General features: G+C 48.8%; 3 protein-coding genes across 6 annotated transcripts in view; 2 read left to right on the forward strand and 1 right to left on the reverse strand.

Annotated features, from left to right (window-relative positions):
• The first annotated feature begins 13,399 nt into the window (after window positions 1-13,399).
• Window positions 13,400-56,062, forward strand: LOC137421323 (uncharacterized). The gene is made up of 2 exons (XM_068107246.2): window positions 13,400-13,513; window positions 54,415-56,062. Exon 2 carries the CDS (start codon window positions 54,419-54,421, stop codon window positions 55,928-55,930), a length of 1,512 nt encoding a protein of 503 aa, XP_067963347.2. The 5' UTR covers window positions 13,400-13,513; window positions 54,415-54,418; the 3' UTR covers window positions 55,931-56,062.
• Window positions 21,215-80,562, reverse strand: LOC137421324 (polycomb protein SCMH1). Of its 3 annotated transcripts, none has more exons than XM_068107251.2 (15): window positions 80,510-80,562; window positions 78,416-78,437; window positions 78,081-78,143; window positions 70,637-70,704; window positions 70,307-70,541; window positions 63,237-63,325; window positions 62,998-63,099; window positions 62,560-62,701; window positions 49,132-49,367; window positions 48,932-48,977; window positions 48,744-48,833; window positions 47,758-47,841; window positions 47,101-47,247; window positions 23,238-23,386; window positions 21,215-21,532 (listed from the first exon to the last, which is right to left on the reverse strand). In XM_068107251.2, the coding sequence occupies exons 2-15, from the start codon at window positions 78,426-78,428 to the stop codon at window positions 21,392-21,394; spliced, it is 1,605 nt and encodes a 534-aa protein (XP_067963352.1). In that variant the 5' UTR covers window positions 78,429-78,437; window positions 80,510-80,562; the 3' UTR covers window positions 21,215-21,391. The 3 variants fall into 3 exon arrangements, with proteins under 3 accessions (XP_067963352.1, XP_067963350.1, XP_067963351.1); XM_068107249.2 differs by lacking the exon at window positions 78,416-78,437 and adding an exon at window positions 78,282-78,358 and having other exon boundaries at window positions 80,510-80,541; XM_068107250.2 differs by lacking the exons at window positions 78,416-78,437; window positions 80,510-80,562 and adding an exon at window positions 78,282-78,392.
• Window positions 80,563-106,320: 25,758 nt separating this feature from the next.
• LOC137421317 (transportin-1) overlaps window positions 106,321-144,179 on the forward strand; it is an 89,870-nt gene continuing 52,011 nt past the window's right edge. Inside the window, exons 1-15 of one of the 2 annotated variants that reach the window (XM_068107239.2) lie at window positions 106,321-106,518; window positions 106,600-107,599; window positions 117,242-117,317; window positions 118,028-118,177; window positions 118,268-118,374; window positions 118,537-118,670; window positions 123,971-124,052; window positions 124,376-124,498; window positions 128,878-128,996; window positions 129,141-129,201; window positions 129,358-129,520; window positions 134,205-134,357; window positions 134,538-134,763; window positions 134,879-135,050; window positions 141,772-141,858. In XM_068107239.2, the coding sequence (XP_067963340.1) occupies window positions 107,495-107,599; window positions 117,242-117,317; window positions 118,028-118,177; window positions 118,268-118,374; window positions 118,537-118,670; window positions 123,971-124,052; window positions 124,376-124,498; window positions 128,878-128,996; window positions 129,141-129,201; window positions 129,358-129,520; window positions 134,205-134,357; window positions 134,538-134,763; window positions 134,879-135,050; window positions 141,772-141,858 (1,758 nt within the window). In that variant the 5' untranslated portion in view covers window positions 106,321-106,518; window positions 106,600-107,494. Of the gene's footprint in view, window positions 107,600-117,241; window positions 117,318-118,027; window positions 118,178-118,267; window positions 118,375-118,536; window positions 118,671-123,970; window positions 124,053-124,375; window positions 124,499-128,877; window positions 128,997-129,140; window positions 129,202-129,357; window positions 129,521-134,204; window positions 134,358-134,537; window positions 134,764-134,878; window positions 135,051-141,771; window positions 141,859-144,179 lie in introns of both variants that reach the window. The other variant, XM_068107238.2, reaches the window with a different exon arrangement.

Here is a 144,179-nt window from a genome sequence, read left to right on the forward strand (position 1 = left end):
ATATCTGACATATTTCTCAATCTTGTCTGGTCTTTATATCACAAATTCAAGTTTAGCAACCACTGAAGGCAACCCAACCCTCCATTTGTGAAATAGTCAGCCAAGATCAATCAAACAGGTATGAGACAGGTCACTGAGAAAATGTCCCAATTTAAATGGTACCAAAACTTCCTGACAATTAAAATTTCATAAAACTCCTGAAGTGTTCTACCAATAAATGACAATTAATTCACACTATTTGCCAATTGTAATCCGATCTTGTTTGTAATCCGTTTGTTTCCGTTTTTCGTTTTGTCATCCGTTTTTCGTTTTTTTTCGTTTCTCCGTTTTTTTGTTTCCTAGACAAGTGGCAGAATATCTGGTACCAGGCCTAGAAGTTCGCGACACTGCGCGAGAATCCATTTAGATTCTCGTGGAAGAATTTTGCGACTCTTCTAATTTGCATATGACCCTTCTAGCTGTAGTTTTGATTTTGTGTATTTGCAGGTCCTAATCCATCATGAGTGAGGTACGTGAGCTTGGTCAACACGTGTGTGAGGAATCCATGAACTGGGAGCTATGCTTGCTGTGCCAGTCTGGTGATACTGGGAAAGGAGCCTTGGTGTTACACCCCAGAATAGACTCCTACAATCGTCTCTTGGGGGTGATAAGAGAGAGAGCCAGCTTGAAAGATGGCAACTTTGTTCAAGTGCAAATACGACTGAAAGACAGCACAAAAGAAACACTGTGCCAAGAGAAGGCTGTTTGGCACCGCACTTGCTACGCCAGTGCAACAAACACAGAACTGATACAACGTGCAAGGGACCGCAGAGATCATGAACTGTCTACTGGGTCATATATTCTAAAGAAACGTGGACAAAAGAGAGGAAGCACAGAGATGGATGAGTCAGGTTCAGCAACTTCTGGTTCTTCATTATGTTCATTGCACTCTCTTCTGTCCACGTTTCTTTGGAATATATGACCCAGTAGACAGTTGTGTTCTGTCTGTGTGTGTGTGTGTCCCAGACAGATTGCATTATGTTCAAACTGCACTCTCTTCCTCGTAGACCTTCTTGGCTTTGAGTGCCATGGACAGTGACTTTTTTGACTTTGCTGCAAATGTGGCAAGTTTTATTGGGGCTATTTTCTCATTGTCTGTTTTTCTTGCTGCAGCCAGTGCCTCCAGTCCTTTTTCACAGGCGCTCATCAAGTCTGCAGATGCAGCTTTGTGGCCTGTTGAGAGGTTCATCAGCTCCTGTTCTTCACATGTGAATGGATTTATCATCTGGTTGTTGATGACATCTGTTATTTTCCTCACACTTTCAGCCTCCATTGTGCATTGGCTGTTGGAGTCCTCATAGTGTTTGGTGTCATCCATATCCAGGTGTGCCATAGCCTTTGTCTGCTCTGACACTGCTGTCAGAACTGGAAGTGCTCGCAAGTATTTCTCCATGGCTGCTGGCTGCTGACTGATGCCAGTGAAGAGTTTTGTCTTGGTATCACGGTTGCAGGTTTTCTCGAGTGCCATGTCTGTCCAGACACCATTGAAACGACCTTCTGTTTGACGTACATTGAACTCCCCATCCTTGAATTCCCAATGGATGTTCGGAGCCAGTGTAGGTAGGCTTCTCATTGCTTCTAGGCAGTGGGGCAGGCAGGATACATACTTGTAGTGGCTAGCACCTACAAGGTATGGTAACATCTTTTCTACTTCAGCCAGGTGTTCCTCCCACAGGCCTGCACGCTCAGCGTGGATGAACCATTTCAGAATCATCACCATGTCCATGTACATTAGCCATAGCTTTGTGGTAGGTGACGTACATACCTCATCAAACATGACAGCTTTTTCAGTTGATCGGTTGCATCAGCACATGTAGAAGATGCCTTCTCTACATCCTTTTCTGACAGGGCATCTAGGAGTAGCTGGACATTGATGGCAAGCACAGACATGCACTCCAGGTCCTTCTCTTCAATGATCAACCATCTGGCAAATGCTTCCCAGTGTAGGGCGAACATGGCTGCATGCACCATAGTGTGGGCACGCAGCATTGCGTAGTAGTCTTTCCCACTGATGATCTTGTTTGCTGTTCCACGGAGACAGACATCAGCTTCTACCATGATGTCTTCGATTCCAGTGGCCTGCATCAAATGCCCAATTGCTCCCAGAAAATTTTGAGCAAAATGGAAGCCACCCATGCACAAGACAAGTTTGGCATACTTCTGGGGGTTCTTCTTTTGCAGACCCAGAACCACTTCATACATTGCTTGGTCGCATGTGATGATGGTGAACTCTTGGCCCTGTTTTCTTGACACATCCCTGCAGTCCTGAACTGACTGTTCAACCACATCTGGGTCCGTTGGCCACAATTTTTTTTAGCAAGATGAAAATGATGAAAAAATGCAAAAAAATCGGGGGCGCTTTTGCATAAAAATGATTCTAAATCATTTGGAAAGGTTTTGTAAGTGTATTTCTCAACTTGATGTTGTCAACACATGTGTTCTGTGTATCCAGGATGCATTTATTGACAGCCTACACAACCCACTGAGGATTTTAAGAAAAAAGTCATTTTTTGGTCAAAAAATAAAGGCTGCATATACAAAAATGGCCACAAATTTTTTTCGCAAGGTTTCTGGCAGGGCAGACCTCATTCAGCGGACCTTAATGTCCAAATTAATAGAAAAAACACAAACAAAAAGTATAGCATGCCATGTCAGGTTCTCTCAAATTTTGGTGACTGGATCCCTGACTACAAGCCAGCTTCTCCCTTCACTGGGGACGGGTACTTGGCTAGCCAGCTTCTCCGTGCACTTGGCTAGCTAGCTTCTCCCTTCACTGGGGAACGTGTACTTGGCGAGCCAGCTTCTCCCTTCACTGGGGACGGGTACTTGGCTTGCTAGCTTCTCCCTTCACTGGGGGACGGGTACTTGTCTAGCCAGTCCCTCCCTTCACTGGGGACGGGTACTTGTTGAGCCAGTTCATCCCTTCACTGGGGATGGGTACTTGTCTAGCCAGTTCCTCCCTTCACTGGGGATGGGTACTTGTCGAGCCAGTTCCTCCCTTCACTGGGGACGGGTACTTGGCTAGCTCGTTCCTTCCTTCACTGGGGACGGGTACTTGGCTTGCTAGCTTCTCCCTTCACAGGGGGACGGGTACTTGTCTAGCCAGTCCCTCCCTTCACTGGGGACGGGTACTTGTTGAGCCAGTTCATCCCTTCACTGGGGACGGGTACTTGGCTAGGTAGCTTCTCCCTTCACTGGGGACGGGTACTTGGCTAGCTGGCTTCTCCCTTCACTGGGGACGTGTACTTGTCTGGGTAGTTTCTCCCTTCACTGGGGACGTGTACTTGTCTGGCTAGCGTCTCCCTTCACTGGGGACGTGTACTTGTCTGGCTAGTTCTCCCTTCACTGGGGACGTGTACTTGTCTGGCTAGTTTCTCCCTTCACTGGGGACGTGTACTTGTCTGGCGAGCTTCTCCCTTCACTGGGTGACGTGTACTTGTCTGGCTCGCTTCTCCCTTCAGTGGGGACGGGTACTTTTGATGGTGCACAATAAATTAAGGAAATCAAGTGCAGCATTCAACTATTTATTGCAACGTCAGAAATCCATAAAATGAGAAACTACAGCAGATGACTTGATCCGAAATAAAATGGAACAGAGAATGTTGTTTTATTTTGGCCAGAATCACGAATAACCACATGGTCGGGTATTGGTCACGAATACTGGTCGGGTCCTGGTCCACATGGTCACGAATAATGGGTACATGTTTCTCCCTTCACTGGGGGACGTGTACTTGGCAAGCCAGCTTCTCCCTTCACTGGGGACGGGTACTTGGCTAGCTAGCTTCTCCCTTCACTGAGGATGGGTACTTGTCTAGCCAGCTTCTCCCTTCACTGGGGACGGGTACTTGTCTGGCAAGCTTCTCCCTTCACTGGGGACGGGTATTTGTCTCGCCAGTTTCTCCCTTCACTGGGGACGGGTACTTGTCTGGCTAGCTTCTCCCTTCACTGGGGACGGGTACTTGTCCATCCAGTTCCTGCCTTCACTGGGGACGGGTACTTGCCTAGCCAGTTCCTCCCTTCACTGGGGACGGGTACTTGTCTGGCTCGCTTCTCCCTTCACTGGGGACGGGTACTTGTCTAGCCAGTTCCTCCCTTCACTGGGGACGAGTACTTGTCTGGCCAGCTTCTCCCTTCACTGGGGACGGGTACTTGTCTCGCCAGTTTCTCCCTTCACTGGGGACGGGTACTTGTCTGGCTAGCTTCTCCCTTCAATGGGGACGGGTACTTGTCTAGCCAGTTTCTCCCTTCACTGGGGACGTGTACTTGTCTGGCTAGCTTCTCCCTTCACTGGGGACGGGTACTTGTCTAGCCAGTTCCTCCCTTCACTGGGGACGGGTACTTGTCTGGTTAGCTTCTCCCTTCACTGGGGACGGGTACTTGTCTGGCTAGCTTCTCCCTTCACTGGGGACGGGTACTTACCTGGCTAGCTTCTCCCTTCACTGGGGACGGGCACTTGTCTGGCTAGCTTCTCCCTTCACTGGGGACGTGTACTTGTCCAGCCAGTTTCTCCCTTCACTGGGGACGGGTACTTGTCTGGCGAGCTTCTCCCTTCACTGGGGACATGTACTTGTCTGGCTGGCTTCTCCGTTCACTGGGGGACATGTACTTGGCTAGCTCGCTTCTCCTGTCAATGGGGACGGATACTTGGCTGGCCAGCTTCTTCGTTCACTGGGGACGAGTACTTGTCCAGCCAGTTTCTCCCTTCACTGGGGACGGGTACTTGTCTGGCTAGCTTCTCCCTTCACTGGGGATGTGTTCTTGTCTGGCTGGCTTCTCCATTCACTGGGGGACATGTACTTGGCTAGCTAGCTTCTCCCTTCACTGGGGACGTGTACTTGGCTTGCTCGTTTCTCCCTTCACTGGGGGGCGTGTACTTGGCTTGCTAGTTTCTCCCTTCACTGGGGACGTGTACTTGGCTGGGTAGCTTCTCCTGTCAATTGGGACGGGTACTTTTGATGGTGCACAATAAATTAAGGAAATCAAGTGCAGCATTCAACTATTTATTGCAACGTCAGAAATCCATAAAATGAGAAACTACAGCAGATGACTTGATCCGAAATAAAATGGAACAGAGAATGTTGTTTTATTTTGGCCAGAATCACGAATAACCACATGGTCGGGTATTGGTCACGAATACTGGTCGGGTCCTGGTCCACATGGTCACGAATAATGGGTACATGTTTCTCCCTTCACTGGGGGACGTGTACTTGGCAAGCCAGCTTCTCCCTTCACTGGGGACGGGTACTTGGCTAGCTAGCTTCTCCCTTCACTGAGGATGGGTACTTGTCTAGCCAGCTTCTCCCTTCACTGGGGACGGGTACTTGTCTGGCAAGCTTCTCCCTTCACTGGGGACGGGTATTTGTCTCGCCAGTTTCTCCCTTCACTGGGGACGGGTACTTGTCTGGCTAGCTTCTCCCTTCACTGGGGACGGGTACTTGTCCATCCAGTTCCTGCCTTCACTGGGGACGGGTACTTGCCTAGCCAGTTCCTCCCTTCACTGGGGACGGGTACTTGTCTGGCTCGCTTCTCCCTTCACTGGGGACGGGTACTTGTCTAGCCAGTTCCTCCCTTCACTGGGGACGAGTACTTGTCTGGCCAGCTTCTCCCTTCACTGGGGACGGGTACTTGTCTCGCCAGTTTCTCCCTTCACTGGGGACGGGTACTTGTCTGGCTAGCTTCTCCCTTCAATGGGGACGGGTACTTGTCTAGCCAGTTTCTCCCTTCACTGGGGACGTGTACTTGTCTGGCTAGCTTCTCCCTTCACTGGGGACGGGTACTTGTCTAGCCAGTTCCTCCCTTCACTGGGGACGGGTACTTGTCTGGTTAGCTTCTCCCTTCACTGGGGACGGGTACTTGTCTGGCTAGCTTCTCCCTTCACTGGGGACGGGTACTTACCTGGCTAGCTTCTCCCTTCACTGGGGACGGGCACTTGTCTGGCTAGCTTCTCCCTTCACTGGGGACGTGTACTTGTCCAGCCAGTTTCTCCCTTCACTGGGGACGGGTACTTGTCTGGCGAGCTTCTCCCTTCACTGGGGACATGTACTTGTCTGGCTGGCTTCTCCGTTCACTGGGGGACATGTACTTGGCTAGCTCGCTTCTCCTGTCAATGGGGACGGATACTTGGCTGGCCAGCTTCTTCGTTCACTGGGGACGAGTACTTGTCCAGCCAGTTTCTCCCTTCACTGGGGACGGGTACTTGTCTGGCTAGCTTCTCCCTTCACTGGGGATGTGTTCTTGTCTGGCTGGCTTCTCCATTCACTGGGGGACATGTACTTGGCTAGCTAGCTTCTCCCTTCACTGGGGACGTGTACTTGGCTTGCTCGTTTCTCCCTTCACTGGGGGGCGTGTACTTGGCTTGCTAGTTTCTCCCTTCACTGGGGACGTGTACTTGGCTGGGTAGCTTCTCCTGTCAATTGGGACGGGTACTTTTGATTGTGCACAATAAATTAAGGAAATCAAGTAGCATTCAACTATTTATTGCAACGTTAGAAATCGATAAAATGAGAAACTACAACAGATGACTTGATCTGAAATAAAATGGAACAGAGAATGTTGTTTTATTTTGGCCAGAATCACGAATAACCACATGGTCGGGTACTGGTCGGGTCCTGGTCCACATGGTCACGAATAACGGGTACATGTTTCTCACTTCACTGGGGGACGTGTACTTGTCTGGCTAGCTTCTCCCTTCAGTGGGGGACGTGTACTTGTCTGGCTAGCTTCTCCCTTCACTGGGGGATGTGTACTTGTCTGGCTCGCTTCTCCCTTCAGTGGGGACGGGTACTTTTGATAGTGCACAATAAATTAAGGAAATCAAGTGCAGCATTCAACTATTTATTGCAACGTCAGAAATCCATAAAATGTGAAACTACAGCAGATGACTTGATCCGAAATAAAATGGAACAGAGAATGTTGTTTTATTTTGGCCAGAATCACGAATAACCACATGGTCGGGTATTGGTCACGAATACTGGTCGGGTCCTGGTCCACATGGTCACGAATAACGGGTACATGTTGCTCCCTGCACTGGGGGACGTGTACTTGTCTGGCTAGCTTCTCCCTTCAGTGGGGGACGTGTACTTGTCTGGCAAGCTTCTCCCTTCAGTGGGGGACGTGTACTTGGCAAGCCAGCTTCTCCCTTCACTGGGGGACGGGTACTTGGCTAGCTAGCTTCTCCCTTCACTGGGGGACGTGTACTTGGCAAGCCAGCTTCTCCCTTCACTGGGGACGGGTACTTGGCTAGCTAGCTTCTCCCTTCACTGGGGGACGGGTACTTGGCTAGCTAGTTCCTCCCTTCACTGAGGATGGGTACTTGTCTAGCCAGCTTCTCCCTTCACTGGGGACGGGTACTTGTCTGGCAAGCTTCTCCCTTCACTGGGGACGGGTATTTGTCTCGCCAGTTTCTCCCTTCACTGGGGACGGGTACTTGTCTGGCTAGCTTCTCCCTTCACTGGGGACGGGTACTTGTCCATCCAGTTCCTGCCTTCACTGGGGACGGGTACTTGCCTAGCCAGTTCCTCCCTTCACTGGGGACGGGTACTTGTCTGGCTCGCTTCTCCCTTCACTGGGGACGGGTACTTGTCTAGCCAGTTCCTCCCTTCACTGGGGACGAGTACTTGTCTGGCCAGCTTCTCCCTTCACTGGGGACGGGTACTTGTCTCGCCAGTTTCTCCCTTCACTGGGGACGGGTACTTGTCTGGCTAGTTTCTCCCTTCAATGGGGACGGGTACTTGTCTAGCCAGTTTCTCCCTTCACTGGGGACGTGTACTTGGCTGGCTAGCTTCTCCCTTCACTGGGGATGGGTACTTGTCTAGCCAGTTCCTCCCTTCACTGGGGACGGGTACTTGTCTGGCTAGCTTCTCCCTTCACTGGGGACGGGTACTTGTCTGGCTAGCTTCTCCCTTCACTGGGGACGGGTACTTGTCTGGCTAGCTTCTCCCTTCACTGGGGATGTGTACTTGTCTGGCTAGCTTCTCCCTTCACTGGGGACGTGTACTTGTCTGGCTGGCTTCTCCGTTCACTGGGGGACGTGTACTTGCCGAGCTCGCTTCTCCTGTCAATGGGGACGGGTACTTGTCCATCCAGTTCCTGCCTTCACTGGGGACGGGTACTTGCCTAGCCAGTTCCTCCCTTCACTGGGGACGGGTACTTGTCTGGCTCGCTTCTCCCTTCACTGGGGACGGGTACTTGTCTAGCCAGTTCCTCCCTTCACTGGGGACGAGTACTTGTCTGGCCACCTTCTCCCTTCACTGGGGACGGGTACTTGTCTCGCCAGTTTCTCCCTTCACTGGGGGCGGGTACTTGTCTGGCTAGCTTCTCCCTTCACTGGGGACGGGTACTTGTCTAGCCAGTTCCTCCCTTCACTGGGGACGGGTACTTGTCTGGCTAGTTTCTCCCTTCACTGGGGACGGGTACTTGTCTGGCTAGCTTCTCCCTTCACTGGGGACGGGTACTTACCTGGCTGGCTAGCTTCTCCCTTCACTGAGGACGGGTACTTGTCTGGCTGGCTTCTCCGTTCACTGGGGGACGTGTACTTGGCTAGCTCGCTTCTCCTGTCAATGGGGATGGGTACTTGGCTAGCCAGCTTCTTCGTTCACTGGGGGACGTGTACTTGGCTAGCTAGCTTCTCCCTTCACTGGGCACGTGTACTTGGCGTGCTAGTTTCTCCCTTCACTGGGGACGTGAACTTGGCTGGGTAGCTTCTCCTGTCAATTGGGACGGGTACTTTTGATTGTGCACAATAAATTAAGGAAATCAAGTAGCATTCAACTATTTATTGCAACGTTAGAAATCGATAAAATGAGAAACTACAACAGATGACTTGATCTGAAATAAAATGGAACAGAGAATGTTGTTTTATTTTGGCCAGAATCACGAATAACCACATGGTCGGGTACTGGTCGGGTCCTGGTCCACATGGTCACGAATAACGGGTACATGTTGCTCCCTTCACTGGGGGACGTGTACTTGTCTGGCTAGCTTCTCCCTTCAGTGGGGGACGTGTACTTGTCTGGCTAGCTTCTCCCTTCAGTGGGGGACGTGTACTTGGCAAGCCAGCTTCTCCCTTCACTGGGGGATGGGTACTTGGCTAGCTAGCTTCTCCCTTCACTGGGGACGGGTATTTGTCTCGCCAGTTTCTCCCTTCACTGGGGACGGGTACTTACCTGGCTAGCTTCTCCCTTCACTGGGGACGGGTACTTGTCTGGCTAGCTTCTCCCTTCACTGGGGATGTGTACTTGTCTGGCTAGCTTCTCCCTTCACTGGGGACGTGTACTTGTCTGGCTGGCTTCTCCGTTCACTGGGGGACGTGTACTTGGCTAGCTCGCTTCTCCTGTCAATGGGGACGGGTACTTGTCCATCCAGTTCCTGCCTTCACTAGGGACGGGTACTTGCCTAGCCAGTTCCTCCCTTCACTGGGGATGGGTACTTGTCTGGCTCGCTTCTCCCTTCACTGGGGACGGGTACTTGTCTAGCCAGTTCCTCCCTTCACTGGGGACGAGTACTTGTCTGGCCAGCTTCTCCCTTCACTGGGGACGGGTACTTGTCTAGCCAGTTTCTCCCTTCACTGGGGACGTGTACTTGTCTGGCTAGCTTCTCCCTTCACTGGGGACGGGTACTTGTCTAGCCAGTTCCTCCCTTCACTGGGGACGGGTACTTGTCTGGCTAGCTTCTCCCTTCACTGGGGATGTGTACTTGTCTGGCTAGCTTCTCCCTTCACTGGGGACATGTACTTGTCTGGCTGGCTTCTCCGTTCACTGGGGGACGTGTACTTGGCTAGCTCGCTTCTCCTGTCAATGGGGATGGGTACTTGGCTAGCCAGCTTCTTCGTTCACTGGGGGACGTGTACTTGGCTAGCTAGCTTCTCCCTTCACTGGGGACGTGTACTTGGCGTGCTCGTTTCTCCCTTCACTGGGGGGCGTGTACTTGGCTTGCTAGTTTCTCCCTTCACTGGGGACGTGTACTTGGCTGGGTAGCTTCTCCTGTCAATTGGGACGGGTACTTTTGATAGTGCACAATAAATTAAGGAAATCAAGTAGCATTCAACTATTTATTGCAACGTTAGAAATCGATAAAATGAGAAACTACAACAGATGACTTGATCTGAAATAAAATGGAACAGAGAATGTTTTATTTTGGCCAGAATCACGAATAACCACATGGTCGGGTACTGGTCCACATGGTCACGAATAACGGGTACATGTTTCTCACGTCACTGGGGGACGTGTACTTGGCTAGCTAGCTTCTCCCTTCACTGGGGAACATGTACTTGGCTAGCTGGTTCCTTCCTTCACTGGGGACGGGTACTTGGCTAGCCAGCTTCTCCCTTCACTGGGGACGTGTACTTGGCTAGCTAGCTTCTCCTGGCACTGGGGACGGGTACTTTTAATAGTGCACAATAAATGAAGGAAATCAAGTGCAGCATTCAACTATTTATTGCAACGTTAGAAGTCGATAAAATGAGAAACTACAACAGATGACTTGATCTCAAATAAAATGGGACAGAGAATGTTTTCTTTTGGCCAGAATCACGAATAACCTTCCATGATATCATAAAAAGGGAGAAAGATGTTTGGATATAACGATGTAGACACTTATTTGTCATTAACCAGAAAGATTTTCGGGGGTGGGGGAGGGGGCGGAGGAGGGGCGTTGCAAAAGGTTGGGATTGTTCACACCAAAATGATGCGAATATCACAAAATGGCAAAAACCACGGGTACAACCAACAACAACAATGTGTGCACAGAATGGCTTCACTCCCAACATCAATCGTTTTACTCGGGATAGGATAGGTAGGATACTTGGAGCGTGAACATATGATCTGCAAGGGTGGCAGAGGAGGTAAACAAGGGCATGAAAGGGGGGCGTGAACAAGATGGGAAAGGGGGTGGGGTGAACAAAGGTGGGGGTTGGGTGGGATCAAAGGTGTGGAGTGTCTCCTGATGCAAGCAAGCCGCATCACTACCATGTGCACAAGCATTGGGTGTATGAAAGGGGTACAAGGATGAACCAGGGTGGGAGATGAAGTCCCACATATCCTGTGAATAAAAGTCATCCGTCGAACAGAAATCAATCACAGATCATGTGGTCACCTACAGGAGAGATACTCTTATTGGAGTGCAAGCCTTTTAGTGTCGGTGGACCAGATGAAGAGGATTGGATGGGACATCCAGTCCTGTTCATCTGGTCCACTAAAGGGGAGAGAGCAGAAAAGGTGTGGGTACAAGGGGGTGGGAACACAGGTGGGGATTACAGCTGAAGAGACATGAGGCCGGAACATGCTTGGAGGAAAGGTAGACAAGTGTGTTTGTGCTCATTACAAGGCAGTTTGCCCTTTAAATACCAATAATGGTGACAAAATGGGTGAAGAGCTGCGTTACCGAATGCTTAGACAGACTGCACTTTTTACCTGTGTGGTGGATTTTTATGAATGGGTTTTGTACTGTTCAGAAGGGAAGAGAAACAGAGTGAGCTTCCTCAGAGAATCTGAAACGGTCAGAGAGAGAAACAGGAAGATGAGGTGTTGACAATGAAGGATTTACCATGGCTTACATGGCCAGTCACATGGGGAGGTAACAGGATCACGGTTTGTATATATAGTGAAGGCTCATGGAAGAGCTAGAATTCATACACTGAACAGATCAAGACAGAGTAGGACAAAAAGAACAATATTGAGAGAAGGTGCGGCGGGGGGGGGGGGGTTTACACCAACAACAGAGTTGGACAAGATAGAGGCAGTCTTGGAAAAACAATGGGCGTGTGTACGGATGTGGTGCAGGAGAGGATGCATGGGGTGAACAAGATGGATACAGAAGGAAACTCAGGAGGGAAAAATTGGAAATTTACATAGAGTATGGGTGGGTGGAGAGGTGGGGAGGAGGGGGGGGGGGGGGAGTTAACAGGGGTAGAAAAGATCATGATCCTGGATTGGGGACGATCTGAGATGGTGGTGAACAGTTCTTTTAAAGACTGAGAGGTAAGAATGAGATTGATGAGAATGTGGAAGTTGGTTCCACAGGTGGGGGAAAAAAGAGGAACATATGAGTGGAGGTGAGCAGTGATCCTGGATTTAATAATAATTTTTTATTATTATTATTAAATTATTATGAATATTATATTATTATTAATATTATTAATTTTATTAATATTAATATATTAATAGGTTAAATTAATTATATTAAATATATTCATATATTTATTGTTAATTATTATTAATATATTATTATTAATATAATATTATTATTATTATTATAAAATAATAATAAATTTAATAATAATTAATCATTTATTATTATTATCCTGGATTTAGGTGGGATGAGAAGGAGAACTCCTTCAACAGCCACAACAAAGAAGGCCATGGTCTCTCTCGGACTCGAGGGCTTGGGTCCCCAAAGTTCTGCAAGCCATGAACTGCCAGACATCGGTCGCAATTCTGGTGTTCATGCTGAATGCTTATTGCTTAATATAATCAACAGCAACAGGAGGAACAGTAAATGAGAACAAAGGACAAAGGTTGTTAAGTTGTCCATGAAAATGTGATAAATGAAATTTAAATATTTTTTTTTGCAATAGTTTTGGATGAGTGGGAGGGTATGAAGGATGGGTGGAAGGGTACGAAGGACGAGTGGGAGGGTACGAAGGACGAGTGGGAGGGTACGAAGGACGAGTGGGAGGGTACGAAGGACGAGTGGGAGGGTACGAAGGACGAGTGGGAGGGTACGAAGGACGAGTGGGAGGGTACGAAGGACGAGTGGGAGGGTACGAAGGACGAGTGGGAGGGTACGAAGGACGAGTGGGAGGGTACGAAGGACGAGTGGGAGGGTACGAAGGACGAGTGGGAGGGTACGAAGGACGGGTGGAAGGGTACGAAGGACGAGTGGGAGGGTACGAAGGACGAGTGGGAGGGTACGAAGGACGAGTGGGAGGGTACGAAGGACGAGTGGGAGGGTACGAAGGACGAGTGGGAGGGTACGAAGGACGAGTGGGAGGGTACGAAGGACGAGTGGGAGGGTACGAAGGACGAGTGGGAGGGTACGAAGGACGAGTGGGAGGGTACGAAGGACGAGTGGGAGGGTACGAAGGACGAGTGGGAGGGTACGAAGGACGAGTGGGAGGGTACGAAGGACGAGTGGGAGGGTACGAAGGACGAGTGGGAGGGCACGAAGGACGAGTGGGAGGGCACGAAGGACGAGTGGGAGGGTACGAAGGACGAGTGGGAGGGTACGAAGGACGAGTGGGAGGGTACGAAGGACGAGTGGGAGGGTACGAAGGATGAGTGGGAGGGTATGAAGTGAGAAGGAAATCCTGAAGAAATGGGAAGACAGGAAGTTGCACTAAGAGAAGGTTGTGGGGTCAGGAGGTCGGAGCGAAAGTGGCAGAGCACAACAAGGAGGCCATTTGAAGACCTGAGTGGAAGGAGTTAAGTCACATTCTTGGGCAAAGAAAGTTAGAACCAGGAAGTCAATCTACAGTATGGTAAGAATCTATGTCTGTAATAATTTTGCAAACAGTTATTTTGTGACGAAAGTACTTCTTCCACTCGGGTCTTCATTTGTACCACCCAAACAAATAACAGTGAAGATATGAACTAGTACATGATTTACAGGTGTAGTAATGGCCATGCTGCGGTTTAAAATGTTTTCAACCAACACAAACATCACCTGGAAACCATTCGATCGACAAGTTGGCTTATGGAGGTGCAACATGATCCACTCACTTCAAACTGGAACCAGAAACAACATCTTTACCATTCAATGTGGTTTTCACCATTTTGCATTCTTTGCATCATTGTATCCCGACACCGTGACCGCATTGTATCCCTACGCCCCAGCTCGGATGACGCTGCAGTTAATCGGGCCTGTATCGGCAGAGTCAATAAACGTGTGCTGCAATCAATCGTAGTTTGTCGAGATACCTTTCAGTTTCTCCCTTCACTGGGGACGTGTACTTGGCTAGCCAGTTTCTCCCTTCACTGGGGACAGGTACTTGGCTAGCCAGTTTCTCCCTTCACTGGAGACAGGTACTTGGCTAGCCAGTTTCTCCCTTCACTGGGGACAGGTACTTGGCTAGCCAGTTTCTCCCTTTACTGGGGACCGGTACTTGGATAGCCAGTTTCTCCCTTCACTGGAGACAGGTACTTGGCAAGCCAGTTTCTCCCTTCACTGGGGACAGGTAATTGGCTGGCCAGTTTCTCCCGTCACTGGGGACGTGTACTTGGCTCGCTCGCTTCTCCCTTCACTGGGGACGGATAATTGGCGAGGCAGTTTCTCCCTTCACTGGGGACGTGTACTTGGCTAGCCAGCTTCTCCCTTCACTGGGGACATGTACTTGGCTAGCCAGTTTCTCCGTTCACTGGGGGACGTGTACTTGGCTAGCTAGTTCCTCCCTTCACTGGGGACGTGTACTTGGCTAGCTAGTTCCTCCCTTCACTGGGGATGGGTACTTGGCTGGCTAGTTCCTCCCTTCACTGGGGACGAGTACTTGGCCAGCCAGCTTCTCCCTTCACTGGGGACGGGTACTTGCCGAGCTCGCTTCTCCATTCACTGGGGACATGAACTTGGCTAGCTAGCTTCTCCCTTCACTGGGGACGGGTAATTGGCTGGCCAGTTTCTCCCTTCACTGGGGACGTGTACTTGGCTCGCTCACTTCTCCCTTCACTGGGGACGGATAATTGGCTAGCCAGTTTCTCCCTTCACTGGGGACATGTACTTGGCTAGCCAGTTTCTCTGTTCACTGGGGGACGTGTACTTGGCTCGCCAGCTTCTCCCTTCACTGGAGGACGTGTACTTGGCTAGCCGGCTTCTCCCTTCACTGGGGACGGGTACTTGGCTAGCTAGTTCCTCCCTTCACTGGGGACGGGTACTTGGCTAGCTAGTTCTTCCCTTCACTGGGGACGGGTACTTGGCTAGCTAGTTCCTCCCTACACTGGGGACGGGTACTTGGCTAGCTAGCTTCTCCCTTCACTGGGGACGGGTACTTGGCTAGCTAGTTCCTCCCTACACTGGGGACGAGTACTTGGCTAGCTAGTTCCTCCCTTCACTGGGGACGGGTACTTGGCTAGCTAGTTCCTCCCTTCACTGGGGACGGGTACTTGGCTAGCTAGCTTCTCCCTTCACTGGGGACGGGTACTTGGCTAGCTAGTTCCTCCCTACACTGGGGACGGGTACTTGGCTAGCTAGTTCCTCCCTACACTGGGGACGGGTAATTGGCTAGCCGGCTTCTCCCTTCACTGGGGACGGGTACTTGGCTAGCTAGTTCCTCCCTTCACTGGGGACGGGTACTTGGCTAGCTAGCTTCTCCCTTCACTGGGGACGGGTACTTGGCTAGCTAGTTCCTCCCTACACTGGGGACGGGTACTTGGCTAGCTAGTTCCTCCCTTCACTGGGGACGGGTACTTTTAATAGTGCACAATAAATGAAGGAAATCAAGTGAAGCATTCAACTATTTATTGCAACGTTTGAAGTCGATAAGATGAGAAACTACAACAGATGACTTGATCTGAAATAAAATGGGACAGAGAATGTTTTCTTTTGGCCAGAATCACAAATAACCTTCCATGATATCATAAAAAAGGAGAAAGATGTTTGGATATAACGATGTAGACATTAATTTGTCATTAACCAGAAAGATTTTCAGGGGTGGAGGAGGGGGGTTGCAAAAGGTTGGATTGTTCACACCAAAATGATGCGAATATCACAAAATGGCAAAAACCACAGGGGTACAACCAATTGGAGATTCCATTTATGATAGGCCCAAGGGTACAACAATGTGTGCACAGAATGGCTTCACTCCCAACATCAATCGTTTTACTCGGGATAAGATAGGTAGGATACTTGGAGCGTGAACATATGATCTGCAAGGGTGGCAGAGGAGGTAAACAAGGGCAAGAAAGGGCGGCGTGAACAAGATGGGAAAGGGGGTGGGGTGAACAAAGGTGGGGGTTGGGTGGGATCAAAGGTGTGGAGTGTCTCCTGATGCAAGCAAGCCGCATCACTACCATGTGCACAAGCATTGGGTGTATGAAAGGGGTACAAGGATGAACCAGGGTGGGAGATGAAGTCCCACATAATCCTGTGAATAAAAGTCATCCGTCGAGCAGAAATCAATCACAGATCATGTGGTCACCTACAGGAGAGATACTCATATTGGAGTGCAAGCCTTTTAGTGTCGGTGGACCAGATGAAGAGGATTGGATGTGACATCCAATCCTGTTCATCTGGTCCACTAAAGGAAAGAGAGCAGAAAGGGTGTGGGTACAAGGGGGTGGGAACACAGGTGGGGATTACAGCTGAAGAGACATGAGGCCGGAACATGCTTGGAGGAAAGGTAGACAAGTGTGTTTGTGCTCATTACAAGGCAGTTTGCCCTTTAAATACCAATAATGGTGACAAAATGGGTGAAGAGCTGCGTTACCGAATGCTTAGACAGACTGCACTTTTTACCTGTGTGGTGGATTTTTATGAATGGGTATTGTACTGTTCAGAAGGGAAGAGACACAGAGTGAGCTTCCTCAGAGAATCTGAAACGGTCAGAGAGAGAAACAGGAAGATGAGGTGTTGACCATGAAGGATTTACCATGGCTGACATGGCCAGTCACATGGGGAGGTAACAGGATCACGGTTTGTATACATACTCACTGTCTGCCATGATCTTTCCTGGGAAAACCACATTTCCAAGCTGGCCTCCAAAGCCAGTCGCCGACTGGGTATCCTCCGTCGTGCGAAATCCTTCCTTGGCACACCTGAGCTCCTCACCACGTACAAGGCTTTCATCCGCAGCTCAATGGAGTACTGCTCTCCCCTCTGGGCCGGTGCTCCTGCTTCACACCTAGCTCGTCTTCACGCTGTTGAACCCAAAGCGTTCAGAATCATTGGAATCTCCCGCGATGACGCTAACTCCGAGGGCCTTTCACTTACTCACCGCAGGCAGGTTGGTGGTCTTTCCGTCTTCTATCGACTCCTCTCCGGCCTTGCTTCCCCAGGTCTCTGTGCTCTGTCCCCCAAATATTCCTTAAGGTCACACAAGATCTGCCTGCAACCCTCTTATGGTTGAACTGCCAAAATCAAGACTCTCTGCTCACCTTCACTCCTTCATTCCTCTTTTCTCCCGCCTCTGGAACAAACTCCCTCACTCTCTTCAATCCCACTCCTCCCTCCAGGTCTTTAAAACAGCTGTTCACCACCATCTCTTATCTTCCCCAATCCAAAACCTTGATCTTTTCTACCCCCGCTAATTTCACCCCAAATCCACTTTTTTGAAATACCAACTTCTTTCCTGGAAGTCCTTGGTGTCCTTGTGTTTTATGCCTATCCTGCCTCCCCCCAGGCCCTCTTCCTCCCACACATCTCCCGATGTCCCTGCTCTCAAATGTTGTGTTTGTGTTCTTCCTCCCCTTCTCTCCCCATCTTGTCGACCGCTCCCCTTTTTATATACTTTCTTTGCTTGTTTGTTTGATAAATTTTAGCTCTTTCACGAGCCTCGACTCTGTATACAAAAAAAATTAAAAAATAGTGAAGGCTCATGGAAGAGTTAGAATTCATACACTGAACAGATCAAGACAGAGTAGGACAAAAAGAACAATTGAGAGAAGGCGCGGGGGGGGGGGGGGGGGGGGGACACCAACAACAGAGTTGGACAAGATCGAGGCAGTGTTGGAAAAACAATGGGCATGTGTACGGATGTGGCGCAGGAGAGGATGCATGGGGTGGAAAAGATGGATACAGAAGGAAACTCAGGAGGGAAAAATTGGAAATTTAGATAGAATATGGGTGGGTGGAGAAGCGGGGAGGGGGACGGGGAGGGGTTAACGGGGGTAGAAAAGATCATGATCCTGGATTGGGGACGATGTGAGATGGTGGAGAAGCGGGGAGGGGGGGGGGCTTAACGGGGGTAGAAAAGATCATGATCCTGGATTGGGGACGATCTGAGATGGTGGAGAAGCGGGGAGGGGGGGGGGGGGGGTTAACGGGGGTAGAAAAGATCATGATCCTGGATTGGGGACGATGTGAGACGGTGGGGGAGGGGGGGGGGGGGAGTTAACGGGGGTAGAAAAGATCATGATCCTGGATTGGGGACGATGTGAGATGGTGGAGAAGCGGGGAGGGGGGGGGGGGTTAACGGGGGTAGAAAAGATCATGATCCTGGATTCGGGACGATCTGAGATGGTGGTGAACAGTTATCTTAAAGACCGAGAGGTAAAAATGAGATTGATGAGAATGTTTAAGTTGGTTCCACAGGTGGGGAAAAAAAGAGGAACATATGAGTGGAGGTGAGCAGTGATCCTGGATTTAGGTGGGATGAGAAGGAGAACTCCTTCAACAGCCACAACAAAGAAGGCCATGGTCTCTCTCGGACTAGAGGGCTTGGGTCCCCAAAGTTCTACAAGCCATGAACTGCCAGGCATCGGTAGCACTTCTGGTGTTCATGCTGAATGCTTATTGCTTAATATAATCAACAGCAACAGGAGGAACAGTAAATCAGAACAAAGGACAAAGGTTGTTAAGTTGTCTATGAAAATGTGATAAATGAAATTTAAATTATTATTTTTTCAATAGTTTTGGTTGAGTGTGAGGGTATAAAGGATGAGTGGGAGGGTACGAAGGATGAGTGGGAGGATACGAAGGATGAGTGTGAGGGTATAAAGGATGAGTGGGAGGGTACGAAGGATGAGTGGGAGGATACGAAGGATGAGTGGGAGGGTAGGAAGGATGAGTGGGAGGGCACGAAGGATGAGTGCGAGGGCACGAAGGATGAGTGCGAGGGCACGAAGGATGAGTGCGAGGGTACGAAGGATGAGTGCGAGGGTACGAAGGATGAGTGCGAGGGTACGAAGGATGAGTGGGACGGTACGAAGGATGAGTGGGACGGTACGAAGGATGAGTGCGAGGGTACGAAGGATGAGTGCGAGGGTACGAAGGATGAGTGCGAGGGTACGAAGGATGAGTGCGAGGGTACGAAGGATGAGTGGGACGGTACGAAGGATGAGTGGGACGGTACGAAGGATGAGTGGGACGGTACGAAGGATGAGTGGGACGGTACGAAGGATGAGTGGGACGGTACGAAGGATGAGTGGGACGGTACGAAGGATGGGTTGGACGGTACGAAGGATGGGTTGGACGGTACGAAGGATGGGTTGGACGGTACGAAGGATGGGTTGGACGGTACGAAGGATGGGTTGGACGGTACGAAGGATGGGTTGGACGGTACGAAGGATGGGTGGGACGGTACGAAGGATGAGTGGGACGGTACGAAGGATGAGTGGGACGGTACGAAGGATGAGTGGGAGGGTACGAAGGATGAGTGGGAGGGTACGAAGGATGAGTGGGAGGGTACGAAGGATGAGTGGGAGGGTACGAAGGATGAGTGGGAGGGTACGAAGGATGAGTGGGAGGGTACGAAGGATGAGTGTGAGGGGACGAAGGATGAGTGTGAGGGTACGAAGGATGAGTGGGACGGTACGAAGGATGAGTGTGAGGGTACGAAGGATGAGTGGGACGGTACGAAGGATGGGTTGGACGGTACGAAGGATGGGTGGGACGGTACGAAGGATGGGTGGGACGGTACGAAGGATGGGTGGGACGGTACGAAGGATGAGTGGGACGGTACGAAGGATGAGTGGGAGGGTACGAAGGATGAGTGGGAGGGTACGAAGGATGAGTGGGAGGGTACGAAGGATGAGTGGGAGGGTACGAAGGATGAGTGGGAGGGGACGAAGGATGAGTGTGAGGGTACGAAGGATGAGTGGGACGGTACGAAGGATGAGTGTGAGGGTACGAAGGATGAGTGGGACGGTACGAAGGATGAGTGGGAGGGTACGAAGGATGAGTGGGAGGGGACGAAGGATGAGTGGGAGGGTTCGAAGGATGAGTGGGACGGTACGAAGGATGAGTGTGAGGGTACGAAGGATGAGTGTGAGGGTACGAAGGATGAGTGGGAGGGTACGAAGGATGAGTGGGAGGGTACGAAGGATGAGTGGGAGGGTACGAAGGATGAGTGGGACGGTACGAAGGATGGGTTGGACGGTACGAAGGATGGGTTGGACGGTACGAAGGATGGGTTGGACGGTACGAAGGATGGGTTGGACGGTACGAAGGATGGGTTGGACGGTACGAAGGATGGGTTGGACGGTACGAAGGATGGGTGGGACGGTACGAAGGATGGGTGGGACGGTACGAAGGATGAGTGGGACGGTACGAAGGATGAGTGGGACGGTACGAAGGATGAGTGGGAGGGTACGAAGGATGAGTGGGAGGGTACGAAGGATGAGTGGGAGGGTACGAAGGATGAGTGGGAGGGGACGAAGGATGAGTGTGAGGGTACGAAGGATGAGTGGGACGGTACGAAGGATGAGTGTGAGGGTACGAAGGATGAGTGGGACGGTACGAAGGATGAGTGGGAGGGTACGAAGGATGAGTGGGAGGGGACGAAGGATGAGTGGGAGGGTTCGAAGGATGAGTGGGAGGGTTCGAAGGATGAGTGGGACGGTACGAAGGATGAGTGTGAGGGTACGAAGGATGAGTGGGAGGGTACGAAGGATGAGTGGGAGGGTACGAAGGATGAGTGGGAGGGTACGAAGGATGAGTGGGAGGGTACGAAGGATGAGTGGGAGGGTACGAAGGATGAGTGGGAGGGTACGAAGGATGAGTGGGAGGGTACGAAGGATGAGTGGGAGAGTACGAAGGATGAGTGGGAGGGTACGAAGGATGAGTGGGAGGGTACGAAGGATGAGTGGGAGGGTATGAAGTGAGAGGAAATCCTGAAGAAATGGGAAGACAGGAAGTTGCAATACGAGAAGGTTGTGGGGTCAGGAGGTCGGAGCGAAAGTGGAAGAGCACAACAAGGAGGCCATTTGAAGACCTGAGTGGAAGGAGTTAAGTCACATTCTTGGGCAAAGAAAGTTAGAACCAGGAAGCCAATCTACAGTATGGTAAGAATCTACGTCTGTAATAATTTTGCAAACAGTTATTTTGTGACGAAAGTACTTCTTCCACTCGGGTCTTCATTTGTACCACCCAAACAAATAACAGTGAAGATATGAACTAGTACATGATTTACAGGTGTAGTAATGGCCATGCTGCGGTTTAAAATGTTTTCAACCAACACAAACATCACCTGGAAACCATTCCATCGACAATTTGGCTTATGGAGGTGCAACATGATCCACTCACTTCAAACTGGAACCAGAAACAACATCTTTACCATTCAATGTGGTTTTCACCATTTTACATTCTTTGCATCATTTTAAAGAGAAAGGAAAAAAGCAAAGAGATAGGGAGAGAAAGACACTCGGACAGAGTGAAGACAATACTGACAGGTCGTGGTAGAGAGGAAATAATGGACATGAACATCGTCTATCTAAAGTCGCTGGCTGTGTGTTGTTGTTTCTCGAAGACGTCCGATGTGGTGGGAGAGCTTGAGTGCTGGACCCAACTTCAACCCCATGTAGCGCATCATGGCATCTGCTCTGAGCAGCAGCAACGCGCGGCCATCGATTTCCTGATGGGAGGAGGAAGAAGAGCAACGGAGGGAAGGAGGAGAAGAGCAACAGAGGAGGGAAGGAGGAAGAAGAGCAACAGGGGAGGGAAGGAGGAAGAAGAGCAACAGAGGAGGGGAGGAGGAAGAAGAGCAACAGATGAGGGAAGGAGGAGAAGAGCAACGGAGAATCAGGAGGAGGATTATACAAAGCAGGTGAACAACCTCGTTAATTTGAGAAATTATTAACAAGACTCGAATTAAAGTGTCTACTTTTAGGGATGGAGACGAATGATAAATCCCATGAGTCGCCAGTATGACGTCTACAAATGAGAGACAGGTTCAGGCCGCTGAGCACAGAACCTGGAGGGCAGAAGGTTTAGGGGGAGTTGTACGTATAAATCATCGGCGGGGAAAACTTTAAAATGTTCCTTTTGAGTATTGTGTCGTTTAATCGCCTCAATGATGCTCTTCACTCAAGGGAAAACCATCCGTGCCGCCGTTCTTCCAACCGCTCGGGTAAAACGGCCAGTGCATCGACATTGGGTTTTTGTTACGCTCCTTACTGTGTACCTTGTAACGAGCTGTGCCAAATATTTAGGGATGTCTACTTAGCCAATAGAGAAAGCGATATGAGAGTCTAGCTGTGGGAGTTTATTCCGCATGATTGATTAAAGGTGGGCGCGATTCGGAAAATTTTAAGTCCGCTTACCGCTTATCCGCTCCGCCAGCCCGTGTAGTCCGATTCGCTTATCCGCTTCAGCGGCCGAAAATCTTAGTCCGCTTACCGCTTATCCGCTTCGATTCGATTTTTTTAAAGCGCTTCGACGTTTTTAAAGCGATTTTTGACGTTTCTAAAGGGAATTTAATGCTTTTTAAGCCTAAATAGCCATTTCTAACGACTACAAAGACAAACAAAGCTTTTAAGATCAAAAATATACATTTTTATTTAAATAAAATTTATTCAAAATTTATTGAAATAAAGTTTTCCACTCGACTCTACTCTACTCTACAGTTAATTTAAATATAATTTTAATATATGCAAGTTACATTAAAGAAAAATCAATTTGCCCGTCCTTTCTTTGACAAGAGAGTCTACTAGTCAACAGACTAGCAGTCTGTTGACTAGTCCTCGTCTTCCTCCTCCACCTCGTGGGCCTTCTTGAGGATTTGGAGGTTGCCCTTCATGAAGACGAGGGCCTCGAAGTTCGGTGCAGCCAGGGCCGACCTCTTAGGCCTGAGGATGTCCGACCCGTAGCTGAACACGCGCTCGACCGAGGCAGAGCTCGGGAGCTGCGTGTTATGCCTGAGAAACAGAGTTACCCAAGCATCACGGAACTCGAGCGGGAAGAGATTGGGCGAGAGCCGAGTTGTTAGGGTTTCACTTATTATTCACTTAAATAAATATTCACAATTCTAGAGTAACGGCTCAGGCTAACAGCTGATTTGGCGAATCGCGATGCGCTTTAATTTTTCGGTAGTCCGCTTACGCTTATCCGCTTCGGTTTCCGGGGGTTGTTCCGATTCGCTTATCCGCTTCGAAAACGTTAGTCCGCTGCAGCGGATAAGCGGATAAGCGGACTTTCGAAGCGGACCGCCCACCTTTGTGATTGATTATGCTGGTAGACCGTGAGCAATTTGATGAAGAGCACAGCTCGGTACGATTCCTCGTACTCGCGTCTTGCTTTCCGAGCGTCAGGTCGGCAGAACAAGTGGCCGAGTAACTTACGTGCCGCCTAAAAGCTTCGGCCTGGGCGCCACCCCCACCAGGATCGGCCGACTTCACAAAGTTGATGACATCATCAACCGACCAATCATCTGGGTGGCCCCGTGGAGGTGAAGGGCTCATGGCCGTCTCGGGTCCTGTAGTGGAACTCACTGTGGAAACGGGTACAAACGACAGGAACAACATCACTTTTTCTTTTTTTTGTATACTGAATCGAGGCTCGTGAAAGAGCTAACATTTATTTCACAAACAAATCAACCAGCCAAACAAGATATATAAAAAGAGGGAGCGGAAGACAAGATGGGGAGAGAAGGGGAAGCACACAAACATAACATCTGAGAGCAGGGAGATGTGTGGGAGGGAGAGGGCTTGGGGGGAGGAGGCGTGGGAAGGGGGAGGGGGGGGGGTGGGAGAAGTATAAAACACAAGGACACCAAGGACTTCCAGGACAGAAGTTGGTATTTCAAAAAAGTGGATTTGGGGTGAAATAAGCGGGAGTAGAAAAGATCAAGGTTTTGGGTGGTGGAAGATAAGAGATGGTGGTGAACAGCTGTTTTAAAGACCTGGAGGGTGGAGTGGGATTGAAGAGAGTGAGGGAGTTTGTTCCAGAGGTGGGAGAAAAGAGGAATGAAGGAGTGAAGGTGAGCAGAGAGTCTTGATTTTGGCAGTTTAACCATAAGAGGGTTGCAGGCAGATCTTGTGTGACCTGTCGGAATATTTGGGGGACAGCCCAGAGAGAGCTGGGGGGACAAGGCCAGAGAGGAGTCGGTAGAAGACGGAAAGACCACCAACCTGCCTGCGGTGAGTGAGTGAAAGGCCCTTGGAGTTAGCTTCATCGCGGGAGATTCCAATGATTCTGAACGCTTTGGTTTCAACAGCGTGAAGACGAGCTAGGTGTGAGGCAGGAGCACCAGCCCAGAGGGGAGAGCAGTATTCCATTGAGCTGCGGATGAAAGCCTTGTATGTGGTGAGGAGCTCAGGCGTGCCAAGGAAGGACTTCGCACGACGGAGGATGCCCAGTCGGCGACTGGCTTTGGAGGCCAGATTTGAAATGTGGTTGTCCCAGGAAAGATCATGGCAGATAGTGAGACCCAAAAGCTTGAGTGACAGAACTTCTTGGAGAGGATTATTCAGAAAGTAGATGGGAGGGTTGTCCAGTCGGTCTTTTCGGAGAAACATCGTAAGAGTGTGAGATTTGTCAGGATTGAAAGACATGTTCCACTTGTTTGCCCAGTCTGTGATTTTGTCCAGGTCTGCAGAGAGGCTGCAGACTGCCGATCTGAGGAATGAGGAATGGAGCGACAGAGAGTAGAGTCATCAGCAAAGAGATAGAGAGGATTTTCAAGAGGGTCAGAGAGATCATTGATGAAGACCAGAAAAAGCACAGGGCCCAGAACACTGCCTTGGGGAACTCCAGCCTTAACAGGAAGAGGAGATGAGAGAAACCCATTCAGGGCCACACGTTGACTTCGACTACAGAGGAAGTCAGCCAGCCATGCGTGGAGATTTCCATGGATACCAAAGGAGGAGAGTTTGGTGAGCAGAGCGGGGTGCCAGACCGTATCGAAGGCACGTGATATGTCAAGGGAGACAGCTCTGATTTCCTGTTTGGCATTGAGGACCTCCATTCATTGTTGAGAAAAGCAGAAGCAGCATGTCCAGAGTGGAGTGACCTGGTCTGAAGCCAAATTGATGATCAGAGATCAAGCCATTGGAGAAGAGGAAAGATTTAATATCTGAAGCAATGATGGATTCCATGACTTTGCTGATAATTGGGAGAAGGCTGATTGGTCTGTAGTTGCTAGGATCTGTTTTTGCACCTTTTTTGTGCAAAGCGGTGATGTTGGCTGATTTCCAAGCAGATGGAAAATGACCTTGAGCAAAAGAGAGGGTGAAGAGAACAGAGTGAGTGAAAGAGCGGAAGAACAGGATTTTAGGACCCGTGGGCTGATGCCGTCAGGTCCAGTTGCAGAATTAGAGTCGAGGGTTGACAGAAACTTTTCCACCTTGTCAGGAGGAAAGGACACAGAGTCCAGGAGCAGCTGGGTACGACTGGGTACGGTGGGTACAGAGAGGGATGGGTTTGGGACACAAGATTTAGAGGCAAACACAGAGTTGAGGCATTCAGCTTTTTCATGTGCGGAGTCAGCCGTGTAGCCGTTTGAGGTGAGGGAGGGGATGGAGGGGAAACAAACACCAGAAACAGATTTGACCAGATGCCACCAGGATTTGGAAGAGGGAGACAGATAAGAGAGTTCGGTCTTGAGAACGGAGAGATATTGTTGCGCAATTTGGATGCGCAAATTGTTGCGCAAATTTGACACATCATTGGATGTGTTCAGGATAACACGTTGCGCAAATCAATTGCATCGACACAAAGCTATGGCTAAATGATATAATACCAAAAGCGTGGAGAACAAAAACCATTTACAAGAAGAAACGAGATATGCGAAGACGTGTGATTTTATATAAAACATGGAAAAGTAAATCGTACCTTCTGGATTGACCTGTGGTGTTCCCATCTGAGAATATAGTTCATCATGCTCGGATCATAAAACATGATCATAATCATATCATATGATCATGTATATATGATCTATATATATATATATATATATATATTGCGACGGTTTTGAGATTTGTACATATGACATCATTAAAGGCTAAAGGTTTGCCCCCCCCCCCCCCCCCCCATAGTTAGTCCACAAGCAACACGTAGGCCCACTTAGAGTATTAGTTATGTCATAGTATGTGTGAGTATAGGCCATTTCCCTCGTAATATCTGCGTTGTGTAAAGCCATGAGTTTAGGTCCTTTCATTTTTGCGCCACCCTCCAAATCCATCGATGGGCATAATCGATCCCGCGCCCCAATTGGCTGATGCCTCATTTTGTTACACTTTGGCTGCCAGCAGCATTCGCTGCCCTTTGTTTGCTCGCTGGGCCTGAGAAGAGGGAGGAGCGCGGGGTCGGGTTGGGGCGGTGCAAGTCAGCACGTCAGAGGTGATGACGGTAAGGGCTACCAGCCAACCAGGGCTCTCAGGGCATGGCGTGATCGTGTGTGGTAAGGGGCGTCTGGCAAGTGCTAGAAGGTTCGCGGGGCGTACCTATAAAAGCCAGTGCACAAAGCCCTTAAAAAGGACTGAAGCCAAGCACTTGTATCGAAAGGACTTGAAGGAATCGCGCTTTGGCAAGGACCTTTACGGCGAGTGCATTGAGAGCCCTTGATTGTATTGGCGTTTCGAGGCTTGGAACGGTATTCGTTTATTACATACGCGGCTACAGCCAAGCCAGCCGATAGCGAATATTCCAGCCACGTGGATAAAATGCGGTAATAGCCTGCGAGTGATTAACCACCAGAGCCCTCCCCTACCGTTCGCCCCGCAAGTAGCCCAGTGCGTCCCAACGGCACCATACAAACTCCTCCCTGCTATTGCAATCCATCTTCGCGGTACGAGCTGGGGACCGGGGAGAGAGAGTTGCACGGAGGCCATCCCTGGACGTGCTGGTGACCATCAACCTGTTCATCTGCAATCCCCGTGTGAGTGTCTGTGTGTGAGACAGGCCCGTTTGTCTGGGGAGTAAGTTAAGACTGTTATTAAGGCTGCACTGTGTCTTCTTCTTCTCCTCATTATTGTACATCGTGTGAATAAATCTCATTATTCCTTTTCTTCTGAATTCGACCGCTTTCGCGTTTTCCATCATTGGGTAAGTTTTGCATGAATAAGAACCGCTTGGATCGGGGTCTAGTAATTAATAACGGCACGGATTGTGTGTTCGCTACCGCTCGGCGTATCCACCAACACACGTGATTCGTGCAAGGCTTATCTCCTCATTTCAGGGCAGCGCTAGTCCTTAGGTAATAGTGAATCTGGTCCTACAACCCTATTTAGCGCTGTCCGGAAAGGACGTCATAGGCCTTGGGTCGCGCCTGGTCAGTCAAAGACAAGGGGACTAATCCCCCCTTGGTAAGGGGAGAAGGCCGGCATCGAGATCCGCAACAATTGTTGTCGGGGAGTGGGATTGGACCCGAAGTGCGCTTAACGCACTCAAAATTACGAGCGGCCGAAATTTAATTATTAAAATCCAAATTTAATTCGTGCCATGGATAGCGAAGACGGTAGAATGCCGGTGGGGGTAGAAGATGAGGTGTTAGAATCGATGACCCAGGACCCCCGGGAAGAATGGGGAGAAATAGAGGAGGACAGTGACGAGGGGCCGGCAGCGGGGAAAGAAAATGGCGGCGCCTCACACGTGGCCGCGGCAGCCGAACCCGCTGTGCGACCCGGGTGCAACATTGAATTGTACCTAATTCAACTCATGGCAAAAATAGACACCCAAAGTGACAAATCCACCCGGGAAATAAAAGGGTTGGAAAACAAAATGGGGGGCCAATTGAAGGAAATGGGGGACAAATCCGCCCGGGAAATAAAACAGATGGGGATCAATTGGAAAAGGTAAAAAAACGGGCTGGAAAGCAAAATGGACGCCCAAAAGAACGAATTGGAACAAATGAGGGTGGCGCCGAAAAAGGAAATAAAAGAGACAGGGAAGGACATAAGATGCAAGTTGAGCGAGGAAGTCGCATTGGTACGCGACGGGGTAACGCGATGTGAGAAACGCGTGGAGAGCGGGGTAGAGCCGAGCACAGTTAAGTTGACCAGGGTAGAAATCGCGACACGGGGTATGGAAAAGCTGACGGCCGCCAAATTAGAAGAGAAAATTTTAAGCGCGCCGGCGGTCGTTGGGCTAGAAAAAGAAAAAGAAATTATAGTGGAAATTGGGGACGAAGAGACGGCAGAAGCAGAAATTATATCGGAGATGGAAATGGAATATGTGCAAAGTCCGTGTTCGCATCGTGATGCCATGCTGCCTAACCCAAATGAAAGTTTCCAGGTGCGGTTGGCGGAGAAGAGAATCCCGAAGGTGAGTAGGAGCGTGTATGGCACGAAAGTGTTTGGCACGAAAATATTTTTCGCGCGCTTGGGATCGCGGCGTCACCCGGGCGCTCGTGGAAGGTCCGTGGTGCGCTGTGTGAAGGTGAATGGCGTGCGTGTGTGAACGGCACCGAAGCGCGAGTGTGTTACCGAGAGTGAGAGCGAATGCACAACAGAGTGTATGTGGGAAGAGTGTGACAGAGTGTGCAATGACCGAAGAGAGTGTGCGGGAGTGCACACCAGAGCGCGTGATTGGGTGTGCAGCAGGAGATTGCACACCCGTGGGTAAGTGTGCGCTGATTGGGTGTGTGCAGGAGTGCACACCCGTGGTTGTTACGGAGTACGTAATGGGGAGAGTACGCGAGGGTGTGTGATGGCCGAGTGTGTAACGGAGTGTGTGAGTGGTATGAGTGCACCAGGGTGTGCGTGAGGATGTGTAATAAGGGAGTGTGCGAACGGCATGAGTGCGCCTGAGTGGTGTGCACCTAAGTGTGCAAGAGAAGAGAATGTATGGAGAGAAAGTGCAATAACGGAATGCATGGGGTGTATGAGAGGCGCTGGAGCGCCGCGTTGTGTGAGTGAGAAACGGGTCGCGTGTGATGAGAATGCGACTCAAGCATCGACACAGACCGGGGGAGTGTTTCGGCCGACGTATAGCCGACGTGAGCCCTCGGTGCACGGGGTGCTTTGTGTGCTGCGGGGATCGTTGCCGCGGCGGCATGCACAATTCGTGCCGGACCCCGCCCTGTATGGTCGGTGCCGCGCCTTGGCGAAAGAGGCAAACGCACGGTTCGAGGGGAGGAAGGAGAGGTCGGACCTTCGCCCCCTGCCAGGTGCAGTGCTCCGACCGGGGGAGGCTGGGCCATCGTGCCGGGGACCGAAAGGCTCCGCGCCGAGATGGCGCCTGGAGCCTTGGTCCAAGCATGCCTCCTCCCCTGGATCGAAAATGCCGGATGGACCCAACCTACAGGAGACCAACCACCCGTATGCATTGCTCGACTTTTCGAAGCCGAGCTGTGATGGAAATGTATTGCCGCACGGAGAGGCTCAAGTATGGTGGACAAATAGCAGTAGTATTGGGGAATGGTACCCGGTGTGGAGGGATGGTCATTTTACCATCCCTCAAAATTTGGGGCACATGAGCTCTAGATTATGGGGTGGCAGTGTGAACTAGCCGAGGGCGGGCTAGGATATTGTTAGGGATTTAGAAATGACAATGGGAGACTGAGATTTAAGTCGTGACATTTGTACAGGTAGAGGGGACGTAGAGAGATTAGAAGGATGATAATGACGAGGGAGTGCTTAGTGTAAGGGAAGACGAGAAAGCACGAGTTTTAGAGCGCAGTAGTTAGTTAGATGATGCTGTGTGTGTGTAAAAGTGTATAAGTGGTGTATTGAGGACAAGTGTCATTGTGTTGAGTGAATGGACTTGCATGGTGTGCAAGTGGGGAATATTTGGTGTGGAATGCTTGGTGGGAGTAAATGGTGTGGAATGAGTGGTGTGGAGTGTATGGTGCGAAGGAGTGGATGGGGGAAGATGGACCCCTTCATGAATACCCGGGGAGGGTAGTTTAAAGTAAGGTAGAGGGTTTAGGTAAATTGTTGGATATTGACACCTGTGGTGCAGGTAGTGGCAAGGTATTGCTTGGATGGGTGCATGAGTCTGTGGAAATGGCTGGGCGTGTGGGCTTTGTTGGTGCGTATGGTTATTCGGGCACTCCGCTACTGGTAGTTCGTCAGCCAGGTGAGGCCGCAGGTAGGCTCTGGGAGCCAGTTAGAGTTCAGAGTAGTGTTCAGTGGGGCCCGAGGATCCTAGGAGAGGACCCGGGTAGCCCAATGCCAGAGAGGGCATCAGAGGGGTGAGAGAGCCAGGAGGGGCCTTCCCCGATTTAGGGTAGTCGCAAGGAGCATGGTAAGCTCGGGTGGCGACTTCAGTGGCGGAGGTGCGCAGGTAGTTGGACCTGCTAGTGGAGCCACACGACCCAGCCCCGAAATTGTGCGAAGGCACAGTATTGAAAAATTGGGGAGTGAGACCCAAATTGGATGGCACCACAGGGTGGGTCAATGGGAATTGGTTTTTAGAACCACATAGTTTAAAGATGCCAATTGGCAGGGCAAGACCCCGGGTAGTTTAAGAGATAATGTTATTAGAGTATAGTTAGGATGAGAATCTCTTCGCACCATCCACATCCACATCCACTCACCAAGGGAGACGGAACTCCACACCAGGTTTTGTAAACGATTTGAGTGGGTGAGACGCATCTTGATGGGATGAGACAATGTGTTTATTCCATCTCTTTCTTCTTGGGAGGGATTGGCTGACGAATTTGGCGTAGAGGGGGGATTAAAAGAGACAAGACGTAGAGACGAATTTGTAAATTGTAAATACAGGGAAGGGCAAGGGTAGTGTAGGCTGACATGGGGGGTTACGAACGGCTAGGGCCGAGCTTTCTCTGCTCGCTCTCCCACGCCCCTCATGTTGCATTGCCTTGTTTGGATGTGTACCCTTGTGTCTTTTCCTTGCCTAACTCTGCTTTGTCTCTCCTCCCCACCCATGGACCCATTTTTTTTTTGGAGGGGAGTGTGCAGGAACACTGAGCTGTGCGGCTGCTCTTTGCTACACTTGTGCGGCATGCCTGCTACCTTTTGCTGCACCAATACACCCTCTGGACCACACGTTCTGTGGCCTGGCATCTTTACTGAGCAGACATTTGCTGCAAACATTACCTTGCCCCTGCGGACCACTGTTTTTTAAGTGGCGTCAATGTCACGCAGATGGACCATAAGATTGGCCCTGCTGATAAATAAAAAAAACAGACACGGTTTGTGCATTTTTTTTACTTTGGTGTGTCAGGAAAGAAGATTTCAAGTTTTTATTATGGCACACCGAAGATGAAGCAGGAAGACGCGAGATGCAACAACCCAGCAGCAGCCAGGCAGCAAAAGCCAACATTTATTATGAAATGTGATTGTGCATTTTTGTGTATTCTGGTGTGTTGGTGCATTGCATTCTCTTTTCTCTCCTCCAAAATTTCTTTCCCACAAAAGAACAGGTCCTGGGTTATAGAGATGTAAATAATTAGTTAGTCTTGTAAATAACATGCTCCCCACTGGCTTTATGTATAGTTTGAGAATTCTTTCCGCAATTCGGTTAGCTGTGGGTGTGAGTCTGTCAGTTAGTACACAACGCAGTAGGTGGGACATATCTCGTGTTGTAAAACTGTCACATACAGGGTTTTAGATTAAATGTAGAGGGGAACCACATCTAAGTGTCACAAGGAATTTAAAGAGTAGTCCTGAACCTTGCTCAAAACCGGTCATTCTCACCTGTGTGGGTTCGGCTCGGGGACGAGCCTGGCGAAGGAGGGGGGCAGTGCTATGGTTTTGAGATTTGTACATATGACATCATTAAAGGCTAAAGTTTTGCCCCCCACCCCCATAGTTAGTCCACAAGCAACACGTAGGCCCACTTATTAGAGTATTAGTTATGTCATAGTATGTGTGAGTATAGGCCATTTCCCTAGTAATATCTGCGTTGTGGAAAGCCATGAGTTTAGGTCCTTTCATTTTTGCGCCACCCTCCAAATCCATCTATGGGCATAATCGATCCCGCGCCCCAATTGGCTGATCCCTCATTTTGTTACGCTTTGGCTGCCAGCAGCATTCGCTGCCCTTTGTTCGCTCGCTAGTCAAGTGACACGAGGTAGGCCTGAGAAGAGGGAGGAGCGCGGGGTCGGGGTGGGGCGGTGCAAGGCAGCATGTCAGAGGCGATGACGGTAAGGGCCACCAGCCAACCAGGGCTCTAAGGGCATGGCGTGATAGGGTGTGGTAAGGGGCGTCTGGCAAGTGCTAGAAGGTTCGCGGGGCGTACCTATAAAAGCCAGCGCACAAAGCCCTTAAAAAGGACTGAAGCCAAGCACTTGTATCGAAAGGACTTGAAGGAATCGCGCTTTGGCAAGAGGACTTTTACAGCGAGTGCATTAAGAGCCCTCGATTGTATTGGCGTTTCGAGGCTTGGAATGGTATTAGTTTATTACGTACGCGGCTACAGCCAAGCCAGCCGATAGGGAATATTCCAGCCACGTGGATAAAACGTGGTAATAGCCTGCGAATGATTAACCGCCAGAGCCCTCCCCTACCATTCGACCCGCAAGTAGCCAGTGCGTCCCAACGGCACCATACGAGCTCCTCCCTGCTATTGGAATCCATCTTCGCGGTATGAGCTGGGGACCGGGGAGAGAGAGCTGCATGGAGGCCATCCCTGGACACGCTGGTGACCATCAACCTGTTCATCTGCAATCCCCGTGTGAGTGTCTGTGTGTGAGACGGGCCCGTTTGTCTGGGGAGTAAGTTAAGACTGTTATTAAGGCTGCACTGTGTCTTCTTCTTCTCATCATTGTACATAGTGTGAATAAATCTTGTTATTCCTTTTTTTCTGAATTCGACCGCTTTCGTGTTTTCCATCATTGGGTAAGCGTGGCACGAATAAGAACCGCTTGGATCGGGGTCTAGTAATTAATAACGGCACGGATCGCGTGTTCGCTCTACCGCTCGGCGTATCCACCAACACACGTGATTCGTGCGAGGCTTATCTCCTCGTTTAAGAGCAGCGCTAGTACTTAGGTAATAGCGAATCTGGTCCTACAACTCTATTCAGCGCTGTCCGGAAAGGACGTCATAGGCCTCGGGTCGCGCCTGGTCAGTCAAAGACAAGGGGACTAATCAATGTAAGGGGAGAAGGCCGGCGTCGAGATCCGCAACAATATATATATATATATATGATATGATATCATGATATATATATGATCATGATCATATCGGATCATAAAAACATTGCCTCGAACAGGGAACCATGATCGTCATGGGGCCCCGCAAGGCTAACCCCCGCTACGGTGAGCACTCACTCACCGCAGGCAGGTAGGTGGTCTTTCTGTCTTCTACCGACTCCTCTCCGGCCTTGCTCCCCCAGCTCTCTCTGTGCTCTGTCCCCCAAATATTCCTACAGGTCGCACAAGATCTGCCAGCCACCCTCTTATGGTCAAACTGCCAAAATCAAGACTCTCTGCTCACCTTCACTCCTTCATTCCTCTTTTCTCCCGCCTCTGGAACAAACTCTCTCACTCTCTTCAATCACACTCCTCCCTCCAGGTCTTCAAAACAGCTGTTCACCACCATCTCTTATCTTCCCCCATCCAAAACCTTGATCTTTTCTACCCCCACTAATTCACCCCAGATCCACCTTGTTTGAAATTCCAACTTCTTTCCTGGAAGTCTTGGCAGTGTCCATATGTTTTATACCTCTCCCACCCCCGCCCCCTTCCCATGCCTTCCCCCCAAAGCCCTCTCCCTCCCACAGTTCTCTCGATGTCTCCATGTCTCTCGGTCCCTGCTCTCAAATGTTGTGTTTGTGTCCTTCCCCCTCTCTCCCCATCTTGTCTACCGCTCCCGATGTTATTTGTTTTGTGTGTCTGTTTGTCTTTCTGTGTGATTAATGTTCGCTCTTTCACGAGCCTCGATCTTGTATACAAAAAAAAAAAAAAAAAAAAAATAGCGGGGAAAAATGGCCTTAAAACGATCATTCATTTATTTTCATTCATGCTCGGATCGGCCAGCTTCAAATCCCATCTTCTCTTTTGCCTACTGATGTGGTTGTTCAAAATCTAAATCTCCAGAACCTTTTAACCGATCCAAACCAAAATTTACAGATATGATTGACTACCCATAAGTAAAATTTATTGAAAATGATGATGTCATCAGTCACGTGGTATTGTGGCCATTTTGCCTGGAAGCCTTCCATCACTGCGCACAGTTCTAGTTTACATTATTATTTATGAAAACTGATGTTTTCTGGAGCTGAGATTTCAGTTTAAATAGTTCACCATATTCATTAGTATCGGGTGAAAAATCTCAAGGCAGTCAAAAGCGTTTGCCATCAAGTTTGAAACACAAACAAAATGCCGCATTTAAATACGTAGGCCTACAAGAGACTATGCCTTACTTGGCACAGAAATAATGAGAGTTGGTTTCCATCCCAGTCGCCTCACTGTTCTCCCACAATTTCCTTCTTTTGGCATTTGTGGTGAATTAGTGCATTTTGAATCCTTTTCCCAACTGATTAGTGCAACCAAAGGCACAGCATCCTGTCATTTTGTAAGAGTGGAAACGGCCGATTCGCCATGGATATAAAATGGCGTACATGGCCTTCGTGACCAGAATTTTCAGGACACCCAATGTCGGGATACACTATATACAGGAACTCCGCTCCCTAAATAATCCAGACGATATTCAAGTGATTCAAACAAGCAACACAATTCTGGAATCAACTTAAAGATTATTGAAATTCCAACATCCTCAGGTATCAAAAGGTATGCAATGACATACAAGTACATCAATATCTCGTAATGTGATGAAGATGAAGCGTCAATTATATGAACTAGCAACGGTACCCGCCCCATGGGCGGGGCTTCAATTGGTAGGCCCAAATGAAAAGGCTAAACATCAGAAATTGAAGGCTTTTTATTTTTAAAGATTCATATAAACATCCGTTGAATCATATCGCACGCAAATCATCAAAATCTAAACAGTACATGGCGCTCATTTTGAAAAAAGATGGAATTCTGCAAAACGGAAGCGGCCGTTACACGTCTTTCTCAGTCGCACATTTATGTGTGAAGAGTGCGCGCCGAATCTGTAACATGGAAGCGGCCACTACACCTGTTTCTCAGTCGCTTTGCACACGCTGCCATGTTACTTCGGAGCCGCACGTTTATATAGGAAGAGTTCATCAGGAGTCGATCTACTCTCTCCTGGTACGTAGAATAAACAGTATTTGTAGAATTTCAAAAAAAGCCACATCACTGTTCATATCGGTAAATATTATTCCATCGTGTTTGGAAAAACTAGAAAATTGGAAAAACAATATAGCCTATTTTACTCCCAGGGTTCCCAGGAATACCCACCCAAAATATCGTTGCGATCGGTTGAGCCGTTTTTGCGATAACTTCGAACGGACGGACGGACATTTGGTGAATTATAGTAAGATTGATGAAGATGAAGTGGCTGCTCCTATTCCAGTTATTGTTATTTCTGATCCCTCCGCTCAATCCATTTCCCCTACTCCCTCAACAATCCAAACAAAATATCTCTCCTTTTTCACTCGGATAAACACAGAAAAAAAACCCAACAACTAACAACAACAACATCGGGGGTAAAAAAGCCAAACCAATCTCAGTGCTCAGTTACTCATTTTCCTATCCCTTGTATCCCATTTTCCTATCCCTTGTATCCCATTTTCCTATCCCTTGTGTCCCATTTTCCTATCCCTTGTACCCCATTTTCCTATCCCTTGTGTCCCATTTTCCTATCCCTTGTACCCCATTTTCCTATCCCTTGTGTCCCATTTTCCTATCCCTTGTATCCCATTTTCCTATCCCTTACATCCCATTTTCCTATCCCTTGTATCCCATTTTCCTATCCCTTGTATCCCATTTTCCTATCCCTTGTATCCCATTTTCCTATCCCTTACATCCCATTTTCCTATCCCTTACATCCCATTTTCCTATCCCTTACATCCCATTTTCCTATCCCTTACATCCCATTTTCCTATCCCTTATATCCCATTTTCCTATCTCTTCTTCGCAATACACTCAAACTGAATAAAATGTTTATCTTCCTTAAAAGCTCATCACAACAGTAACAAGTAAATGAAAAAACATGTTTTAGGGCTACACACTTTTATTTATTTTTTAAGTTTTAAACCTTTTTTTATTATTATTATTATTATTATTAAAAAGCATTTATTATTTAATTTTGATAGATGAAAATGTACCGGAAAAGAGGACCGTAGGCCAAATTTCAGCTCTCTAGGACCTATGGGACCTAGAAAACGAATGGCTCGAATAGTTGAAACGGGACAAACAAACAAAGTTCAGATGAAGTTGAATAAAAGTGTTAAAAAGAAAAAAAAAGGCCAATGCCGACAAACCGGACATCTGTTTAACAGAATCCTTCTTCCCTGACTCCTTCGTGTCTACAACAACAACATGCATTTTACACGGAAGACGACAAGACAGATAAGGCCATTACCCATTCCCCCAAACATAACGAACGTTTTTCTTTATTAATTCATCTCCCTCGTCTCGTATCCGAAATCTGTTGTGTGGGGACGTCCCGATTAGGATATTTATTACCGTCGCGTTTCATTGTATCGGGTCCGGAATAAATCTTTTTGTACATTTTACTTTGGTTGCCCGTGTCGAGTTAATCCCCTGCAGGAACGGAGCTGCAATCGACGCGCTCCAGGTAAGCTTTGCCGCAGCCTCCATTTTCCTTCTCCCTCCCGTGCGACATAGTAAAATCCGTGTTTGGTTGTTGCCTCTGAATAAGACCGTTTAGGCTATCCGCGACTCTGGTGTTAACTAGAGTTGCGCAACAACTGTTGTCAGATGGTGGGATTGAACCCCGAATCAAATTGGTGTCAAGGAGTGGAGAATTTCAACGAAAAATTTTCGTAGTCGGAGGCGAAAATTTGTATCGTCGATTGGGATACAAGACGCTGACTGCGCGTCATTAAATTTAATTTTATTCAGGTTGGAAAAGCCGCGCGGGAAAGCGACCTTTACGGAGGAGGAGGTGAGCGGTATGGAGGGAAGGAGGATGGAAGATGTGGGAAGCATAGAGAGTGGGTCGGATGTAGATGGGGGAATTCAGGATAGTGATGGAGTTTCCCCCGCTGCTATCAAGGAGGGCCCGATGGATTTCCAGGCCATGTATGAAGGATTAATGTATCAAATAAGTGCTCAGAGTGAGAAAAGTGAGCGAGTCAGTAAAGAAATGAAGGACGAAATGAGGGCTCAGAGGGAGCAAAGTGAGCGAACCAGTGCGGAATTGAAAAGAGAAATTCGGGGAATAGATAACAAAATTGGGAGATTGAAAATTGATATAAAAATGGATATGGGAGGAATGAAAAGGGAATTGAAGGGAGATATGAAGGCTCAGGGTGAGCGATTGGGAAATCAAGTTGGGAGGCTGAAAAACAAAATGGATGAACAAAAGATTGAAATGAAGGGAGACTTGAAGCGAATGAATAACAAAATGGATGAACAAAAGATTGAAATGTAGGAAGACTTGAAGCGAATGAATAACAAAATGGATGAACAAAGATTGAAATGAAGGGAGACGAAGCGAATGAATAACAAAATGGATGAACAAAGATTGAAATGAAGGGAGACGAAGCGAATGAATAACAAAATGGATGAACAAAATATTGAAATGAAGGGAATGAAGGAGCAAATTAATGCTCAAACCAGAAAAATTGAGGGGTTGACGGGAGAGTTGAATGCCCAAACCAAAAACATAGAGGGATTAAAGGGAGAATTGAAAGAGCAAATTGAAGGAATGGGAAATAAAATTGATGGGTTAAAAGGGGAACTGAATGCTCAGAGTAATAAAATTGATGGGCTGGGAAACAAAATGAGTGAAGATATGGGAGAAATGAATAACAAAATGGATGAACAAAAGATTGAAATGAAGGAGCAAATTAATGCTCAAACCGGAAAAATTGAGGGGTTGACGGGAGAATTGAATGCCCAAACCAAAAACATAGAGGGGCTAAAGGAAGAATTGGAGGGGCAAATTGAAGGATTAAAGGAGGGATTGATAGGACAAATTGAAGGGATGGACAGCAAAATTGATGGATTGGAGGGAAAAATGGAGGTGATGAATGAACAAGGGAATAAAATGAAGGAAAGGAATGAACAATTGGAAGGAAAAATTGAGGGACTGATTAACAAAATGGATGTCTGGACGAATGAATTGAGGGAAGGACGAACGAATGGTGCCATTGGGGCACAGGAGGAGCCAAGAGTGGCAGAATGTGAATTGGAATGGGGGGAAGGCCCATTCAAATGTTGTGTTTGTGTCCTTCCCCCTCTCTCCCCATCTTGTCTGCCGCTCCCCTTGTTTTTTGTGTTTTGTGTGCCGGTTTGACTTTTTGTGTGATTAATGTTAGCTCTTTCACGAGCCTCGATCTTGTATACAAAAAAGAAAAGAAAAGAAAAAGGCCATTTTCCCTGCTAGAGCAGGGGTTAGCCTTGCGGTCCCCATGACAATCTTCTCCATTTTGCCCTATTTTCTGCATCTCTCCTTGTTAACCCCCTTGCCCGCATTTCTTCTTCCACCATCTTTAGCCAAGTCTTTCTCGGTCTTCCCCGTCCTCTACTTCCTTCTACATTTCTACATTCATTTCTATCACTCTTCTCAACCAGCGTGGAAGTGTAAATTCATGAAGCAAGCAATTTCTATGAACCTCAACCCTCCATTCCTAGTCTGCAGGTGTCCTTTTTGTGGTTTCCATGCAAAATTTGCAATCCCCCTGCAGTTGGCAAGTTATCTCCGGCACTGCCCAGAATCGTGGCTCGAGAAGAGTAAATTGTCACCAATGACTGATGGAACATTATTACAAATAGGGGAATATGTAATACAGATGGGATGTGTTTTTGGAAAATAATGTGATGTTGGATCGAGTGTCTTATTGAATTATATAAGCAAGTTGGAGAAAAGATATTATTTTCTTGGTAAATAATTAAATAATGCAACTGGTGCCACAATGGCTAACTAGATCATCAAGGTTTGCTTACCAATGTGCTCGGTAAGCAAGATTCCATTGTGACTGTGAGTAATCGACTCAGCATGAAGTCTGAACTAGATAAGTTAAGTACTTGGTAATTATTGCATAGTCGAACGATGAAAGCGGATAAATCGCTCTGCGCTGAACGCTTTAACGACAGTTCAGCGGACGCTTTTTTCTTTCTTACTTGGAGTTATTTAATAAAAGTTTTATGAAATTGCCAGCGTTCTCAGGAAAATCTCTCAACAAGAACGATAATTAAACACTGAATCAAAATAGCTTATCAGTATTTGATAAGGGTTAGTCTGAAATATGAAAAATCCTATAGAAAATCCATGGAGGCTAGCCCTCTCTGGCTCTTGGCTTCTCAGTAAAATCTTTTGTGGGATTGCAGTAGGATTTGATGAGTTTGCAGATTGAAAAAGGATGGGGATTGCCATAGCTATTGAAGTGACTGTTTTATTTTGAAGCTTTAACATGACATCAAAAAAACCCATGTTACTGGTGTATTAATTCGTAATATGGTATAATAATGGAGGCGCTGTAATTATTTGGTTGTGACTAAGGCTAATATTGTTTTAAAATGTGCTTTGAAATAAAGTAAGTGGTCTTTGTTCTTGTCTTGTCAAAAATGAGTAAAAGATATATCCACTTCACTGAGAATGACCTTCAGATGTTCTTGAAGGGATTAGAGAGACAGGGCTCCAGGTGTTTTGCAGGAGACAATGGAAAAGCAGAAAGAATTTGGGATGCAAACCTGCTCTCAGCGGGAGGCAACCTCATCCTCGACACCTACTCCCTCCCACCCAAACTTTGCCCAACCAATCCTATTGCTCTCCTCCCCTCTCTTCGCTCCTCCCCCCTCCACTTGTCCCCTCCCACCCAAAACTTTGCCCAACCAATCCTACTGCTATCCTCCCCCCTCTTCGCCCCCCCCCCCCCCTCCTCTTGCTCCTCCCACTTGAAATGTTTTAAAAATCTGAACGAATGACCAAATAACCAGGATTAGCACTGGGTCTGTAAGATGTGGGTTTGCTGTACTTAGGATGTTTTACTTGGCTGGTCGATTCTGTATGTTTACACTGTATGTTAACTGTACTCTATGCATGCTGGTGTTTGGTGTGGCATTTCTTTGTGCATCCCTACTGTACCAGGATTTCACTTGGGACCTTCTGTGAATCTTGAAATGTAATTTGTGAATTGTAATATGGTTTGATAACGGTTATTGTTCTTGCTGTGTATTTCTTGAAGACAGAAAGTGTTGTCCTCCTCAGGAATTAAAATTTGTGACTCTCTTCTGACATTGAATTTTTTGGTTCATCTATTATAATATACTACTGTTGGAAAATATCCCTAACACCAGTCACTTTCATCCTTCCTCAACACATGACCAAACCATCTCAAACTGTTTCTCTTCACAGCATCAATCACAGGCTCTATTCCCATCATCTTTTGCAATTCATCATTTGTCTTCCTCTCTCTCAACGATACTCCGCACATCCACCGAACCATTCGCATTTCCACCCTTTCCAGCCTTCCTTGCTGCTCTACATTCATGACCCATGTCTCGCTCCCATAAATCATAACACTTCTCACACATGCAGCATACACCTTTCCCTTCAGCTTCAACGACACTCCCCTCCTCATCAGCACGCCACTCAGTTCCCGAAACTTCTTCCATGCACATCTCACTCCAGCAACCGTTGCCGAGTCTGATCAACCTTGTCCATTCAGCATGTCTCCGAGGTAGCAAAATGTTTTCACACCTTCCAGCTTCACGCCGTCTCCAAGATCCAACTCAACATTTCCACCATCTGCAGCTCCCTCTGTGCACACCTTACATTTGAATGTAGCTGCCACACTGGTTAATGACCCTCTCAGACCACTACATTTTTGATGAACCCACTCAGCGCACATTGTACATTGAATGGAGTTCACTCCGACACCCTTCCTGCACACAGCACATGGCCACTTCCCAGATCTTTCCACCTCATCACATGCTTTACCACTTGCCATCACCTTCGTCTTTCCTATATTCACCTTCAGACCTTTTGTCTCCATACATTCCTTCCACTTGTTCATCTTTTCCTTCAGTCCATCCATACTTTCCGCAATCAACACCAGATCATCTGCATACAACAACTCCCACGGTAAACCCTCCTTTACGTTCTGAGCCAGCACCTCCATCACAGCTACAAATAGTAGTGGACTTAGTACCGACCCCTGATGCACTCCCACCTTCACCTCAAACTCGCCACTGTTCCCGTCCTTCGTCCTTACAGCTGTGCACGCCCTTTTGTACATTGCCATCACAACTCTGATCAACCATTCCTCCACTTCTAACTTCCTCAATGCCTATGTCAATACTTCGCGTGGAACCCTATCAAATGCTTTCTCCAGATCAACAAACCCAAGAAACAACTTCTTCCTCTTCTCCATGTACTTCTCCTGCAACTGCCTCACAATAAAGAGCGCGTCTGTCGTTCCTCTTCCTGGCATAAATCCAAACTGCATTTCGTCAATCTTCACTTTCTTCCTTATCCTCCTCTCCAACACCCTTTCCAATACCTTCATTCCATGCTCCAATAACTTTGTCGCTCGGTACGAGCCACACTCCAGAGGGTCACCTTTCCCCTTGTATAGAGGGATGAGGGTACTCAGTTCCCAATCCACTGGAATGCGGCCTTCTTTCACCACCAGATTACAGATCTCTGTCATTCTCTTCACACCCCAACTTCCTGCTGCCTTCAACATATCTCCCACAACTCCCGTCGGCCCTCCCGCTTTTCTACTCTTCATTGCTTTTATCGCTTCCTCAACTTGCTTCTCAGTTATCTTCTCTGCCGGTCCTAAAACTGGGTTACTCTCTATGTTGCCATCCCATTCATTCTCTGTATTCAACAGCATTTCCATATATCTTTTCTATCTTCCTTTAATTCCATCTGGGTCCACAACGATTTGTCCCACTTCATCCTTCAAGCAACTCACCCCCATCACATCACACCTCTCTTTCGCTATCTGCTTTGCAATCCTGAATACCGCTCTCTGACCCTCTTCCGAATCCAAGCGTTCTCCGAACATTTTCCTACATGCCTCCTGCACCTTTGCTACCTCTTTCTTTGCAGCCTTCTTGGCTGCCTTATAACTTTCATGCTCTGCTTTTTCTGCTCCCATACCCTTTGCCTTCTGCCACTCCTTGAACTTCTTCCTCTTCTCGTCAATCCTCTTTCCAACTTCATCATCCCACCACCATGTTTCCGAGTGCCTCGGTGGTCCTTTTGTCCATCCACATACCTCACCAACGGCTCCCAACAGACTATCTTTCATTGACATCCAACCATGTTCAAGCTCAACCACATCATCCTCTTCCCTACTCAGGCTCTCTTTTAATGCCTCCCTTACTGTCACTTCTTTCAACCTCCACACCTTCATTCTCGGTTGGTACTTCACCCGCCGAGCTCTCCTCGCACCTTTCACCCTTATGTCGCAGACAACCAAGTGGTGCTGTGAAACAGCCTCCTCCCCCGGGATCACCTTTGTGTCCCGGTGGTGCCCCCTATCTCGCCTACGCACCATCAGGTTGTCAACGGTTGTCGTCGACCCACCTGACGTGTATGTAACAAGCTTATTATCCCCTTTCTGGAACTGAGTATTACAAATCAACAAATCAGCTCCATCAGCAAGCTCCAAAATCCTTTCACCTTCTCCATTTCTCACACCATATCCGTAACCCCCATGAACTCCCTCAAAACCGTCCATACTCCTTCCCACATGTCCATTTAGGTCTCCTCCTACCACAACAACATCCTCATCTTACACGTTTTCTATCAGCTTCTCTATCGCACACCAGAACTTGTCCTTCTCTTCATCGCTCCGACCAACCTGCGGAGCATATCCCGAGATGACGTTCACCAAGAGCTTTCCAATCATCATTTTCACCATCATCAACCTATCACTCACTCTAGTCACACTCACCACACTGTCTACAAACTCCTCAGAAAACAGGACACCAACACCATTCATGCACTCTGGGCACCCTTGCCACACAAACTTGTATTTCTGTCCCTGCCGACCCTTCACCATTCTCACACCACTTCCCTTCCATCTCGTCTCTTGCACACAACATATGTCCACTCTTCTTCTGATCAATACTTCCACCACTTCTCCTGATCTCCCTGTCATTGTCCCGACATTCCATGTCCCAAACCTCAGAAACCGATCTCCACTTCGGGCTGTACCCTGCCCATATGTAGTTGTAATTGTCATGGTTCTCTTTTTGAGGCAATGTTTTTATGGCTGGATGCCCTTCCTGACGCCAACCCTCTTAGTCGCCTCTTACGACACGCAGGGATACGGTGTACCTATTCCAACCAGGGCACACACCGGTCAGACTCCTTAGTGTCTCTCCCTGTTTATTTTCTCCTCCGGTTTGATCAACCTGAACCATGTTCTGGCGGCGAAGTTGCACTGTACATCAAAACCTCCATTTCTCACTCTCCGTGTACTGCTCTTCAACCTCCCAAACCCCAATAGTACCTCTGGCTGCGACTTCCCCATCTCTCCCACCTCATGTTTGTCTGTATGTTGTATTGTCCTCCCAACAGTGACGACTCCATCTACATCTCTCTCGGACAACATAGGCCAACTTTTAATCGCTCATCCCAACTCTCTCTTCCTCCCTTGTGGTGATTTCAATTGTCACCATGCTAATTGGCTGGGTGTTGGTACCTCCTCACCAGCCATGGCACTTCAGCAAAGGACTTCTGTGACTTCACGGGACTGACGATCTGTGAGCTTTCCAACTCGTATCTCTCCCAATGGCACATATTCCCCTCTGGATTTGGCGAGGACCAACTTCCCCACCAATGTCTCCTGCTCTTACTCTGCCCCAATTGACTTCTCATCATGTGCTTGTGATGGTCAACATCTCTCTGATCATTCCCAGAGAACAACTCAATGCCGAGTCTGGCAGTTCACTCAGGGAAGCTGGCAGGACCTGCAAGCAGCCATCACACTTCAGGACTGGTCCCCTATATCCTCCGCTCCTGATATGAACTCAGTCTGGGAAGACTTCCACAGAAACGTGCTGTTTCTTATGTACAGATTCATCGCATCTCATCTTCAGTTATTTTACCCATCCTCCCTCTCTTGGTGCTCTGAATCCTTTGGTGAGACTTTGGTAAGCTTTAAAACAACTTGCATTCTCCTCCTGGAAGGCAAATCCAACAGAAGGAAAACTCAGATCACTCCACGAAGCCTGCAACCTGCAATAAAAAGCTGAATGCCTCAACTCTGTGTTTGCCTCTAAATCTTGTGTCCCAAACCCATCCCTCTCTGTACCCACCATACCCAGTCGTACCCAGCTGCTCCTGGACTCTGTGTCCTTTCCTCCTGACAAGGTGGAAAAGTTTCTGTCAACCCTCAACTCTAATTCTGCAACTGGACCTGACGGGTCCTAAAATCCTGTTCTTCCGCTCTTTCACTCCCTCTCTCTGTTCTCTTCACCCTCTCTTTTGCTCAAGGTCATCTGCCGTCTGCTTGGAAATCAGCAAACATGACCGCTTTGCACAAAAAATGTGCAAAAACAGATCCCAGCAACTACAGACCAATCAGCCTTCTCCCAATTATCAGCAAAGTCATGGAATCCTTCATTGCTTCGGATATGAAATCTTTCCTCTTCTCCAATGGCTTGATCTCTGATCATCAATTTGGTTTCAGACCAGGTCACTCTACTCTGGACATGCTGCTTCTGCTGTCTCAACAATGGATGGAGGTCCTCAATGCCAAACAGGAAATTAGAGCCGTCTCCCTTGACATATCACGTGCCTTCGATACGGTCTGGCACCCAGCTCTGCTCATCAAACTCTCCTCCTTTGGCATCCATGGAAACCTCCACGCATGGCTGGCGGACTTCCTCTCTAGTCGTAGTCAACGTGTGGCCCTGAATGGGTTTCTCTCATCTCCTCTTCCTGTTCAGGCTGGAGTTCCCCAAGGCAGTGTTCTTGGCCCTGTGCTTTTTCTGGTCTTCATCAATGATCTCTCTGACTCTCTTAAAAATCCTCTCTCTCTCTTTGCGGATGACTCCACTTTCTGCCGCTCCATTCCTCATCTCTCAGATCGGCAGTCTGCAGCCTCTTCACTCTCTGCAGACCTGGACAAAATCACAGACTAGTCAAACAAGTGGAACATGTCTTTCAATCCTGACAAATCTCACACTCTTACGATGTCTCCCCTTAAAGACCGACTGGACAACCCTCCCATCCACTTTCTAAATAATCCTCTCCAAGAAGTTCTGTCACTCAAGCTTTTGGGTCTCACTATCTGCCATGATCTTTCCTGGGAAAACCACATTTCAAATCTGGCCTCCAAAGCCAGTCGCCGACTGGGCATCCTCCGTCGTGTGAAGTCCTTCCATGGCACACCTGAGCTCCTCACCACATACAAGGCTTTCATCCACAGCTCAATGGAATACTGTTCTCCCCTCTGTGCTGGTGCTCCTGCGTCACACCTAGCTCGTCTTCACGCTGTTGAAACCAAAGCGTTCAGAATCATTGGAATCTCCCGCGATGAAGCTATCTCCGTGGGCCTTTCACTTACTCACCGCAGGCAGGTTGGTGGTCTTTCTGTCTTCTACCAACTCCTCTCCGGCCTTGCTCCCCCAGCTCTCTCTGGGCTCTGTCCCCCAAATATTCCTGCAGGTCGCACAAGATCTGCCTGGGCACCCTCTTATGGTTAAACTGCCAAAATCAAGACGCTCTGCTCACCTTCACTCCTTCATTCCTCTTTTCTCCTGCCTCTGGAACAAACTCCCTCACCCTCTTCAATCCCACTCCTCCCTCAGGTCTTTAAAACAGCTGTTCACCACCATGTCTTATCTTCCCCCATCCAAAACCTTGATCTTTTCTACCCCCGCTAATTTCACCCCAAATCCACTTTTTTGATATACCAACTTCTTTCCTGGAAGTCCCTGGTGTCCTTGTGTTTATACTTCTCCCAATCCCCCCCCCCCACCCTTCCCACGCCTCCTCCTCCAAAGCCCTCTCCCTCCCACACATCTCCCGATGTCCCTGCTTTCAAATGTTGTGTTTGTGTGCTTCCCGTTCTCTCCCCATCTTGTCTACCGCTCCCCTTTATATATATTTTGTTTGTCTGTTTGATTCGTTTGTGTGATAAATGTTAGCTCTTTCACGAGCCTCGATTCAGTATACAAAAAAAACCCAAAAAAAAAAACCAGTGTGCATCTAATCGCAGGAGAGCCAGAAAACAACATCTGTCCAATCTCGAGCATGAGCTTTCAAACACTTCTCTCTCCTTTAAAACCGGGTGCGACCTTGTCAAGTTTGTCTCTGGTGTATGCTTCCCTTCCACGCCTTCTCTCACATCAAACAGCACCACAGCTGACTTACCACAGTTGACTCGGCCGAACGCCTCGATTCTGTGATTGCTTCCAAATCTTGTCCCTAACCTCTGTCTGTGTCTGTCTGTACCCACCCTTACCAGTCCTACCCAACTGCTCCAGGATTCTGTCTTTTCCACTGATATGGTGGAAATGCTCCTGGCAACCCTCGACTGACTCTGGAATTAGATCGGATTGCATCAGCTCACGTGTCCTAAAAATCTGCTCTGCTGCTCTTGCACTTCCTCTCACTGCTCTTTTCACCCTGTCATTTACCCAGGGTCATCTTCCATCTGCCTGTAAATCAGCCAACATCACAGCATTACATAAAAGGTGCAAAAACAGGTCCCCTAAACTACAGACCAATTAACTTAATTCCAATAATCAGCAAGGTCTTGGAATTCATCGTTGCACTTTACACAAAATCATTCGTAATCTCCAACAGCCTAATCTGAGATCATCCATTTGAATTCAGACCTGGCAACTCCTCCTTGTGGAAATGCCTTCCGCCTTCCACACTCTTCAATATCGATCTCATTCATCCCTCCAGGTCTTCAAGAGTTCACGAGTTCACCACAATTTCAGGTCATCCTCCATACAAAGCCATGATCTTTTCTACATATGTTAAACCACCCCCTCCTCCGACCGCTGCCAAAAACTTTGCTTATGTCTCCATCTTGTCCACCCCTTGCATTCTCCCCTAACCCTCATAATTACCTGCATCCCTTGTTTGTCCGTCTCCGTCGACTTTGTCACTCTGCCCTGCTATTGGTGTTTCCCCTTTGCTGTGTTGTATCCTGATTTGTGTGTCCTTACTCTTTCACAAGGCCAGACCTTGTATTTAAAAATAAATAAATAAATAACAACAACAAATTTTCATCTTTTTCAAACCAATTACAATGTCTGACCTTCGACTCTCCTGTTTCCCATGGAGATGCGCCGTTGCCCCATTGCATGTTGAATAGCTGACCCCGGTGCATTGTGGGATGAGAGAGGTGGTGGAGATGGACTTCGAGGGGGTAACAGTTGGGAATCAAAGTTTGAATCCATGTCAACTGCAGGAGGAAGAAAGCAATTTCAACAGAATCCAGAATTAGTGAAACGTCTTCAACTTTTTCAACCAAACATGGAATATCTATTATTTTAATCCTTTTGTATATCACGTGGGTATCCAAAATGTGGCAGTCACATTAGCTAACCATTTCCCATAAACCTCCTCTCTTCTCCCAGATCATAATGGTTTGTGCCCATCCCGTGTTCACTTGTTCCCAGATGGCCTCTGTCAGGTAAGACCCTCTCATCACCTGTCGGTTGGCTCTTCCACTAACCCAGAGTGAAAAAAAACCACGATCCTCAGATCCACCAATGAAACGCAAACTGGAAGGACCGATGGATGCTTCGAGGTAGTTTAATACGTGCTCTGTCGGCATCAACAAGATCCTTACTCTGAACATTTCAGGACAGGGACGGAAGAACCAGGAGAGGCCTTTATCTTGCACATATCAATTAGTAGCAAAATAAAGAATTGATTTAAAAAAATGTTAACAACTAAATGTTAAACAAACCATCATCTTCGTAAATACGTGGAGAGGGAGAAAGCAGGGGAGGCTCGGAGATTGAGCTGCTGCCCCGTCCTCGCACCACCTCCTCTGGGAAATTGAAAAAAATAAAAGATAATTACTAACCAATGGTTAAAGACTATGTTTAACTTTGTATAAAATTAACACAAGGTATCTACATAATAAAAATCACCGGTCGATGAGCCTCGACCTCGACTAATGAAACCAGCGAATGGAAGTTCATTTTGAAGCAAATCCGTACCTGTTGATGCAAAATATTGTCAAGAGAAGTGATTATTGATTCGCCAAATCAGGAAGTCGTTGTGTAACAACACACTTCCTGCTACTTTCTTTTTCTGTCTCAATCCTCTCGGGTCGAGCTCAGGTTACATCAAATCCACCACAACGAAGGCAGCTTGAGAAAGTCATTCCTTGGTTATGCAGATCTCAGAGCATTATGGAGGGTCTCGCTCCTGGAACCCGTAGAGGGCTCGATAAAGCGTGCGCATCGCCCATAAGGAGGCTGTCACACAGCCAACTACCTTCATACCGTACACTGGTCCATGGTTTTTCAATCTTTCACCACGTCTCTCTCTTGGGCCCTAGCCCACTGCACTTTAAGCCACCCTCCCCTCCCCGGCTCTCTTTTCACACCTGTTGAATCATTTACCTGTGTCTGTGCAATCATGTTCTTTCCTTCACTCCTTCAAGGAGATTGTATCTAGTCTCATCTCCATTGTGGGGATTTTTTAAAACACTCCCCACCCCTCACCACATACCGTCTGTACCACACCTTCATACACGTCACATGTGTCAAATACCCACCTGTTTCCATCTGCGTCAGTCAAAACACCCTCATCCTTTGTTATTCTGTTCATCCATGAGCCTCAACTATGTTTTTTTTTTTTCCATGGGTGAGGGCAGATTTGACACTTTTAAAGCAACGCACTCGTATCCCGTGTTCACGTGTCCATGCAACATATGATACTTACCAAAATGTGATAACCGAGGGAGGGGTGCTGTCATTGTAACCGAATCCAACCAGGAACTGTGATGGGGAGAGCGTACAGGGAACATAGAGGCTGGGGAGAGCAAGAGACAAGGGTTAGAGGAACAAAGACACAGACAGAAATTAATTAGAAACAAAACAACCAACAACAGGGACACTAGTGTCACTCACCATCTCCATCGGAAGAAGAGCAGGTCAAACTGTGAGAAGCTCGGCGCTGGGGAAGGAGGGACAACCATGATGAGATTTAGAATGAGAGAGACCAGTGAAAGCCGAGTCACAGTAGGAATGCTAAGAATGAGGGAAAGGGAATTGTGGAATGGGAGAACAGCTGAAGGACGGAGCTCGCCACACGAGCCGTGTGCACTCACCTTGATTCCAGCTCCCCTTCCCATCCTCAAGATGCTCCTTCCACTTCCCATTGAACGTAACGGAGAGCGAGCGATAGAGGTTTGGGGAGAACGAGAGAGGACGGGGAGGAAAGCGGGAGAAAGAACGGAAGAAGGAAAACGAGGAGGTCGTCCACGCCGTCGAGGAAGACGAGAGCGAGGGGAACATGAAGGAGGAGGAGGAGGTAGAGAGAACATTGGAGGTTTGGGAATTGAAACTTGGAAAAGGAAAAGTAAAACAGGAAGAGAATGGACAGAAGTGGAAATTGATCAGAACATTTAACAGGGAAGGAGAATGTGGTGGATGAGGAAACAAAGGCAAGAAAACGTTAGTCTTTTCCACATTATCAGGGTAGTAGTAGTAGTAGTTTTCATTTATTATTTGCAGTAATATGCTAAATTGTATGATAATTAATTAAATCGATATATGTGGGAAAATTACACGCCCAAACCCGGAATCTAACTCAGGTCCTCTGGAAAACCATACCTGTGCTCTAGAGTCGCCCATGTAGCTCAAGTGGCGGAGCACTGGTACGGTTTTTCCAGAGACCTGAGTTCCATTCCTGGTCTGGGCGGGTAAATTTCCCACATCTATCACTTTAATTATTTAATCCTGTTCATTAATATAATTGTGAATAAAAATTTACAAATATAATAAAATAACATAATAATACAAATTTAACATTAATATTATCAACAAGCCGAAACCCGTGGAACATCCACGGAAGGGAGGATGTGGTGTATGGATAGAGTGTACCATTATGGATGGCATAGGGGATTTGCTTGTCCGAGTAAGAGTTAGGAAGAAAGATGAGAATGAAGAGTGCGGAAATGAACAACGATCGCCGACACCGCCACAAATGCATGCTCTGGATTGTCCACTCAGTGGACGGCTTGCTTTCGCCTTCGCCTGTCCAATCAGCGGACGGCTCGCTTCGCCTTCGCCCAGCAGACGCCAATACGATGGCGTCCTAAGATGGCGTCGTATCAGCAGTTAATCGGATGCTTTTGGGCCCCAACGTCGGCTAATTCAGATTTTTCGAGTATGGCTGTACGTGATAAACAAAGAGCGCGGTTCGTAGATCGTAAATCCATTAATGCCGTGGGCATCGGGTCACTGGGTGCGGCGTAAAAGGGATAACAAAGTCGAGTCCTTACGCTATTATTATATAGATTATTATATAGATAATTAAATTGATATAAAACATACAAATAAAAACAAAACATCCACCAATATGATATAAAATCAATAAATTGAATCAAACAACATTCAAGAGAAAAATACATCAGAACAAACAAAACTTTCCAATATTCATTTCCTTCACCACCTTTTGATTAACCACATCCCAACCGCGTACAACATCGATTAACCACATCCCAACCACATACTACATTGATTAACCACATCCCAACCGTGTACTGCATCGATTATCCACATCCCAACCATGTAATACATCGATTATCCACATCCCAACCATGTAATACATCGATTATCCACATCCCAACTGCGTACTACATCGATTAAACACATTTCAACTGCGTACTACATAAATTATCCACATTCCAACCATGTAATACATCGATTAACCACATCCCAACCATGTAATACATCGATTATCCACATCCCAACCATGTAATACATCGATTATCCACATCCCAACCATGTAATACATCGATTATCCACATCCCAACCATGTAATACATCGATTATCCACATCCCAACCATGTAATACATCGATTATCCACATCCCAACTGCGTACTACATCGATTAAACACATTTCAACTGCGTACTACATAAATTATCCACATCCCAACCATGTAATACATCGATTATCCACATCCCAACTGCGTACTACATCGATTAAACACATTTCAACTGCGTACTACATAAATTATCCACATTCCAACCGTGTACAACATCGATTAACCACAAATCCAACCGTGTACAACATCGATTAACCACAAATCCAACCACGTACTATGCTAATTAACCGCAACTCCCACCATGTACTACGCTGAGTAACCACAACTCTGACCATGTACTATGTCGATTAACCACAACTCCGACCACGTACATCGATTAACCACATGCCAACCGCATACTACGCTGATTAACCACAACTCCGACCATGTACTATGCTGATTAACCACAACTCCCACCATGTGCTATGCTCATTAACCACAACTCCCACCATGTGCTATGCTGATTAACCACAACTCCCACCATGTACTATGCTGATTAACCACAACTCCGACCACGTACATCAATTAACCACATGCCAACCGCGTACTACACTGATTAACCACAACTCCCAACACGTATTACGTCGATTAACCACAACTCCCAACATGTATTACGTCGATTAACCACAACTCCCACCATATACTATGCTGATTAACCACAACTCCCACCATGTACTATGCTGATTAACCACAACTCCCACCATGTACTATGCTGATTAACCACAACTCCCACCATGTACGATGCTGATTAACCACAACTCCCACCATGTACTATGCTGATTAACCACAACTCCCACCATGTACTATGCTGATTAACCACAACTCCCACCACATACTACGCTGATTAACCACAACTCCCACCATGTACTATGCTGATTAACCACAACTCCCACCATGTACTACGCTGATTAACCACAACTCCCACCACATACTATGCTGATTAACCACAACGCCCACCACATACTACGCTGATTAACCACAACTCCCACCATGTACTATGCTGATTAACCACAACTCCCACCACATACTATGCTGATTAACCACAACTCCCACCATGTACTATGCTAATTAACCACAACCCCCACCACATACTATGCTGATTAACCACAACTCCCACCATGTACTATGCTGATTAACCACAACTCCCACCACATACGATGCTGATTAACCACAACTCCCACCATGTACTATGCTGATTAACCACAACTCCCACCACATACTATGCTGATTAACCACAACTCCCACCATGTACTATGCTGATTAACCACAACTCCCACCATGTACTATGCTGATTAACCACAACTCCCACCATGTACTACGCTGATTAACCACAACTCCCACCATGTACTATGCTGATTAACCACAACTTCCACCATGTACTATGCTGATTAACCACAACTCCCACCTTGTACTACGCTGATTAACCACAACTCCCACCATGTACTATGCTGATTAACCACAACTCCCACCATGTACTACGCTGATTAACCACAACTCCCACCATGTACTATGCTGATTAACCACAACTCCCACCATGTACTATGCTGAATAACCACAACTCCCACCATGTACTATGCTGATTAACCACAACTCCCACCACGTACTACGCTGATTAACCACAACTCCCACCATGTACTATGCTGATTAACCACAACTCCCACCATGTACTATGCTGATTAACCACAACTCCCACCATGTACTATGCTGATTAACCACAACTCCCACCATGTACTATGCTGATTAACCACAACTCCCACCATGTACTACGCTGATTAACCACAACTCCCACCACATACTATGCTGATTAACCACAACTCCCACCACGTACTACGCTGATTAACCACAACTCCCACCACGTACTACGCTGATTAACCACAACTCCCACCATGTACTACGCTGATTAACCACAACTCCCACCATGTAATATGCTGATTAACCACAACTCCCACCATGTACTACGCTGATTAACCACAACTCCCACCATGTACTATGCTGATTAACCACAACTCCCACCATGTACTATGCCGATTAACCACAACTCCCACCATGTACTACGCTGATTAACCACAACTCCCACCATGTACTATGCTGATTAACCACAACTCCCACCATGTACTATGCTGATTAACCACAACTCCCACCATGTACTACGCTGATTAACCACAACTCCCACCATGTACTACGCTGATTAACCACAACTCCCGCCATGTACTACGCTGATTAACCACAACTCCCACCATGTACTACGCTGATTAACCACAACTCCCACCATGTACTATGCTGATTAACCACAACTCCCACCATGTACTACGCTGATTAACCACAACTCCCACCATATACTATGCTGATTAACCACAACTCCCACCATGTACTATGCTGATTAACCACAACTCCCACCATGTACTACGCTGATTAACCACAACTCCCACCACGTACTATGCTGATTAACCACAACTCCCACCATGTACTATGCTGATTAACCACAACTCCCACCATGTACTACGTGTATGTACGATGGCCCATCATCTTACACACTTCACTTTATCCATTCAGACATCTCGTTAGATATACGATCGCACTGTTGTTATATCTTCCTTTGCACTGATCGCACTGTTAGATATACGTTATGCATGTAAGATTCTGGTGATATCAATCACCACATGTAGTCCATGGGCTGGATAGACCCACCGTGCACCCCCCCCCCCCCCCCCCAGATTCCTCACCCACTGGTATATTTTTGTCCATTAGGGTCTCCTTGATGAAAAAAAATATGTTAACAAGGAAAATGTACGGATGGACTTCATGTTATCACCCTATTTTCATAGGTTCCCCCAAGACGACATTTTGCGATTTTTGAATATTTAATTTAAGGGGGTATGGTTACTTTTTTGGCTAGTATGTCAGTATCAACAATCTGATCATTACAATTTATATATCATTTAAAAGGTAATTGAATTACCTCTCCAATGGTGTATTCATATTTCAGCTACCACCACTACTCATACATCTACAACCGTTCGAAGTGAATATAGTAGTATATCGACAAGTCTCATAAAACATCGAAAATATCCCCTCGGATACCAAAACATATTTTTTAATATATTTTTTAAACAGGTACACGCTATTAATGAGTATTTATAAGATGGAAACACATACAAGAAGATAATCAAAACATATTTTGACTTTCAGATTATTATAAGCCTCAGGAAAATGTGAAAAACCAAGATGGCCGCCAAATCGTCATACGGAAAACTGTAAATTCTCATATTTTCCCTCTCAGATGAGATACATACATGAATGAAAGTTCCTTTTGTACGTTTTCAGACCCAAGGAATCCATTTCCACCAATGTGTTTAGAAAATACGTACAACTTATCAAGATGGCAGCCATGTCCAATTGAAAATAATTGCTAAACATCAATTATGTTTTAACATTTTTGTACCATAGTGAAATGATCGTTACAACAATGAAAGGTTGTTTTGTACAGTTTATGACCGAATCCTGTTTTTGTATCATTTCAGGTATATGTTCCATAACGATGTGTCGCCCGTGATCAAGATGAAACGGACTAAAAGACGCAAATGTGAACAAGAGCGTGGAGATGACCCTGTACATCAGCCTGATATCTGTGTCATCCATTTCACAGACTCTTCGCCGGAAAACTTCACTTACCTGACAAGAAAGACTCGACAAGCTTCGAGAGATTTGCAAAAAACGACTCTCACAAGCAGCAACGTCTCCGTTCCACTACCAAGAGCTGATACCCTAATTATTCAAGATGGCAATGCCTTATTTCACACCTTGCAGGACATCCCAGGCAATTTCCAACAAATCGCTTACACAATATATGATGCTATGCCCAAGCAGAACGACATTGTATTCAGCACAGACATGTACAAAGCTCAATCGGTGAAGGGGATGGAACGTGAAAGACGAGGATGCGGAGACAAGTTGATTATCCGTGGACCACTGACAAAGAAACCCATCAATTGGAAGCTCTTCTTAATGAATGATCACAACAAAATACAACTGAGCCAAGTTCTGAGTGATGTTTGGAGTGAGAACGAATTCGCTTCAAAACTGCTCCAGCATAAGATGGTTGTCGTAGTTGAAGGACATGCCGACATGTTGAGCTCAGATGATGGAAACACAATGAAAAGAACTGAAATTACTTCCCTGTATTCAACACAAGAGGAGACAGACACGCGAGTCATCATATACTGTCTCTATGCACAAGAGAGAGGATACCAGGTTGTATGTATCCGAAGTCCAGATAGCGATGTGTTCTTCATTGCTCTTCATCACGCTCCGACCCTAGATGTAACACTGCTATTCGACACAGGCTCTGGAAATAAAAAGCGGTTCATAAATGTCACAGATCTTGCACATGGCTATGGTCAACAGTTCTGCACTGCCGTGATGGCCTTACATGCATTTACGCACTGTGATACCACTCGTGCCTTCAAGGGCATTGGGAAAATACGGCCAATTAAAGTGCTCCAAAAGATGCCAGCATTCCAGTCTGTATTAGCGAGCCTTGGAGACGAATTGACTGTTCCTGAAGCTGTGTACACTGAATTGGAGGCATTCACGTGTGCTATCTACAGGAAACCCCGGTATAAGAAGGTAGACAACTTACGCTACGCAATGCTCAAGGAGAAATGCGGCAGTCCTGATAGAGCAGTTAATCTCGGTCGGAATATTGACCTCAGCCAGCTTCCCCCTTGCGTAACAGTACTGCATCAGCATATTAGGCGAGTAAACTACCAGGTGGCCATCTGGAAGAGGGCACACGTTCCACAACCTGATGTCCCAAGTCCTGCAGATGGTAATGGTTGGAAAGTTGGAAAAGGTGACAAGCTTGAACCGGTGTGGTTTGAAGGAGACGCACTACCAGTCGACCGTGCGGATGTAGATAGTGATACCGACACCGAGGACTCAGATGATTCGGGTGCCTCCGATGAGGATGAAGATGAAGGAGTCGACGACTTCTCGCAAGGCGATGATGACAGTGATGATGATGATGATGGCACTTAGCCAGCTGTTTCATGCAAGAGTTTGCTCTTTGATATTGCAAAAACATTGTTAATCAATTAGGAATACTTTCACAATATAATTATGTATATTATGTTTCTGCAGATGTGATTTACCATGTTACTGTCCACATTAATTACCTGGTCATTTAATTCAGTATTACCATAATGAAATAAGTCTTTGTATTTTGTTATTTGCCGTTCGGTAGTTGACCTGCCTTGGTTTTACCAATTTTTAGTTGTTATTGTGCATAGTCGACATGTTTTTAACCATAATATGATCCATTAAGGTGTCGACAGGGTTGTAAAACTTCCATATCACTCACTCACTCACTTTGTATTTTGTTTTGATTTCCGTGGGTGATTAAATATTGTATCCCCAGGACGAAAGTCGGGAACACCGTGGTTTAGGGTTACGCGGCGTCCGAGAGATTTCCATGCGACCGCTCTGCAGTACGGTGGAGCTTTAAAAAAAATTAAAAACTAAATTTTTATTTTTGAAAGTCTTACCCCCTTAATCTGTTCCATATAATATAGAAACACTGTATAAAAAGTTTGAGCACTAAATTATTATGTTTAGGGGTAGCACAAGGGCCGCAAAGATTATGAAAATTATAAAAATTCAACGAATTACGAGTATATCAGACTATATCTTAATTTATTTTAAACAACACACTTGAACACAGTATTTATTTTTGAACACGTTAATAGTGAATTCTTTGTTCAGTTTCTGACAGAGTTCATAGTATCAGTCTGACAATGTCCAGCAAACCCCAAATTTATTATTTTCATGGCATCCCGGACAGTGTATGTTTTCTGCTATCAGGGTACATTCTGCGATGGTCCTCGACAACTTGCAGCAGGAATTGCAGCTGAGTTTCATCGCGGGTTATCAACCCACTGTACTCCTGAATGAGTGCCACTCCACGTTCAGCGTCGTCATTGACAACTTTTAGAGAGTTGACTGTTTCTGCAGCCTGCTTGTAGTCGTCTCTGCCATCCCATAAGTCCGGATCAACCGCGAGAAATCCATCTGGAAGTTCCATCATTCGCAGAAGTTTCATTGACCTTGCTGTGACGAAATCTTCCAAGTTCTTGTCCTTGAATGAATCAAGAGCAACAGTGATTCGCTTGGAATGATCCTGATCTTGGTCTTCTTCATTCTTCATGGCACTCACCATCAGTCTCTTGGTTGCCGAACTGACCCGACTGTCGAAGAAAGCCAAGCTAACAAGTTCCTGTGACAAGTACCACACGTGATTGGAAAACTTGCGTGATGTTGACTTTGAGATGGCTGGATGGATTGATGAGTATTCAAGCAGTGACTTCAGCAGCAGCAGGTCACTGTAAGGAGCACCTGATGCTTGAGGTGCAGAGATCCAGGCTGTCAGGTAGACACGTACTGTGAATACACACACATCATGTAATCCTCTCTTTTCTGCAGGAGTCAGTTTGAATTGAGCCTTGAACATCCAGATCTTGAGACAGTATATTACTTTGGACATCCAGCGGGCGTGGTGCATTGCTCCGGGTGACATGAATCGCACTCCTCTGGCAGGAGCAGCACCGAGAAAGACAATCACAAGTTCCAATAATTCTTTATAATCATCTCTTGGCTGACTCTGTTCAAGATGCTTGTTGGCATAATCGATAGTGCCTTGCTTTATGTCTTCCACTAGACTTGCCACGTCATCAGCTGCAATCCCTGGTTCATACTTGGCCGTGTCTATGAATCCCCAGTATTCCTGGAAGCGTTTGAAGAGTGGAACCTCGGGAGAAGATTTGGCTCCCAATCCCATTCACACTTGGAACACTGCACCAATTATCAATTCCATAATGTGATGCCTGCAAGCTAGTGACAAGAGCTCCTTCTCAAGCTTCTGCTCTAGGACACAGGCACCAGCGATCCGACCAGTGTTTGAGCTGGTCGTGTCAAAACACATAGCTCGGATGCTGTCGGCTACGCCCCAGTCTTCAATGGCTCCAAAGACAGCAGCAGCCTGAGCCTCGCCTGTTCCAGATGGAAGCTTGGCAACTGTGAGTAGCTGAGAAACTCCTTTCCCTGAAACCAATACTGGCAGGCGATCAACCTTCTCTTTTCCAATTAGATCAAGGATCAGTTTGCCGTCCCAGTGAACAACAAGGGGAACGTTACCCTGAAACTCCGCCTTTATATTTGCAGATCTCTGGACTCGGTGTTGTACTCTTTGTCGGCGAATTGAGTCTCTGTTTAGAGCAAGTTCATCAATGTTCTGTCCCAAGCTTTTGGCAGTTTCTGCTATAACAAAAACGGCTTTGCGGTCTGACACTTTTGTGCGATCTAGAGCGGCTGCGAGTTCTTCAGAAACGACAGTTTTTCGCCCCCTCTTTCTTTTTCGTGTCTGAAATGTGATGCCTTCAGCAGCTCCCTCACTTGCATTGTCCCCAGTTTCCATCTTTTCACTATCTTCTGCTGAGCTGTTTTCAGATTCAGAACCAGATGAAATCAGTTCAGCTGTAGAAGCTGCTAACTGTTTCATTTGCTCCATTCGCTGTCGCCTGGCAAGCATTTCCTCCTCTTTTGGATGCCGTTTTCTCCTTCGCAGCAAGCTTTACATCTACTCCAGCCAGCGACCCCCTTCTTCCCTTTTCTCGCTGGGCTAACAAGAAATCCTTGTCTTCTTGTAATACTGACGTATTGGTCAGAGCATCAGCGTGAGCGACATCAAAAAGGTCTTCAAGCCTGGAAACAAAAGCCGACTCTCTCGCGAGTTGAGTTGGTGACGTTCGCGCTTTGTTCTTTTTCAGAAGACGCCATTCTTCAAATGTCTGCTCAAGCTTGGTTTGGCAGTTTTGATGAGCTCTCATCGGGATTCTAGCTTTCTTCCAAAAGTTAGCTATTTCGGTGATGGTAACATCCGACGATTGTCTTACGGTCTCCTTCAGATCGAGATGGTGATGTAGGAAGAATCCAAGAGCCATACGCAATGATGGCAACTTGCTGCCACTTAATTCAGTCACAGAGTCGCCAAGGAGATACAACTTGGTTTGAGATCTTGTTGCTTTTTCCAAAGATGACATTTTCAATCAGATATGAATCTGAAAGAAATAGAACATAGCATTAAGAAATTAAGAATCAAGAAAATTCAAACAGTTCTATTAATAACTGAGCAGTGAGCACAATGCCTCAAGCAATTACACAAACGTACTGCTGCAACAGTGTTGCAGCTGTTGCTTAGTCAGCATAGTCAGTCCATTGAGTCCAAACAGTAAACAAGTCTGAACATGTCTGGAATATAAATTCATGGAAAATTTGCATTATCAATTTATCAGCAAAACAATGGGATTCGGATGATTGGTTGGATAATATATATGAACCAGTTGAACCACAATGATTATGCTTCTATAATCTGTGATAATATTATACCATGTTTATACACCCATTGTGTCTGTGATTCTCTGCAAAGCCTGTGATAACTTCGTTTTTATTTTCAAATAGTGTTCTGTGATACACCTATGTACAGTGTTTACTTTTAGATACTATGGTGTTAAGCGTTCCCAGGTCAGCGCTACATCTCATTTTAGCATTTATTGTCTAGCAGACTCTAGCTCAACGAACATTTTACTCTTTTATTATAACAGATATTGTGTATGTACAATGTACATATTACTACTGTAATTATTTATTTAATGGAGCACAGAGTTTTATAACTTAAAGGTTTTATCTGTGTTCCCAGTAATTAATTTTACCACAATGATTGCATGTTGTGTGTATGATGATAGGAGAGAGTGTCAATTTACTTAGTAGTTAAAATTGGGTTCTTAATTTATCAACAGAATTAATCTATTATAATCAGTAGTATGCGAAATAAAAGGGCGGCCGCAGCTTTGGGGTATCAGAAACTTTACCATCATTGAGCTACCCCTAAATATTGTTCAATTGTGCTCATATTTTGCCTGAATTTTACTTTCATATATAGGAACAAATTGAGAGGGTAAGAAGATCATATTGCAAAAGTTCAAAAATAAGCTCCACCCTGCTCTGCAGTCTGCAAATGTGAACATGGTGAATGGATTTTGATCATATTTGGTATTAATCATGGTTACGAAAGGTTACGAAACATAGTTTTGTATTTGTTATTTTAGTACTGCATATTATTATTATCAATTATCACCAATGTTTAGCAATTTTCAATTGGACATGGCTGCCATCTTGATAAGTTGGACTTATTTTCTAAACACACTGGTGGAAATGGATTCCTTGGGTCTGAAAACATACAAAAGGAACTTTCATTCATGTATGTATCTCATCTGAGGGAAAATATGAGAATTTACAGATTTCCGTATGACGATTTGGCGGCCATCTTGGTTTTTCACATTTTCCTGAGGCTTATAATAATCTGAAAGTCAAAATATGTTTTGATTATCCTCTTGTATGTGTTTCCATCTTATAAATACTCATTAATAGCGTGTACCTGTTTAAAATATATATTAAAAAATATGTTTTGGTATCCGAGGGGATATTTTTGACGTTTTATGAGACTTGTCGATATATATTTCACTTCGAACGGTTGTAGATGTATGAGTAGTGGTGGTAGCTGAAATATGAATACACCATTGGAGCGGTAATTCAATTACCTTTTAAATGATATATAAATTGTAATGATCAGATTGTTGATACTGACATACTAGCCAAAAAGGTAACCATACCCCCTTAAATTAAATATTCAAAAATCGCAAAATGTCGTCTAGGAGGAACCTATGGAAATAGGGTGATAACATGAAGTCCATCCGTACATTTTCCTTGTTAACATCTTTTTTTTCATCAAGGAGACCCTAATGGACAAAAATATACCAGTGGGTGAGGAATCTGGGGGGTGGGGAGGGGTGCACGGTGGGGCTATCCAGCCCATGGACTAATGGGATGTGAATCCGTTTGCAAACTTCCAGGTGATGCTTTATCATGTTCTTGACGTCAGACCTCATGCAGGATTTATCTGCATTGTCTGATGTACTACCTTATAGCGGAGGTGTCTGCAAATTGCTGTTTTTACCAATAGAAAACATCAAATTTTTTCTGCGTATCTGGAACTTGGAGGACTCCTTCCCATTTATCAAAATCAGAAATGTTCAGGTAGGCCCTAAGATGAATAATTCTCTTAACTTTGTCATTTGCTTCCTCGTCCTTAGGAAATCATAACACGATATTATGATCACTTATTCCCATCGGAGAAGCAGCTTCCGATATAAAAAACCACCTTTAGAGGCCATTTTTCCCCGCAAAGCGGGGAACGGCCTTTTTCGGGAACCGTGGTTGTTGTTGTTTTTTGGTCCCCTTTTTGAAGCAATGTTTTACGGCCGGATGCCCTTCCTGACGCCAACCCTTTTTGCCGCCTTTAACGACAAACAGGGAATTACCAGTGAACTGGTACTCAATTAGCCGACCTCGGAAGGATGACAGGCTGAGTCAACCCCCCTGGCGTTAATTCAGCGATCGACCGGGATTCGAACCCAGGATCCTAGGATCCTAAGCCGGCACCCTAGCCGCTAGCCCAACACCAGGGTCTATAATTATGTAAATATGTTATGTAAATGTAAATTTACATAAATATAATAATTATGTAAATTAGTTACAACCGGCCGAGACTCACAGGCTCTGAGCAAATGATCGATCTCATATCCGCCATAGAAACACGATGTCTCTGCGTGTGTTTGTACAGATGTCCGTCCCCCTTCATAAGGGTAGGTTTTAAAGATCAATTTTTTAACACGAATGTGTGTTCACTACGGTCTATTTTTGAGGATAAAACAAACTCGAAAAACATTTTCCATAAAAGGGTAATTACGTCCCTTACATTGGAATTGTAGACGGTGGCTTGCAAAAAGAGCCTCAAGGGCGGTGTACAACAGCTTTTTTTTTTTATAACAAAATAAATACAAGACGCAGGGCTTCAGAATAAATAAATAAAGATGATATAAGCACACCTGACACTAGGCCGAGGCTTCGGACCTTGGCACGCTCGTGAGGCTGCACCGTCAAATAAACTGTTCCAAACCCGTCACTTTTGAAGAGCTTTCATACTCGTTACTCAATAAACCACAATCGGCATACATTGAACAAACATGTCATTATAACCATATGATACAGTAGGATTAGATGACATGGGGATCCCAGAGGAGTATATACATACTACACGTATGACTATACTTGATAGAAATGTTGGTAGTTTATAAGGATGCACCCTTTACCATACACATTCAAGGATCGGGGGAAACTGAAACTTGAATTTGTTTGTTAACATCCAAGACTACACCACCTCAGCGGGTCTGACGGTGGTTTGTATACGCATCTCATCAATTGTTCATTTGAAATGTCGGACGACATTTGATCACAGCCATGTCACTATCATCGTCTTAAAGCAAAGCACCCAGTCCTTCAGTGTGATACACGATTGACTGAGCATCGGTCATAAAAAAAAAACATTCGTAAGGAAGAACAAGCTGGACTCGTATGTCGTCCACGAAATGAGACAATACACCGCACTGGAAATTTACACAATCTCTTACAATTAACCTCTTTATACACCTCAACCCCTCCCTCACAGGTTTTCTTTTACCTGCATCGGTTTGTAATTACGACTGAAGAGATTGTACCTTTGGTTCCAGGGGGCTGTAGATTGTCACCACTTTTCTCACACCATCCCACGGGAAATATGTCCCGGGAATCGTATCGACACCAGTAATCGAAAGCCCCTCTCCAGCCGTCGAAAGCCAACAGTACTCGATCCCCACTGACCTGCACGGGCAGCTCGTGGTCGGCTATCAAGGGTATAATACATTACAGGTAACCACCTTTTCAAAATGCAAAACAGTGGCAGTCACAGATTATCATTTCACCGTGTTCAATGGTAGCCACCAATGACATCCCACGATCCCCTTCACAGAGAGTAGGCGAGCTATTATCGACACCCTGAACAAATTACTAATTCCTGCCCCAACCAGCAGAGGGCATTGCTTCAGTGGCACAGCCGCACCATCAGCCAATGATGCTACCCCGCAGCTTTGTGCTGCATTCGAAAGAAGAAGAATTACCTCAGCAATCGTGGCTGGACATATGAGCTGTGGATTCTTACGATCAACAGCTTCAAGTTTCATCCCCACACGGAAATAATTCTGCGGAGGAGTCAGAGGTTCCTAGCATGATTGACAGGGTGGAAAAGAGAATACGATTATTCCCACATACGAGTTGAGAACACGAGGCAATAAAAGACCATAGCATGATCAGGAAGACCAAGGCAGCCAGGACAGAAGCGAGGAGGATGCTCAATTACCGGTTGAAAGAGGGACGCAGGAGCAATGTCGGCTCCATTTAAAGTCTTCAGGAGAAACATTGGCCACGAACTGGCATTCATTCTGAAGCCTGGTAAGAAAGGTGTGATTAAAGATAACACGAACGCACGCACACACACACACACACACACACACACACACACACACACACACACACACACACACACACACACACACACACACACACACACGGAAATGGTAAGGGATATATATATATAATAACAAGTGTGTGTGTGTGTGTGTGTGTGTGTGTGTGTGTGTGTGTGTGTGTGTGTGTGTGTGTGTGTGTGTCCTCCATAACTCCAAAACCATCACAACTAGCAGTCGCAAACTTTGCATGCGTACTTATCGAACGCCAAGGGAGTGCATGAATGAAGACTGGGTGTTTGGGTGTGCTTAAAAACCCCGTTTGAAGATAATTTAGTGGGTGCTGATCACAAAAAAACAAAATAAGCCTCATCAAAATGGGCTGAGCCTCGTTTTTCTCAGCAACCACATGTCCAATTGAGATTAAACTTTCAGGGTAGGAGTGCCGACACCCATCCAGAATGTTTTATGATAATTGTGATGTCATAGGTCACGTGGGTATGACAGTCATCTTGGATAAAAAGCAAATAATTAAAAAATTATTTCTTGGAAACCGCTGAATGGAAAAATTTGAAACTTGCCACATTGTCAAGTACTCCCAATGGGGAACAAGAGCATGATAATGATGAGCATGATAATGATGACATCATAGGTGAAGTATGTGGGAGAAAATTATTTAATCGTGTACTTAATTTGTGTAAGTTAAGTGGATTTCCTTGAGCCTCCACCTGATGTTGCAAACACTTCAGTTTTAATTGCTGACTTAAGCTTCATAAATACATGTGTTAATCAGCGTTAAGTATATTCTATTTTATTTGTCTGAGAGCTTTGGACAAGTTTGAAATCTGTGCAACTGACAATTCTCGCAGGACGGGCCCGTGTGCAAATGGTTGCTACAGTGTTCCCATTCCGCAATCTTCGCTCCTCCCCCTTCCTCTCTCTCCTCCCCTCAGCCCAGCCCCAGTCTCTTTTTTTCTTCACAAGTATAACAAAGGCTGTGCTGCACAAATGCTTTAGGATTTTGCTTAGGTGTGTGTGTGTGTGTGTGTGTGTGTGTGTGTGTGTGTGTGTGTGTGTGTGTGTGTGTGTGCTTTTGGATTTGGATTCGTGCCAAGTGGTTTTCTGTATTCCTTTAATGTATATCTTCCTTGTAACATAAGCAAAGTCCTCCACGTTTCATTCAAAATCAGTCGATTGTCTTCTGAACAAGTCTGGACACTAATTTTTGAGTCTCTCTATCCTTCAAGGCTAAATTAATTAGTTCCACAACAACTAGTATACTGTAGCGGTTCCCGCTGAATGTACACAATCGCCTTGCACCTGCCAGGACGCGGCCAGGGCGCGATCGCCATGCCGGGCTCGTCCGGACGGGCCCAGACGCGCCTCTCCTGGGCATGCCCGGACTCGCTGTTCCCGGGCACGCCCGAACCTCCCGGGCACGCCCGGTCTCGTCTTTCCCGGGCATGCCCGCTCTCGCCTTTCCAGGGCTCGCCCAGAGCGCCCAGGCACGCCCAGCCTCGACTTGCCAGGCCGCGTCCAGAGCGTCCGGGCATGCCCGCTCTCGCCTTTCCAGGGCTCGCCCAGAGCGCTCGGGCACGCCCAGCCTCGACTTGCCAGGCCGCGTCCAGGACGCCCGGGCATGTCCAGACTCGCCTTTCCAGGACTCGCCCTTGACACCCGGGAATGCCCGGTCTCGGTTTTCCCGGGCAAACGCCCCGGCATAAATGTGTATATATATTGCTGCCCGATAAACGGGCTTGTCAGAATACCTGAGCTGTTTTGTTTCAATAAAGCAACTCGGACGAATTCCGTCTTTGGTCGCGTCAATTCTTTCGACTCGCGTTGGAGCGCAGCTCCTTCACTGGTGACCTACCGACATGGACACGGCAGTGACTCTTAAACTGCCTACCTTCTGGGAGGCTCACGCTGCTGTTTGGTTCGCCCAGGTGGACTCCCAGTTCGCCCTGCGAGGCATCACCGCGGACGACACCCGCTTCCACCATGTCGTGGCAGCGCTCGGTCCCGCCACCGCGGCCCGCGCCCTGAGCCTCCTCGAGCACCCGCCGTCGGCTGACAAGTATGACGCGCTGAAGACGCTCCTCCTCGACGCTTTCGCCCTCACCGGCGGCACGCGCACGGCGCCTGCTCGACCTGCCCGAGCTCGGCGACACGCGCCCGTCCGAGCGCATGGACTATATGCTCTCGTTGCTCGGTGAGCACTCTCCGGATTTTCTGTTCCGCGAGCTGTTCCTTCGCCAGCTGCCTCACCCGGTACGCCTCGCCCTGGCTGGCACGTCGATCACCGATCCCCGCGCCCTCGCCAGGGAAGCCGATAAGATCTCCTCGGCGGGCCAACACATCGGCGCGGCTACCTGGAGCCTGCCGCCGTCTGAGGCGACGCCCGAGCGCCCTGCGCGGTTGGAGGCCGAACTGCCGGTGCAACAACCGGGCCGCCACGCCGCACCGACAGCTTCCGACACGACGGCTGGGGCCTCCACCTGACCAGGCGTGGTGTTATTACCACGCCAGGTTCGGACACAAGGCTCGGACGTGCCGACCCCCGTGCACTTTTGGCAAGTCGGGAAACGGCCGGGCCGCATGAGCGCCGGCCACTCGGGCAACTTGCTTTTTATTCGGGACAAAGCGTCCGGACGGCGTTTCCTTTGTGACACCGGCGCCCAACTGAGCGTCATACCCGCCTCCGAGCGGGACAGGCGGGACGCCGTTTGCGGCCCCTCTTTGGTCGCTGCTAATGGCTCGGCCATACGCACTTTCGTCCCGCGCGATGTCACCCTCTGCTTCGGCAGCCAGCGCTTTCAGTGGACCTTTGTGACCGCCTGTGTCCCCATGGCTTTGCTGGGCGCCGACTTCCTCTGCGCGCACGGGCTGCTGGTCAACGTCAAACGACATCGCCTTGTCAACGCCGAGACCTTCAGCTCCCTGGCGTGCACGATGAGCAGCTCCGCGCCGACCGAACTGGCATGCGCCCTCCCGACGGCGAACGAGTTCGCACGCCTGCTCGCGGAATTCCCGGCCCTCACGCGTCCGACGTTTTCGGCCGTCGCAGTGTGGCATGGGATCGAGCACCACATACCCACTACGGGCCCGCCGGTCTCCGCCAAGGCCCGCCGCCTCGACCCGGCCAAGCTCGCCGTGGCAAAGGCCGAGTTCGACGCGTTGGAGCACCTCGGCATCGTGCGGCGCTCCAATAGCTCGTGGGCCTCACCACTGCACATCGTGCCAAAGCCGGGGGGCAGATGGCGCACGTGTGGCGACTACCGCCGCCTCAACAACGCTACCACCCCCGACAGATACCCGATCCCGCACATCCAGGACTTTTCCGCCCGTTTGGCGGGACGGGTCATATTTTCCAAAATTGACCTGATACGGGGATACCACCAGGTACCTGTCCGGGCGGCCGACGTCCCGAAGACGGCCGTCATCACGCTGTTCGGTCTGTTCGAATTTTTGAGGATGCCGTTTGGCCTCAAGAACGCGGCCCAGGCGTTCCAGCGCTTAATGGACGGCGTGCTGCACAACCTGCCATTTCTTTTCGTCTATCTGGACGACATCCTCGTCGCCAGCACGTCCCGCGCCGAGCACCTCCTCCACCTCCGAACACTGTTCGGTCGCCTCAGCGAGCACGGCTTAATTGTCAACCCGGCCAAATGCCACTTCGGCACGACGACCGTTGACTTTTTGGGCCACCGCATCACCAAGACCGGGGCCGTGCCGCTGCCGACCAAGGTCGACGCCATCACCACGTTCCCGCGTCCCCGTTCCATCAAGGCCCTACAAGAGTTCCTCGGCATGGTGAATTTTTATCACCGATTCGTGCCCCGTGCTGCTCAGCTCATGCGGCCCCTTTACGAGGCCCTCCGGGGCAAGCCGGCCAAGCATGACATCGTTTGGTCCACGGCCTTTGCGAGCGCAAAACGGGCCCTCGCCGACGCAACGCTGCTGGCTCACCCGGTGCTCAACGCGCCCATCGCCCTCACTACGGACGCCTCCAACTACGCGGTGGGCGCCGTCCATGAACAATGGGTGGACGGGGTTTGGCAGCCACTTGCTTTTTTCAGCCGGCAACTCCGGCCGAACGAGTTAAAATACAGCACGTTCGACCGCGAGCTGCTCGGTCTATTCCTGGCCGTTCGCCATTTCCGACACCTCCTGGAGGGCCGCCCGTTCACGGCTTTCGTCGACCACAAGCCGTTGGTCTACGCAATGGCCAAAGTCACGGAGCCGTGGTCGGCCCGCCAGCAGCGCCACCTCTCCGCCGTGTCGGAATTCACCACGGACATCCGGCACGTCGCTGGCAAAGACAACGCCGTGGCCGACTGTCTTTCTCGGGCCAGCGCGAACGCGGTCCACCTCGGCGTGGACTTCGCGCTCATGGTGGCCGACCAGACCACCGACACCTCGGTGCAGGCCCTCTGGGCGGCGGACACGGGCCTCCGCCTGGCCGACATCCCCTTCGCGGGCACCGTCCTGCTCTGCGACGTCTCCCAGGGCCAGCCTCGCCCCATCGTGCCCGTTTCCTGGCAGCGCCGCATCTTCGCCTCCATCCACGGCCTTTCTCACCCGGGCCGGAAAGCTTCTCAGAAGCTGGTGTCGGCGCGTTTCGTCTGGCACGGCCTTCGACGGAACGTCCGCGACTGGGCCAACGCCTGCACGGCCTGCCAGCGGGCCAAGGTCCACCGCCACACCCAGGCCCCACTAGCACCTTTCACCGTGCCTGCACGGCGTTTCGACCACGTCCATGTGGACCTGGTGGGTCCCCTGCCCCCATCGCGGGGGTTCACCCACCTGCTCACCATGGTTGACAGGACCACCAGGTAGCCGGAGGCCGTGCCCCTCACCTCCACCACCACCGCCGACGTGGCGCAGGCGTTCATCGCCACCTGGGTCGCGCGCTTCGGCGCACCGGCGGACATCTCGTCCGACGTTCACGTCCGAACTTTGGGGCACGGTCGCCCGCTCGTTGGGGGTCACGCTGCACCGCACCACGGCCTACCACCCCCAAGCCAACGGGTTGTGCGAGTGGTTTCACCGCTCCATGAAGGCCGCACTCATGGCCGGCCTTCAGGACGACGGTTGGACCGACCGGCTGCCGTGGGTCCTTTTGGGCCTCCGCACGGCCCCCAAGGAGGACCTCCGGGCGTCCGCCGCCGAGCTCGTCTACGGCCAGCCGCTCCGCGTCCCGGGCGAGTTCGTGCCCGACGCTACCAGTCCCTGGTCCGCCGCACACCAGCGCTCGGACCTCCAGGAGGCCGCCCGGCGATTTGCCCCCGTGCCAACGTCCCGCCACGGTAGCCCCCAGTCCTACGTCCCCCCGGCGCTTCGCACAGCGGAGTACGTCTTTGTGCGTCATGACGCGCACCGGGGGCTACTCCGGCCGCCGTACGACGGGCCCTTCCGGGTCCTGCGACGGGGTGACAAGTCCTTCGTCGTCGACGTCGGCGGGCGGCCGGTCGGATCTCTGTGGACCGCCTCAAACCGGCGCACGTGGACGTCGACCGACCACCACGGTTGGCCCTTCCTCCGCGGCGAGGCCGCACCCCATCCACAGTTCCCCACGCTCGACCACCCACCACCAGATCGGACCCCCCCCCCCCCCCCCCCACGACCCTCCAGGGGTCGCTTCGGCCGGGTCATCCGGACCCCCCTTAAATTGACCCTGCCGGTGCAGGTCGATTCTGGAGGGGCGTGTGTAGCGGTTCCCGCTGAATGTACACAATCGCCTTGCACCTGCCAGGACGCGGCCATGGCGCGATCGCCATGCCGGGCTCGTCCGGACGGGCCCAGACGCGCCTCTCCTGGGCATGCCCGGACTCGCTGTTCCCGGGCAAGCCCGAACCTCCCGGGCACGCCCGGTCTCGTCTTTCCCGGGCATGCCCGCTCTCGCCTTTCCAGGGCTCGCCCAGAGCGCCCGGGCACGCCCAGCCTCGACTTGCCAGGCCGTGTCCAGGACGCCCGGGCATGTCCAGACTCGCCTTTCCAGGACTCGCCCTTGACACCCGGGCATGCCCGGTCTCGGTTTTCCCGGGCAAACGCCCCGGCATAAATGTGTATATATATTGCTGCCCGATAAACGGGCTTGTCAGAATACCTGAGCTGTTTTGTTTCAATAAAGCAACTCGGACGAATTCCGTCTTTGGTCGCGTCAATTCTTTCGACTCGCGTTGGAGCGCAGCTCCTTCAATACCAGCCAAAAATGTTTTAGTCGAATTCCTTTTCCTAAAAATCTGAAATTGCATACACCTGATCTATGACCCATTTGTATTGAAATATTAAATTTATGACATGATAGGTCACATTGTTTGGCAGCCATTTTGGATTGAAGGAAAATATTAAATAATTATATCTTAGAAACCGCTCACCCTATCGATGCGATATTTTACAAATATCATCTAACAGCACTGTTGCATATGGTTTGAAAATGGTGATGTCATAGGTCACATATTTTGGCAGCCATCTTGGATAGAAAAACGAACCTTATCCGATCAACACAAAACTTCACAAACGTGATCCATTACCCATACATATGCAGAGTGATGGCATCTACCCGTTGTGGGACTATGCGGAGGCATATTAGTGACAGTCGCATTGTTCTACTTTATTCAAATGAAAGGCTTAGTAACAGCAGAGAGGCCATACCGGAGACTTCTCATCTTCATCGACTTGACCAATCTGACCAACGTCGCTTATTCGATAATATTAAATGAATAGTTAGGCATGTGCAATGGTTGATGGGACCCCATCCCTCACCCACCCTAAGAGGAGGACCTGCCGGTCAGTACTGCAACCATGATGAGGATGATGTAATCAGTCCACCGAGGTTAAATATTGGGCTTAGAAGTAAGCAAGCGCTTCAGTACGGCCCATGAAAACTAAAGATGTCTCGAGAGAATCTTTAACAACAAATACCAAGTTTAACTCAGCTTTAGCATGCATGGCTCCTCACCAAGTGGGGGCTGCAGCAATCCCCCCGCTTGTTCCCAGGAGCCAAGCGGTGCAAGATCGGGGCAGTCCGTCAATCTCCAGAAGTCATTCTTGTTGTCCGATCCATCCAGACGTAATCGGATTCGCGCACCGCTGACGCCGACGACGCTGGCAACGCAAACGGAGCCGACATTCCGAGGATCTGGAACTTCCAATTTCATCCCCACTTTGAATCCGCATGGTGGAGGAGTAGAAGCCTGACAGAAAAACAACAAAAAGGAAAAGAATGATCTCAGAAACTAAAGAATAAAGCAAATGGAGGGTTAGCAGTGAGATGAAATAACAAACATACCTGTTTAAAACAATGAGCAGGTGCAGCTAAGGCACCAGTTTCTCGAAGATAATCGTCCCAAATGAAAACTATGGGACAGAAAATGGGAAAGTTGGAAGGGTTGGACACCACGAGAGCAATTGCAGCGATACCCTCAGCCACTCTCCTCTTCTCTTCTAAAAAAGAAATTATCATTGCAGATGTACAAATGCAAACACTCACAGGTACAACCTACACCTGCACTCGGTAAAGAGCACACCTCCACCAGGCTGAACACTTTACGGTTTGTATACCACTGATGGGTCAGATCTGGATCCGACATGAAGAATCAAAATCGAATCGGCTTCTTCTTGTCATTTACCCAGCTCGTCCACCTAGTTGTCACAAGTCGTCCACAACCTCTTTTGAAATATCGTGCTATGTATCGGTTTTGGCCCCATCACTCCATAGTGAAGAATCACTTTGAATTGTAAAGATTCGCGTATCTGGATCCGTATTTGGATCTTCACCAAAATCGAATGATTCGTCCTCGTCACACACCCAACCTCTCATCCAAGTTTCGTCGAAATGCTAAGAAAGCTGTTGTTGGTAAGAGGTACAAGTTCGGTCCCACTTTGTCCCGCCCACATGCTTTTCTTTACAGTATCACGTTCGAGCTGACGAGCAAGGCAAAAAATATTAACATACTCAAATGATGATGAGCAAGGCTACGCTGCAGCAGTAGTAACAACAGCAACAACAATTACGACAGCCAATTATGTTAAGGTAAAAACCACCTTTAGAGGCCATTTTACCCCGCAAGCGGGGGTTGGCCTTTTTCGGGGACCGTGGTTGTTGTTGTTTTTCGGTCCCCTTTTTGAAGCAATGTTTTACGGCCGGATGCCCTTCCGGCCGCCAACCCTTTTTGTCGCCTTTTACGACAAACAGGGAATTACCAGTGAGCTGGTACTCAATTAGCCGACCTCGGAAGGATGACAGGCTGAGTCAACCCCCCTGGCGTTAATTCAGCGATCGACCGGGATTCGAACCCAGGATCCTCGGATCCTAAGCCGGCACCCTAGCCGCTAGCCCAACACCAGGGTTTCCCTGTTATATTATGTTATGGTAAAGTATGTTATGTTATGTAAATTATGTAAACAATTATGTTAAGGTAAAAATAAAAAATAAAAAACACCTTTAGAGGCCATTTTTCCCCGCAAGCGGGGGTTGGCCTTTTTCGGGAACTGTGGTTGTTGTTGTTTTTCGGTCGCCTTTTTGAAGCAATGTTTTACGGCCGGATGCCCTTCCTGACGCCAACCCTTTTTGCCGCCTTTAACGACAAGCAGGGAATTACCAGCAAGCTGGTACTCAATTTGCCGACCTCGGAAGGATGACAGGCTGAGTCAACCCCCCTGGCGTTAATTCAGCGATTGACCGGGATTCGAACCCAGGATCCTAGGATCCTAAGCCGGCACCCTAGCCGCTAGCCCAACACCAGGGATTACTGGTGTTGTAATCCAACATGTTAACCAACATGTTACCAACATGTTAACACCAACATGTTAAGGTAAATGCATTAAAATATCTAAAATGTGTAATGTAAATTAAACAAATCATTTTATTGTGAAAAAGACTGTCTGGGGAATATTCAAACTGTTCAACAATGAATAGGATATCGGGACAAAGATGCAGATTTTCAAAGTTTCCTGTTATTGGGTTTCCATGCCTGCCTTGTCGACTTGTTACATTCACAACAATAAGAAATATGAAAGGATTATTTTATTAATCTCGATTAACCAAATTATTTAACAGGCTTAAAGATGTTAAGCCTCTTAATTTAGGCCATGGAGTTCCCCATGACACATTATACAAAACTTCCTCTTTCCATCTCTCAACTCCCTCCCACCCTGCTTTTTTAACGGTGTAGCCCATATGACAAAGCCATCTAGAACAGTGTTTATCTGTCCGTATGTATGTATGTATGTATATATGTATGTATGTATGCATGTATGTCCCTCACAAACGTACACCAATCAGAGCTGAGAATATGGTCACATGACAGGGGTGATGTGATGTGATTACGTCTGTCATGTCATTACAGGGTACAACGGCTGACTCCGACACCGCCATTTTAATTCCTATGCCGTTCAGGCAGAACATATCATCGAACCCGTCATATATCACAATTGCCATGCTCTACCTCTACGTTTTTCATTCAGTGTGATTCACAAAAAAAACCGATTGCCAAAAATTTTCACCAAACTCTAAAAACGCATCCTGGATCTTCACCAAATTCTAATAACGCATTCCGGATCTTCACCAAATTCCAATAACGCATCCCAGATCTTCACCAATTTCATATAATGCATCCCAGATCTTCATCAAAATCTAATAATGCATCCCCGATCTTCACCAACATCTAATAACGCATCCCAGATCTTCACCAAAATCTAATAACGCATCCCAGATCTTCACCAATTTCATATAACGCATCCCAGATCTTCATCAAAATCTAATAACGTATCCCAGATCTTCACCAATTTCATATAACGCATCCCAGATCTTCATCAAAATCTAATAATGCATCCCTGATCTTCACCAAAATCTAATAACGCATCCCAGATCTTCACCAATTTCATATAACGCATCCCAGATCTTCATCAAAATCTAATAATGCATCCCCAAACTTTACCAAAATCTAATAACGCATCCCAGATCTTCATCAAAATCTAACAATGCATCTCTGATCTTCACCAAAATCTAATAACGCATCCCAAATCTTCACCAAATTCTAAAAACGCATCCCAGATCTTCATCAAAATCAAATAATGCATCCCGGATCTTCACCAAAATCTAATAACGCATCGCAGATCTTCACCAAATTCCATATAACGCATCCCAGATCTTCACCAATTTCATATAACGCGTCCTAGATCTTCATCAAAATCTAACAATGCATCTCTGATCTTCACCAAAATCTAATAACGCATCCCAAATCTTCACCAATTTCATATAACGCATCCCAGATCTTCATCAAAATCTAATAATGCATCCCCGATCTTCACCAAAATCTAATAACGCATCCCAAATCTTCACCAAATTCTAATAACGCATCCCAGATCTTCACCAATTTCATATAACGCATCCCAGATCTACACCAAAATCCAATAACGCATCCCGGATCTTCACCAAATTCTAATAACGCATCTCGGATCTTCACTAAATTCTAATAACGCATCCTGGATCTACACCAAAATCAAATAATTTCGTCCTTATCGCACACCCTGTCCAGCAAATTTTGTCCAAATCTGTCCACAACTTTTTGAGATATCCTGTTCACAGACAGAGAGACAAACGGAAGGGTGGAAGGGTGGAGGTAATAATATAGTCGATTATAAAAACGTGTTTTTAATCAATAATGGTGTCACACTCAGAAATCTGATGTGTGGAAGAGGATACCCAGACAACACCATGGTGAGGCTCAGCATTGTTATATGCTGTACTAGCAGGGTTACCTGGCATTGTTATATGCTGTAACAGCAGGGTTACCTGGCATTTGTAGATACTGGAACAGCAGGGTTACCTGGCATTGCTATATACTGGAACAGCAGGGTTACCTGGCATTGTTGTCCCCCGTCGCACCGCGGAGCGAAAGGGGGACTATGGTTTTCCCCTCCGTCCGTGTGTCCGTCCGTCCGTCCGTCCGTCCGTCCGTGTGGGCATGCGTGCGTACATGCGTGCAGGCGTAAGCAAAGGACCGCATTCGAATTTGGTGTGTGGGTGCGACCCACGTCAAAATCCAAGATGGCCACCGCCATGTATGTCTGATGCCATGTATGTCTGAACCTTGTGAGCGGAATATCTTGAAAAATAAGCGAAGTACCAACTTCTAATCTGGTGTGTGGGTGTATCTAGTCACAAGGAAGAACGGTATTGAAAATTGGGTCGCCACGTTAAAATCCAAGATGGCCACCGCCATGTATGTCTGAACCTTGTGAGCGGAATATCTTGAAAAATAAGCGAAGTACCAACATCTAATCTGGTGTGTGGGTGTATCTAGGCATAAGGAAGAACCCTATTGAAAATTGGGTCGCCACATCAAAATCCAAGATGGCCGCCGCCATGTATGTCTGAACCTTGTGAGCGGAATATCTTGAAAAATAAGCGAAGTACCAACTCCTAATCTGGTGTGTGGGTGTATCTAGGCATAAGGAAGAACCCCATTGAAAATTGGGTCGCCACGTCAAAATCCAAGATGGCCGCCTCCATGTATGTCTGAACCTTGTGAGCGAAATATCATATCATAGCATGTTTTCTGCGTCTTCCACTTTGTCAACTCACATCACTTCCCCGACGGGGGACCTAGGCGTAACGCTTGTTATATACTGTAACAGCAGGGTTACCTGGAATTGTTATATACTGTAACAGCAGGGTTACCTGGCATTTGTATATACTGTAACAGCAGGGTTACCTGGCATTTGTATATACTGGAACAGCAGGGCTACCTGGCATTTGTACATTCTGTAACAGCAGGGTTACCTGGCATTTGTATATTCTGTAACAGCAGGATTACCTGGCATTTGTATATACTGGAACAGCAGGGTTACCTGGCATTTGTATATACTGGAACAGCAAGGTTACCTGGCATTTGTATATTCTGGAACAGCAGGGTTACCTGGCATTTGTATATACTGGAACAGCAGGGCTACCTGGCATTTGTATATACTTGAACAGCAGGGCTACCTGGCATTGGTATATACTGGAACAGCAAGGTTACCTGGCATTTGTATATACTGGAACAGCAGGGCTACCTGGCATTTGTATATACTGGAACAGCAGGGTTACCTGACATTTGTATAAACTGGAACAGCAGGACTACCTGGCATTTGTATATACTGTAACAGCAGGGTTACCTGGCATTGGTATATACTGTACTAGCAGGGTTACCTGGCATTGGTATATTGTTATGTCGGTGGGGTAGCAATATGTAGAGCCAGATAGGTCTGTGTCGGTAGGTATTCGTCTGTCGCGGTAAGGAATCTGACCTGTAATAAGTTCTGTGTGTTTAGGCGTTTTGTCGGTTAAGAGTATACCTGTGAGCATACCAGGATGTTCGAGTGATAAGTAGCGTAGGGATTAAAGAGTAGCGCCCCTGTGTGTCACACCTGGTAGCTAAACCTTTGTCCCTTATGGCAATGCACACCAACATAGACATGTAGTTAGGTCCCAAGTGCAACACTAAATAATTCCCTTCCCTGACATGACTTTGAAAGACGAACAGGCAAGGAAACCAGGCCGGGGCACCGCCGATGATGGCCGCCGCCAATTACACCTCCGACAGGCCTAGCCACATCGAGTGCCATGCGCTATGACCACGGAACAGGGAACAGTGAAGGGGCAGCGCGGTAGGCACGGACCTCCAGCTGGCGAGTCGGTGGAGGGCACTGATTGGGTGGCGCACCGGGGCTGACGTCACCACCGCGGGAAGGTTACTTAAGGGTGCGCCGAAGGACATTTTCTCTCTTTCTCTCTTGCTCTCTTGCTCTCTTGCGGTTTGTGCTCTGGAGATTCCTGGCCCTGGCAGTCCCGGTGCGGTCTCGAGTAGAGAGAGTCCTGTCCCTGGTTGCGTTGGCTCGCAGTCTTGGCCCTGGTTAAGTTGGCTTGAGAGTTGGCTTATCGATCGTGTGTGAAGATCGACCTCGTGGTGCTTGGAGTGGCGCTTGTGCGGGAGCGAGGCTCGGTGCTGTGAACGGGCCTAGCGACGCGTGCGAGGCGGGTGGAGGATTCCTCCACGCCGGAGATTGAAGACGACAAGACAGATAAGACGACCTCCGCGTACCCAATTACATAACGGACGTGTTATTTTGGTTGTTCACTCCCCCGTCTGTATTTGACGTCAGTGTGTGGGACCCCAATTTCGGCTTTTTATTTGATTACCGTCGCGTTTCATTGTTATCGGGTTCTGTGGAATAAATCTTTATTTTTGTACATTTTAATTCGGTGTCACGTGCATTAATTTCCCTGCAGCTGCCGTCGTTTCACCAAGGTAAGCGTTTTTACCGCAGCCTTCCATTTTCCTTCTTCCTCCCGCGTTTGATAGTCAAATCCGTGTTCGGTCGTCGCCTCCATTAAATCCGTTTAGGCCTATCCGCAGTCTCTGGTGTTAACCGGAGTCGCACGACAATATACTGCAACAGCAGGGTTACCTGGCATTAGTATATACTGTACTAGCAGGGTTACCTGGCATTGGTATATACTGTACGAGCAGGGTTACCTGGCATTGGTATATACTGTAACAGCAGGGTTACCCGGCGCTGTTCTGATCATGTTTGAATTTTGAAGAAATCAAATTTTTGTTTTCTTTTCTATTTTTTGTGGGTACTGGAAACACTTCCCCACACCCACAAAGGAATGGGGAGTTGGGGATCATTTAATATTAACTTTCATATCGCTACAAAGGCTAAGGCTGGACAGAGGGATTAAAAACCAAATCGAACTGTTTTTTTTTTCTTTCAAACGTTTCTAAAAAAAAACTTTTTTGCCGAACTCCATGGGAATCACTGATGAACCTGTTAACGTTTGACAAAGATGTTTGGCCATCTCTAAGAAACAAGGTGACATACAGACGCACATTCAGAAGGCTAAACATCTCTCTCATGGTGGAGATTCGCACCTACTCTCCATTTTCCTTCACATTCTAAAACAAGAAAAAGAGCAATCAGAGATAGCAAACCCTCGCCAGGATGTATTTTCAGTGTTTTTAAGGCTTTTGTGTTAAAACAAATATGGCGGCCGAAACATGTGACCGATGACGTCATCATTATTTTTTTCTAAACTAATTTATTCCTCGATTATGCTCAAGAAATGTTCATCTTGATCGGATGAAGTTTTGTACTTGTCGGATTATGACGTCATAATGGAGGCACCAATGACATCATCATTAACATATTTTATTCCCCATGGAGAGTTCTTTACAATGAGCCATGTCTCAATTTTTTCTATTCAGCGCTTTCGAAGATATAGAGGTGCAAAGTTTTTCGGTTTTTCCAAGATGGCGGCCAAAACACGTGACCTATGACATCATAATTATCTTTTAAAAAATTATACAGGTGGTGTTGCACCTATGGTGAAAATCCCCTGTCAATCGGACCAACGGTTGCAGAGAAAATCATATTCATTCTGTGCGGACAAACAAACAGACAAACGGACTCGAATGCAATACCCTCTCCTCTGGCGAAGGTAATAAAGCAGGTGGCACCGACATGTATTGGTCCATTTGAAATTATTTCCCATGAGGAAATTGTCAACTGAACCAAAGGAAATTTGGAAACAAAAGGGTGTGATTACCGACTTCACGATAAAGGTTTAATTTGTTCATGTAACTTCCCTTGCACCCAAATATTGCAATCACATGTGCATGTCACAATTTTCGTTATGTAAGAATGTACATGCTACATACACACACATGCACGTGCTACCAAAATACCTGACGGAGCCGGTGGTGGGGCAGTTGGACGACCTTTTGGTCTTTCCTTTTTCACACAAAGATCTGTAAAATGGGAATAAGAATTTGTTCCACATCTTTCACTTCCTCCGTCCTCATTACGTGCCTCCAGTTACAACAACAACAACAACAACAACAAAAACAACAACAACAAAAACAAAAAAACAAACAAAAAAAACTTACTCTCTCTGTATTTGATCATCTGATTGCTTCAATCACCGTCTAACTATGCACAAACCTCGTGCACTCGATTCGTCTGTCTGCGAAGAACAAAAATGAAGGAAGCAAAAGGTGTGAAGAAAGGTGAAGTCACTTACCTGCGGTCGTCATTTTGTCTATCTGAAAAAAAAAATACAAATTAGCAATAAAAGTAAAAAAACAAAGCAAATCCACAAAATGAAAATCCAAAAGATGGAGTATTGCACAAAGACAAACACGTGCCAAACCAAGCACAGGGAAGTGTCCCCACAACGCACACGAGTTTTCCCATGACCACACTGGGTTTGAGTGCCCCCACGAGCTCACCACAACCGTGCTATGTACGAGTGCCCCCAAGACTGTGCCACATGCCAGTGCCCTCACTCTCGCCCTTGCGACAATCCCACACGTGAGTGTCCTCGTGCTCATACTCGCCCCGGTACTACATGTGGGCATCTTCACGGGTTAGCGTGAGCCCGCGGGTGCCCTCGCATTTGTGCCGCGTGCGGGCGCCTATGCCACACGAGGGCGTCCCCGTGCCCTCGTGCCGCGCAAGGGCGCCTCCGTGCTGTGAGATGCGCCTCTGTGCCCCCGTTTTGTGCCAGGGAGCCCCTGTGCCCCCATGCCTCGCAGGGGTGCCCCCATACCATGAGACGTCACCTCTGCAACCCATGCCGCACCCCTGTGTCCTTGTACCATGCAAGGGTGCCCCTGTGCCCCCGTCCCTCGCGAGGGTGCCCCTGGGCCCCCTGTGCCTTGCGAGGGCGCCCCTTTGTCCCGTGCAGCGCCCCTGTGCCCCCGTGCCGTGCAAGGGCGCCCCTGTGCCCCCGTGCCATGCAAGGGCGCCCCTGTGCCCCCGTGCCATGCAAGGGCGCCCCTGTGCCCCCGTGCCATGCAAGGGCGCCCCTGTGCCCCCGTGCCATGCAAGGGCACCCCTGTGCTGTGAGATTGCGCCCCTGTGCCCCCATGCCTCGCAGGGGTGCCCCCATACGGTGAGATGTCACCCCATGTAACCCATGCCGCACCCCTGTGTCCTTGTACAATAATGTACCAGGCAAGGGTGCCCCTGTGCCCCCGTGCTGTGAGATGGCGCCCCTTTGTCCCGTGCAGCGCCCGTGCCCACTTCCCTCGCAAGGGCGCCCCTGTTCTCTTATGCCGTGCCCCTGTGCCGTGCCAGGGCGCCCCTGTGCCCCCGTGCTGTGCAAGGGCGTACATGTGCCCCCATGCTGTGCAAGGGCGTACCTGTGCTCCCGTGCTGTGCAAGGGTGCCTCCGTGCTGTGAGATGCGCCCCTGTGCCCCATGCCTCGCAGGGGTGCCCCCATACGGTGAGATGTCACCCCTGTAACCCATGCCGCATCCCTGTGTCCTTGTACCATGCAAGGGTGCCCCTGTTCCCCCGTGCCCCCTTCCCTCGCGAGGGCGCCCCCGTGCTGTGAGATTGCGCCCCTTTGTCTCGTGCAGCGCCCCTGTGCCCACCTGCCTCGCGAGGGCACCCTTGTTCTCTCATGCCGTGCCCCTGTGCCCCCATGCTGCTCACGGGCACCTCTGTGCCCCTGTGCCGTGCTAGGACGCCCTGTACCCCCATCCCACTCATGCCGCCCCACCAACCTACACAACGTTCATCTCTGTGCTAAAACACATCCTCCACGTGGTATCTCCACCATTCTGCATTTATTGCATACGATGTACATAATGCCTAATACGTTTATTACCATGCTGCACACCATTGGTTCCACATGTTACACACCATGGAACATCCTACACGTCACACACCAAGCTACACACAGTTGTGCACACTTTGTTGCACAATGACCTGCACAAATGTGCTTCCCACAATGCACCACACACACACCTGTAGGTGTTTCCCAGCATTCTACATACAAAGCTGTACAACGTGCTCCATTGTCCTGCACGCCATGTTCTACACACACACCACCCTTACCTTGCTGCACACCTATCTGCGCATGTTACATATTGCACTACACACCGATTTGCACGTGTTTCACATTGTACGACATACAATCCTCTACGTGTTACACACCGATCTGCACGTGTTAGTGTTACCATACTATACTATACCCGAAACACCAAGATACACGTGTTACACACACACATCTCCAGTGTTACACATCGTCCTGCATATGTCACATTTACAATGGGGACCGGAAATAGTGGGGAATGTGCACGCGTTGTTCTTTACATCGGCACTCACCTCAACGCGCCATGTCGCTTGAACGGAATGACGTACTTCCCTGAACACGTCCACAAACGTTATGACGTCAATTATGACGTCTTCTTGATCTTCTTCTTCTTCTTTAAACCACTTCAGAGCCAAAGGCTCTATATACACCACACCGAAAACAGGCCAATGCTATAACTATAAGAGAGACCTTTGACCTCCAAACCCTTATACATATTTCTCTGTTTCTTCAACAATATTTAGTACATCTTTGCAGAGTCGAGGTAGTTGTGCCTCAACCGGTAAAGTACATCCATGATCCATACAAACACCTTGGTGACCAATTCCCACTTCTCCAATATTACGAGTGGCAATAGTAAAATAATTATCATGGAAGAGCTGCGACCTTGGCACGTCACAGCTCATATTATAACAAGAAGGACCGCACTGTGACTGTGGTCAGTCACAATGCTCGACAAAATCCGGTTACGGGCCGATTGGGAAACGTGCGTTTGCAGACTTAAACATTGTGCGTGCGTGCGTGCGTTTACGTGGGTGCCTTCATCTTAAAAAGATGAACATTTGATGAACAAAGCCATTGGGAAACACATTTAATGACGCGCTATTAACAAATTAACTCGACACCTCCCCGTGCATTCCGTTCCGACGTACATGCGTTCTGCGGTACCGGGAGTTCGGACGTGCATGCGTTCTGACGTCCGTGCGTTCTGACGTACATGCGTTTTTTTTTTGTTTTTTTTTTGTATACAGAATCGAGGCTCGTGAAAGAGCGAACATTTATTTCACAAACAAATCAAACAGACAAACAAAATATTGAAGGGCGGTGCTACGCGCGCTACTTGTATAGCAAGGAGGAAGCGGACAACGCGGTAAGTTCAAAGAGTCTTTATTACAACAGCTCCACTGCAGCACTGGAGCGTTCCGGGCTGCGCGCCCGGTGTATCCCGCGGCCACGGCCACGCCTACCCCTCGGGCGTGGCCGCCGCCCACTTGGTGCGCGGAATGATGCCATCACGCCAGTGAGCTTTCGTGTCCGCCACAATATATAAAAAGGGGAGCGGTAGACAAGATGGGGAGAGAATGGGGAAGCACACAAACACAACATTTGAGAGCAGGGACATCGGGAGATGTGTGGGAGGGAGAGGGCTTGGGGGGAGGAGGTGTGGGAAGGGGGGGGGGGGTGGTGGGAGAAGTGTAAAACACTACGACACCAGGGACTTCCAGGACAGAAGTTGGTATTTCAAAAAAGTGGATTTGGGGTGAAATTAGCAGGGGTAGAAAAGATCAAGGTTTTGGGATTGAAGAGAGTGACGGGGTTTGTTCCAGAGGCGGGAGAAAAGAGGAATGAAGGAGTGAAGGTGAGCAGAGAGTCTTTATTTTGGCAGTTTAACCATAAGAGGGTTGCAGACAGATCTTGTGCGCCCTGTAGGAATATTTGGGGGACAGAGCCCAGAGAGAGCTGGGGAAGCAAGGCCGGAGAGGAGTTGGTAGAAGACAGAAAGACCACCAACCTGCCTGCGGTGAGTAAGTGAAAGGCCCTTGGAGTAAGCTTCATCGCGGGAGATTCCAATGATTCTGAACGCTTTGGTTTCAACAGCATGAAGACGAGCTTGGTGTGCGGCAGGAGCACCAGCCGAGAGGGGAGAGCAGTATTCCATTGAGCTGCGGATGAAAGCCTTGTATGTCGTGAGGAGCTCAGGTGTGCCAAGGAAGGACTTCGCACGACGGAGGATGCCCAGTCGGCGACTGGCTTTGGAGGCCAGATTTGAAATGTGGTTTTCCCAGGAAAGATCATGGCAGATAGTGAGACCCAAAAGCTTGAGTGAGAGAACTTCTTGGAGAGGTTTATTCAGAAAGTGGATGGGAGGGTTGTCCAGTCGGTCTTTTCGGAGAGACATCGTAAGAGTGTGACATTTGTCAGGATTGAAAGACATGTTCCACTTGTTTGCCCAGTCTGTGGTTTTGTCCAGGTCTGCAGAGAGTGAGAAGGCTGCAGACTGCCGATCTGAGGGATGAGGAATGGAGCGACAGAGAGTAGAGTCATCAGCAAAGAGGGCCAGTTTGCGGGGCAAACGGATGACCCGGCCGAAGCGCCCTCTGGCGACTGGCAGCGTCCGGGGTGCAGGGATGCCAGCTAGGATGCCTCCGGCTGCACCCGGGATGGGTGCAGGACCGGGGGGCGGCGTGCCGGCGGGCCTGGGCGGTGCCGGGGGTCCGCACGCAGGGGGGCGGCCCCGACGCGGGGGCCGAGCCACCGCCGGTGGGTGGTCGACGTCGAGGTGGGCCGGCTTGAGGCGATCCACTGAGACGCGGTCGGGAGTACCGCCGATGTCCAAGGTGAAATGTTTCACCCCGGTCTCCAGCACGCGGAAAGGCCCGTCGTATGGGGGCCGCAGTGGTGTCCGGTGGGCGTCGTGCCGGATGAAGCCGTACTCCGCGGTGCAAAGCTCCGGGGCGACGTGCGTAGGTGGGTGCCCGTGGTGCGCCGTCGGCACGGGGGCGAATCTCCGGGCGGTCTCCTATAGCGCGGAGCGCTCCTGCGCCGTGGACCATGGTGCCGTGGGGTCGGGGAGGAACTCGCCCGGCACCCGCAGCGGTTGTCCGAAGACCAACTCCGCCGCGGATGCACGCAGGTCGTCCTTGGGCGCCGTCCGGAGGCCCAGCAGGACCCAGGGGAGCCTGTCGACCCAGCCACCGTCGCGGAGGGTGGCCCGGAGCGCAGCCTTCAACGAGCGGTGGAACCGCTCGCACAGGCCGTTGGCCTGGGGGTGGTAGGCCGTGGTTCGGTGCAGCTGGACCCCGAGCCCCCACGCGACCGCGCCCCAGAGCTCCGAGGTGAACTGGGGGCCGCGGTCGGACGAGATGTCCGAGGGGGCGCCGAACCGGGCGACCCAGGTGGCGATGAATGCCTGCGCGATGTCTGCTGCCATCGTCGCCACCAAAGGCACGGCCTCCGGCCACCGGGTGGTGCGGTCCACCATTGTCAGGACATGGGTGAAACCCCGCGAGGGGGGCAGAGGTCCCACCAGGTCCACGTGCACGTGGTCGAACCTACGTTCCGGCACCGTAAACGGGGCCAATGGGGCCTGGGTGTGCCGGTGCACCTTCGCGCGCTGGCACGCAAGGCACGTCCTGGTCCAGCCACGGACGGCCTTCCGGAGGCCATGCCAGACAAACTTGTCGGCGACCAACCTCTGGGAGGCCTTCGTGCCCGGGTGGGACAGGCCGTGGATGGCGTCAAAAACGTGGCGCTGCCAGCCCGCGGGCACGATGGGGTGAGGCCGCCCGAGGGAGACGTCGCACAAGAGGGCCGTGCCCGCACCGTCAAACGGCACCTCGGTGACGCGGAGGCCCGTGGCGATGGTCCGCAAAGCCTGGACGCCGGGGTCGGCGGCCTGGTCCGCCGCCATCCGGGCATAGTCGATGCCAAGGTGGACTGTGTGGGCGACGGACCGGGAAAGGCGATCCGCCACCGGGTTGTCCTTCCCCGCGACGTGCCGGATGTCCGTTGTATATTAGGACACGGCCGAGAGGTGACGCTGCTGCCGGGCCGACCACGGCTCGGCGACCTTGCCCATCGCGAAGACCAGTGGCTTGTGGTCGACGAAGGCCGTGAACGCACGGCCCTCGAGCAGATGGTGGAAGTGCCTGACCGCCAGGTGAAGCCCGAGCAACTCGCGGTCGAAGGTACTATAACGGCGTTCGGGTGGGCGAAGCTGCCGGCTGAAGAACGCCAGCGGTTGCCAGGCACCACGTTCCCATTGCTCGTGCACCGCGCCCACCGCGTAGTCCGAGGCGTCGGTGGTGAGGGCGATCGGTGCATCGGGCGCCGGTGCGCAAGCATGGTGGCGATAGCCAAGGCGAGCTTTGCACCCGCGAACGCCGGGTCCATCTGCTCGGTCCAGGTAACGTCACCTTTGCCCGGCTTCCCTCGGAAGGCCTCGTGCAAGGGGCGCAGGAGCTGGGCGATGCGGGGCAGGAACCGATGGTAAAAGTTTACCATGCCCAGGAACTCCTGGAGCCCCTTGATCGTGCGGGGCGCGGAAACCCCTTCACCGCCTCCACCTTGGCCGGTAGGGGGACGGCCCCGTGCCTGGTGATGCGGTGCCCCAAAAAGTCGATGTCGGCGACGCCGAACCGGCACTTGGCGGGGTTCACGATGAGGCCATGCTGGCCCAGACGTTCGAAGAGCGTGTGGAGATGGTGTAGGTGCTCTTCGCGGGACGCGCTGGCGACGAGGATGTCGTCCAGGTAGACGTAGACGAAATCCAAGTCGCGCAAGACGCTGTCCATTAGTCGCTGGAACGCCTGAGCCGCAGTTTTTCAATCCGAAGGGCATCCGAAGAAATTCGAAAAGTCCGAATGGCGTGATGACCGCCATCTTCGGGATGTCCTCCGGCCTGACGGGGACCTGATGGTAGCCACGTATGAGGTCCACCGTTGAAAAGAAGGACATGCCCGACAGAACTTCTTGGAGAGGTTTATTCAGAAAGTGGATGGGAGGGTTGTCCAGTCGGTCTTTTCGGAGAGACATCGTAAGAGTGTGACATTTGTCAGGATTGAAAGGCATGTTCCACTTGTTTGCCCAGTCTGTGATTTTGTCCAGGTCTGCAGAGAGTGAGAAGGCTGCAGACTGCCGATCTGAGGGATGAGGAATGGAGTGACAGAGAGTAGAGTCATCAGCAAAGAGATAGAGAGGATTTTCAAGAGAGTCAGAGAGATCATTGATGAAGACCAGAAAAAGCACAGGGCCCAGAACACTGCCTTGGGGAACTCCAGCCTGAACAGGAAGAGGAGATGAGAGAAACCCATTCAGGGCCACACGTTGACGACGACTAGAGAGGAAGTCCGCCAGCCATGCGTGGTGATTTCCATGGATCCCAAAGGAGGAGAGTTTGGTGAGCAGAGCGGGGTGCCAGACCGTATCGAAGGCACGTGATATGTCAAGGGAGACAGCTCTAATTTCCTGTTTGGCATTGAGGACCTCCATCCATTGTTGAGAAAGCAGAAGCAGCATGTCCAGAGTAGAGTGACCAGGTCTGAAACCAAATTGATGATCAGAGATCAATCCATTGGAGAAGAGGAAAGATTTCATATCCGAAGCAATGATGGATTCCATGACTTTGCTGATAATTGGGAGAAGGCTGATTGGTCTGTAGTTGCTAGGATCTGTTTTTGAACCTTTTTTGTGCAAAGCAGTGATGTTGGCTCATTTTCAAGCAGATGGCAGATGACCTTGAGCAAAAGAGAGGGTGAAGAGAATAGAGAGAGGGAGTGAAAGAGCGGAAGAACAGGATTTTAGGACCCATGGGCTGATGCCGTCAGGTCCAGTTGCAGAATCAGAGTCGAGGGTTGACAGAAACTTTTCCACCTTGTCAGGAGGAAAGGACACAGAGTCCAAGAGCAGCTGGGTATGTCTGGGTACGGTGGGTACAGAGAGGGATGGGTTTGGGACACAAGATTTAGAGGCAAACACAGAGTTGAGGCATTCAGCTTTTTCACGTGCGGAGTCAGCCGTGTAGCCGTTTGAGGTGAGGGAGGGGATGGAGGGGGAACAAACACCAGAAACATATTTGACCAGACACCACCAGGATTTGGAAGAGGTTTTGCCAATTTCTTTCACCAAAAATATCGAGGATTTGCGGTTGGTTGTACAGTCGACATATGGTCATGGCCGACCCATGGCTTTCGCCAACAATATCGAGGATTTGCCATTGGTAGTACAGTAGACATTGTTTGGTCATGGCCGACCCATTTCTTTGAACAAAATATCGAGAATTTGCAGTTGGTAGTACAGTCGACATCTGGTCATGGCCGACCCATGGCTTTCACCAACAATATCAATGATTTACGGTTTATAGTACAGTAGACATTGTCTGGTCATGGCCGACCCATTTCTTTCACCAAAAATATCTAGAATTTGTGGTTGTTGTGCAGTAGACATTGTCTGGTCATGGCCGACCCATTTCTTTCACCAAATATATCTAGAATTTGCAGTTGGTAGTACAGTAGACATTGTCTGGTCATGGCCGAACCATTTATTTCGCCAACAATATCGAGGATTTGCAGTTGGTCGTACAGCATAGACATTGGCTCGTCATGGCCGACACATTTCTTTCGCCAACAATATCAGTGATTTGCGGTTGGTAGTACAGTAGACATTGTCTGGTCATGGCCGACCCATTGCGTTCGCCAACAATATCGAGGATTTGCGGTTGGCAGTACAGCGGACATTTTCTTGTCATGGCCGACCCATGGCTTTCGCCAACAATATCGAGGATTTGCGGTTGGCAGTACAGCAGATATTTTCTGGTCATGGCCGACCCATGGCTTTCTCCAAAAATATCGAGCATTTGCGGTTGGTCGTACAGTAGACATTGTCTGGTCATGGCCGACCCATGGCTTTCACCAACAATATAGAGGATTTGGCATTGGTAGTACAGTAGACATCGTCTGGTCATGGCCGACCCATTTCTTTCACCAAAAATATCGAGGATTTGCGGTTGGTAGCACAGTCGACATTGTCTGGTCATGGCCGACCCATTTCTTTCACCAAAAATATCGAGGATTTGTGGTTGGTAGTACAGTAGACATCGTCTGGTCATGGCCGACCCATTTCTTTCGCCAAAAATATCGAGCATTTGCGGTTGGTCGTACAGTAGACATTGTCTGGTCATGGCAGACCCATTTATTTCACCAACAATATCGAGGATTTGTGGTTGGTAGTACAGTCGACATTGTCTGGTCATGGCCGACCCATGGCTTTCACCAACAATATCGAGGATTTGCCATTGGTAGTACAGTAGACATTGTTTGGTCATGGCCGACCCATTTCTTTGACCAAAATATCGAGAATTTGCGGTTGGTAGTACAGTCGACATCGGGTCATGGCCGACCCATTGCTTTCGCAAACAACATAGAGGATTTGCGGTTGGTAGTACAGTTGACATTGTCTTGTCATGGCTGACCAATTTCGTTCACCAAAAATATCGAGGATTTGCGGTTGGCAGTACAGCAGACATTTTCTGGTCATGGCCGACCCATGGCTTTCGCCAAAAATATCGAGCATTTGCAGTTCGTCATACAGTAGACATTGTCTGGTCATGGCCGACCCATGGCTTTCACCAACAATATAGAGGATTTGGCATTGGTAGTACAGTAGACATCGTCTGGTCATGGCCGACCCATTTGTTTCACCAAAAATATCGAGGATTTGCGGTTGGTAGTACAGTCGACATTGTCTGGTCATGGCCGACCCATTTCTTTCACCAAAAATATCGAGGATTTGTGGTTGGTAGTACAGTAGACATCGTCTGGTCATGGCCGACCCATTTCTTTCGCCAACAATATAGAGGATTTGCGGTTGGTAGTACAGTAGACATTGTCTGGTCATGGCCGACCCATGGCTTTCGCCAACAATATAGAGGATTTGCCATTGGTAGTACAGTAGACATTGTCTGGTCATGGCCGACCCATGGCTTTCGCCAAAAATATCGAGCATTTGCGGTCGGTCGTACAGTCGACATTGTCTGGTCATGGCCGACCCATGGCTTTCACCAACAATATAGAGGATTTGCCAATGGTAGTACAGTAGACATCGTGTGGTCATGGCCGACCCATTTCTTTTACCAAAAATATCGAGGATTTGCGGTTGGTAGTACAGTCGACATCGGGTCATGGCCGACCCATGGCTTTCACGGACAATATAGAGGATTTGCGCTTGGTAGTACAGTTGACATTGTCTGGTCATGGCTGACCAATTTCGTTCACCAAAAATATCGAGGATTTGCGGTTGGTTGTACAGTCGACATCTGGTCATGGCCGACCCATGGCTTTCGCCAACAATATCGAGGATTTGCCATTGGTAGTACAGTAGACATTGTTTGGTCATGGCCGACCCATTTCTTTGACCAAAATATCGAGAATTTGCGGTTGGTAGTACAGTCGACATCTGGTCATGGCCGACCCATGGCTTTCACCAACAATATCAATGATTTACAGTTGATAGTACAGAAGACATTGTCTGGTCATGGCCGACCCATTTCTTTCACCAAAAATATCTAGAATTTGCGGTTGGTAGTACAGAAGACATTGTCTGGTCATGGCCAACCCATTTCTTTCCTCAACAATATCGGAAATTTGTGGTTCATAGTGAAGTAGATATTGTCTGGTCATGGCCGACCCATTTATTTCGCCAACAATATCGAGGATTTGCAGTCGGTAGTACACCATAGACATTGGCTCGTCATGGCCGACACATTTCTTTCGCCAACAATATCAGTGATTTGCTGTTGGTAGTACAGTAGACATTGTCTGGTCATGGCTGACCCATTACTTTCGCCAACATTATCGAGGATTTGCGGTTGGCAGTACAGCAGACATTTTCTGGTCATGGCCGACCCATGGCTTTCACCAACAATATCGAGGATTTGCGGTTGGCAGTACAGCAGACATTTTCTGGTCATGGCCGACCCATGGCTTTCGCCAAAAATATCGAGCATTTGCAGTTGGTCATACAGTAGACATTGTCTGGTCATGGCCGACCCATGGCTTTCACCAACAATATAGAGGATTTGGCATTGGTAGTACAGTAGACATCGTCTGGTCATGGCCGACCCATTTCTTTCACCAAAGATATCGAGGATTTGCGGTTGGAAGTACAGTAGACATCGTCTGGTCATGGCCGACCCATTTCTTTCGCCAACAATAAAGAGGATTTGCGGTTGGTAGTGCAGTTGACATTGTCTGGTCATGGCCGAACCATTGCTTTCGCCAACAATATCGAGGATTTGGGGTTGGCAGTACAGCAGACATTTTCTGGTCATGGCTGACCCATGGCTTTCGCCAACAATGGAGAGGATTTGCCATTGGTAGTACAGTAGACATTGTCTGGTCATGGCCGACCCATGGCTTTCACCAAAAATATCGAGCATTTGCGGTTGGTCGTACAGTAGACATTGTCTGGTCATGGCCGACCCGTGGCTTTCGCCAACAATATAGAGGATTTGCCAATGGTAGTACAGTAGACATCGTCTTGTCATGGCCGACCCATTTCTTTCACCAAAAATATCTAGGATTTGCGGTTGGTAGTGTAGTACAGTCGACATCGGTTCATGGCCGACCCTTAGCTTTCGCCAACAATATAGAGGATTTGCGGTTGGTAGTACAGTTGACATTGTCTGGTCATGGCCGTCCCATTTCTTTCACCAAAAAATTTAGAATTTGTGGTTGGTAGTACAGTAGACATTGTCTGGTCATGGCCGACCCATTTATTTTGCCAACAATATCGAGGATTTGCAGTTGGTAGTACAGCATAGACATTGGCTCGTCACGGCCGACACATTTCTTTCGCCAACAATATCAATGATTTGCAGTTGGTAGTACAGTAGACATTGTCTGGTCATGGCCGACCCATTGCTTTCGCCAACAATATCGAGGATTTGCGGTTGGCAGCACAGCAGACATTATCTGGTCATGGCCGACCCATGGCTTTTGCCAAAAATATCGAGCATTTGCGGTTGGTCATACAGTACACATTGTCTGGTCATGGCCGACCCATGGCTTTCGCCAACAATATAGAGGATTTGGCATTAGTTGTACAGTAGACATCGTCTGGTCATGGCCGACCCATTTCTTTCACCAAAAATATCGAGGATTTGCGGTTGGTAATACAGTAGACATCGTCTGGTTATGGCCGACCCATTTCTTTCGCCAACAATATAGAGGATTTGCGGTTGGTAGTACAGTTGACATTGTCTGGTTATGGCCGACCCATTGCTTTCGCCAACAGTATCGAGGATTTGCGGTTGACAGTACAGCAGACATTTTCTGGTCATGGCCGACCCATTGCTTTCACCAAAAATATAGAGGATTTGCCATTGGTAGTACAGTAGACATTGTCTGGTCATGGCCGACCCATTTCTTTCACCAAAAATATCGAGGATTTGCGGTTGGTAGTACAGTCGACATCTGGTCATGGCCGACCCATGGCTTTCACCAACAATATCAATGATTTACGGTTGGTAGTACAGTAGACATTTTCTGGTCATGGCCGACCCATTTCTTTCACCAAAAAATCTAGAATTTGCGGTTGGTAGTACAGTAGACATTGTCTGGTCATGGCCGACCCATTTCTTTCACCAAAAATATCTAGAATTTGCGGTTGGTAGTACAGTAGACATTGTCTGGTCATGGCCGACCCATTTCTTTCCCCAACAATATCGAAGATTTGTGGTTCATCGTGAAGTAGACATTGTCTGGTCATGGTCGACCCATGGCTTTCGCCAACAATATCGAGGATTTGCAGTTGGTAGTACAGCATAGACATTGGCTCGTCACGGCCGACACATTTCTTTCGCCAACAATATCAATGATTTGCGGTTGGTAGTACAGTAGACATTTTCTGGTCATGGCCGACCCATTGCTTTCGCCAACAATATCGAGGATTTGCGGTTGGCAGCACAGCAGACATTTTCTGGTCATGGCCGACCCATGGCTTTCGCCAACAATATAGAGGATTTGCCATTGGTCGTACAATAGACATTGTCTGGTCATGGCCGACCCATGGCTTTCGCCAACAATATAGATTATTTGGCATTGGTAGTACAGTAGACATCGTCTGGTCATGGCCGACCCATTTCTTTCACCAAAAATATCGAGGATTTGCAGTTGGTAGTACAGTCGACATCTGGTCATGGCCGACCCATGGCTTTCACCAACAATATCAATGATTTACGGTTGGTAGTACAGTAGACATTTTTTGGTCATGGCCGACCAATGGCTTTCACCAACAATATCAAGGACTTGTGGTTGGCAGTACAGTATTATAATGATCCGTGATATATTTGTTTTCCAACCACAATACATTGAGAGACTCGACGCTTTTGTCAACAACATGAATACGATGCATCCAATGACCTTTTTTTGGTATAGACAGTCGACGCTCATGGAAGAGCTAGTCCACTGACCATATCAGGACGTAACAGACAAAAAGGAACAGTAGACAGAGGGGAGAAACACCAACAGCAGAGATGAAGTCCAAGATGGAGACAGACTTGGACAAACAATGGGTGTGGGGAGGAGTAGGGGGCACCAGAGGATGCGTAGGGTGGATAAGATGGATACAGAAGGAAACTCTCAGGAGGGAAAACTGGAAATGTGGAAGGAGGGGTTGGGTGAAGTTGGGAGGCTGGGCTGGAGTGGGGTGGGGGGGAGGGGGAGTTGATGAGGGTAGAAAAGATCATGGTTTTGGATTGGGGATGATCTGAGATTGTGGTGAACACCTGCCTTGAAGACCTGGAGGGAAGGATGAGATTGAAGAGGATGTGGAACGTAGTTACACAGGTGGAAACAAGTAAACGAAAAAACATATTGTAACGAATTTGAGAAAGTGTAACGAATGTGAGAATTATGGTTTTGTTGTGTGTAAATGTCACCCTCCGTAATGTAAAGAAAGGTCGAAGGTCGTCCTCTTAGTTAATTCCATAAACATACACGCAGGGCACCATATATCCTTTTAAATAGTTATTCCCTTATTCTATGTAGTTTAAGGCTGTGTTTCCCAATAGTCGACTCTCCATTGCACCGAATTAAATAAGATTAGGTCCCATCTTCAAAGTGCCAGGTTTGGATGGTTTTCGCCGCAAATGGACTCCATTGAGCACGCGGTCGGTTGGGAGAAGAAAGGCGTGTCTCCGCACCTCGTCATAGAAAGGAGGAGTGAGTCGGCCCCGCTCAACCAACCCAGCACGAAGGGGTTTGGCTTGAGCAGGCGGAGAGAGAACGATCTGGGAGGTTCGTGAAGGTTCAAGGGTGGGGCTTATATAACCCACGGGAGACGCCCCCACCTCAGATGAGCTACGGAGAGGAGAGACGTGCCGCGCTGCAGAGGAGATACGGCAGGAGGCAACTCAAGGAGCGCGCGACGCAGCGGTGTGGAAAAAGGTACTTCGCCCGCGCAGTTTGGAACCGCGGGAGTTCGCACGACCGCGGCTCGGCTTTTTGACGGCGGTGCCTTCCGGCCCGACCGTGCCCAGTCCCCGCTGGACCTTCCTTGCCTCTCCAAGCCATCCACCTTCAGCCATTCATTCCTGCCTGCATTCCCCGTGTAAGTGTGATCGTTCGTCTGTCTTTCACGTTGTCCTGGGGTATTAATTAAGCTTGTATAGTTAAGCTAATAATTGCACTGTGTCTCCTTGCTCCTTTCTGTCGTTATTTTCTTATCCTTCTTTCTCCTTGGTTATTTTGATGATTTGTAAATAATAATAATAAATTAGATTTGTTCTTCCTACCTTGCCTTTCTTTCCCTTACATCCATCGTCGTTGTGATTTCCCTCATTGGACACCTGTGGCACGATTTGGCCAACGTTTCAGGATCGGGTTTAGTCTTTGCTAATGGCTCGAACGTCGGGTTGCTAACACCGCTCGGCAATTAAAACATCTAAAACCGGGGTTCGAGCGGTACTTGTCTCCCTAGTCTGCAGAGGGACGGATAAAGGTATTCGGGATAAACCCTGGACCCATAACCCTGATCCGTTCCATCCCGCGGGAGAGCTTTACAAGTACCAGGACCGGGAAGACGGCCAGCTTAACAGGACAAGGGGCTAATCACCCCTTGCTAATGGGAGAGCCGTCCCCCGTATCCGTAACAATATTTTAGGGCTACACACTTTAAAAAAATTTTTAACTTTAAAACCTTTTTATAAATTATATTTTTTATGTTTTTTGTTCAATTAAATTTTGATAAATGAAAATGTACCAGAAAAGATTTTTTCAGCTCTCTAGGACATATGGAACCTAGAAAACGAAAGGCTCAAAGATTTGAAACGGGACAAACAAACAGAGTTCAGATGAAGTTAAATAAAGTGTAAAAAGAGGAATAAATGAGTGGAGGTGTGCAGTGATCCTGGATTAAGATCGTTTAACCAGAAGGGGGTTGATGGTGGACCGTGTGTGCCCTGCAGAAACCTGGGGGGTAGGGGGATCAAAGCACGGAAACAGTGTACAAGACCAGAAAGTAGGCGGTAGAAGACAGAGACCAGTGTCTGAAGAGAGGGAAGAGGCTGCATGAGAGTGTGAGAATTGTCAGGATTGAAAGACATATTCCATGTGTTTGACAAGGTGGTGATTTGTTTTTTTTCAATATCTGAAGAGAGGGAATAGGCTGCATCTTGTCTGAAGGATGGGCCGCGGGATGTCACGGCAGAAGATGGAGTCATCATGCAAATTGATTTTCTAGAGAGTCAGAGAGGTCATTGATGAAGATCGGGAACAGGACTGGGCCCTGAATACATTGAGGACCTCCATCCATTGTTAGGTGAGTATAAGCAGCATGTCCAAGGTGGGGTGACCAGGTGTGAATCCAAATTGGTAATCTGACATGAGGTTGTTACTATTATTATTGAAGTTCTCCCTAAACATGGCTGAAAGCCCTACATGTGAAGGGCTACTGAGAAAAAGAGGAAGAGGAAAAACTTGCAGAACCTCCACCTAGTCCTGAAACAAGGAAACCTCTTCACAGGACCACTTTGCAGGACGCGGAATCAGAGTTGAGGGTTGAAAGCACCTTCTCCATATTCTCAGGTGAAAAATACACAGAAATCAAGAGCAGGTGGGGACGACTGGGAAGGAGAGAGAGAGCGAGAGAACGAGAGAGCGAGAGCACGAGAGAAAAAGAGAGAAAGAGAGAAAGAGGGAAAGAGGGAAAGAGAGAAAGAGAGATATATATATACTGTTTCCATTTGAGGTGAAGAAAGGGATGAGGAGGGAGTATTGTCGCGTAACCGTGATTAACACCACAGTTACGGATGACCGATTTGCGAGACTTTAACTCCCGAGGCGAACACTCAATGGCGGACTCAAGTTCAACACCAACGCGCGGAATGGCGGGCCGCAGCGAAGGCTCCGCAACCTTATCTATTAAAATCAAACACCCAGGAAAACTGCGTTCAGATATTATGTACAAAAAGTAATATAAGGGTTTATTAGGAAAAGTAAAGCCAGTGAAAAAGCCCGCCGGTAAATCTAATAACTCTAATAAACCTAAATCGGGACGTCCCCACACGACTGACAGCAACACAAACGAGGGAGATTAATCACGAAAATAACACGTCCCGTCGTTCAAAATATACGCGGAGATCGGGCTTATCTGTCTTTGTCGTCTTGTATTGTTGGTGTCCAGCACCGCTCCTTCCGGCCCGATCGCACACCACGAGGCCCCTCGCTCCAAGCACCACGCGTCCGACGCAGGCCAGCGGCTCCACTTGACCAGGGACAGGAAGGACTCCTTTCAACTCCACTCGACTCGACGCGGGAGTGCTGGCAGCCAAGTGCCAACGAACTGCTCAGTGCCAACTGGGTGTGCTCTCGTGTGTCTCCTGCGACTCCCTACAACCCGAACTGCACTCGAACTGCGACTGGAATGGCGTGTCCTCTCCAACTCTCCACCACCGCTCAACTCTCTGGTGCCTGCCTGCGTCTGCCAGTGCCTGCCACGAACTCAACTCAACTCCTGAAATGGCGTCCGACCGTCGCCTATATTGGCGGCCGATGACGTCACATTGCGCACTCCTCAGCCAATCAAAGCCTCCCGCGACTCCTGACATCTCCCCCGTTACGCGACCCTGCGGTCCTGGCATAACACGTGCCGGCCAGGTTTGTAGGCCTTTGGAGGTGTACACGGTGGCGGCCAATTGTGGTGGTGTTTTTGACCTGGTTTCCTGTCAATTTAATACGAAGTCCTTGTCAGGGAAAGGGGATTATTTAATGTTGCGCTAAGGACCTAACTAATGTTTATGTGGTTTGCAGTGCCATAAGGGACAAAGGTTTGATTACTAGGTGATACTCACAGGGGCGTTACCTTTAATCCCTCACTATTTAACACTCGAATCTCCAGGTAGATCCACACTCATACATCTTACCCCGACAACCGCCTGAACATCAATAACTTATTACATGTAGAGTCCCTGTCACGACAGCCGAATACCTACCTATTCAGATCTACCTAGCTCTAGATGTTGCATTACCAAATTCATAACACAGCCCCCCCCCCTGGAACCGTAGCTCCTGCAAGGTTCACCGCAGGGCTACCATTCCAGCCTTAACACTTACTGTCACACACTTAATTAACCTACGAAATAAATCAGGAAGGGCTGTGGGAAGTGAGTCGGACTACCTACCTACACTTCCTTAACATGCTGAACCCCTTAACCATCATGCAAGTATGTACATCTTCTTCGTTGTTCCTGTGGAGGGAGGAAACAACAACACACAACACTAACTTAACCACAAAACTTAACCATCTTTCCAAAACTCAAAACTCTAACCTTTGTACATACCCCGGTCTACAGACCGCGTCCCCCGGTGGATGCCACAAGACTCAACCTTACCTGCGGGGCCATCCCCAATGCATCCCCCCTAAATTTCCACGGGCCCTGTCCAGATGTTACAGGTGAGTGACACGGCTCGGTGGATTTCGCCCACATTCATGCAACACAGACCCCTTAACCACTCATTCTCATTCCATAGGTCATCAAGGCATTTCAAAAATCAACAAAGCACTTATTCCCAATACACCCCCTGCAGGACCATGGCATTGATGTCATTCACGTGTGTGTGCATTCCTCAACTAGGCAGCGGGGAGGTACCGCACAAAAGATGGTGGGGGCGCATCAGGCTGTGGTGCCCGCAGTCCCAAAAACAAGTCAACCGACTTACAAATTCATTGCCCCCCCCCCCCCCTTTACCTCTTGGCCCCGTGACAGCCCAACAGCCCCTTTCCGCCGTTACCTCGCCGGTGAGGGTCTCCACACACACCAGGCTCCTTTGCCTCCTGCTTTCACGCAGCAACACGGGTCACCGGGGGACTTCCTCACCCCGCGGCGCCCAACCAGACCCTCCACCGACGAGCTCCAATTTCCAGTTACCACCGGCTGCCAGGGGTAATTGCCGCAGAGGGGGGCCCGCAGGCATCGCTCCTCAGAGCTTGCTCTGTACCTGCGGACACACACACCTTCCCCACCCACAAGACCCCAAAACACACTTCCTCCCCCACTGCCATTCAATTCTCCACACAACTCAGCACAATTCAGTACAATTCCATAGATGGTGTAAAAGGTGTTACAAGGCTTGCGATGGCCTGCCACATGTGAAATCCCCCTTCACAGTTCGAATCATTGAATCCTTACACATTTCCATTAGCACATTTCCAAAAAGCACAATTATCGCCCCTCATTATCTCCAATAATCATCACACACTCTCCAGGTTCCACTCTCACGACCACATCAAAACACCTAACCACAATACAAAAACATACGCCACCCACAAGACACTGTGGCTCCCATTCCATCCCCTCACCGGCCATGTCATCACTCTCACCCGCCTCCCAACTCCAATTTACATGTCCCCAATTTCCAAAGCAAGTCCTGAAGCCTGGGACAGTATTCCTCAAAACACTCACCTCAAGTGCAGGTAGTTGCAGGTTGGTCAGGTTCAAAGGTGCCATCCACCCATACAATTCCCAAAATTTCACATTGGGCCTACCAAATCCTTCCAAATTTCTCTTTTGTCCCCACTACACTGGCAGGTATGTGGATCCGCATCCAACGGTGATCATCACTACACAACTACCTGTGGCCACGACAGCTCTGCACCTCTACCGTGCAAGGGTCACCGGGACAAGGTGAGCAGTCAAAACGCCAACATGGCCCATGAGTGTCCATAAGGGTGCGACCCACCATCCTTCCTTCGGCCCCCCTGCGAGGAACACAGCTGCAGCAGCCCCAGCTGGCCAATGTGGTGAGCACTTGCTGCCAAAACACACACTACCGCACACACAACCTCGGCCCTGGGGGGCACGGTCGCAGTGCGTGGCATCCCTACAGCCACGTCCCCTGCACCTCCCCATCATCCCCCAGTCCGACTACAGAACTGCAGCCCCCCAGTGCTCACCCACACTTGACCACACCAAGGTCCAGTCAACAGCCATGCTCCACCAGGAGACCCACCCAGAAGACATGGTCCACACACCTCGGACACGCACAGCACCACGTTGACCCTCAGGCTACACAACTACATCCCCATCATCCCGCGTCCCAAATATCAGCACAGTTGCCCCCGCAACCAGTTGAAAGCTGTGTCTTGCTACCCTATTAATTTCATCACAGCCTCCAACACTTTGGTCTACACACCTGGATCAATAATGGCGTCACTATACAGTGTCCACCATGGCATTTCACAATCCACCCTTAAATTTGCATCTAACCCACAGATTACCCATGCTAAACATGTCACCTTTTACTAACCTCACCAAAGAAGGATGCTTTGCCATACACATGCCAGCCGAGCATGGCCCATATGCTCGGCTCGTTACACATCTCCCGATTCACATCCCCATGGCTCTCTTCCCAACCCGAGAGTCCATAAATCATAACGGAGCATCTGTGGAAGGTCACTCACACCATCACGCTCCACAGATGCCCCAATGGTTGTCCGGCAGGCTATCTCCATCCCCGTCCATTCGGTTTGACCCGCGTCCATAGACCAACCACCATGCCAGGTCACCACATGCTGGTTGTCCCAGAGTCCCTGGAGGAGAGTGCCAGGCCGCATGCCCGGGTGGTCACCACATCAGTCCCAAGTTGGCCGTCCGCAGTGCCACCACCAAAGCGCGACCCACAACACCTCCCCCTAGTGGTCCTCAATAAATGCCAACCCAGGCTTGAGAAACCACGTCGGACCCCTCTGGAGGTCTTAACCCCCACCAGGGTCCGGTGACCCTGCCGGCCCGAGCCACCAGCTCGGACGGCGCCCCGATGGACAAGGGACGCCACACTCCACCAGACCCCCCGTGGGACCCAGGTCGTACCTCGACACCCAAGGCTGGACCCCACGTCCAAATCTCGCCATCACAGCCCCCCAGCTGGCTGGCATACCCAAATTTTGAAAGGGGCAGCTTTTGCCCGAGGCCATCACCCATGACCTCTCCATGTCCAAATCCCGCAGCCCGGGGACCAATCCCAACCATGGCTGCTCCAAATCAATTTCCCATTGTAATTTTATTTTAAATTTTATTTTACAAATTTTCATTCCCACCGCCAAACCGCAGCTGCAGGGAACAACCTCTACCACCGGTTGTTCTGCCCCTCCCTGCAGTTGATCCAAATTCCCTACAGGGACCAAATCTCCAGAAGCTCTATCTCCCGATCCTCCAAGATCCAAATCCAGCCCGGAGCCAACACACTCCCCCAACTGGTTGTCCAATTTTGGAGCCTCTGTTTCCAAATAGCAGTGTACAGTGAGCGTCCCCTCGGTCATTCCAACCACCTCCTTGGACCAACTCACCTCTTCCCCCAGACTCCTTTGGGCCTGAACAAGCTCTACCTCCATGGGACTGTCACAGGTCTCCAGCCGCTGGATCAAATCATCCTCATCATTACAAATCATTCCTGGCCCCGCCAGGCTTTGATCAATATCCCCAATAAATACCCGGTCCGGCTCTATCGCATGGACCCCCAAAAACTCTACCCCCTCTTGCTCCGCACCACCGCCCTGGTGCTGCACAATTCCAAATTCATCCCCCGGTTGGGGTGTTGTGACATCCACACGGTCCCGATAAACAACCAGGCCAGAATGTGGGAAACATTCCCCATTACAACTCTCACATTCCAAATTTCCTTCCCCGCTCACCTGTGGACTCTCCACGTTTACCTGCAGGCATTCCCCCTCTACCTGTACACATTCCCCATCCACCTGTGGACATTCCCCATCCACCTGTGGACATTCCCCATCCACCTGTGGACCTGCGGTCTCCCCATTTACTTCAATTGCCATTCCCTGTGCAATTCCCAATTTTGCCATTCCCGGCTCCTGAGCCCCCAATTGAGTTTCTACTTTACCCTCAAATTTCCCCAGTCTGTCCGTAATTTGGTTTTGCACTCTCCCGATTCCCAATTTTTCACTCCGAGCCCTCGCTTCGTCCCTCATTACCCCCAATTTTTCACTCCGAGCCCTCGCTTCGTCCCTCATTACCCCCATTTGGCCCTCTAATCGCTCACCCTGAGCCCTCATGTCCTTTATTAAATTTACTATGGTCTGGAGATCTATCGGGGCCGTCCCAGCGGCGGGGAAAGTTCCAACGCTATCCTCCTTATCCCCCATTTCCGGCTCACTCCCGACGCTGACGGAGGCCTCACTACGCACCTCCATTTCGTCGACCTCCGACATCCGCTTTCCGGAAGGTCGTACCCCGCGCGCGTATTTATTTTAATAATTCCTGAAACACAATTTAAATTTGACGAAGACGCGATATCGCGCTCCGTTTGCCCAATTGATTATCAAATTTCTCCGCCTCAACTATAAAAATTTTGCGTTCGAACGTCGAGCGCAATGTACGCCCGACCGTGTCGATGTTGCCCCGCGGACAAAAAAATTTGTCCGACCGTGTCGATGTCTCGCCGCGGACAAAAAAATTTGTCCGACGGGTTCAAATCCCACTCCTGACACCACTTGTCGCGTAACCGTGATTAACACCACAGTTACGGATGACCGATTTGCGAGACTTTAACTCCCGAGGCGAACACTCAATGGCGGACTCAAGTTCAACACCAACGCGCGGAATGGCGGGCCGCAGCGAAGGCTCCGCAACCGTATCTATTAAAATCAAACACCCAGGAAAACTGCGTTCAGATATTATGTACAAAAAGTAATATAAGGGTTTATTAGGAAAAGTAAAGCCAGTGAAAAAGCCCGCCGGTAAATCTAATAACTCTAATAAACCTAAATCGGGACGTCCCCACACGACTGACAGCAACACAAACGAGGGAGATTAATCACGAAAATAACACGTCCCGTCGTTCAAAATATACGCGGAGATCGGGCTTATCTGTCTTTGTCGTCTTGTATTGTTGGTGTCCAGCACCGCTCCTTCCGGCCCGATCGCACACCACGAGGCCCCTCGCTCCAAGCACCACGCGTCCGACGCAGGCCAGCGGCTCCACTTGACCAGGGACAGGAAGGACTCCTTTCAACTCCACTCGACTCGACGCGGGAGTGCTGGCAGCCAAGTGCCAACGAACTGCTCAGTGCCAACTGGGTGTGCTCTCGTGTGTCTCCTGCGACTCCCTACAACCCGAACTGCACTCGAACTGCGACTGGAATGGCGTGTCCTCTCCAACTCTCCACCACCGCTCAACTCTCTGGTGCCTGCCTGCGTCTGCCAGTGCCTGCCACGAACTCAACTCAACTCCTGAAATGGCGTCCGACCGTCGCCTATATTGGCGGCCGATGACGTCACATTGCGCACTCCTCAGCCAATCAAAGCCTCCCGCGACTCCTGACATCTCCCCCGTTACGCGACCCTGCGGTCCTGGCATAACACGTGCCGGCCAGGTTTGTAGGCCTTTGGAGGTGTACACGGTGGCGGCCAATTGTGGTGGTGTTTTTGACCTGGTTTCCTGTCAATTTAATACGAAGTCCTTGTCAGGGAAAGGGGATTATTTAATGTTGCGCTAAGGACCTAACTAATGTTTATGTGGTTTGCAGTGCCATAAGGGACAAAGGTTTGATTACTAGGTGATACTCACAGGGGCGTTACCTTTAATCCCTCACTATTTAACACTCGAATCTCCAGGTAGATCCACACTCATACATCTTACCCCGACAACCGCCTGAACATCAATAACTTATTACATGTAGAGTCCCTGTCACGACAGCCGAATACCTACCTATTCAGATCTACCTAGCTCTAGATGTTGCATTACCAAATTCATAACAGTATACTCCAGAGAAAGACACCACCAGATTCCAGAGGAGGGACACATGTTTGAAAGTTCATTCTTGAGATTGGACAGATGTTGCTTTCTGGCTCTCCATTTGCGGGTTTCAGAAGGTGGACCGGAGCCCTCCCAGGTCTTGATGTATCCATCTGAAGGAGCTGTGCTCCAACGCGAGTCGAAAGGATTGACGCGACAAAAGACGGAAGATCGTCCGAGTTGCTTTATTGCACGAACGAAACTCGGGTACTCTGAAAAGCCCGTTTATCAGGCAGCAATATATATACACATCATGCCGGAGCGTTTGCCCTTCATGGAGCGGTGAAAACGCTCGCACAACCCATTGGCTTGGTGGTGGTAGGCCGTGGTACAGTGGAGCTGGACTCCCAGGTTGCGGGCGACCGCGCCCCACAGCTCGGAGGTGAACTGTGGACCGCGGTCCGAAGAGATGTCCGCCGGTGCGCCGAAACGGGTGACCCAGGTGGCGATGAAAGCCTGCGCCACGTCGGCGGTGGTGGTGGAAATGAGCAGAACGGCCTCCGGCCACCTGGTGGTCCTGTCCACCATGGTGAGCAGGTGTGTGAAACCCCGCGATGGGGGAAGGGGGCCCACCAGGTCCACGTTGACGTGGTCGAAACGCCGTTCGGGCACGGTGAAAGGTGCCAGCGGGGCCTGGGTGTGGCGGTGGACCTTGGCCCGCTGGCAGGCCGTGCAGGCGTTGGCCCAATCGCGGACGTCCCGTCAAAGGCCGTGCCAGACGAAATGCGCCGACACCAGCTTCTGGGAAGCTTTCCGGCCCGGGTGGGAAAGGCCGTGGATGGAGGCGAAAATGCGGCGCTGCCAGGTAACGGGCACGATGGGGCGAGGCTGGCCTTGGGAGACGTCGCAGAGCAGGACAGTGTCCACGAAGGGGATGTCGGCCAGGCGGAGGCCCGTGTCCGCCGCCCGGAGGGCTTGCACCGTGGTGTCGGTGGTCTGGTCGGCCGCCATGAGTGCGAAGTCCACGCCGAGGTGGACCGCGTTCGCGCTGGCCCGAGAAAGCCAGTTGGCCATGGCGTTGTCTTTGCCGGCGACGTGCCGGATGTCCGTGGTAAATTCCGACACGGCGGAGAGGTGGCGCTGCTGGCGGGCCGACCACGGCTCCGTGACTTTGGCCATTGCGTAAACCAACGGCTTGTGGTCGACGAAAGCCGTGAACGGGTGGCCCTCCAGGAGGTGCCGGAAATGGCGAACGGCCAGGAATAGACCGAGGAGCTCGCGGTCAAACGTGCTGTATTTTAACTCGTTCGGCCGGAGTTGCCGGCTAAAAAAAGCGAATGGCTGCCAAACCCCGTTCACCCATTGTTCATGTACGGCGCCCACCGCATAGTCGGAGGCGTCCGTAGTGAGGGCGATGGGAGCGTCGAGCACCGGGTGAGCCAGCAGCGTTGCGTCGGCGAGGGCCCGCTTCGCGCTCGTGAATGCCGCGTCCATGGCCGCGGACCAGACAATGTCATGCTTGGCCGGCTTGCCCCGGAGGGCTTCGTAAAGGGGCCGCATGAGCTGAGCAGCGCGGGGCACGAAACGGTGATAAAAATTCACCATGCCGAGGAACTCTTGCAGGGCCTTGATGGAGCGGGGACGCGGGAACTTGGTGATGGCCTCGACCTTGGTCGGCAGCGGCACAGCCCCGTTCTTGGTGATGCGGTGGCCCAAAAATTCAACGGCCGTCATGCCGAAGTGGCATTTGGCCGGGTTGACGATTAAGCCGTGCTCGCTGAGGCGTCCGAACAGTGTTCGGAGGTGGAGGAGGTGCTCGGCCCGGGACGTGCTGCCGACGAGGATGTCGTCCAGGTAGACGAAGAGGAATGGCAGGTCGCGCAGCACGCCGTCCATCAAGCGTTGGAACGCCTGGGCCGCGTTCTTGAGGCCAAACCCCATCCTCAAAAATTCGAACAGGCCGAACGGCGTGATGACGGCCGTTTTTGGGACGTCGACCGGCCTGACAGGTACCTGGTGGTATCCCCGTATCAGGTCAATTTTTGAAAAAATGACCCGTCCCGCCAAACGGGCGGAAAAGTCTTGGATGTGCAGGATCGGATACCTGTCGGGTGTGGTAGCGTCGTTGAGGCGGCGGTAGTCGCCACATGGGCGCCATCCGCCCCCCGGCTTTGGCACGATGTGCAGTGGTGAGGCCCACGCGTTATCGGAGCGCCGCACGATGCCGAGGCGCTCCAACGCGTCGAACTCGGCTTTGGCCACGGCGAGCTTGGCCGGGTCGAGGCGGCGGGCTCTGGCGTAGACCGGCGGGCCCGTAGTTGGTATGTGGTGCTCGATACCACGCCTCACTGCGACGGCCGAAAACGTCGGCCGCGTGAGGGCCGGGAATTCCGCGAGCAGGCGAGGGAACTCGTTCGCCGCCGGGAGAGGCATGCTAGTTCGGTCGGCGCGGAGCTGCTCATCGTACATGCCAGGGAGCTGAAGGTCTCGGCGTTGACAAGGCGACGCCGTTTGACGTCGACAAGCAGCCCATGCGCGCAGAGGAAGTCGGCGCCCAGCAAAGCCATGGGCACGCTTGCGGTCACAAAGGTCCAATTAAAGCGCTGGCTGCCGAAGCAGAGGGTGACGTTGCGCGGGCCGAAGGTGCGTATGGCCGATCCGTTTGGCAGCGACCAAGGAGGGGCCGCAAACGGCGGTCTGCCTGTCCTGCTCGGAGGTGGGTATGACGCTCAGTTGGGCGCCGGTGTCACAAAGGAAACGCCGCCTGGACGCTTTGTCCTTAATAAAAAGCAAGTTGCCTGAGTGGCCGGCGCTCATGGCTGGTAATGAACGCCGGCCCGGTCGTTTCCCGACTTGCCGAAAGTGCACGGGGGTTGGCACGTCCGAGCCTTCCGTCCGAACCTGGCGTGGTAATAACACCACGCCTGGTCAGGTGGAGGCCCCGGCCGTCGTGTTGGAAGCGGTCGGCGCGGCGTGGCTGCCGCCAGTTGCACCGGCCGTTCGGCCTCCAACCGCACAGGGCGCTCGGGCGCCATGGGCGTCGCCTCGGACGGCGGCGGGCTCCAGGTAGCCGCCCCGATGTGCTGGCCTGCCGAGGAGATCTTGTCGGCTTCCCTGGCGAGGGCGCGGGGATCCGCGATCTGCGTGCCTGCCAGGGCGAGGCGTACCTGGCTAGGCAGCTGGCGGAGGAACAGCTCTCGGAAAAGAAAATCCGGAGTGCTCACCGAGCAGTGAGAGCATGTAGTCCATTCGCTCGGACGGGCGCGTGTCGCCGAGCTCGGGCAGGCGTCGTGCGCGTTCCGCCGGTGAGAGGGCGAAAGCGTCGAGGAGGAGCGTCTTGATCGCGCCATACTTGTCAGCGGCTGGCAGGCGCTGGAGGAGGCTCAGGGCACGGGCCACGGTGGCGGAGCCGAACGCTGCTACCACATGGTGGAAGCGGGTGTTGTCGGCGGTGATGCCTCGCAGGGCAAACTGGAGTCCGCCTGGGCGAACCAAACCGCCGCGTGAGCCTCCCAGAAGGTAGGCAGTTTAAGGGCAACTGCCGTGTCCATGTCGTGGGTCACCAATGAAGGAGCTGTGCTCCAACGCGAGTCGAAAGGATTGACGCGACAAAAGACGGAAATTCGTCCGAGTTGCTTTATTGCACGAACCAAACTCGGGTACTCTGAAAAGCCCGTTTATCGGGCAGCAATATATATACACATCATGCCGGAGCGTTTGCCCGGGAAAGGCGAGACCGGGCGTGCCCGGGCGTCCTGGGCGAGCCCTGGAAAGGCGAGTCTGGACGTGCCCGGGCGTCCTGGGCGAGCCCTGGAAAGGCTAGTCTGGACGTGCCCGGGCGTCCTGGGCGAGCCCTGGAAAGGCGAGAGCGGGCATGCCCGGGCGTCCTAGGCGAGCCCTGGAAAGGCGAGGCTGGGCGTGCCCGGGCGTCCTGGGCGAGTCCTGGAAAGGCGAGTCTGGACATGCCCGGGCGTCCTGGGCGAGCCCTGGAAAGGCGAGAGCGGGCATGCCTGGGCGTCCTGGGCGAGCCCTGGAAAGGCGAGTCTGGGCATGCCCGGGAAAGACGAGACCGGGCGTGCCCGGGCGGCTCGGGCGAGCCCGGGAACGGTGAGTCCGGGCATGCCCGGGAGAGGCGCGTCTGGGCCTGTCCGGGCGGCCTGGACGAGCCCGGCATGGTGATCGCTCCCTGGCCGCGTCCTCGGTAGGTGCAAGGCGATTGTGTATACCCAGCGGTAACCGCTACACATCCACCTTTCTTGAGAGTAGACACACACTTTTTGGGATTTGTGGAATGAATGATCTCTTTTATCTGAATTCTTCATTTAATCTCCTCCCATGTTGTTGTGTGCAGCCCGTGCTGCTGGTTGCATCATTTCTGAAAGCGAGGCTGTACCACTGATGTAGTGCCCCTGTTAGGCTGTTATGAGGAAGCTGGTACTCATTTTGCTAACATTGAAAGGATGACAGGTTGAGTCAACCCACCTGGTGTTAATTCAACAGCACGACAGGTGATCGAACTCAAGACAGCCACCACGCCCCCAGGAAATGATGAAACCAGCCACATGATGCACACGAACGACCAATGGTCAAAGGAAATTAGTCAAAGGTCAAGCCAATCTGAAACATGTAAAACTATTAAATCACAGTGAGAATACTTATTATGAAATTTGTTATGCAAAACATTCAATCGTGAGAAAAGTTGTAGTTATTGATGGTGTTGTTGTTGTTGTTTGCAAGTCTCACAACTACAACGGAAGTGACGTCATGAAAGGTCAAGCACTCGGCACTCCACTGCGCGCCGTTTAGCGATGCACCTGCGTGGAAAAAGCTGTGTGACGCATGATGTATGACGTGTGACGTGTGACGTCGCACGGCACGTGTGACGTAAGACATGTGACGTAAGACGCGTGACGTCGGGTCGTCATTTGCACAGTACTCAGTGGGGTGAAAAAGTTTGTGAAATGTAAACTGGTAATTGAAGGTCGACGACTTGTTAGACTTGCCACAATTATCCTATATTTATTTATTTGCCGTTATTACAATTATTATTGATCGTACAAGGGTTAAAATAATCGAACAAATACGATAATTATTGTATGTATGTCTGGCAATCCTGGACTCTTAATAGGAAATGCGTGTTTGAGGAGAGTGATGTGTGAGGACCCTTGTGGAGTGTGGGACTCGGCTGTGAGGTGTGAGGACCTGATGCGATGGAGTGTGGGACTCGTCTGTGAGGTTTGAGTACCTGATGGAGTGTGGGACTCGTCTGTGAGGTGTGAGGCCCTTGTGGAGTGTGGTACTCGTCTGTGAGGTGTGAGGACCTGATGCGATGGAGTTTGGGACTCGTCTGTGAGGTGTGAGGCCCTTGTGGAGTGTAGTACTCGTCTGTGAGGTGTGAGGCTCTGATTGAGTGTGGGACTCGTCTGTGAGGTGTGAGGACCTGGTGAAGTGTGGGACTCGTTTGTGAGGTGAGGACCTTGTGGAGTGTGGGACTCGTCTGTGAGGTGTGAGGCCCATGTGGAGTGTGGGAATCGCCTGTGAGGTGTGAGGCCCATGTGGAGTGTGGGAATCACCTGTGAAGTGTGGGATTCGCATGTGAAGTGTGAGGACCATGTGGATTGTGGTACTCGTCTGAGGTGGGAGTATCTTGTGGAGTGTGGGACTCGTTTGTGAGATGTGAAGACCTTGTGGAATGTGGGACTCGCATGTGAAGTGTGAGGACCATGTGGAGTATGGGGCTTGTTTGTGAAGTTTGAGGACCTTGTGAGGTGTGAGACATTATGGTTGCGAGGTGTGAGACATTATGGTTGCGAGGTTTGAGGCCCAGTGAAGATCCAAGCAACACGTGACCCTTTATCCATGCACATTACAGCTCACGGCTCCACACTCCACAGTAACCACTTTCCACACTCATTTCGGAAAAAGTTAGTTTAAAAAGACGTTAAAGTGCGCGCTTTCAAAACGACCAATCAGAATGAAGCCTTTAGAATGACTCGAACAGCCGTTATTCGATTTCGTACGTTTCGAATGAATAACATGCCCTGACTTAATTTCGTTTCCTTCGATCTTCCTTTTGTTTTCCGCCTTTTAAAATCCAGAATGATAAAATATGCCATTTGCACTTGTCGAGGGTAGTGTCGTGATGTGGGGTTTCCGTTAAGCGAACTTGGGGCATGTTTTCCTCTCCTAATTTCCTTTTCCTCCTTCCTCGGATCTTCGGTGTTCTTCTTCCTCACTACCGTGGGCGCAATGGCGGCGGATTGGCGCCCAGACGAGTCGGGCCTACAGCAGATCCTTCAGCTGCTGAAGGAGTCTCAGAGCCCGGACACGAACACGCAGCGCGCCGTGCAGCTCGTATCCTTCGCCCGGAGCCCGAACGGGGACGATCGGGGGACGATAACCGGTGACATGGCCGCCGACCGGGGGGGAAACGTGTCTGATGGCAGTTGGCACCGAACTTATGTTACCCTCACGGTGACTTCCTGGTGATGAAAGTGTTCGAGTTGGGGTAAAGTACTCGCGCTCCATTTCCCTTATTCTTTACCTCTTTGCTGGTACTTTGATGGGAACTTTAATAACCGAGAAAACTTACCTGGAACAGGGGAACAGAGGTAGAGAGAGGTGGGGTGCATGTGCGTGGATCGTTGTGCGAAACGAACAAGTTATTGAATTGATGTTTTAACTGATTTACGGAAAAAGAAAGTGCAGAATAACAAGGATTTTCTCTTATTTATATATTGTTCACGTAAGTGGGGATTACAATGAGCAGAGCGACAAGTGCGTCCGGTACGAGCTGGGGGATGGGGGTGCGATGAGGGGGGGGGGGGGGGGGGCGATGAGGGGGGGGGGGGTGCGCGATGAGTGGGGAGGGAGGGATCGCTTCTGTAGGTGAGGACATAGCGTTGGGGGCAGGGGGAGCAGTGCTGGGGTGGGGGGGGGGGGCATCGCTTCTGTAGGTGAGGGTATAGCGTTGGGGGCAGGGGGAGCAATGCTGGGGGTGGAGGAGGAGCAGTGCTGGGGGGGGGGGGGGAGAGGGAGGGTTCGCTTCTATAGGTGGGGGCATAGCGTTGGGGGCAGGGGGAGCAGTGCTGGGGGGGGAGAGGGAGGGTTCGCTTCTGTAGGTGGGGGCATAGTGTTGGGGGCAGGGGGAGCAGTACTGGGGGGGGGGGGGCATCGCTTCTGTAGGTGAGGGCATAGCGTTGGGGGCAGGGGGAGCAGTGCTGTGGCGGGTGTGGGGGAGGGAGGGATCGCTTCTGTAGGTGAGGACATAGCGTTGGGGGCAGGGGGAGCAGTGCTGGGGGTGGAGGAGGAGCTGGGGGGGGGGAGAGGGAGGTTTCGCTTCTGTAGGTGGGGGCATAGCGTTGGGGGCAGGGGGAGCCGTGCTGGGGGGGGGGGAGGGTTCGCTTCTGTCGTTGAGGGCATAGCGTTGGGGGCAGGGGGAGCAGTACTGGGGCGGGGGGCATCGCTTCTGTAGGTGAGGGCATGGCAGGGGGGGCAGTGCTGGGGGGGGGGGGGAGGGAGGGTTCGCTTCTGTAGGTGAGGGCATAGCGTTGGGGGCAGGGGGAGCAGTGCTGGGGGTGGGGAGAGAGGGAGGGTTCGCTTCTGTAGGTGAGGGCATAGCGTTGGGGGCAGGGGGAGCCGTGCTGGGGGGGGGAGGAGGGTTCGCTTCTGTCGTTGAGGGCATAGCGTTGGGGGCAGGGGGAGCAGTACTGGGGGGGGGGCATCACTTCTGTAGGTGAGGGCATGGCAGGGGGAGCAGTGCTGGGGGGGGGGGAGGGAGGGAGGGTTCGCTTCTGTAGGTGAGGGCATAGCGTTGGGGGCAGGGGGGGCAGTACTGGTGGGGGGGGCATCGCTTCTGTAGGTGAGGGCATATCGTTGGGGGCAGGGGGAGCAATGCTGGGGGGGGGGGTGGCATCGCTTCTGTAGGTGAGGTCATAGCGTTGGGAGCAGGGGGAGCAGTGCTGGGGGGGGGGGGGGGGAGAGGGAGGGTTCGCTTCTGTAGGTGAGGGCATAGCGTTGGGGGCAGGGGGAGCAGTACTGGGGGGGGGGGGCATCGCTTCTGTAGGTGAGGGCATAGCGTTGGGGGCAGGGAGAGCGGTGATGGGGCGGGGGGGGAAGGAGGGAGGGCATAGCGTTGGGGGCAAGGGGAGCAGTGCTGGGGGGGGGGGGCGGCATCGCTTCTGTAGGTGAGGTCATAGCGTTGGGGGCAGGGGGAGCAGGGCGGGGTTGGGAGCGCTTCTGTAGGTAAGGGCATATCATTGTGGGCAGGGGGAGCAGGGCGTGGGAAGGGGGCGCTTCTGTAGTAAGGGCATATCGTTGTGGGCAGGGGGAGCAGGGCGTGGGGGGGGGGGGGGAGCGCTTCTGTAGGTTAGGTGAGGGCTGAGCGTTGGGGGCAGGGGGAGCAGGGCTTTAGGGATCACTTCTGTGGGTAAGGGCATAGTGTTCTGGGCATAGGCAGCAGGGTGGGGGGAAATGGAGGGAGTGCTTCTGTAGGTGAGGGCCGGGCGTTGGCGGCAGGGGGGGGGGGCACTTCTGTAGGTGAGGGCCAAGCGTTGGGGAGGGTGGCGCTTCTGTAGGTGAGGGGCAAATGTTGGGGGGGGGGGGTGATGGGGAGCAGGGCTGAAGGGGTGCTTCTGCAGGTGATGGCTTAGCGGGGCCTGAGAGAGCAGGCCTGGGGGGAGCTCCTCTGCAGATGGCCAAGCATTCGGGGGCAGGGCCGAGCAGGGAGTGGGAGCCGAGTAGGGAGGCAAGGTGTGGGCGAGTTTTCAGGATCGAGTGGGATGCCCACTCCAGGCAAGGTGTGATGGCCGGTCCAGGCAAGGTGCGACGTCCGGTCCAGGCAAGGTGACATGGCCGGTCCAGGCAAGGTTGCGACGGCCGGTCCAGGCAAGGTGCGACGGCCGGTCCAGGCAAGGTGCGACGGCCGGTCCAGGCAAGGTGCGACGTCCGGTCCAGGCAAGGTGCGACGTCCGGTCCAGGCAAGGTGCGAAGTCCGGTCCAGGCAAGGTGCGAAGTCCGGTCCAGGCAAGGTGCGAAGTCCGGTCCAGGCAAGGTGCGACGTCCGGTCCAGGCAAGGTGCGATGTCCGGTCCAGGCAAGGTGCGACGTCCGGTCCAGGCAAGGTGCGACGTCAGGTCCAGGCAAGGTGCGACGTCCGGTCCAGGCAAGGCGCGACGTCCGGTCCAGGCAAGGTGTGACGTCCGGTCCAGGCAAGGTGTGACGTCCGGTCCAGGCAAGGTGCGACGTCCGGTCCAGGCAAGGTGCGACGTCCGTCCAGGCAAGGTGCGACGTCCGGTCCAGGCAAGGTGCGACGTCCGGTCCAGGCAAGGTGCGACGTCCGGTCCAGGCAAGGTGCGACGTCCGGTCCAGGCAAGGTGCGACGGCCGGTCCAGGCAAGGTGCGACGGCCGGTCCAGGCAAGGTGCGACGGCCGGTCCAGGCAAGGTGCGACGGCCGGTCCAGGCAAGGTGCGACGGCCGGTCCAGGCAAGGTGCGACGGCCGGTCCAGGCAAGGTGCGACGGCCGGTCCAGGCAAGGTGCGACGGCCGGTCCAGGCAAGGTGCGACGGCCGGTCCAGGCAAGGTGCGACGGCCGGTCCAGGCAAGGTGCGCCAGCCGGTTCATGCGAGGGCTATGTGCCTTGTGAGTGCCACTCAAGGTGACGTGCAAGGGCTGCTCAGGGCATCGTCCAAGAGCCATGTGTGGTGAGGCTGCTTCAGGTGATGCATGAGGAACGTGCACGGCAAGGACTGCAAGGTGCGAGGGTCGTGCGCAGGGTGGGCTGCTCCGGGTGACGTGCGTGGCGAGTGCTGCTCCGGTGCAAGAGCCGTGCGTGGAGAGGGTTTCTCCAGGTGTGGTACATTTGTCATTCATGTTGAAGATGACTCCAAGCGAGGTGTGAGAGCTGTGTGAGGTGACGGCAGAGCAGAGTGGAGTCCGCACGGCGAGAAGGCCTGTGAGCATGGTGAGGCAGAAGGGGCCTTCCAATACATTTTGTCCCAAAGCTTCAGCCGGCAAGATCACTGCCTCGATTTTCTTGTGGTGATGATGCCAAGAGAATCCTTTTGATGAACTACATTTCTCATAAAAACGATCAACCACTGGGGCTTTGCATCAAGCCTGTGCAAAGATTGCAGATTGCAGCAGGTCATTGAGTAGAAACATCGGGGAGTGTTGGCCAATGGTGTGCTCGTCCTTCATGGCGATCCGCTTGGTACTATGACTGTTTGTTGTGTGAGTACCGCCAGTTGTGATTGTGGATTTGAGCGACTGGATCGCTTCGCTCCCCAAACAGTGCAGTCACAGACTTCTCTGTTTTGCCACTTGAAGTTCAACCGGGTGAACTGAATGAACCAACCTGTGAAACACGTCTGAATGAGCCACCGAAAAACCTTTATACAACTGAAGGACATTTACCGATAGTGTAGCAGCATAGCAAACCTGTTGTGCATTTTGTGATACAAGCACCAAATTTGGCACAAATGTACATTAATATGTTGCGAACATTTTCAGATATTGGGCCACTTGAAATTCCGTAATTTTTTGTTTCAAATTTTTTCAAATTTCGTAATTTCAAATTTTTCGGGTGACACCGTCACAATTTCGGTCTTCGAGGCCGGCCGATATAGTGGGGCGGCTTAGCCCAAATATTCAAAAGAATTGTGCATTTTGTGATACAAGCACCAAATTTGGCACAAATGTACATTAATATGTTGCGAACATTGTGTGGTCAGCAATGAAGACGAGAGTCTGAATTACATGTATGCAAAAGACCTTGTGAACCAGTGAAGCAAATACACGGGTAAGCATGAATTAAATCTAGGGCATGATATAATTTCCATGATGTTTACCTCTACACTCAATGGTGGAAGGAGGTAATGTTTTGATCCCAGCTTGTCTGTATGTCTGTTTGTCTGTTAGTCCACAAAATTCCAGACAAAGCTTGTAGTAGTGGTAGTGGTAGTGGTGATAACAGAAATTGTTATATAGAACTGAACTTATATTATTATTATATGCAGAAAATAACTTCATTTCTATATGCCCTGCAGTGGACAGGTTAATTGGTTTATGCACTGAAGGGGTCACCCTGGTGTGCACTGCTGTGTTCTGCCTCACTGAGTTGTTCAGGTATGATGTACTCAGCACAAGCTTCCGGTCGGCCCGGAGGTGGGGGTGCGGGGCCTGTCACGGAACGTCAAAACAAACGGCCTGCCGGGGCCGCCCAAAAGTCGGGCGTGAGGGGCGCGTCCACTAATGGAACGCCTCTCGCTTCCCAGATCGAGGGCCACGTGGTCAGGAGAACCTCGTCCCTTCCGGTCACACTTTGCCTATCGGCCGGCCTCGAAGACCGAAATTGTGACGGCGTCACCCGAAAAATTTGAAATTACGAAATTTGAAAAAATTTGAAAAAAAAAATTACGGAATTTCAAGTGGCCCAATATCTGAAAATGTTCGCAACATATTAATGTACATTTGTGCCAAATTTGGTGCTTGTTTCACAAAATGCACAATTCTTTTGAATATTTGGGCTAAGCCGCCCCACTAGAAGCGACTTCATGTTACATATAAACAAATAAGGTTGTCATTTGGGATGGTTGTATCTTGTTCCTCAAACTTTTAGTTGGCCCCTCGTAACGAGTAGGTATCAAGTCCTTTCTTTGTACGTATTCCCAAAGGCACTTGTCTTAATTTTTGTTTTTCACACAATGGAAAATGCCCTCTGCTCTTCCCGCACCAAATTTCCCTTCATGTCTTGTTATCGACCCCGCTGCACAATGCAAGTCTCGCATTTGCAAGTATCACAAGTGATTTTTACAGCAAATGAGGAAAGATAACTTTTTATTTTCACCTATTGATATAAAATAGTAAATAATTTTTTATTTAACCCTTTCATGCACACTTTCATAATTTGTTCAATTTATTGTTACTAGCAACAGTACCCGCCCTATGGGCGGGGCTTCAATTGGGAAGCCCAAATGAAAAGGTAAAATATCAGAAATTGAAGGCTTTTTTTATTTTAAATGATTCATATAAACATCCCTTGAATCATATCACACGCAAATCATCAAAATCTAAACAGTACATGGCTAAACAGTACATGGACGATCACATACCACGTACGTCTTGCGTCTCGCTCGCTTTCATGTTGTCCCGATAATGATCCTTCCGCAGGTTCACCGACGGAAACCTTGTTACGACTTTTACTTCCTCTAGACAGTCAAGTTCGCTCATCTTTTCCGAGAACGGCCCGTGCAGGGGCTGATCCGAGGATCTCATCAAACCGTCCGATCGGTAGTAGCGGCGGGTGGTGTGTACAAAGGGCAAGGACTTAATCAACGCGAGCTGATGACTCACGCTTACTGGGAATTGCGTGAGACACTGTCTCAAGCCCCAGTCCCCATCACGGATGGGGCTCAGCGGTTTACCCGAGCCTGACGGCGAGGGCAAGGTACAGGCTGGCCCGTCCAATGTAGCGCGCGTGCGGCCCCGGACATCAACAACGGGGATTTTAAAGGCAATTTTCCCTGCAAGAGCGGGGGTTAGCCTTGTGGTCCCCATGACGATCTTCTCCATTTTGCCCTATTTTCTGCATCTCCCCTTGTTAACCCCCTTGCCCGCATTTCTTCTTCGACCATCTTTAGCCAAGTCTTTCTCGGTCTTCCCCGTCCTCTACTTCCTTCCACATTCATTTCCATCACTCTTCTCAACCAGTCACTTTCATCCTTCCTCAACACATGACCAAACCATCTCAAACTGTTTCTCTTCACAGCATCAATCACAGGCTCTATTCCCATCATCTTTCGCAATTCATCATTTGGCTTCCTCTCTCTCAACGATACTCCACACATCCACCGAACCATTCGCATTTCCACCCTTTCCAGCCTTCGTTGCTGCTCTACGTTCATTACCCATGTCTCGCTCCCATAAATCATAACACTTCTCACACATGCAGCTGCAGCATACACCTTTCCCTTCAGCTTCAACGACACTCCCCTCCTCGTCAGTACGCCACTCAGTTCCCGAAACGTCTTCCATGCACATCTCACTCTAGCAACCGTTGCCAAGTCTGATCCACCTTCTCCATTCAGCATGTCTCCTTGGTAACAAAATGTTGTCACACCTTCGAAGGGCATTAAACGTTCATTAAACATGAAACGTTCATTTTTTAATTTTTTTAAAATTTTTTTTGTTTTTGTATACTGAATCGAGGCTCGTGAAAGAGCTGACATTTACTTCACAAACAAATCAATAAGACAAACAAAATATATAAAAAGAGGGAGCAGAAGACAAGAGAAGGGGAAGCACACAAACACTTGAGGGCACACAACATTTAAGAGCAGGGAGATGTGTGGGAGGGAGAGGGCTTGGGGGGAGGGGGGATCCAATCCTTCATTAAAGGATTACGAAACAAAAAACTTTACGAAATTGCGTTCACACCGTCACGTCAAACACTACCGTGAACACATACATTGTCACAATGAGAACATCGTCACAATGAATGTTATGCGGGAGTCCAAACCTGAGAATGCTGGAGACCAAAGCTGAAATTGGGAAAACTAAATATCCTATTTTACTCCCAGGGGTCCCAGGATTACCCACCCAAAATATCTTTGCGATCGGTTCAGCAGTTTTTACGGTACCTTCGAACAGACAGACGGACATTTGGCGAATTATAGTAAGATTATCCAGCTGTGGAATTGGCTTTCGTCACAGCTGAGAGGCAGAAATTTTCTTCAGGAAGAAACGAGTTTGTTCTTGAGTGTTGATGAACTCCTTCGCTCCCCAGAGTGTCGATGAACTCTCCTTCGCTCCCTCGAATGTCGATAAACTCTCCTTCACTCCCGCTAGTGTTGATGAACTCTCCTTTGCTCTCGCTCGTGTCAATGAACTCTCCTTCGCTCATTCGAGTGTTGCTGAACTCTCCTTCACTCCCTCGAGTGTCGAACTCTCCTTCGCTCCTTCGAGTGTTGATGAACTCTTCTTTGCTCCCTCGAGTGTCGATGAACTCTCCTTCGCTTCCTCCAGTGTCGATGAACTCTCCTTCGCTCCCTCGAGTGTCGATGAACTCTCCTTCACTCCCTCAAGTGTCGATGAACTCTACTTCGGTCTTTCGAGTGTCGATGAACTCTCCTTTGCTCCCTCGATTGTTGATGAACTCTGCTTCGCTCTCTTGAGTGTTGATGAACTCTGCTTCACTCTCGAGTGTTGATGGACTCTCCTCCGCTCCCTCGAGTGTTGTTGAACTCTCCTTCGCTTTCTTGAGTGTTGTTGAACTCTCTTTTGCTCCCTTGAGTGTCGATGAACTCTCCTTCGCTCTCTTGAGTGTTGATGAACCTTCCTTCGCTCCCTCGAGTGTTTGTGAAGTCTCCTTTGCTCCCTCGCGTGTCGATGAACTCTCTTTCGATCTCTCGAGTGTCGATGAACTCTCTTTCGCTCTCTCGAGTGTTGATGAACTCTCCTTCGCTTCCTTGAGTGTTGATGAACTCTCTTTTGCTCCCTCGAGTGTCGATGAACTCTTTCGCTCTCTTGAGTGTTGATGAACTCTCCTTCGCTCACTCAAGTGTTGTTGAACTCTCCTTCGATCCCTCGAGTGTCTTTGAGCTCTCTTTTGCTCCCTCGAGTGTCGATGAACTCTCCTTCGCGCCCGCTCGTGTCGATGAACTCTTCTTCGCGCCTGCTCATGTCGATGAACTCTCCTTCGCGCCTGCTCGTGTCTATAAACTCTCCTTCCCGCCCGCTCGTGTCTATTAACTCTCCTTCCCGCCCGCTCGTGTCTATAAACTCTCCTTCCCGCCCGCTAGTGTCGATTAACTCTCCTTCCCGCCCGCTAGTGTTGATGAACTCTCCTTCCCGCCCGCTAGTGTCGATGAACTCTCCTTCACGCCCGCTAGTGTCGATGAACTCTCCTTCACGCCCGCTATTGTCGATGAACTCTCCTTCCCGCCCGCTAGTGTCGATGAACTCTCCTTCCCGCCCGCTAGTGTCGATGAACTCCTTCGAGCCCGCTAGTGTCGATGAACTCTCCTTCGCGCCCGCTAGTGTTGATGAACTCTCCTTTGCTCCCTCGAGTGTCGATGAACTCTCCTTCGCTCCCTTGAGTGTTGCTGAACTCTAGTTCGCTCCTTCAAGTGTTGTTGAACTCTCTCTTCGCTCCCTCGAGTGTTGTTGACCTCTCCTTTGCTCCCTCGAGTGTTGTTGACCTCTCCTTTGCTTCCTCGAGTGTTGTTGGCCTCTCCTTCGCTCCCTCGAGTGTTGTTGACCTCTCCTTCGCTCCCTCGAGTGTTGTTGACCTCTCCTTTGCTCCCTCGAGTGTTGTTGACCTCTCCTTTGCTCCCTCGAGTGTTGTTGAACTCTCCTTTGCTCCCTCGAGTGTTGTTGAACTCTCCTTTGCTCCCTCGAGTGTTGTTGAACTCTCCTTTGCTCCCTCGAGTGTTGTTGAACTCTCCTTTGCTCCCTCGAGTGTTGTTGAACTCTCCTTTGCTCCCTCGAGTGTTGTTGAACTCTCCTTTGCTCCCTCGAGTGTTGTTGAACTCTCCTTTGCTCCCTCGAGTGTTGTTGACCTCTCCTTTGCTCCCTCGAGTGTTGTTGACCTCTCCTTTGCTCCCTCGAGTGTTGTTGACCTCTCCTTTGCTCCCTCGAGTGTTGTTGAACTCTCCTTTGCTTCCTTGAGTGTTGATGAACTCTCCTTCGCGCCGCTAGTGTCGATGAACTCTGCTTCGTGCCCGCCTGTGTCGATGAACTATCCTTCGCTCCCTTGAGTGTCGATGAACTCTTTCGCTCTCTCGAATGTTGATGTTGATGAACTCTCCTTTGCTCTCGAGTGTTGTTGATGGTCAAGTTAGACTAATGAAGACGTCATGATTTTGTTTTTATATTTGATCTGAGATGGAATTGATTCCCTTATTATCAGTTTGATTGTGTAATAAAAAATAATTTTTTTTTACCTGTTTGTTGTGCTTTTATTTTTGTTTTCCATGTTAAACCTTAACTCAAAATCAGAAACTGGAACAGTTAAATCAGTATCCAGACTTCAACAGCTATCTCATGTTTGTGCTCACAAAGTTAACCGCTGAAGGTGAGTGGATCTTTGGCCTTTGTATGCCAGCATCTCGATTTGTTTATGCTCTCAAGGTGTTTGTTGTTACGTGTGATTTCATTTATTTGTTACTCGAGAAAACCTTTCCTCAAACTAGAGGAGAAAGAGGCAAGTCTGTGGCCTGTATTTTTACCACCCCTCCTCCGATCTCTAGCTTCCTCTGCTCTCTCGGTCCTCTGACCCTCCAAAGCCCCTCACCTGATGCAACATCCAAAATGCAGCCTTACCATACACCTCCACCCTTTTCTTCCTCTTTTTCTCTCCTTTGTTGAACTGTTGTCTTCCCAAGACAGTTCAATCTCACGCTTCCCTCCAGCGTTTGAAATGGTTGTTGCACCACCACCTCACATCATCCCCCATCCCTCCCTGTGGTATTTCTACCCCACGAACCCTTCCTAACCCAACCTTCTTACTTGCAGGTAACTTACCATGGTTCCTCCACAACCTCTCCCTCCTCTCTTCCTGTTTGGTCTTTTCATTTATTGTTGCGTCTAACTATGGTCCTACTTCCTCATTGTCACTTCGTTGCCATTTTCCCTTCCTTCACCTTGCTCTTGCATGAGCCTCAATCCTGTATTGGAGAAAAAAAGGTATAATGATTGCTCATTTTAAAAAAACACTCAAACTTTCTTATTATTTATGTTATTTTCAACCATTCTTTGTCTATGAACTCTTTCTCTTTTCTCCAGATGAACCGACACGCTCTCTCAGTGGCTTAATCCTGAAGAACAACGTCAAAGCTCATTTCACGGCCTTTCCACCGACGGTGGCAGCCTTCGTTAAACGGGAATGTCTGTCCTCCATTGGTGACCCATCTCCTCTCATCAGGGCCACCATCGGTGAGATTTTTTCTTGTGCGATGTGATCATGGACGTTTCTGAGTTTATCCCCTCCGGATTTCTGAGCCGCCTTCTGTTGTCCGTCCATAGGAATCCTCATCACCACCATCGCTTCAAGGGGAGAATTGCAAAACTGGCCCGACTTGCTCCCACAGCTGTGCGCTCTCCTGGACTCTGAAGATTACAACACTTGCGAGGTAACCCTCTCCCCTCGTCGCGATGACCTCATTTATCATCCTCTAGGCTAGTGTGTTTCGCCGAGTGTCTTCATCCCTCGTGCTTTGGGAATTATTATGCGGGTGCTCTTGAGAAGAGTCGGAGTGCTGGGATCTGTGCAAGTCGGGCCCTGTTTATTACAGGGTGCTTTTGGTGCTCTTCAGAAGATCTGTGAAGACTCCGCTGAAGTTTTGGACTCTGATGTTCTCGATCGACCCTTGAATGTCATGATTCCAAAGTTCTTGCAGTTTTTTAAACATGCCAGCCCCAAAATCAGGTTCTCTTCTCTCTCACCTCATCTGCTTTGCATTAGTGTCACAAATGTAAACCACATTTTTACCCTCGTGTGGCCTCTTCCTTTTAAAATAATGCCACATGAAAGCATCACACTTCCTTTTTTTATTGTTTGTTGTTTATTTTGCATTCCACTTCAGAGAAATGCGAACTAACCCTTAATTATTTTCTGTGCACTTGTTCAACGAGAAACTCAATTGTATATTGTTTTTTTTTTAATGCATCATCGATATAATGCAATAAATAGGGCAAAATGGAGAAGGTTGTCATGGGGACCACAAGGCTAACCCCCGCTCCAGCAGGGAAAATGGCCTTAAAATGCATGTTGTTGTTTGTTTGATAAAATGCTGAAGTTTCTTAGTTCGTTTTCTGTTCCGAACCTGAGAGTGTGAGGTTGCAGGTTAGGGTCAGGTGGATTATTTAAATTGCATGGACAGGTGGATTATTTAAATTGCATGGACAGGTGGATTATTTAAATTGCATGGACAGGTGGATTATTTAAATTGCATGGACAGGTGGATTATTTAAATTGCATGGACAGGTGGATTATTTAAATTGCATGAACAGGTGGATGATTTAAATCGCATGGACAGGTGGATTATTTAAGTGAATTATATAAAAAAAAATTTTTTTTTTTTTTTTTTTTTTTGTATACAAGATCGAGGCTCGTGAAAGAGCACACAACATTTGAGAGCAGGGACATCGGGATATCTGTGGGAGGGAGAGGGCTTGGGGGGAGTAGGCGTGGGAAGGGGGGAGGGGGTGAATGGATGCATTATTTAAATCGTATGGATAGGTGGATTATTGAAATCACATGGACAGGTGGATTTAAATCACATGGATGCATTATTTAAATCACATGGACAGGTGGATGATTTAAATCACATGGACAGGTGGATTATTTAAATCACATAAACAACACAACAACACAACATGCATTTTAAGGCCATTTTCCCTCCGAGAGTGGGGGTTAGCCTTGCGGTCCCCATGACAATCTTCTCCATTTTGCCCTATTTTCTGCATCTCTCCTTGTTAACCCCCTTGCCCGCATTTCTTCTTCCACCATCTTTAGCCAAGTCTTTCTCGGTCTTCCCCATCCTCTACTTCCTTCTACATTAATTTCCATCACTCTTCTCAACCAGTCACTTTCATCCTTCCTCAACACATGACCAAACCATCTCAACCTGTTCCTCTTCACAGCATCAATCACAGGCAATATTCCCATCATCTTTCGCAATTCATCATTTGTCTTCCTCTCTCTCAACGATACTCTGCACATCCATCGAACCATTCGCATTTCAACCCTTTCCAGCCTTCGTTGCTGCTCTACGTTCATTACCCATGTCTCGCTCCCATAAATCATAACACTTCTCACACATGCAGCATACACCTTTCCCTTCAGCTTCAGCGACACTCCCCTCCTCATCAGCACGCCACTCAGTTCCCGAAACTTCTAAAATGCACATCTCACTCGAGCAACCGTTGCCGAGTCTGATCCACCTTCTCCATTCAGCATGTCTCCGAGGTAGCAAAATGTTTTCACACCTTCCAGCTTCACGCCGTCTCCAAGATCCAACTCAACATTTCCTCCATCTGCAGCTCCCTCTGTGCACACCTTACATTTGAATGTAGCTGCCACACTGGTAAATGACCCTCTCAGACCACTACATTTTTGATGAACCCACTCAGCGCACATTGTACATTGAATGGAGTTCACTCCGACACCCGCCCTGCACACAGCACACGGCCACTTCCCAGTTCTTTCCACCTCACCACATGCTTTACCACTTGCCATCACCTTCGTCTTTCCGATATTCACCTTCAGACCTTTTGTCTCCATACATTCCTTCCACTTGTTCATCTTTTCCTTCAGTCCATCCATACTTTCCGCAATCAACACCAGATAATCTGCATACAACAACTCCCACGGTAAACCCTCCTTTACGTTCTGAGCCAGCACCTCCATCACAGCTACAAATAGTAGTGGACTCAGTGCGGACCCCTGATGCACTCCCACCTTCACCTCAAACTCACCACTGTTCCCGTCCTTCGTCCTTACAGCTGTGCGCGCTCTTTTGTACATTGCCATCACTACTCTGATCAACCATTCCTCCACTCCTAACTTCCTCAATGCCCATGTCAATACTTTGCGTGGAACCCTATCGAATGCTTTCTCCAGATCAACAAACCCAAAAAACAACTTCTTCCTCTTCTCCATGTACCTCTCCTGCAACTGCCTCACAATGAAAAGCGCGTCTGTCGTTCCTCTTCCTGGCATAAATCCAAACTGCATTTCGTCGATCTTCACTTTCTTCCTTATCCTCCTCTCCAACACCCTTTCCAATACCTTCATTCTATGCTCCAATAACTTTATCGCTTGGTACGAGCCACACTCCAGGGTGTCACCTTTCCCCTTGTATAGAGGGACGAGGGTACTCAGTTCCCAATCCACTGGAATGCGGCCTTCTTTCACCACCAGATTACAGATCTCTATCATTCTCTTCACACCCCAACTTCCTACTGCCTTCAACATATCTCCCACAACTCCCGTCGGCCCTCCGGCTTTTCCACTCTTCATTGCTTTTATCGCTTCCTCAACTTTCTTCTCAGTTATCTTCTCTGCCGGTCCTAAAACTGGGTTACTCTCTATGTTGCCATCCCATTCATTCTCTGTATTCAACAGCATTTCCATATATCTTTTCCATCTTCCTTTAATTCCATCTGGGTCGACAACAATTTGTCCCACTTCATCCTTCAAGCAACTCACCCCCATCACATCACACCTCTCTTTCGCTATCTGCTTTGCAATCCTGAATACTGCTTTCTGACCCTCTTCCGAATCCAAGCGTTCTCCGAACATTTTCCTACATGCCTCCTGCGCCTTTGCTACCTCTTTCTTTGCAGCCTTCCTGGCTGCCTTATAACTTTCATGCTCTGCTGTTTCTGCTCCCGTACCCTTCGCCTTCTGCCACTCCTTGAACTTCTTCCTCTTCTCGTCAATCCTCTTTCCAACTTCATCATCCCACCACCATGTTTCCGAGTGCCTCGGTGGTCCTTTTGTCCATCCACATACCTCACCAACGGCTCCCAACAGACTAGCTTTCATTGACATCCAACCACTTTCAAGCTCAACCACATCATCCTCTACCCTACTCAGCCTCTCTTTTAATGCCTCCCTTACTGTCACCTCTTTCAACCTCCACACCTTCATTCTCGGTTGGTACTTCACCCGCCGAGCTCTCCTCGCACCTTTCACCCTTATGTCGCAGACAACCAAGTGGTGCTGTGAAACAGCCTCCTCCCCCGGGATCACCCTTGTGTCCCGGAGGTGCCCCCTTTCTCGCCTACGCACCATCAGGTAGTCAACGGTTGTCGTCGACCCACCTGACGTGTATGTAACAAGCTTATTATCCTCTTTCTGGAACTGAGTATTAAAAATCAACAAATCAGCTCCATCAGCAAACTACAAAATCCTTTCACCTTCTCCATTTCTCACACCATATCCGTAACCCCCATGAACTCCCTCAAAACCATCCATACTCCTTCCCACATTTCCATTTAGGTCTCCTCCCACCACAACAACTTCCTCATCTTTCACGTTTTCCATCAGCTTCTCTATCGCACACCAGAACTTGTCCTTCTCTTCATCGCTTCGACCAACCTGCGGAGCATATCCCGAGATGACGTTCACCAAGAGCTTTCCAATCATCATTTTCACCATCATCAACCTATCACTCACTCTAGTCACACTCACCACACTGTCTACAAACTCCTCAGAAAACAGGACACCAACACCATTCATGCCCTCTGGGCACCCTTGCCACACAAACTTGTATTTCTGTCCCTGCCTACCCTTCACCATTCTCACACCACTTCCCTTCCATCTCGTCTCCTGCACACAACATATGTCCACTCTTCTTCTGACCAATACTTCCACCACTTCTCCTGATCTCCCTGTCATTGTCCCTACATTCCATGTCCCAAACCTCAGAAACCGATCTCCACTTCGGGCTGCACCCTGCCCATATGTAGTTGTAATTGTCATGGTTCTCTTTTTGAGGCAATGTTTTTATGGCCGGATGCCCTTCCTGACGCCAACCCTCTTAGTCGTCTCTTACGACACGCAGGGATACGGTGTACCTATTCTGACCAGGGTACACACCGGGAAACGTTTAAAACATGGAAATTCTGGGGATGGGGGGGGGGGGGGGGGGGGGTCGGCGTCAGCATCACGGCTGCGGTTTAAACATATTCCAACAATATCCAAACAGAACCATGATAACCATGAAAAACAATCTGGGAAAAGTCTCCAAGCGAGAACGTGGATTTGAGAAAGAAGGAGCAGAGGCGGAAGAAAAACGAGATACAGGGGGCGGGGCACAAGTCGAGACGCGGAGGAGAGCGAACAAGCACGTGTCCGGGAGGAGAGAAAGAATCAATATAGAATTCTTTGTCTATCCGTTTGTCCTGTTTTTAAAAACGCCGGACAAAGGGTAAGATGCCCGCGAGAGGCAGGGGGGAGAAAAGAAAATCAAAGAAACAAGCAAATGCTATGAAGGAAAGAACTTACACTCACAAAACACCGACGGGGGGAAGAGAGCCTGGAAAGACTAGGCCGCGCACGACGCGCGAATAAAAAACGACCAATCACACACAAATCAGCAACAACCACAAAACCAAAACTAAACAGAAACGCACAACAACACACACACAACAAAACAACCAGCGGAAACCCGACAAAGACACGAATGGGAAAACACTCAAACTTCGATGCCGTGGAGAGATCGAAGCAAGCCTCGTCGCCCGAGGGACCGGAAGTCAATCACATAGACAGGTGGATTATTTAGATCGTATGGACAGGTGGATTATTTAATTGGATTATTTAAATTACATTCACGGGATTATTTAAATCACACGTGGAATGTAGAAATGTTGGATGATTTTGTTTTTCTTTCCATCATTTTGTACAAACTTTTTTTTTTAAACCCGGTGTATTTATGACACAATGCTCCAGGTAAATAATTAATATATAAATGTTTTAAAGGCCAATACCGTATATCTCTTACTTTGCATTCCATGTTCCCTCCCTTCACCCGCCCCTGAAGTGCCCCTTCCTCCTCTTCCCTCCATCCCCATGGCCCTAGCATTCATTCACTTCATTCTAAGTTGTTTATTATCGATTTGTAAGCAACAGTGATTACCTTGAATCCCTTTCCAACAAAACCTCTGTTTTATTTCCGTCCTTTTGTCTCCATCACATTGTTTATTTATTGCCTTCCCCAGGTCACATGCTGTTGCTTGTGTAAATCAGTTCATCATCAGCAGAACTCAGGCACTGATGCTTCATATCGATAGCTTCATTGAGGTATGAACATAGGCGTGGACGATTAGTGTCGAGCACATCATCCAGGTGCAATATTCCATCGGTGTGATGTACCATGGAGCAAAATACGCAGAAAAACAAGTCATTTCAATGGGTTATCCACATGTATAAATGAGTGCATTTGACACGCGAATGGTGTCGTACCATGTGACAATATTTGATATTCATCGTATTCTGCCAAAGCCTGAAAAGGTGCGAAGAAACTCCACGGCACCTCTTCTACCTATCTGCAGTCCAAATTGGATTGTTTACATTGGTCATTATTTGTCTTTTCACTTGGGAATGTGTGAAATGTTTTTTTGCAGAACCTTTTTGCATTGGCATCTGATGAGGAACCGGATGTGCGGAAAAACGTCTGTAGAGCACTCGTCATGCTTTTGGAAGTGCGCATGGACCGACTGTTACCCCACATGCACGCCATTGTTCAGGTAACCTTATTCCTCACCTCCCTCTAATTGTCGATAGCCTTCCTCTTTATTGTAGTCTTCACAATAGTAATGATTCTGTGGGTGTGTATTGTCATTTGCAGTTACTGTAGTGACTAGACAAATTTAGCACACAGGAGTGAAACTGGGCCACAGAAAAGAGTGTGGCGATGGGCAGCAGTGCGATGGGGCGGGCGTTTGATGACTTGCGACAGGCTGGAGTGCGACTGGGTGGGAGTGTGATGGCATGGGATTTTGACGACTAGCGAAGGACGTGAGTGCGACGGGTTGGGAGTGCGACGGGTTGGGAGTGCGTTGGGGCAGGAGTTTGACAACTTGCGATGGGTGGGAGTGCGATGGGGCGGGAGTTCGACCGAGCGGGTGTTTGACGACTTGCGATGGTCGTGAGTGCGACGGGGTGGGAGTACGACGGGGCGGTGTTTGACGACTAGCGAAGGACGCGAGTGCGACGGGGTGGGAGTACGACGAGGCGGGTGTTTGACGACTAGCGAAGGACGTGAGTGCGACGGGTTGGGAGTGCGACGGGTTGGGAGTGCGACGGGTTGGGAGTGCGACGGGTTGGGAGTGCGACAGGGTCGGAGTACGACGGGGCAGGCGTTTGACAACTTGCGATGGGTGGGAGTGCGATGGGGCATGAGTTTGACGACTTGCGACAGGCTGGAGTGGAGCGGGAGTGCGATTGGGCGGCGGTTTGACGACTTGCGACACGCTGGAGTGCGACAGACTGGAGTGTGATGGGCTGGGAGTGCGTTGGGGAGGGAATTTGAAGACTTGCGACAGGCTGGAGTGCGACGGGGTGGGAGTGTGATGGTGTAAGACTTTGTATGCTGGACCAACTGTTTGGTCAAATTGTGGGATTACCATAGACCTGCATTATGGATCGACAACATTATCTGCTGCCTACCTCCCAGTCTAAACACTTTAACATCACATGAACAAACAAAAATAGAACATGTCGTGGAGGTAAAAATAAAAAAATAAAAAAATCTGTCTTTCCTTATCCTATGGAGGTAGAAAGAAAAAGAAGAAAATCTTTCCTTACATATCGCAAGGTGTGAAGATGGTACTTCAGGTTCAGTCTTCTCCATCAATTCTGGTGTCCCACAGGGTTCTGTCCTTGGTCCCACTCTGTTCCTTTTTTAGGAACAGAGTGATCTTCCTGATAAATGATCTTCCTGATAATGTTCTGTCTCAGGTAGCCATGTATGCTGATGACTCCTCACTCTACTGTACATCTGCTGATTCACTCAATGCCACTCGCAATGAGGTTGGAGTTTCACTGGACAATGATTTGGAGAATGTGTTGAAGTGGGAGAATGATTGGATGGTAACCTTCAATGCGAAGAAAATTAAATTGTTGTCCGTGTCTCGCTCTAGAAACAGGTCTTTCCATTTTGTACATATTGGGTCTGTATATAGGAAAGATCATGGCTTTGAATGGGGGATGATCTGAGATGGTGGTGAACAGCTCTCTTGAAGACCTTGAGGGAAGTATGTGATTAAAGAGAATGTGGAAGTTGCTTTCACAGGTGGGAGAAAATATTAACAAATGAGTGGGGGTGAGCAGAGATCCTGGATTTTGGGAGCCGTGATTTGTGAAGATGGTTGCCGGCTGATTTGTGAAGTGGTTCGCGCTGAATTTTTTTTTTTAAGGTTGAAATTATTTTTATTTCTTTATTTTATATATATATGTATATATAAAACGATATTTGTACTGTATATATATTTTTGTATACAGAATCGAGGCTCATGTAAGACTAACACATTGAACTTGAAAACATGCACAGACACATAAAACATACAATGAAGGGAGTGGGGAGACAAGAGGGGGAGAGAGAGAAGCACACAAGCACAACAGCAGTAGAGAACAGGGTCGTCGGTAGATCTGTGGGAGGGGGAGGGCTGGGGGAGGTGGGAGGGGTACACGGTATAAAGCAAATGAACACTACTAGGAATTTATCTACTGGGAATTTCAGGAAAGAAGTTGGGGATTGAAAGAGGCGGATTTGGGGTGTTTTAACGAGGGTAGAAAAGATCAAGGTTTTGCATGGGGGAAGATAAGAGATAGTGGTAAACAGGTGTTTTAAAGACCTGGAGGGAGGAGTGGGATTGAAGGGAGTGAGGGAGCTTGTTCCAGAGGTGGGAGAAAAGAGGAATGAAAGTGAAGGTGAGCAGAGAGTCTTGATTTTGGCCGTTTCACCAGAAGAGGGTTCCTGGCAGATCTTGTGCATCCTGCGGGAATATTTGGGGGACAGAGCACAGACAGAGCAGGGGGGCTAGGCCGGAGAGGAGTCTGAAGAAGACAGAAAGACCACCGACCTGCCTGCGGTGAGAGAGAAAGACCCTCAGAATCGGCTTAATCGCGGGAGATTCCAATGATTCTGAATGTTTTGTTTCAACAGCGTGAAGCCAAGCTAGGTGTGAGGCAGGAGCACCAGCCCAGAGGGGAGAACAGTATTTCATTGATCTGCGGATGAAAGCTTTGTTTGTGGTGAGGAGCTCAGAAGTGCCCAGAAAGGACTTCGGACGATGGAGAATGCCCAGTCGGCGACTGGCTTTGGAGGCCAGCTTTGGTTTTCCCAGGAAAGATAATGGCAGACAGTGAGACCCAAAAGCTTGAGTGACAGAACTTCTTCCAAAGGATTGTTCAGACCGTAGAAGGGAGGGTTGTCCAGATGGTCTTTTCAAAGAGACAAAGTGAGAGTGTGAGATTTGTGAGGATTGAAGGACATTTTTCACTTGTTTGATTAGTTTGTGATTTTGTCCTGGTCTGCAGAGAGTGAAGAGGCTGCAGACTGCCGATCTGAAGGTTGAGATATGGAGCGGCAGAGAGTGGAGTCATCAGCAAAGACATAGAGAGGATTTTCCAGAGAGTCGGAGAGATCATTGATGAAGACCAGAAAAAGCACAGGGCCCAGAACACTACTTTGGGGAACTCCAGCCAGAACAGGAAGGGGAGATGAGAGAAATCCATTCTGGGAAACACGTTGACTGCGACCAGAAAGGAAGTCCGCAAGCCATGCGTGGATGTTTCCATGGATACCATCGGAGGAGAGTTTGGTGAGCAGAACGGGTGGCAGACCGTATCGAAGGCACGTGATATGTCAAGGGAGACAGCTCTGATTTCCTGTTTGGCATTGAGGACCTCCATCCATTGTTGAGACAGCAGAAGCAGCACGTCCAGAGTAGAGTAACCTGGTCTGAATCCAAATTGATGATCAGAGATCAAGCCATTGGAAAAGAGGAAGGATTTGATATCTGAAGCAATGATGGATTCCATGACTGTTGATAATAATTGGGAGCAGGCTGATTGGTCTGTAGTTGCAAGGATCTGTTTTTGCACATTTTTTGTGTAAAGCGGTGATGTTGGCTGATTTCCAAGCAGATGTCAGATGACCTTGAGAAAAAGAGAGGGTGAAGAGAACAGAGAGAGGGAGTGAAAGAGTGGCAGAGCAGGATTTTAGGACCCGTGGGCTGATGCTGTCTGGTCCAGTTGCAGAATCAGAGTCGAGGTTTGACAGAAACTTCTCCACTTTGTCAGGAGAGAAGGACACAGAGTCCAGGAGCAGTCCATAGATTAAAAGTCCACAGATTTTACTTGGTGGAGTTTTCACTCAGTTGAGGGTCCTGGCATGGTCCCATAGTTCTATTTGGCTTTCCCTGAGGATGAGGATCCATTTTCCCCATGGGCCAAAAGACTGCTCATTGCCAATCAAAGTCTTGTGTATAGTTTTGATCTTTAGACTTTATGAAGAGAGGAGACTCAAACTTAAAAAGAAAAAGAAGACTCATGTTATTCATGGTGCTGATATAGCGCAGTCATTTTAAAAGGCAACACGTTTTACATATTTGATGTCTTGGGACCTTTGGAGTGTCGCAAAGATGGATCGGCAGATTGTGGACGTGGTGTAATCACGACATGTTGCGTTGCCGTTTGCATTTTGTTACAAGGTTTGCTGTAACCGCATGTAAATTTGATACATCGATAATGATGTTGTCCTGTTTACTAATTACGTCGTCACTCAAAATGTCTTGTTCATGAAATGGGCCCTGAAGTTGCCATGGGCCTCTCCGAATGTACCTGCACTTCGATTATATGGCTTTTGAAAAGCATAATGCAGATTTAATTTTTCTGCCCATTGCGTTCATTCCCCGAGCAAAGTCCCCTCCATTTCCTCTTTTCTTTTGTGCAGTTTTGTCTGCCTCATCTGTCCCTCCTGGCACTCTGAGTGATGTTTCTTGATGCATGATGCGGCTTTTCCTCTCTGGCCCAGTCTAATAATCTTTTGAACCAGCCGTCCGAATCGTGACTCATTCATTCATGTGTGATATTTATCCCTTGTTGATTTCTTGTTATTCAGTACATGCTGCAGCGAACGAGAGATGCCGATGAGAATGTCGCCTTGGAGGCATGCGAGTTCTGGCTCACTCTGGCTGAACAGCCTGTTTGCAAAGAGCTTCTATCTGGACATTTGGCACAGTACGCGGTCATGGTTGAATGCCTTTATAGAGTGGACACTGGACACACCTGCTTGCTTGTTCTGATGATGTCTCTTTATTTGATACTTGACCACCACCTTCTTCCTCTAACATTTTCATGCTGTTTCCTCTATTCTCTCCCTAGACTCGTTCCGGTTCTCGTGAATGGAATGAAGTATTCTGAAATTGATATAATTCTGCTCAAAGTAGGTTTGTCTGTCTCTATCCGTCTCACTCACACCATCTCCGATTGAAATTGTCCGATCGTTTTGCTCCCTTTCATTTTTCTCCTCATCACCCGGAAGCAGCTTTTTCTTGATCTGGCGAGCATGCTGTCTCACTATCTAACGTTGTCTTTCAAGGGTGACGTGGAGGAAGATGAATCTGTCCCAGACACAGAACAGGATATTCGTCCAAGATTCCATCGCTCACGAACAGTGTCCCAGGCACACGCGGCTGATGGACAGAACTCGACAGACGAAGACGATGACATTGATGAAGATGCTTTGTCGGATTGGAACATACGTATGTTTATTTTCCCTGATTAGGCCTCCTGGTTGTATTGTTCGTGTGTTCATAAATTATCTTAATATTACTAATTATTTAGTCATAATCTCGTGCATGAAGTGAAAAGCGGGGTTAAGTAATCGGTTCACTCTGTCTGCCTGTTTTGAGGTCAGTCTATGATCGAGGAACAACTATATTTCAATTGAATTCTATATTTTTAACACTGTACTACACGAATGAGAACACAAAAATGCAGTTTAGCAGTACTTTGAACTGAATTTAGCAAATTGTATGGAGTCTCTTGCCGAGGGCGCATGCACAGGCAGGATTATGGTAATTGTTTAAGTCTGTCTACCTACCTGGCAGTCAAACAAAGTTGAATACTAGAATGACGCTCTGTAGAGGACATCCCTCCGCCGGTCTGAACAGTTTACATTTTGTATCCCACTGATAAGCCGAACGACTTGCGATGTCCGGATCTGGATCTTCACCAAGATAGAATCAATTCTTCCTTGGAAGACACCCAACCTGTCCACTAAGTTTGGTCTGAATACATCCAAAACCTTTTGAGATACCGTGCTATACAGTATATATGAGGGCCAGTCAATAAGTAACCTTAAAATGGCGATATAAATTCCAGAATGTAATGTGTGTAGTTGTAAATGACATATGTTATATCTATGGGTAAGAGTCATGTTTTGGATCTGGCAGCATTGAGCGTATGACGTCAGTAGGGCAGTTCCTGGATGGCGGCTCCCTTAGAACCATGCACCAGGGAGGAGCAACGTTCTGTCATCCGTTTCTTAGGAAGTGAGGGTGTGAACTCCATCGCAGAAGGAAGGTGCAATATGGTGACGCATGTTTATCGCTGCAGCAGGTGTACAACTGGGACATGAAGTTTAAAAGGGGAGTGTCCAGTGTGGCAGACGCCGCACGCTCGGGCCGGCCTCAAACAGCCGACACACCAGAAATGTTTGCAGGAGTTGAGCGCGTGCTAAGGGAAAACCATCGCATTACACTGTATGAAGTGGTCTCCGAATTGAATATTAGCCATGGTTCAGCACACAATATCATTCACAACGTGCTGGGTTCCGCAAAGTGTCTGCAAGGTGGGTGCCGAGACAACTCACAACCAAACTGAAAGAACGGCGAGTGGACGCATGTGAAGAACTTCTGCGACGTTACGTAACAAAAGGGGACACTTTCATACAGCGTGTAGTGACTAGGAATGAAAGCTGGATCCACTACTTTCAGCCAGAAACGAAAAGGGCAAGAAAAGAGTGGCGCCATTCAACTTCACCAAAGCCCAAAAAATTCCGCACACAGCCGTCCACTGGAAAAGTGATGCGGATGCTCTTCTGGGATAGCCGAGGCCCACTTGTGGAGCATTACATGCCCAGATGGGCCACAGTCACCAGTGCATCATACTGCAACCTCCTCAAAAATCACCTGAAACCGGCAATCGGATCAAAACGTCGTGGACTAACTACCGGTGTTTTGCTGCAGCATGACAATGCTCGGCCCCGTACTGCCCGCGCTACAGCTGCAACAACCCAGGACCTGCATTTTGAGTGTCTTCTTCATCTACCCTACTCGCCAGACCTCGCCCCTTCGGATTGCCACATCTTTAGGCCACTTAAAGAGGCGTTTGGTGCAACCACTTTCCGATCCGACGAAGAGGTCCAAGAGGCGGTGCACAAATGGCTACTCAAACAACCAAAATATTTTTTTTCTAGAGGAATCCAGGCCTTGCTAAAGCGCTGGAAAAAATGCATTGAACGCAATGGAGATTATACAACACACAACAACAACATGCATTTTAAGGCCATTTCCCCTGCTAGAGCAGGGGTTATAAGTTAGCCTTGCGGTCCCCATGACAATCTTCTCCATCTTGCCTTATTTTCTGCATCTCTCCTTGTTAACCCCCTTGCCCGCATTTCTTCTTCCACCATCTTTAGCCAAGTCTTTCTCGGTCTTCCCCGCCCTCTACTTCCTTCTACATTCATTTCCATCACTCTTCTCAACCAGTCACTTTCATCCTTCCTCCACACATGACCAAACCATCTCAACCTGTTCCTCTTCACAGCATCAATCACAGGCTCTATTCCCATCATTTTTCACAATTCATCATTTGTCTTCCTCTCTCTCAACGATACTCCGCACATCCACCGAACCATTCGCATTTCCACCCTTTCCAGCCTTCGTTGCTGCTCTACGTTCATTACCCATGTCTCGCTCCCATAAATCATAGCACTTCTCACGCATGCAGCATACACCTTTCCCTTCAGCTTCAACGACACTTCCCTCCTCATGAGCACGCCACTCAGTTCCCGAAACTTCTTCCATGCACATCTCACTCGAGCAACCGTTGCCGAGTCTGATCCACCTTCTCCATTCAGCATGTCTCCGAAGTAGCAAAATGTTTTCACACCTTCCAGCTTCACGCCGTCTCCAAGATCCAACTCAACATTTCCTCCATGTGCAGCTCCCTCTGTGCGCACCTTACATTTGAATGTAGCTGCCACACTGGTTAATGACCCTCCCAGACCACTACATTTTTGGAGATTATGCAATGGAGATTCAGGAATGGAGATTATGTTGAAAAATAACAGTTGTTACACCTGTACATGCAATAAGCAAGTTGTGAAAAATATTTTAAGGTTACTTCTTGACTGCCCCTCATATTTTTCATCCCTAGTTCTCCATGTTGAAGAATCATTTAAAAAGTTCTGTATCTGTATCTGCATCTGGATCTTCATCAAAATCTCATCAATTATTCCATGTCACACATCCGGACAGAGGTTTTATAAAAGTGATTCTTCACCAATGAGTGATACGGCTAAAACCAATATATAGCATGATATCTCAAAATGTTACGGACGGATTTGGACGAAACTTGGTGGACAGGTTGTGCTAGTGACAAGGACGAATCAATTTGGTTTTGGTGAAGATCTGAATTACGGATTCAGATACGAGAAGTATTTTATTTTTGAAGTGATTCTTCACCATTGAGTGATAGGGTGAAAACTATATATCGTATGGTATTTCAAAAAGTTGTGATGATTTATGACAACTATGTGGATGAGTTGGTTTGGCGAAAATAACAAACCAATTATATTTTGGTCCGAATCCAGATCTGGTCTATCGGTGGGATAGAAAACGTAAACTACTCAGCCTGGTGGAGGTTTGCTCTCGACTGAGTGATTTGGTCGACTGAGACATTTAGAAGGATAACAAAAAGGGGAAAAAGGCATCGCACTTTGATGTGTCTAGGTAGCCATAATTACGTGGTGGCCGCATAGTTGCTCAATATAAGTAAAAGACAAAGACGTCATGAGGTTTGTATGCTTCTTGTGCTTGATAAATCGTCAAATGATGCACTTGCTCCTGTAACGTGTTTGACGATTGCACATTTCAAGCCTGCCTCAGCCTCCCTGGTAAACCAGGGAGGCAAAGGCAGGCTATCACTGAAAGGGGATGCAAAATCCACGACGTGCTGGCGTGTTGCGAAGACACTACGGTGCTCCGTTCCACGAGGATGGTGGTCGGTATGTCTTCATTGGCAATGTCGCAAACCTTAGTGTTAGTGGGTCATGTGCCATGGGGTGCCCACCAAGACCAGTGCAATCACATGACGACCGAGTTTGCTCGACTTGGAGCCCTTCAACTGGATCCCCCTCACTGCGTAGTTTGAAACTATACCGAGTGGCACTAATGCAAAATATGATCCCAGGACGTACTCTGGCGCCTTCCAGCACCCCAACCGAGACTCGGAACGAGAAGGGTGAGTGACAAATTTGACCACTCGGTATAGTTTAGCACCCTGTAGCACCCCCAACGAGGATGTGGGGTACCCGCAAGTTATGGAGGTCGTAGATACGTTGCCAGACTATGCGATCTTGCACACCGAGTCACGCTGAGGGTGGAAAAGACATCGCACTTCGATGTGTCTATGTAGCCATAATTACGTGGTTGTCGCATAGTTTTGAGACAAAATTCACATTATTGGCTGAGAGGTATCTCGGAATTTGCTTTGCCAAGTTGAGCACCTTTTTGCCTGGTCAAGGATGATAAAACCGAAAATTCCTCGGGATCCCCTGTCCATCTCGTGAAGGACACCCCCACTGCTACACAACAAACCATTTCAATCACAACCAAAAGTGATAAAACGCACTAATGCGTGATAATCTGACGAAATACGCAACGCTAATTGAATGGGTCACAAAATTCCGTCTGAAAATTATGTGACACGGCTCGGCCAATTACGTCATGAAGTGGCGAGATTAAAAGATAGCCAGACTCTTTACGTACCAGACTCTTTACGTACCAGACTCTTACAGTAGCCAGACTCTTGCAGTAGCCAGACGTAGCCAGACTCTTGCAGATGGCAAAGTACGATGCCGATTGACGCTGCGTTCTATGGTGATCAATAAAGCATCGACCTCCAAAACTGTGACTGACTCAACGTTGTCTTATTACAGTTTATAGTAATGTACTGTACAAGGGTGGTGTACAAGACTGCTTCAGTAGCGCTAAACTTCTGGGGGTTTTTTTTTTTTTTAAACAATCTGTAAAATCATTTTATTAAGATTGAAGTACAGTATAAACTTGAACACTGCGTGAGGTATCGTGCTCTATGAACTCTTTAGTTTTGTTTCTGTTGCTCTCTCTTTCTATTGCAAACTATTTCTATCTCTTTCAGGAAAGTGCTCAGCAGCAGCGCTGGATGTCCTGGCTAATGTTTTCAGGGAGGACCTTTTACCTCATCTGTTGCCTTTGCTTAAAGAGTTGCTGTTTCATCAAGACTGGGTTTACAAGGAATCTGGAATACTGGTTCTGGGGGCAATTGCCGAAGGTAATATCCCATCTCCTAACCCCCCCCCCCCCCCCACCCCTCTCCACCCCCTACAAATTCCCTCATTTCCCCTTAATGACAGTATTTTTCTTTGAGCCAACCTTTCCTCTTTCATATCCATCCCCTGCCTCCCCCCCCCCCCCCCCTCCCCCTTCCCCAACCACCTACCGCATATTGCAGGCTGCATGCAAGGAATGTCTCCCTACCTCCCCGAGCTTATCCCCCATCTCATTACTTGTTTATCGGACAAGAAGGCGCTTGTTCGTTCCATCACGTGCTGGTCACTGTCTCGATATGCTCACTGGGTGGTTGGACAACCGGCAGAGACCCAGTTGCAGCCCCTAATGAGCCAACTGTTGGCTCGAATATTGGATTCGAACAAACGTGTACAAGAAGCAGCGTGCAGGTACCTATACTTTTCCCTTCCAAAGTAGATGTCCTATCGATATAAAACTTCTTCGGATGACATTGCTTCTGTCTGTTTTTATACCCCTTCGCCCTCTTTCGACCCCCCACTGCAGTGCTTTTGCCACTCTGGAAGAGGAAGCTTGTACAGAGCTTGTACCATACCTCGGATTCATATTGGACACCTTGGTGTTTGCTTTCAACAAGTACCAACATAAGAACCTCTTGATCTTGTACGATGCCATTGGAACATTAGCAGACTCTGTTGGACACCACCTAAACAAACCGGCAAGTAATATGGATGACTAATGACATGCAAGCCTCAAGTGTCTGTTGGATCCATTTGTGCTCCATCATTGTCATTACAGAGAATAATTTTGTGCCATGTTCTGTGGGACATTTTCCTAAGCATTTTGTGGGTGTTACGATTAAAAGCAAGTCTCACTGCTTGTGTAAGGTCATCAGTGGTTTTGTAGCGCTGCTGTGCAAGGGGTGATGTGTGTGTGTGTGTGGGTGTGGGTGTCGGTGTCTTGTGTTCCAAACCCATCGCTCTCTGTACCCACCTTACCCAGTCGAACCCAGCTGTTCCTGGACTCCGTGTCCTTCTCTCCTGACAAGGTGGAGAAGTTTATGTCAAACCCCAACTGATTCTGCAACTGGACCAGACGGCATCAGCCCACGGGTCCTAAAATCCTGCTCTGTCGCTCGTTCTCACCCTCTCTCTGCTCTCTTCACCCTCTCTCTGCTCTCTTCACCCTCTCTTTTGCTCAAGGTCATCTTCCATCAGTTTGGAAATCAGCCAAAATTACCTCTTTACACAAAAAGGTGCAAAAACAGATCCTTACAACTACAGACCAATGAGTCTGCTCCCAATTATCAGCATGGTCATGGAATCCATCATTGCTTCAGATATCAAACCCTTCCTCTTCTCCAATGGCTTGATCTCTGATCATCAATTTGGATTCAGACCAGGTCATTCTACTCTGGACAAGCTGCTTCTGCTGTCTCAACAATGGATGGAGGTCCTCAACGCCAAACAGGAAATCAGAGCTGTCTCACTTGACCTATCACATGCCTTCGATACGGTCTGGCACCCAGCTCTGCTCACCAAACTCTCCTCCTATGCTATTCATGGAAATCTCCACGCATGGCTTGCGGACTTCCTTTCTGGTCGCAGTCAACGTGTTTCCCTGAATGGAATTCTCTCATCTCCCCTTCCTGTTCAGGTTGGAGTTCCTCAAGGCAGTGTTCTGGGGTCTGTGCTTTTCTGGTCTTCGTCAATGATCTCTCCGACTCCCTGGAAAATCCTCTCTATCTCTTTGCTGATGACTCCACTCTCTGCCGCTCCATATCTCAACCTTCAGATCGGCAGTCAGCAGCCTCTTCACTCTCTGCAGACCTGGACAAAAACACAGACTGGTCAAACAAGTGGAACATGTCTTTCAATCCTGAGAAATCTCACACTCTCACTATGTCTCTCAGAAAAGACAATCTGGAAAACCCTTCCATCTACTTTCTGAACAATCTTCTCCAAGAAGTTCTGTCACTCAAGCTTTTGGGTCTCACTATCTGCCATGATCTTTCCTGGGAAAACCACATTTCCAAGCTGGCCTCCAAAGCAGTCGCCGACTGGGCATCCTCCGTCATGCGAAGTCCTTCCTTGGTATACCTGAGCTCCTCACCACATACAAAGCTTTCATCCGCAGCTTGATGGAATACTGGTCTCCCTTCTGGGCCGGTGCTCCTGCTTCACACCTAGCTCGGCTTCACGCTATTGATACCAAAGCATTGAAGATCATTGATATCTCCCACGATGAAACTGATTCCGAGGGCCTTTCACTGACTCACTCCAGGCAGATTGGGGGGTCTTTCTGTCTTCTACCAACTCATCTCTAGCCTAGCTCCCCCTGCTCTGTCTGTGCTCTATCCCCTGCAGGTGTAAATATTCCTGCAGGATGTACAAGATCTGCCAGCAACCCTCTTCTTGTGAAATTGCCAAAATCAAGACTCTGCTCACCTTCACTCTTTCATTCCTCTTTACTCCCGCCTCTGGAACAAACTCCCTGACTCTTCAATCCCACTCCTCCCTCCAGGTCTTTAAAACAGCTGTTCACCACCATCTCTAACCCCCATCCAAAACCTTGATCTTTTCTACCCCCGTTAATTCACCCCAGATCCACTTTTTTGAAATATCGACTTCTTTCCTGGAAGTCCAAGGAGTGTCCACGTGTTTTTTGTGTTTTTGTTTTTTACCTCCCCCCCCCCCCCCCATCCCCCCTTCTTCCCATGCCTCCTTCCCCCAAGCCCTCTCCGTCCCACAGATCTCCCGATGTCCCTGTTCTCTACTGTTGTACTTGTGTGCTTCCCTCTCTCTCCCCATCTTGTCTCCCGCTCCCTTTATTGTATGTTTTATGTGTCCGTTTTTTTTGTTGTTGTTGTTATTACTGTTCGGTCTTACACGAGCCTCAAACTTGTATGCAATATAAAAAATAAACCCTGAGTTAATACATAGAGAGCCTATGGCAGCGATTACAGCTTTGAGTCTTCTTGGGTTTGTCTGTATCAGCTTGGTACATCTGGATTTGGGGAGTTTCTCCCATCATTCATTACAGATTTGCTCAAGCTCTGTCTAGTTGGATGGGGAGCGTCGGTGAACAGCAATATTCAAGTCTTTCCGCAGATTCTCAATGCGATTCCAACTTTGGCTGGGCTACTCAAGGACTTTAACGTTCTTGTTTTTAAGCCATTCCTTTGTTGCTTTGGCTGTATGCTTAGGGTCATTGTCCTGTTGGAACATAAATCTTCACCACAGTCTCAGGTCTTTTGCACTCTGAAGCAGGTTCTCCTCAAGGACTTGTCTCTATTTGGCTCCATTCCTTGTTCCCTCTATTATTACAAGTCTCCCAGTATCTGCCACTGAAAAGCATCCCCATAGCATGATGCTTCCATCACCTTTAATCTCTTATATGACCTTTAATATCTTATGTGAGCTTTAATCTCTCGTGATCTTTAGTCTCGTGACCTTTAATCTCTCATGTGACCTTTAATCTCATGGCCTTTAATCTCTCATGACCTTTAATCTCTCATGACCTTTAATCTCTCATGTGACCTTTAATCTCTCATGTGACCTTTAATCTCTCATGTGACCTTTAATCTCTCATATGACCTTTAATCTCTCATGTGACCTTTAATCTCATGTGACTTTTAATCTCCTGTGACCTTTAATCTCTTATGTGACCTTTAATCTCCTGTGACCTTTAATCTCTTATGTGACCTTTAATCTCTCATGTGACCTTTAATCTCTCATGTGACCTTTAATCTCTCATGTGACCTTTAATCTCTCATGTGACCTTTAATCTCTCATGTGACCTTTAATCTCTCATATGACCTTTAATCTCTCATATGACCTTTCGTCTCTCATGTGACCTTTAATCTCTCGTGTGACCTTTAATCTCTCGTGTGACGTTTAATCTCTCGTGTGACGTTTAATCTCTCATGTGACGTTTAATCTCTCATGTGACGTTTAATCTCTCATGTGACCTTTAATCTCTCATATGTCCTTACTCTCTCATGTGACCTTTAATCTCTCATGTGACCTTTAATCTCTCATGTGACCTTTAATCTCATGTGACCTTTAATCTCATGTGACCTTTAATCTCTCGTGACCTTTAATCTCATGTGACCTTTAATCTCTCATGTGACCTTTAATCTCATGTGACCTTTAATCTCTCATGACCGTTAATCTCATGTGACCTTTAATCTCTCATGTGACCTTTAATCTCATGACCTTTCATCTCATATGACCTTTAATCTCTCATATGACCTTTAATCTCATGTTACCTTAAATCTCTTATGTGACTTTTATTCTCTCATGTGACATTTAATCTCTCATGTGACGTTTAATCTCCTGTGACGTTTAATCTCTTATGTGACCTTTAATCTCTCATGTGACATTAAATCTCATGTGATGTTTAATCCCTCATGTGACATTTAATCTCTCATGTGATGTTTAATCTCTCATGTGACGTTTAATCTCTCATGTGACGTTTAATCTCTCATGTGACGTTTAATCTCTCATGTGACCTTTAATGTCTCATGTGACCTTTAATCTCTCATGTGACCTTTAATCTCTCATGTGACCTTTATTCTCATGTGACCTTTAAGCTCATGTGACCTTTAATCTCTCATGTGATGTTTAATCTCGTGACCTTTAATCTCTCATGACCTTTAATCTCATGTGACCTTTAATCTCTCATGTGACGTTTAATCTCTCATGTGACCTTTAATCTCTCATGACCTTTAATCTCTCATGTGGCGTTTAATCTCTCATGTGACGTTTAATCTCTCATGTGATGCTTAATCTCTCATGTGATGCTTAATCTCTCATGTTACCTTTAATCTCTCATGTGACGTTTAATCTCTCATGTGACGTTTAATCTCTCATGTGACGTTTAATTTCTCATGTGACCTTTAATGTATCATGTGACCTTTAATCTCTCATGTGACTTTTAATCTCTCATGTGACTTTTAATCTCTCGTGACGTTTAAAATCTCGTGACCTTTAATCTCTCGTGACCTTTAATGTCATGTGACCTTTAATCTCATGTGACGTTTAATCTCATGTGACCTTTAATCTCATGTGTCCTTTAATCTCTCATGTGACCTTTAATCTCATGTGACCTTTAATCTCTCATGTGACCTTTAATCTCTAATGTGACGTTTAATCTCTAATGTGACGTTTAATCTCTCATGTGACCTTTAATCTCATGTGACGTTTAATCTCTCATATGACTTTTAATCTCACATGTGACCTTTAATCTCTCATGTGACCTTTAATCTCTCATGTGACCTTTAATCTCTCATGTGACCTTTAATCTCTCATGTGACGTTTAATCTCTCATGTGACCGTTAATGTATCATGTGACCGTTAATGTATCATGTGACCTTTAATCTCTCATGTGACATTTAATCTCTCATGTGACATTTAATCTCTCATGTGACGTTTAATCTCTCATGTGAGGTTTAATCTCTCGTGACCCTTAATCTCTCGTGACCTTTAATCTCATGTGACCTTTAATCTCATGTGACCTTTAATCTCATGCGACCTTTAATCTCTCATGTGACCTTTAATCTCTCATGTGACCTTTAATCTCTCATGTGACCTTTAATCTCTCATGTGACCTTGTGTTATAGGTTCACAAACTCTCAGAGGGTATTGGGGAGGTAGGATTGTGTGCGAGAGTGGACATTCAGAAGGAGGAAAGTAGGAATAACACAAAAATGAGTAACAACAGTTCTGTGAGGAACACAATGGGAAATAATCAGTCTGTGTAGAAGAGATTGTAGATGTGCATGAGTCGGGATGGGTCGCACGTTTGAAAGACTGAAGTGAGGAGAACGAGAAACCAGACACGGGGTACTATTTCACAATCGGGTGATTAAGGGGATAAATGAATGCAGTGGGCAATCAGTTTGAAATTTGAGATGATGAAAAGGTGATAATTTATGGACCAAGTGTGTGACCTGGGGGTGCTTTAGCAAGGGTAGAAGTAGGATAGAACAGGAGCAGCATAGCCAGATGTAAGGTTACTTAAAATGGAGAAGCTAACCATCCTGTTGCTAGTGGAGGAGAGATGATCCTTGCGAATCCAGCTCCTGCCTTGAAATGCCAATGATGTGGAAGGCCTTGTTTTTGACCTACAGAGAGGAAAGGTGGTAAGTAGGAGTACCAATCAAGAGTGGGAGCCACCCTCCATGGACATCCATAAGAAGGTCTTGTATATTGTGATGAGCTCAGTATGACTCAGGAATGCTTTGGCTCTACCGAGTATACCCAGACAGCGACTGGCCTTTGATCAGCTTCATGATATTATTTTATTTTTGTATACAAAGTCGAGGCTTGTGGAGGAGTGTAAAAACAAAACTGATCAGGATGTAATATGACATAAGGAACAGTAGAAAGAGAGTTGGGGGAGGGAACAAACACCAACATCAGGGTTGAGGGACAAATTAGAGAAATATGGGATGTGGGAAAGAATGACTGCTAGTGGAGGATTTGTTGGGTGGACAAGATGGATACAGCCGTAAACTCTCAGGAAGAAAAGATGAGAAACTTGGAAAGAGGTAGGCAATGGGTGTGGGGGTAATGGAGGTGGAAAAGATCATGGTTCTGCATTAGGGACGATCTGAGATGGTGGTGAACAGGTGTCTTGAAGATCTGGAGGGAAGAATGAGATGGTAGAGGATGTGCAATTGGTTCCACAGGCAGAAAATGAGCAACAGATGAATGGAATTGAGCAGTGATCCTGAATTTGGGAAGTTCAACCAGAGGGGGTTGATGGTGGACCTTGTGCATCCTGCAGAAACCTGTGTGTAGGGGGAGGGGGAGGGGTGGACAAAGTATGGGAAGAGCAGAGGGTGCACGACCAGAAAGGAGGCGTTATAAGATGGAGAGACCATCAACCTGTCTGTGCTGTGAAAGCGATGCTCCTGTAATGTACTTGTGGTGTACTAACTATCGATGAACTTTGTTCCTTTTATTTGTCCAACCAATGGTAGTAGTTTTTTATCTGGTTGCTAATCAATCGTTGAGCCCCACACCCACACTTGATTGCGTGGGCGTCAAGACCTCCCACTTCCGGGGGACGAGTGGTGAGAGGCTTTATCGGGCGTGTCGAGATGATTCACCTTCATCGTGGGTGATTCTTTCATGAAAGGTTATGGCAGATCATGAGGCCAAAGAGTCGCAAGGATTGCACCTCTTCCAGTGTTTGTCGAGAGAATTGGATTGGACAGTTTGATTGTCAATCCTTGTGGAGAGACGGTGAAGATTGTTTAACGCACAGGAGTGACAGGAACATTGATTTGCATGTAGCAACTCAGATATCTCATTGGGAATTCATATTCGGTAGTTTTGGGTTTTATTTTGTTTTTGAGCCGTTGTTCCCCAGAAGGTTAAAGGTTAAAAGGTGCATTTAAAATGCGAAACTCTTGCTTTCTCTCATTTCAGGAGTTCATACAGATGTTGATGCCTCCCTTGATTCAGAAGTGGAATCTGTTAAAGGATGAAGATAAAGACCTTTTCCCACTTCTTGAGGTAACAAATCATATGTTTCTTCACATCCCTCCATAATTGCATCCTTTTGTTGATTCTTTTTTGAGATTTAGATATTTTGAGCCTTTTCCCCGTGGTGACAAAAGAAACATTTTGAGTTGTATTGTGTCATTTTATTGCCTTAATCATTGTATGGGCATTGCCGACCGCTTACCATCTCAAAAAGGATGATCACATGTCGGATGATTAGCAGAGTTGAGCCTCCTTAGTGCTTTGATGGGAGACCACTACAGAAGTGTTCTTTAGAGTTTAACCAAGGGAAGGTGGGATAGCTCATTTTGTTTAGTTCCAGGTCATTTCGTAGCGCATGTGTCTAATGTCCCTCCCTTTGTTAAATGTGAGGACTTGTGTGCTCAATTGAGCAAGTTTGGTACGACAATGGTGCCGATACACTCGGCAAGGGGTGAATTTAAACATCTGATGACTTTTAAAAGGGTCGTTTACATTATATTGCCAGAAAATGAGCAAAATGTGAATGTAGTTTTGCATGCAAAGGTTAATGGCCATACTTGTACAATGTATGCCTCCACCGACGTCATGACGTGCTATGGGTGTGGAGCTTACAGACACGTAAAGAGTTCCTGTCCCTGTTTGGTGTGATAATTAGAAAATCGAGACCAGGTGATTGCAGATTCTCCCCCCACCCCACCTAATGTGGCGGATGATATCTTGGACTACTCCCCATGACCTATGGGTGAGCGGGAAACAGTAGACCCCTCCCCCTCACCGACTGGGGTACGTGGAATGGTAGACCCCTCCCCTTGACCTATGGGTGAGCGAGAAGCAGTTGACCGCTCCCCCTCACCTACTGGGATACGTGGAATGGCAGACCCCTTCCCACGACCTATTGGGGAGCGGGAAACAGTTGACCACTCCTCCCTACCTGCTGGTGTGACAGAAATGGTTGGTCCCTCTCCTACTGTACAGGACTGTACGGATGACAACATGGAAGGGTTTGTAACATTGTCTCGTAAAAAAGGACAAACGTTCATGTCCCGTTGTCAAGGATGCAAGCACAGTACAAAGTAAGGTACTGGATGTGTCAAATGTGTTGCCGAGCTTGCAAGATGGAGCTTGTGTAGAGAATCCCTGTTTGGGATTGCAAACTGAACCAGAACCGGGTTTAAATCTTAGCAATTCGTTTCCACCACTTGCCGAACTGTTTGAGGGTTCTGAGTGTGATATAGACATCGAGAATCCTCGCGCCTCTCAGGAGGACACAGGTGGCGATATTGATAACCCTGATGTCTTAAATGACATTAATGTAATGGTCACAGAGGTGGGCGCAGGGATGGCAGGGTGTAATGACAAAACAGATAAGTCAGACAGCCCCTCAGAGGAAACCTGTAAGCCGACACTGAATGAAATGAATGATCGTTTTAAGTTCATTTTCCCCCGCTAGAGTGGGGGTTAGCCTTGCAGGCCCCATGACAATCATGGTTCCCCTGTTTGAGGCAATGTTTTTACGCCGGATGCCCTTCCTGACGCCAACCCTAAGTCGCCTCTTACGATGTGCAGGGATACGGTGTACCTATTCTAAATCGGGGTACACTCCAGGATCATTCATCCCAGCAAGCTGGTTCTCAATTTGCCGACCTCGGAAGGATGACAGGCTGAGTCAACCCCGCTGGTGTTAATTCAGCGATCGACCGGGATTCGAACTCAGGATCCTAGGATCCCAAACCAGCACCCAAACTGCTAAGCCAACACCAGGCTGCATGCGCTACTGTATTAGCTGACACCAGGCTGCTGGTACTAATTGGTACTGGTACGATCACCAGGCTGCTGCATATAGCCAAGCCTACACTCGCTCTCTCTCTGAATCTCTAACTCTCTCTCTCTCTCTCTCTCTCTCTCTCTCTGGAACTCACTAACTCTGTCGTGGCCCCAATTTCGTGAAAGCAGGGGTAAACCATCCTATATGTGGGGGATTCCTCGGAGATCAATCTGGTGTCTCCGTGCCGCAGCCTTGTTCAAGAGAACTGTCCGGGGCTTTACGACAACACCAATAACAGCATAGGACTTTGTGTGCTGAACCCGTTACTAAATGTCCTGCCTACACATTAAATGTTTGTTTTTTATTTTGTTTGTTTATCCTCCTTATGCCGTTGTATGCATAAGCCTGCTTCCGAGGCAGTTTTGTTGACTCTATGTTACATCTTGGATGGGTCACCACTCTGATATGAGGTATCAATTGAGGGTACAGGAATTTGTCATCTGCCAAGGACAATTTCTGATTTATTTACAACCCAAATAAAAATAAATACTTTATTGTAACTAGATGGTATTCATAGAATACTTAA

The sequence above is a fragment of the Myxine glutinosa genome, chromosome 2 (genome assembly GCF_964187855.1).
Source record: "Myxine glutinosa chromosome 2, kmMyxGlut1.1, whole genome shotgun sequence".
In the NCBI taxonomy this organism is placed as follows: Eukaryota; Metazoa; Chordata; class Myxini; order Myxiniformes; family Myxinidae; genus Myxine; species Myxine glutinosa.

What these genes read in the sequence shown, in the direction of transcription:
- LOC137421323 (XM_068107246.2), top strand. Translation starts at nt 54,419, where the DNA reads ATGTTCCATAACGATGTGTCGCCCGTGATCAAGATGAAACGGACTAAA.
- LOC137421324 (XM_068107249.2), bottom strand. An exon ending in ACAGCCCCCTGGAACCAAAG is followed by an intron (nt 49,368 to 62,559) that starts GTACAATCTCTT and finishes TCCTTTTCCAAG; the next exon opens with TTTCAATTCCCAAACCTCCA. An exon ending in ACGTATTTACGAAGATGATG is followed by an intron (nt 47,248 to 47,757) that starts GTTTGTTTAACA and finishes TTCCTCCTGCAG; the next exon opens with TTGACATGGATTCAAACTTT.